The sequence below is a fragment of the Lontra canadensis genome, unplaced genomic scaffold (genome assembly GCF_010015895.1).
Source record: "Lontra canadensis isolate GAN:19392208 unplaced genomic scaffold, GSC_riverotter_1.0 scaffold7, whole genome shotgun sequence".
Lineage (NCBI taxonomy): Eukaryota > Metazoa > Chordata > Mammalia > Carnivora > Mustelidae > Lontra > Lontra canadensis.
This window is the reverse complement of record NW_022631001.1, coordinates 32,035-176,213: the sequence shown is the minus strand read 5'-3', so window position 1 is coordinate 176,213 and position 144,179 is coordinate 32,035. Positions and strand designations below refer to the sequence as shown.

At 37.9% G+C, this 144,179-nt stretch overlaps 2 pseudogenes; both read left to right on the top strand.

Annotated features, from left to right (window-relative positions):
- Positions 1–47,590: 47,590 nt before the first annotated feature.
- LOC116865241 lies at positions 47,591–51,612 on the top strand (annotated as a pseudogene).
- A 25,815-nt stretch (positions 51,613–77,427) lies between these two features.
- On the top strand, positions 77,428–78,284 carry LOC116865240 (annotated as a pseudogene).
- Positions 78,285–144,179: the final 65,895 nt, after the last annotated feature.

Here is a 144,179-nt window from a genome sequence, read left to right as displayed (position 1 = left end):
CATATTTCACTTAGCATAATCCCCTTCAGTTCCATCCATGTTGATGTAAATGGTAGGCATTCATCATTTCTCATGGCTGAGGAATACTCCATTGTATATATGAACCACATCTTCTTTATCCATTCATCTGTTGAAGGGCATCTTGGATCCTTCCACAGTTTGGTTATTGTGGACATTGCTGCTATGAACGTTGGGGTACCTATGCCCCTTATTTTCACTACATCTGTATCTTTGGGGTAATACCTAGTAGTGCAATTGCTGGGTCATAGTGTAGCTCTATTTTCAACGTTCTGAGGAAGCCCTATGCTGTTTTCCAGAGTGGCTGTCCCAGCTTGCATTCCCACCAACAGTGAAGAGAGTTCCCCTTTATCCACATCCCCACAAACACTTGTTGTTTCCTGTCTTATTCACTTTTGCCATTCTAACTGCTTTAAGGTGGTATCTTATTGTGGTTTTGATTTGTATTTCCCTGATGGTTAGTGATGTTGAACATTTTTTTTCCCTGTGTCTTTTAGCCATTTGTATGTCTTCTTTGGAGAAGTGTCTGTTTATGTCTTCTGACCATTTCTTAAATAGATTCTTTATTTTTTTGGTGTTGAATTTGAGAAGTTCTTTATATATATTTTTAATTAATTTATTTATTTTTTTAATTTATTTTCAGTGTAAGAGTATATCTTTCATACAAGCCCTTTATCTGTAATGTCATTTGCAAATAACTTCTCCCATTCCATGGGCTACCACTTAGTTTTGTTAACTGTTTCCTTTGCTGTACAGAAACTTTTTATTTTGATGAAGTCCCAAAAGTTCATTTTTGATTTTGTTTCTCTTGACTTTAGAGACGTGTCTTGAAAGAGGTCGCTGTGACCAGTGTCATAGATCACATTACAAAGATGTGATCAATGTCAAAAATGTCAATGGCCTATGTTCTCCTCTAGGACTTTGACAAATTCCTTCTCACATTCAGGTCTTTCATCTATTTTGAGTTTATCCTTGGGTATGGTGCAATATAATAGTCCAGTTTCATTCTTCTGCGTGTGACTGTCCAATTTTCCCAGCAACATTTATTGAAGAGACTGTATTTTTTCTATTGGATATTCTTTCCTGATTTGTCAAAAATTAGTTGTGAGTCTGTTCCTGGGTTCTCTATGCTGTTCCGTTGAGCTATGCATCTGTTTTTGTGCAGATAGCATGCTATCTTAATGATCACATCTTTATAATATAATTTGAAGTTAGACATTGTGATATCCCCAGCTTTGGTTTCCTTTTTCAATATTTCCCTGGGAATTTGGGGTCTTTTCTGATTCCATACAAATTTTAGGATTTGTTATTCCAGCTCTGTGAAAAATGTCCATGGTATTTTTATAGGGATTTCTTTGGAAGTATAGATTGTTCTGGGCAGCATAGACATCTTCACAATGTTTATTCTTCCAATCCATGAGCATGTAATGTTTTCCCATTTCTTTGTATCTCCCTCAATTACTTTCATAAGTGTTCTATAGATTCTAGAGTATAGATCTCTTACCTCTTTGGTTAGGATTATTCCTAGGTCCTGGTTTTGGTGCTATCCTAAATGGAATCAATTCCTTAATTTCTTTCTTCAGTCACACTGCATAGAAATGCAACTGGTCTGTGCACTGATTTTATATCCTGCCACATTGCTGAATTGCTATATTAGTTCTAATAATTTGTGTGGTCTTGGGTTTTCTATATAAAGTATGTTATCTGCAAAAAGAAAGAGTTTGACTTCTTTGTTAATTTGAATGCCTTTTATTTCTTTTTGTTGTCTGATTGCCTCAACAATCACTTATACTTTTGACTTCATCAGGTAAATTCTTGGGCCTCTATTTCCTCTATTTCCTCAGGGATTTGGATGAGAGGATCTGAAAATCTCCTTTAAATCTAACATCTTTGATTATTTTTTGAGTAAAATTATTAGTTTATGATAAAAATAAAATGAAACCATCTTTTATAAGGGTATAACTTCTTTGCAGATTTTCCCAGAAAAGGCTGCTAATATGAGGGCATGAGATAAAGAATATCTTAGGGCAAAACTACTACTTATTATTATTATTTTTTTTTTTTTGCAACAAAACACATGGAAGATCCCCCCCCCCAAAAAAATACACATGGAAGTCAAAAGGAGTAGTTAGCATTTTTGAAATCTCCTGTTGCTTTCTCACATTAAAAGATAATAATTCAGACTGGGAGATGGATAAGTGTTTCCTCACCCAGGGATTTTAAGCAACTCAGTATAAATTGCATAATGGTACCAATAATGATTTAATACTTCAGGTCCCAGGACCCATTAAAAAATGTCAAAGAATCAGTTTAGCCTGGGAAAGACTGCTTGAATAGTAGACATCCAATGTCATATTACATAGCTTCAAATTACAATTTAGATATTTTTATTGATTTGCTTTTGCTATTTCTAGTCATTGGTCTTACAAACATTAGTTACATCTCCAGAATTTAGAGTTTTCAAAGGGCTGTAATAAAGGGAAAAAAAAGATAAATTAAAGGGAAAAATATCTGTTGTGGGCTAAATATTAGTGAGACGATGAACATAATCTATTCTAAAGAAAACTATGGTCTCTCAGTGAGAGACTATGGACTCTGAAAAACAATCTGAAGGGTTTGAAGAGGTGAGGGAGTGGGAGGTTGGGGGAACCAGGTCGTGCGCATTAGAAAGGGCACAGATTGCATGGAGTAGTGGGCATGGTACAAAAACAATGAATACTGTTATGCTGAAAATAAATTAAAAAAAGATTAAAAAAATAATAAAGAAAGCTATGAACTATGATCCCAAAACATGTGAACACATAAGAGCTAGTAAAATAAAATGGCCTAAAGGAAAGACGTGACCCAGGGGCAGGACAAACTCTAAGAAAATTAGAAATATCCTCAACATGACATAATTTCACCCCAAGGCAAACTTGAACAACACAGGTTTGACTGTGTGCAGAAATATGTACACCCAAGAGAGGCAATTCTATCAGCATTGCTTCTTGACATATAATTTAAGGCAAAGGAGAGAATATTAGTCCAGAACAAGCTCTAGACATTTTAAAGGGCCTCTTGCAAAAAAAAAAAAAAAAAAAAAAAGAGCATAAAGTACATAAAATTAAGAAGAAAGCATAACATCTGTTATGTTACATCCAGAGAATTAACTCCTATAAATATTGTGGTGTATTATTTTTAGTGGTAGAGAGATGAACCTTAGAAGACAGGAGGGCTAAATATTCTTCAACAGGAGAAGGAGATAAAGCATGAGAGACTGTGGGCTCTGAGACACAAACTGAGGGTTTTGGAGGGGAGGGGGTTGGGGGTTGGGTGAGCCTGGTGGTGGGTATTATGGAGGGCATGATTGCATGGAGCACTGGATGTGGTGCATAAACAATGAATTCTGGAAAACTGAAAAGAAATTTTTAAAATTAATAAAAAAAGAAAAAAAAAGAAATTTGGGATGACTTTGGAAGTGAGAGTTCTAAGTAGAAAATGAAAGACCTCTCTGCAGTCTGTAAAATAGAAAGCAAGCTATCTGCAAGTTATCACATTATTTTCTAAGTGAATTTTTTATTACTAAACTGTATTTATAATACTAAATACTAAATTTAGTATACTAAATACTAAACTGTAAACTTTCTTCTATTACTAAACTGTAACTCCTCAAGGATAAGAGCTAAACCATTTTTTAAAATTCATTTATTTATTTTCAGCATAACAGTATTCATTGTTTTTGCATCACACCCAGTGCTCCATGCAATCTGTGCCCTCTCTAATACCCGCCACCTGGTTGCCACAACCTCCCACCTCCCGCCACTTCAAACCCCTCAGATTGTTTTTCAGAGTCCATAGTTTTTCATGGTTCACCTCCCCTTCCAATTTCCACCAAATCCCTTCTCCTCTCTAACACCCCTTGTCCTCCATACTATTTGTTATGCTCCACAGATAAGTGAAACCATATTATAATTGACTCTCTCTGCTTGACTTATTTCACTCAGCATAATCTCTTTCAGTCCCGTCCATGTTGCTGCAAAAGTTGAGTATTCATCCTTTCTGATGGAGGCATAATACTCCATAGTGTATATGGGCCACATCTTCCTTATCCATTCTTCTGTTGAGAGCATCTTGGTTCTTTCCACAGTTTGGCGACCATGGCCATTGCTGCTATAAACATTGGGGTACAGATGGCCCTTCTTTTCACTACATCTGTATCTTTGGGGTCAATACCCAGTAGTGCAATGGCAGGGTCATAGGGAAGCTCTATTTTTAATTTCCTGAGGAATCTCCACACTGTTCTCCAAAGAGGCTGCACCATCTTACATTCCCACCAACAGTGTAAGAGGTTTCCCCTTTCTCCACATCCTCTCCAACACATGTTGTTTCCTGTCTTGCTAATTTTGGCCATTCTAAGTGGTGTAAGGTGGTATCTCAATGTGGTTTTAATTTGAATCTCCCTGATGGCTAGGGGTGATGAACATTTTTTCATATGTCTGTTAGTCATTTGTATGTCTTCTTTGGGGAAGAGTCTGTTCATGTCTTCTGCCCATTTTTTGACATGATTATCTGTTTTGTGTGTGTTTAGTTTGAAGAGTTCTTTCTAGATATTGGACGTCAACCCCTTTTCTGTATTGTGATTTGTGAATATCTCCTCCCATTCCATGGGTCGCCTCTTAGTTTTGTTGACTTTTTCCTTTGCTGTGCAGAAGCTTTTGACCTTGATGAATTCCCAAAAGTTCATTTTTGCTTTTGTTTCCCTCGCCTTTGGAGACATACCTTGAAAAAAGTTGCTGTGGCCGATGTCGAAGAGGTTACTGCCTATGTTCTCCTCTAGGATTCTGATGGATTCCTGCCTCACATTGAGATCTTTTATCCATTTTGAGTTTATCTTTGTGTACAGTGAAAAAGAATGGCTGAGTTTCACTCTTCTACACATAGCTGTCCAATATCCCAGCACCATAGATTGAAGAGACTGTCTTTTTTCCACTGGATACTTTATCTTGCTTTGTCAAAGATTATTTGACGATAGAGTTGAGGGTCCATATCTGAGCTCTCTACTCTGTTCCACTGGTCTATGTGTCTGTTTTTATGACAGTACCATGCTGTCTTGGATATCACAGCTTTGTAGTAAAGCTTGAAATCAGGCAATGTGGTGCCGCCAGTTTTGTTTTTCTTTTTCAATATTTCCTTAGCAATTTGGAATCCCTTCTGTTTCCATACAAATTTTGGGCTTGTTTTCTCCAGCTCCTTGAAAAATGCCAATGGAGTTTAGATTGGAATAGCATTGAAATAAAGTTTGCTATAGGCATTTTAACAATGTTTATTCTTCCGATCCATGAGCATGGAATGGTCTTCCATCTTTTTGTGTCTTCTTCAATTTCTTTCATGAGTCTGTAGTTCCTTGAGTATAGATCCTTTACATCTTTGTTTAAGTTTATTCCCAGGTATCTTATGGTTCTCAGTGCTATAGTAAATGTAATCGATTCTCTAATTTCCCTTTCTATATTTTTATTGTTAGTGTATAAGAAAGTAACTGATTTTGTACATTGATTTTGTATTTTGCCACATTATTAAATTGCTGTATGTGTTCTAGTAGTTTGGGGGTTCAGTCTTTTGAGTTTTCTGCATGTCTTTTAATAATATATATAACCTCTCTGTACCTGTTTCCTCAGATATAAAATTTATTAAAACTCTTAGTGCCTATCTTTATGGATGATGTTAAGGTTTAGTTCACTGAGCAAGAGAAGAAAGAAACAGAGAAAGCCTACAAAAACAACCATAAAACTTATAACAGCATGGCAATAAGTAAATACCTGTCAAAAACTGCTTTGAATGTAAATGGAAATAATTGATCTAGTTAAAAGATATAAGGTGATTGAATGGATAAAAAACCAAGACGCACCTAATTGTTGCCTATAAGAGGCTTACTTCAGACCTAAAAACACAGATAGAAAGAGAAGAGATAGAGAAACATTAACCATGCAATGGGAAATGAATAGAAAGCCTGAATAACAATATGTATATTGGACAAAATAGACTTTGAAGTGAGCACTGAGTGTTATACACAAACAATGAGTCTTGGAACACTACATAAAAATTAATGATGTATTATGTGATAACTAGCATAACATAATAAAAAAATTTTAAAAAGACTGTAGCAAGAGACCAGGAAAGACACTATGTGGTGATAAAGGGAACAGACTAACAAGAGATCTAATCATTTTAAATATTTGTGAACTCAACACAGGACCACCTAAATACATTAATCAACTATTAAGAAAGAAACTGACAGTAATCCAATAATATAGGGGACTTTCACACCCCATTTGTATCAATGGATAGATCATTCAGGAAGAAAATAAGGAAATAGTGGTTTTGAATGACACATGAGACCAGATGGACCCAACCAATATATTTAGAACATTCCATCCAAAACACTGGAATATTCTTTTCAAGTACACATGGAACATTCTCCAGAATAGCTCACATGGTAGGCCACAAAACAAACCTCAATAAATTTAAAAAGTTTGAAATCATAACATGCAATTTTTTTTATTTCTTTTCAGTGTAACAGTATTCATTGTTTTTGCTCCATGCAATCTGTGCCCTCTCCAATACCCACCACCTGGTTTCCCCAACCTCCCACCCCCCACCACTACAAAACCCTCAGACTGTTTTTCAGAGTCCATAGCTCTCTTGGTTCACCTCCCCTTCCAATTTCCCTCAACTCCCTTCTCCTCTCTAACTCCCCTTGTCCACCATGCTATTTGTTATGCTCCACAAATAAGTGAAACCATATGATAATTGACTCTCTCCGCTTGACTTATTTCACTCAGCATAATCTCTTCCAGTCCCGTCCATGTTGCTACAAAAGTTGGGTATTCATCCTTTCTGATGGAGGCATAATACTCCATAGTGTATATGGACCACATCTTCCTTATCCATTCATCCGTTGAAGGGCATGTTGGTTCTTTCCACAGTTTGGCGACGGTGGCCATTGCTGTTATAAACATTGGGGTACATATGGCCCTTCTTTTCACTACATCTGTATCTTTGGGGTCAATACCCAGTAGTGCAATTGCAGGATCATAGGGAAGCTCTATTTTTAATTTCTTGAGGAATCTCCACACTGTTCTCCAAAGTGGCTGCACCAACTTGCATACCCACGAACAATGTAAGAGGGTTCCCCTTTCTCCACATCCTTTCCAACAAACGTTGTTTCCTGTCTTGCTAATTTTGGCCATTCTAAGTGGTGTAAGGTGGTATCTCAATGTGGTTTTAATTTGAATCTCCCTGCTGGCTAGTGATGATGAACATTTTTTCATGTGTCTGATAGCCATTTGTATGTCTTCATTGGAGAAGTGTCTGTTCATACCTTCTGCCCATTTTTTGATATGATTATCTGTTTTGTGTGTGCTGAGTTTGCGGAGTCTTTATAGATCCTGGATATCAACCTTTTGTCATGCATTTTTCTAAGTACAATAATATAAAAAAATAGAAATCAATCACAATGAAATATCTGGAAATAACACAAGTACATAGAAGCAAAATAACACACTACTATACAGCGAGTGGGTCAGCCAAGATATCAAACAAAAATTTCACTCATATGTGGAACATAAACAATAGCACAGAGGACCATGGGGAAGGGAGGAAAATCTGAAGTGTGGGAAATCAAAGGAGACTAACCATGGGACACTATTGACCCTGGGAAACAAACTGGGTTTCACAGGGAGGGAGGGTGGGGGAAGGGGATAACATGGTGATGGCTATTAAGGACATGTGTTGTGATGTGCATTGGATGTTATATGTAACTAATAAACACTACTTCAAAAACTAATGATGCACTATACAGTGGCTAACTGAACATAATAAAAAATAAAAATAAAATAAAAACACAGATAGCAAATTAACACCTCATGGGTACATATATTTTATTCCCAAGAAATATGTAAAAATAAATAAATATAATTATTGTTAAAAGAAAATAAATGGAGACAAGGTGAAATTACAATGGTACAAAATCTTTGGGACCCAGAAAGAGGTGTTCTAAGAAGGAAGATTGTAGCAATACACGCCTACCTTGAGAGGCAAGAAAACTCTCAAATAAACAATCTAAGCTTACACTGAAAGGAACTTGAAAGAGAATAACAAAGCCCAAAGCCAGTAGAAGGAAACAGATAATAAAGATTAGAATTAATTAGAAACCAAACAACAACAACAACACAATAGAACAGATCAACAAAATTAGGAGCTTGTTTATTGAAAAGATCAACAAAATTTAGTCAGATCTTCAGCTGAACTCATCAAAAAAGGAAAAGAGATAACTCAAATAAATAAAGAAATGAAAGTAGAGGAATAACAACCAACACCACAGAAATACAATGAATTTTAAGAAAATATTATGAAAAATTACAAACCAACATATTGGACAACCTAGGAGAAATGGGTACATTCCTAGAAATAATAGTTTTCCAAAATTGAATCAGAAAGAAATAGAAAATTTGAACAGACTGATTACTAGCAATGAGATTGAATTAGTACTAAGAAAACTCCCAACAGTCTAAGACCAAAAGTGAATTCTACTGAACATTTAAAAAAGACCTAATACCCATTCTTTTCAAACTATTTTAAAAAATAGAAGAGAAAAGACAGCTTCCAAATTCATCCTACAAGGCCATAACTACCCCAAAACCAAAACCAGATAAATCAGCAAGGAAGAAAAAATATTCATTCATGATCTGCAGATGACCTATTACCCTATATTGAAAACCCAAAAGACACCAACAAAAAACGTGCTAGAACTAAAACACAAATGTAAAGTTAGAGGATACAAAATCAATGTGCAGAAATCTGCTGCATTTCCGTATATCAATAAAGAAGCAGCAGAAAGTGAAATTAATAACTCAATGCCATTTTGATTGCACCAAAAACTACAGGATACATAAGAATAAACCTAACCAAGGAGTTGAAAGACCTGACCTGAAAACCTATAAAGTACTGATGAAAGAAATTCAAGATGACACACACACAAAATGGAATAGCATTCCATGCTCATGGATTGGAGAAAGAAATATTTTTAAAATGTCTATACTACCTAAAGTGATCTACACAGTGAATGTAATCTCCGTCAAAATACATTCAGCATTTTTCACAAAGCTAGAACAATCCTAAAATTTGTATTAAACCACAAAAGAATATCCAAAGGAACCTTGAAAAATAAAGCAAAGTTGGAGACCTCACAATTCAAGACTTCAAGTTATATTACAAAGCCATATTACAAAGCCATCTAGAGTGATCAAAACAGTATGGTAATTTAGTTCCAGGTACTCTTCTAAGTTTTTTACAAGTACTACCTCATTCAATCCTCATGATTTTGATGTGAGGTGGCTGTTTTATAATCCCCATTATACAGATGAGAAAACTGAAGCATAGAGAGTTTTATCAACTTGTACAAAGTTGTAACTAGCAAGGGCAGAGCCTAGCTTTGAACCCAGGCCGTCTGGCTCCAGAGTCCCTGCTCCTCACTGCTATATGGTGCTCTCTCCCTATGGAAAAATAGAAAGGATATATTTTTCTCCACCACCAGTTATGCTGAAAATTGTGCCATGGTATTTATGCGCTCAGTATGAAGATGAATATGATTAACTCCTACCCTCTTGGAGCCCAAAATTCAGGGAAGAGAGAGATAGAAAACCAGCAAACTATAGTAGGATTGCTTTCAGAGACCTAAGTGAAGGAGGCAGAGGCAGGTGTGATTATGTTTGATTAGGGGAAGGTGGGGGAAAAGTGAAGGATGCAAGGAAAGCCTTGAAGGAATTTTGGACTAAAAATTTTAGGATGCTTGTAAATTTATCACAGAGAGAAGAGAGTGTGGATGAGTCTGGGTGGGAATTCCAGCTGGAGGGAATAGAGGGTGCAGAAGTAGTGAGACCTCCAGTGTGTCTGAAGTTGGGGATTTCCAGATTCTCACCTGAACTGAGCATTTCCATAAAGTAGAAGCAAACATTTCTGTATTATTTAAACTTTTTTACACTGAACATGTGTTTCTCTTACAAAACCAAAAACAAATATGTTTTATTTTTTAAAAACACAGTATGGAATGGCACAAAAATAGATCTATAGATCAATAGAACACAATAAAAGAATCGAGAAGTGAGCCCACAACTACCTGGTCAATCAATCTTTGACAAATCAGGAAAGAATATCTAGTGGGAAAAAGACTCTTAAACAAATGGTGTTGGGAAAACTGGGAAACATCATGAAAAAGAACAAAACTGTACCACCTACTTGCACCATACACAAAAATATATTCAAAATGGATGAAAGGCCTAAATGTGAGACAGAAAACCATCATAATCCCAAGGAGAACACAAGATGTAACCTCTTTGACATAGGACATAGCAATATCTTTTTAGATATATCTTCTGAGGCAAGGGGAACACAAGCAAAAAAAAAAAAACTATTGGAACTTTTTTAAGTTCCAATAAACAATTCCAGAACAGTGAAATAAACAATTTCAGAACAGTGAAAGAACAATAAAAAAAAAAAAAAAAACTAAAAGGCAAACTATGGAATGGGAGAAGGTATTTACAAATGTCATACCCAATAAAAGGTTAGTATCCCAAAGACATGTTTTAAAAAATCTGTAAAACAGTCCCAAATAAATAAGCCAATTAAAATGGTAAAAAGACATGAATAAACACTTTTCCAAAGAAGACTTAGAGATGGCAAAGAAAATATGAAAATACGAATGAATATGAAAAATGAAAATATGCTCAATATCACTCATTAAGGAAATACAAATCAAAACTACAATCAGATATCACCTCACACCTGTCAAAATGTCTAAAATCAGTAAGACAAGAAGCAACATATGTTGGTGAGGATGTGGAGAAAAGGGAACCTCCTGCACTGTTGGTAAGAATGTAAACCACTGCAGCCACTCTGGAAAACAGTATGGAGGTTCCTCAAAAAGTTCAAAATAGAACTACCCTAGGATCCAGCAATTGCACCAAGAGATATTTATTCAAAAAAAAATACAATAATAGTAATCCAAAGGGATATATTCACCCCTATGTTTACAGAAGCATTATCCACAATAGCTAAATTATGAAGACAGCTCAAGTGTCCATTGACTAATGAATGGATAAAGATGTGAGATATATATGATGGAATATTACTCAGCCATTAAAAGAATGAAACCTTGCCATTTGCGATGACATGAATGGAGCTGCAGAGTATCATGTTAAGCAAAATAAATCAGCCAGAGAAAGACAAATACCATATAATTTCATTCATATGCAGAATTTAAGAAACAAAACAAACAAGCATAGAGGGCAAAAAAGAAATAGAGGCAAATCAAGACATAACTATAGGGAACAAACTGACAGTTACCAGAGGGGAGAATGGATTGGGAAATGGGTTAAATCAGTGATGGAGATTAAGAAGTGTACATGCGATGAGAATGGGGCATTGTATGGAATTGTTGAATCATTAAATTACACACCTGATATTACACTGCATGTTAACTAATTAGAATTTAAATAAAATCTTGAAAGTGAAAACAGTACCAATTAAAAACGGGGGCACTACCAAAAAAAGAGAGAAAACTGTAGGCTAATATTTCTGATGAACACAGATGTAAAATCATCAACAAAATATTAGCAGACTTAATCTAACAATATATTTAAAATATCATTCAAGTGAGATTTATTCTAGGAATGCAAGTGTAGTTCAATATTCATAAATCAATCAATAGGATACAGTGCATCAATAAGCGAAAGGATAAAATCCATATGATCATCTCAGTAAGTACAGAAAAATCGTTTGACAAAGTACAAAATCTATTCATGATAAAAACTTAACAACAAAGTAAACTTAAAGGAAACATACTTCAACATAATAAAGGCCATATATGAAAAACCCACAGCAAACCTCATACTCAGTGGTGAAAAACTGACTGCTTTTATTCTATAACCAGGAACAAGACAAGGATGTCCGCTTTTACCACATTTACTCAACTAATACTGGAAGTTCTAGTCATAGCAGTCACTTGAGAAAAGAAATAGAACACACCGACTTTGTTAAGGAAGAAGTAAAATTTTACTATTTGCAAATTATATGGCACTATATAGAGAAAACTGTAAAACTTCCACACACACGAAACATGTCTAGAACTGATCAATAAATTCAGAAAAGTTGCAAGATACAAAATTAAATAGAGAAATTTATTGCATTTCTATACATTAATAATGAAGTTGCAGAAAGAGAAATTAAGAATCTCATTTACAGTTGCACCAAAAATCATATGATACATGAGAATAAACTAAACTAAAATGTAAAACATCTATACTCTGAATGATATAAAATGTTGATTAAAGAAATTGAAGATGGCACAAAAAAATGGAAAGATATTCCATGTTCATGAAATAGAACCATTGTTAAAATGTCCATATTACTGAATGCAATCTAAATTTTAGTGCAGTACTTATCAAAATATCAACACTTTCACAGAACTAGAACAAATTATCCTAAAATTTGTATGGAATGACAAAAGATCCAAGTAACAAAAGCAATCTTTAGATAAAAGAACAAAGCTGGAGGAATCACAATCCCAGATTTCAAGCTATACTACAAAACTGTACTAATCAAAACAGTATGACACTAGCACAAAAATAGGAACATAGATAAGTGGAACAGAATAGAGAGCTCAGAAATAAATGCATCCTTCTTTAGTCAACTAATTTATGACAAAGGATGCTAGAATGTACAATGGGGAAAAGACTGTCTCTTCAACAGATGGTGTTGTGAAAACTGGGCAGCTACATGCAAAAGAAGGAAACGGGATCCCTTTCTTACACCATACATAAAAATAAACTCAAAATTTATTAAAGACCTAAATGTGAATACTGAAACCATGAAATTCCTAGGAGAAAACATGGACAGTCATTTAACATCAACAGTATAATCAGCTGTAAAAATATTTTTCTGGATATATCCCCTTTAACAAGGGAAATAAAAACAAAATTAAACAATCAGGACTCTAGCAAATAAAAAGCTTTTGCATAGTAAGGAAACCCTCATCAAAACAAAAGGGCAGCCTACTGAATGGAAGAAGATATTTGCAAATGATATATCCAATAATGGGTTAATACCCAAAACATATGAGGAATGTATTCAACTCAACACCCCAAAACCAAATAATCTGATTAAAAATGGGCAGAGGGGGGCACCTGGGTGGCTCAGTGGTTTAAGCCTCTGCCTTCAGCTCAGGTCATGACCTCAGGGTCCTGGGATCTAGCCCCACATCTGGCTCTCTGCTCAGAAGGGAGCCTGCCTCCCACCCCCCGCCTGCCTCTCTGCCTACTTCTGATTTCTGTCTGTCAAATAAATAAATAAATAATCTTTAAAAAAAATAAATAAAAATAAATAAAAATGGGCAGAGGGCCTAAATAGACATTTTTCTAGTAAGTCATACAGATGACCAATGGACACATGAAATGATGCTTAAAATTACTAATCTCCAGGGAAATGCAAATCAAAACAATGAGATATAACTTCACACCTGTCAGAATTGCTAAAATAATAAAACACAAGAAATAACAAGTGTTGGTGAGGATATAGAGAAGGGAAACCTCACCCCCAGTCTGCCATTGAATGCTCCTCATCCCAATCTGCTTTTCTTTTTCTGTTTTTAAATTTTATTTTTTCAGTGTTCCAAGATTCATTGTTTAATATTAAATTTAGCTCTGGACTACAGAAAGTGATGAAAGAATTTTTAGTTCCTCCCCAACTCTGCTATACTGACTTGTTAAAAAATCCATAAAACATTTATTGCATGCCAATTTTGTTCTGGACATGGTGTTATTTATCTCTGCATTCCCAGTGTCCAAGAGAGAGCTTTTACCCTACAGGGAATGACATTTTTGTGGCTTTTAGTTTTATGAAATCCAAAGAAGAAGGTCAGCAAGAGCTGGAAGAGTCTGGGAAAGAAAGCCTCATGAATCAACTGAGAACTTCAATGGACTGTGTGGGTTTTAGATGCACAGAGGAAATAGGGAAGGCATTCTATATAATGAGTATAACAAATAGGGAAGCATGAGGATGCAACTGGTAATAGAAGAAAGTAAGTTGATTTTAGAGGAAGGTGAACACAATATTAAGAAGTAGCAATGAAAATGGTACATATGCAAATCATTTTCAGAAGGTTTTTTTTTTTTAAAGTTTTATTTATTTGACATGGAGATAGAGAGTATAAGTACACAGAGCAGCAGGCAGAGGGAGAGGGAGAATCAGAACTCTCCTTAACCAGGGAGCCTGATGTGGGGGTTGATCCAAGGACCCTGGGATCATGACCTGAGCCAAAGGCAGCCACTTAACCAACTGAGCCACCCAGGTGCCCCCAGAAGTTTATTTTTAATGAGTTCATATAGCACTAGACTATGTTCCAGGGAACTAGGATCATTTGCTTATTTAATACTTCCTAAACATTTTCTGTTTGCCTTGCATTGTGACAGAGTTTTGGAATAAATAGATAAATAAGACACAGTCCTTTCCATTAAACAGCTTAGAGTTTAGTGGTCATAATTCAAATTCCTTCTAAATGCAATATGGAACACCTTTCCTCATCTTAAACACTATTTTGGAAAGGTGGCAGAAAAGGAATTGGTGGGAGCTACATATAGGATAGAGTACAATTGTTCACCTGGTGAGAAAAATTGCCCTAGGCCTGTACTATGTCCAAGACTATTCTAAGTATCACATAATAAACATAACACCTAACATATCTTGCATTTTGTTAGCATTCACACATTCACTCATTTTTAATTTAAAGTTACAATGAATACTGTTATGCTGAAAATAAATTAAAAAAATTATTAATAAAAAATAAATAAAGTTACAATCCTATTATATGTCAGGTACTATGCCAGATTCTTAGGGTTTTGAAATGATCAAGATAAATTTAGTTCATATCATTCTTGAGTTGATAATCATGACCAGAAGATGTATGAAGTGTTACAGGAATACACATAATATAAGTTTAGGATGGCATAGGATGGATGATCTGGGAGGGTTTCTTGGAAGAATATAAACAGAGGATAAATTAGAGTTTCCTATATAAAAAAATTGTTTGAAAATTGTCCTAGAGCTAAGGAATGTCATGTAAGAAGATCTAAAGAGGAGGTAAGTTACTTTTGATCAAACTCAGAGAATTTCATTGTAATATGAATAATCTAGGTCTTTTGTCCTTAAGTGTAGTGATATATTCAAAACAAACAAAATGCTAATACCCAAAAGCTTGGAATTATAGTAAGCCGCACAACACATAGTAAAATTTCTAATAATCCATTTTTAGACATTAATTCTGGTCAGGCAGAACAGAGCCTGAGAAACAGAGTCTGAGGCAGGGATTGGGGTACATGTGATACACTTAGGGATTCTTCAGGAAGAACCAGTAAAGGAAAGCAGGATGACAAAGGATACAGAGCTGAGCAAGGATGTGTTTTCAGGTAATATCTAGCTTTGGCCTGATCCACTGGGAGAGGATTCTGTAACATAAGTCACACCAAAGAGTTGCCTCCCTAATCCCTCAAGAAAAAGTTTCTCTTTTGTACCGATAACAGCCATTAGCAGAAGGCATAACGTTGGGAAGATAATTTTCTTGTTCTGTATTATATGTATTCTTTCACTCCTTCCTAGGTTCTCCATTATCTTGACCACACAATGGTTTCAGAGTTAAGTAACACAGAACTAAATAATTAAAATACAGACTCCTCTTAGAACATTGAGAGGGAAATAAAACAAGGATACTACTTATGCTGTGATGTTTTTGTCAGTCTTGCTGGAGTGCATGGAGAAAGGAATAGGACCCAGGGAAAAACTTAGGGAACAGTGATAAATAAGAAACTGATGACAGGAAACATCCAAAAACATCCAACTGGACCCAGGATGAATTTAGTAAAACAAAGTTTCTCAGATAGAGCTCTGAAATGTGAACTACTCTGTCCCAGTGTGGTTCAGAAGATTTGAGTTTGTGTTTGCCACGGATTCATTCAAGTGAATCATGGGTTTCTGAGGAATCATAAACTTGGTTTTGTAGTTCTCTAGAGGTTAGGGCAAAGGAGAGTATTTTTATGTTCTTGTTATTTAGGCTAGAATGACATACTGCTACAAGGATTTTGTGGGGTCATAACAAGAGTGAAGGCTGCTTGGAAGAGTGTTCTCTATATGTCTCCCACATTTTCACCATGCCCTCAAATTTGACCTTTCAGAAAGTAATCACTTTATGTGTGCTAATATTTAAATATCAATTTGGGTTTTATTTTCTAACCACACAAGTTAAATATGTTCTTTATGGTTTGGAACTTTACTAAAGATAATGAAGTCCTTTTATTTTTCCTTAGAGCTGATGTACTTTTTGTGATGATTGTTAATTAATAAGACATCACACTTTATGGTAGTACATGGAGAACCTAATTATGCAGTTTAGTCACCCAACTCTTAAAAAGTAGTAGTGATTCATTTAGTTTCCTGATTTCAGAAGGATGTGGTCAGATAGTATGTTTATAAAACATCCTGCTTTTCATATTGTTCTTGATAAGAAGAACAACAATATCTTCCTATTTCTGAGGAAATAAGAAATCAGTGAGAATAAATAGAACAAAAACAATTTAAAAGACTCCATATTCAAGAAAAAAAACACAAAAACTTATAAACTTGTGTTTATTTTTATTTTGTGCTGCCACAAAAGCCCCTTAATTCTTTGAGAGGCAAAACTCAGTATTTAATTTAATGAAACTGAATGATTAAAAGTCTGTATGCTTAGTTTTATAAAACATTTGCCACTCAATATTCTTACAAAAGATTATTAAGTACTCCATAATATTCAAGCATACTGAAGTTGTTTGGAGATAGAACAGATGCAATGGCTATATACAGACAGTTGGCAAAATAGTGTGATGTGTGCTTGACCTTTGCATTCAGGCTTCCCAAGCATGTATGGGCAAAAGAATTGGTCATTTGGCTTTAAAACTGCACATGGAACCCAAACAACATGATACTAAACAACTAATGAGTCAAGAAGTAAATCAAAGAAGAAATAAAAAAATTGTCTTCAAATGGATATGGAAATATAATAGTCCAAAATTTATTGACGGCAACAAAAGCAGTTTTAAGAGGAGAGTTTATAGAATATACACTTACCTCAAGATAAGAAAAATATCAAACAATCTAACCTTATATCTAAAGGAACTAGAAAATTAACAAAGCCCAAAGTTACTAGAAGTGAGTAAATACTAATAGCAAAAATAAATAAAATAGAAACAAAAATGAGAAAAAAAATCATTGAGACTAAAAGTCAGTTCTTTGTAAAGATAAACAAAATTGATAAATCTTCAGCCAAACTCATCAAGAAAAAAAGGAAAGAAGTCCCAAATCAATAAAATTATAAATAAAACAGGAGAAATTACAACTGATGTCACAGAAATAGAAAGGATCATAAGATTGTTATGAACAATTGTATGTTAACAAAGGGGGCAACCTAAAAGAAATGGATAAGAAACGTACAATCTTCCAATACTGAATAAAGAAGAAATAGAAAATCTGAACAGTCAAATTCCTAATAATGAAAAAAAAAAAAAAAAGAAATTGAATCAGTAATCAAAAGACTGTCAACAAACAAAAGGCCAGGACAAGATGACTTCATAGGTAAATTCTACCAACCATTTAAACAAGTGGTAATACCTATTCTTCTCAAACTATTTCAAATGTTGAAGAGAAAGGAATGCTTCTGAGTGCATGCTATAAGGGCAGCATTACTCTGATACCAAAACCAGGAAAAGACACCACAAAAAAAAAGAAAAGAAAAGAAAAGAAAAGAAAAGAAAAGAAAAGAAAAGAAAAGAAAAGAAAAGAAAAAGAAAATTACAGGTCAATATCTCTGATGAACATAGATTCAAAAATCCTTAACAAAACTTGGAAAGCCATTGTGAACATTGCTGCTATGAACATTGGGGTGCCTGTGTCCCCTATTTTCACTCTGTTTGCATCTTTTGAGTAAATACCCAGTAGTGCAATTGCTGAGTCATAGGATAGCTCTATTTTTAATGTCTTGGGAACCTCCATACTGAATTTCCAGAGTGGATATATCAGCTTGCATTCCTACCAACAGTGTAAAAGGGTTTCCCTTTCTCCACATCCTGGGCAACAGTTGTTGTGCCCTGTCTTATTAATTTTAGCCATTCTGATTGGTGTAAGGTAATATCTCATTGTGGTTTTGATTTATATTTCCCTGATGGCAAGTAATGTGGAACATTCTTTCATGTGTCTGTTGTAAGGAGATGAGATGTCTTTCAACACACGAATGGATAAAGAACATGTGATTCATATATAAAATGGAATATTCCTCAGCCCACCAGAAAGGATGAATTTACACTGATTTCTAAATATTGACTTTGTATACTGCCACATTACTGAATTTCTGTATGTGTTCTAGTAGTTTGGGTGTGGAGTCTTTTGGGTTTTCCATATAAAGAATCATGTCATCTGCGAAGAGAGTTTGACTTCTTCATTGCCAATTTGGATACCTTTTATTTCTCTTTGTTGTCTGATTGCTGTTGGTAGGACTTCTAATACTATGTTGAACAAGAGTGGTGAGAGTGGGCATCCTTGTCGTGTTCCTGATCTCAACAGGAAGGCTGCAAGCTTTTTCCAATTGAGGAAGATATTTGCTGTGGGTCTTTCATAGATTTTATGAAGTTCAGGATTTTGCCTCTACAGCTATACTTTGAAGCGTTTTAATCAGGAATGGATGCTGGATTTTGTCAAATGCTTTTTCTGCATCAATTGAGAGGACCATGTGTTTCTTCTCTCTTCTTATATTAATTTGTTCTATCACATTGATTGATTTGCGAATGTTGAACCATCCTTGTAACCCAGGGATGAATCCCACCTGGTCCTAGTGGATAAACTTTTTAATGTTCTGTTGGATCTTGTTTGCTAGGATCTTGTTGAGAATTTTAGCATCCATATCCATCAGTGATATTGGTCTGAAATTCTGCTTTTTAGTGTGGTCTTTGCCTGGTTTGGGGATCAGGATAATGCTGGCTTCATAAAAAGAGTCTGGAAGTTTTCCTTCTACTTCAATTTTTTGAAACAGCTTCAGGAGAATAGATGTTATTTCTTCTTTGAAAGTTTGGTAGAATTCCCCAGGGAATCCGTCAGTTCTGGGAGTCTTGTTCTTTGGGAGGTTTTTGATCACTGCTTCAATCTCATTAATAGATATCTGTCTATTCATGTTGTCAATTTCTCCAGGATCTATAAAGAACTTCTCAAACTCAACACACACAAAACAGATAATCATATCAAAAAATGGGCAGAAGGTATGAACAGACACTTCTCCAATGAAGACATACAAATGGCTACCAGATACATGAAAAAAATGTTCATCATCACTGGCCATTAGGGAGATTCAAATTAAAACCACATTGAGATACCACCTTACACCACTTAGAATGGCCAAAATTAGCAAGACAGGAAACAACATGTGTTGGAGAGGATGTGGAGAAAAGGGAACCCTCTTCCACTGTTGGTGGGAATGCAAGTTGGTGCAGCCACTTTGGAGACCAGTGTGGAGATCCCTCAAGAAATTAAAAATAGAGCTTCCCTATGACCCTGCCATTGCACTACTGGGTATTGACCCCAAAGATACAGACATAGTGAAAAGAAGGGCCATCTGTACCCCCATCGTTTATAGCAGCAATGGCCATGGTCGCCAAACTGTGGAAAGAACCAAGATGCCCTTCAATGGACGAATGGATAAGGAAGATGTGGTCCATATACACTATGGAGTATTATGCCTCCATCAGAAAGGATGAATACCCAACTTTTGCAGCAACATGGACGGGACTGGAAGAGATTATGCTGAGTGAAGTAAGTCAAGTAAAGAGAGTCAATTATATGGTTTCACTTATTTGTGGAGCATAACAAATAACATGGAGGACAAAGGGGAGATGGAGAGGAGAAGGGAGTTTAGGGAAATTGGAATGGGAGGTGAACCATGAGAGACTATGGACTCTGAAAAACAACCTGAGGGTTTTGAAGGGGCAGGGGGTGGGAGGTTGAGGGAGCCTAGTGGTGGGCATTAAGGAGGGCACGTATTGCATAGAGCACTGGGTGTGGTGCAAAAACAATGAATACTGTTATGCTGAAAAGAAATAAAATAAAAAAAAGAGTCATCCAGTTAAGCATTTGCCTTCAGCTTGAGTCATGATTCCAGGATCCTGGGATCGAGCCCTGCTTTGGGCTTCTAGCTCAGTAAGGAGATTGCTTCTCAAACTGCCCCTCCACCTGCTCAGACTCTGTCTGTCTCTCTCTCAAATAAATAAATAAAATATTTTAGAAAATAAATTAAAAAAAAATAAAATAAAAAGCACACAATGGGGCACCTGGGTGTCTCAGTCGGTTAAAGCCTCACTTTTGGCTCAGGTCATGATCCCAGTGTCCTGGGATGGAGCCCTGCATCAGGCTCTCTGCTCAGCGGGGAGCCTGCTTCCTCCTCTCTCTCTGCCTACCTCTCTGCCTACTTGTGATCTCTGTCAAATAAATAAATAAAATCTTTAAACACACACAAACACACACACAAATAAACAAATGAGATCACATCAAACAAAAGGCCATTTTACAATGAAACCTTTCATTTGCAAAGGAAAAAAGAACCTACTGAACAGGAAAATATATTTGCAAATGATATCTAATAAGGGGTTAATACCCATAATATTTAAAAACTCACAAAACTCAATATGAAAAAAATTTCAATTAAAAAATGGGCAGAATACCTGGACAGACATTTATACAAAGAAGACACAGATAGACAATAGATGAAAAGATGCTCAGCTCACTAACAGATAAATGCAAAATCAAAACCACAATGAGACATTACTCTATGCCAGTGAGAATGGCTTCTATCAAAAAGACAAGAAACAACAAGTATTGGTGAATTTGGGAAGAAAAAGGAACCCTCTATCCTGTTGGTGTAAATACAAAATTTTCCTGCTACTATGGAAAACAGCATGAAGTTTTCTCAAAATTCAAAACAACCACCATACAATTCAGCAATCCCACTTCTGAGTATTTATCCAAAGAAAATGAAAAACTAATTCAAAAAGATATATTCACCCCTATGTTTATCACAGTATTACTATAGTAGCCATGATATTGAAGCAAACTAAGTAGTCATTGATGGGTGAATGGATAAAAAAAGATGATATATACTTTTACACATACACACATGCATACACACACATAGAATGGAATATTAGTCAGTCACAATGAAGAATAAAGTTTATCATTTGCAACAATATGGATGGACCTAACAGGCATTATGCTGTTAGATAAGGCAGACAAAGACAAACACTGTGTGATTTCACTTATGTGTGGAAACTGAAAAACAAGCAAAAACCAAAACACAGCAGAAACACAGATATAGAGAAAAATCTGGCTTTTGACAGAAGGGAAGGAGGGATTGGCAAAATTGGTGAAGGGGCTTAAATGTACAAACTTTTAGTTTTAAATAAGTAAGACATGGGGATTTAATGGACACCATAGGGCATATGGTTAATGATATTATAACAACTTTGTACAGTGACAGATGGTAGCTATGTTTATTGTAGTGATCACTTCATCGTGTAAATAAATGTTGAATCACTATGTTGTACACCTGAAATTAATATAATATTGTATGCCAACTACAATAGGAAAAATAAGAAAGCAGTTGAAGGCAATTGATCTATAATGATTATGAACTCTATTTTCATAGGAAAAATGAAAATGACCTATTCAGGAAAATCTCCTTCCACTAGACTCAGAACTTTAAAACTCCTGTTCATAGGAAGAAAAGCAGAAACACCATGCATGGAGTACTTGTAAAAAATGAACTAGAAAAATATACGTAAAAGACAATGGATGACTATCCTTAATATACTGAATTCCTCTTTATTAACTAGAAGAAGTAATAACCCTGTCGGTACATCAAGAAAATGTAAGAATAAATAACTCACAGAAGAAATAACAAATGACCAAGAAATTGACTGTGCCAAGGTGTTTCTGCCAAATTGATATTCACTTGCTGTTTCCTCTGCTTGAAACACTATTGCCTAGAGATACCCATATGACTCACCTCACTTCCTTCAGGTCTTTATTTTTCTTAAGATTTTATTTATTTATTTGAAAGAGAGAAAAAGAGCATGAAAGGGGGACAGTCAGAGGGAGAAGCAGACTCCCACAAGCAGAGAACCCTATGTGTAAGTCGATCCCTGGTCTCCAGGATCATGACCTGAGCCAAAGGCAGCTGCTCAACCAACTGAGGCCCCAGGCACCTCTTGGGTCTCTATTTTAATGTCATCTAGTCAGAAAAACCTTCTATACCTACCCTATATAAAACATTATGCTCCCCAAGGCACTCTCCACTCTCTATCTTCCATTCCCTATTTAACTGTGACTCAGGGAGTTTAAAAATATCTGACACATGTGTTTGTGATTTTTTAAATTATCTGTTTACTTTTTTTTTTAATTGTCTATTCCCTGTTTCCCCAGAATATAAATCCCACGAGAATAGGGAACCTGTCTGTTTTTCTTACTACACTATCCCCTTCTGATAAGTTAGCCTAATAAAAGCACCTAAAAGAGGTCTTGCATATTGTAAATATTCCAAAAAGAGTTTTGATTTAATGAATAAAGCTTATCTAACAATTAAGGTAATATTAAAATGGCAGTGTGGTATATTTTCCTTGCCATATTGGAAGTTTTTTCTTTAAGATTAATACTATCTAGGTTTGGTAGGGAAAAGGTGCACCAGTTAATGCCAAATTACCCTCTAAAAAATAAATCAATTATAAACCCATTAACAATATATTAAATTAAAATTCCTTATATCTTTCAATACAGCAAAAGAACAAGCAGAGATTCTTTTTGAATGTAGTAGTAACAGCAAAAACTTAGAAATAAACTATGTACCAGTGAGAAAATAGGTAAATTATTACATTCATATGATGGTACATCTTTAAGTTATTTCAATACTGAGGTAAATGTATTTTAATAATAATAGAACATTCTCTGAGAAATATATGTGAAATCAGAAAATCAGAAGACTAATTCTATTTATGAAAAATGTGTTTATATATAATATCTCCATGAATTCTCAAGAACAATTAAAGAATGATATACACTAAAACATTTATTGTACTCAATTTGGGGGAAGGAAAGACTTTAGCAGGGCTGGGTGTGGGGTGCAGACTGTACTTGGAATTGTTTGCTTTATATACTTTTCTATTTTCAATACAATTAGAATATATGCATTGCATTATTTATCTGAGACATAAGAGGGAAATGGGATCAAATAAGTTAGTATAAAATCTTCAGTTAATGAAGAACACCTTCTATAGTGTTTTTAAAATTTATTTTTTTAATTCAAGTATAATTAACATACAGTGTTATATTACTTTCAGGTGTACAATATAATGATTTACAATTACACAAAAAATAATAAAATACATAGGAATAAACTTACACAAGGAAGTGAAAAAATGTACGCAAGAAACTATTTAAAAATACTAAAGAAAGGAAATTAAAGGCATCCAAATTGGCAAAGAAGAAGTCAAACTATCACTATTCCCAGATGATATGATACTATATGTGGAAAACCCAAAAGACTCCACTCCAAAACTGCTAGAACTTGTACAGGAATTCAGTAAAGTGTCTGGATATAAAATCAATGCACAGAAATCAGTTGCATTTCTCTACACCAACAACAAGACAGAAGAAAGATAAATTAAGGAGTCAATCCCATTTACAGTTGCACCCAAAACTGATACCTAGATACCTAGGAATAAACCTAACCAAAGAGGCGAAGAATATGTACTCAGAAAACTATAAAGTACTCATGAAAGAAATTGAGGAAGACATAAAGAAATGGAAAAATGTTCCATGCTCCTGGATTGGAAGAACAAATATTGTGAAAATGTCTATGCTACCTAAAGCAATCTACACATTTAATGCAATTCCTATCAAAATACCATCTATTTTTTTTTCAAAGAAATGGAACAAATAATCCTAAAATTTATATGGAACAAGAAAAGACCTCAAATAGCCAAAGGAATATTGAAAAAGAAAGCCAAGGTTGGTGGCATCATAATTCCAGACTTCAAGCTCTATTACAAAGCTGTCATCATCAAGACAGCATGGTACTGGCACAAAAACAGACACATAGATCAATGGAACAGAATAGAGAGCCCAGAAATAGACCCTCAACTCTATGGTCAACTAATCTTCAACAAAGCAGGAAAGAATGTCCAATGGAAAAAAGACAGCCTCTTCAATAAATGGTGTTGGGAAAATTGGACAGCCATATGCAGAAAAATGAAATTGGACCATTTCCTTACACCACACACGAAAATAGACTCAAAATGGATGAAGGACCCAATGTGAGAAAGGAATCCATCAAAATCCTTGAGGAGAACACAGGCAGCAACCTCTTCAAACTCAGCCGCAGCAACATCTTCCTAGGAACATCACCAAAGGCAAGGGAAGTAAGAGCAAAAATGAACTATTGGATTTCATCAAGATCAAAAGCTTTTGCACAGCAAAGGAAACAGTTCACAAAACCAAAAGACAACTGACAGAATGGGAGAAGATATTTGCAAACGATGTATCAGATAAAGGGCTAGTGTCCAAAATCTATAAAGAGCTTAGCAAACTCAACACCCAAAGAACAAATAATCCAATCAAGAAATGGGCAGAAGACATGAACAGACATTTCTGCAAAGAAGACATCCAGATGGCCAACAGACAGATGAAAAAGTGCTCCACATCACTCGGCATCAGGGAAATACAAATCAAAACCACAATGAGATACCACGTCACACCAGTCAGAATGGCTAAAATTAACAAGTCAGAAAATGACAGATGCTGGCGAGGGTGTAGAGAAAGGGGAACCCTCCTACACTGTTGGTGGGAATGCAAGCTGGTGCAACTGGAAAACAGTGATAAGGTTCCTCAAAATGTTGAAAATAGAACTACCCTATGACCCAGCAATTGCACTACTGGGTATTTACCCTAAAGATACAAACGTAGTATAGACATTTTAACAATGTTTATTCTTCCGATCCAAGAGCGTGGAATGGTCCTCCATCTTTTTGTGTTTTCTTCAATTTCCTTTATGAGTGTCCTGCAGTTCCTCGAGTACAGATCCCCCATCTCCCTGGCCAGGTTTATTCCCAGGTATCTCATGGTTCCTGGTGCTACAGTAAATGGAATCAACTCTCTAATTTCCACCCCTGCATTTTCATTGCCAGTGTACAAGAAAGCCACTGACCTCTGCAGATTGACCCTGTATCCTGCCACGCCACTGAACTGTTGTATGAGTTCTGGTAGTTTGGGGGTGGAGTCCCCTAGGTTCTCCATATAAAGAATCACGTCATCTGTGAAGAGAGAGAGCCTGATTTCCCTTTTTTTAAAATTTTTTAATTTCTTTTCAGCGTAACACTATTCATTGTTTTTGCACCACACCCAGTGCTCCATGGAATCCGTGCCCTCTCCAATACCCACCACCTGGTTCCCCCAACCTCCCACCACCGGCCCCTTCAAAACCCTCAGATTGTTTTTCAGAGTCCATAGTCTCTCATGGTTCACCTCCCATTCCAATTTCCCTCAACTCCCTTCTCCTCTCCATCTCCTCTTGTCCTCCATGCTATTTGTTATGCTCCACAAATAAGCAAAACCATGTGATAATTGACTCTATCTGCTTGACTTATTTCACTCAGCATAATCTCTTCCAGTCCCGTCCATGGTGCTACAAAAGTTGAGTATTCATCCTTTCTGATTGAGGCATAATACTCCATGGTGTATATGGACCACATATTCCTTATCCATTCATCCGTTGAAGGGCATCTTGGTTTTTTCCACAATTTGGCGACTGTGGCCATTGCTGCTATAAACATTGGGGTACAGATGGCCCTTCTTTTCACTATATCTGTATCTTTGGGGTAAATACCCAGTAGTGCAATTGCAGGGTCATAGGGAAGCTCTATTTTTAATTTCTTGAGGAATCTCCACACTGGTCTCCAAAGTGGCTGCACCAATTTGCATTCCCACCAACAGTGGAAGAGGGTTCCCCTTTCTCCACATCCCCTCCAACACATGTTGTTCCCTGACTTGCTAATTTTGGCCATTCTAACTGGTGTAAGGTGGTATCTCAATGTGGTTTTAATTTGAATCTCCCAGATGGCTAGTGATGATGAACATTTTTTCATGTGTCTGATAGCCATCTGCATGTCTTCATTGGAGAAGTGTCTGCCCATATCCTCCGCTCATTCCTTCATATGATTGTCTGTTTTGTGTGTGCTGAGTTTGAGGAGTTCTTTATAGATCCTGGACATCAACCTTTTGCCTGCAGTATCATTTGCAAATATCTTCTCCCATTCCGTGGGTTGCCTCCCTGTTTCATTGACTCTCTCCTCTGCTGTGCAGAAGCTTTTGATTTTGATGAAGTCCCAAAAGTTCATCTTTGCTTTTGTTTCCTTTGCCTTTGGAGACATATCTTGAAAGAAGTTGCTGTGGCTGATATCGTAGAGATCACTGCCTGTATTCTTCTCCAGGATTTTGATAGATTCCTGTCTCACACTGAGGTCCTTTATCCATTTTGAGTTTATTTTTGTGTACGGTGTAAGAGAATGGTCGAGTTTCATTCTTCTACATATAGCTGTCCAGTTTTCCCAGCACCATTTATTGAAGAGACTATCTTCCTTCCGCTGTATATTTTTTCCTGTTTTTTGAAGATTATTTGACCATAGAGTTGAGGGTCCATATCTGGGCTCTCCACTCTGCTCTACGGGTCTATGTGTCTGCCTTTATGCCAATACCATGCTGTCTTGTCGATCACAGCTTTGCAGCAAAGCTTGAAATCAGGTAACGTGATGTCCCCAGTTTTATTTTTGTTTTTCAACATTTCCTTAGTGATTCGGGGTCTCTTCTGGTTCCACACAAATTTTAGGATTATTTGCTCCAGCTCCTTGAAAAACACCGGTGGAATTTTGATTAGAATGGCATTAAAAGTATAGATTGCTCTAGGCAGTATAGACATCACAATAATGTTTATTCTTCTGATCCAAGAGCATGGAATGGTCCCCCATTTCCCTGTGTCTTCCTCAATTTCTTTCATGAGTGTTCTGTAGTTCCTCGAGTACAGATAGTCATCCGAAGAGGCACGTGCTCCTGAATGTTTATAGCAGCAATGTCTGCAATAGCCAAACTACGGAAAGAACCTAGATATCCATGCACAGATGAATGGATAAAGAAGATGTGGTATGTATACACAAAGGAATACTATGCAGCCATCAAAAGAAATGAAATCTTGCCATTTGCAACAACGTGGATGGAACTAGAGGGTATCATGCTTAGCGAAATAGTCAATCAGAGAAAGACAACTATCATATGATCTCCCTGATATGAGGAAGTGGTGATGCAACATGGGGGGGCTAAGGGGGTAGGAGAAGAATAAAGGAAACAAGATGGGATTGGGAGGGAGACAAACCATAAGAGACTCTTAATCTCACAAAACAAACTGAGGGTTGCTGGGGGGAGGGGTGTTAGGAGAGGGGGGTGGGGTTATGGACATTGGGGAGAGTATGTGCTATGGTGAGTGCTGTGAAGTGTGTAAACCTGGCGATTCACAGACCTGTACCCCTGGGGATAAAAATATATTATATGTTTATAAAAAATTACAAATTAAAAAAAAGCAAAAAAAATACTAAAGAAAGAAATTGAAGATGACCCAAACAGAAAGATATACCATGTTCATGGATTGGAATAACCAATATTGTTAAAACGTCCATACTGCCCATTGCAATGCCTATCAAAATACCAAAAATATTTTTCACAGAACTAAAACAAATAATCCTAAAAATTGTGTGGAACAACAAAATATCCCAAAGAGCCAAATCAATTTTGAAAAAGAATATCACAATCCCAGACTTCAAAATATACTACAAAACTGTAGTGATCAAAACAGGATAGTACTGGTACAAGAATAGAAACATAGGTTTATGGAATAGAACAGAGAACCCAAAAATAAACCCACATTTTTCATGTCAATTTATGATAAAGGAGGGAAGAATATACAATGGGCAAAGGATAGTCTTTTGAACAAATTATGCTGGAAAACTGGACAACTACATTGAAAAGAAGGAAACTGGGTCATTTTCTTACACCATATTCAAAAATAAACTCAAAATGGATTGACGACCTAAATGTGAATCCTGAAACCCTAAAACTCCTAGAACAAAAAATAGGCAGTTATCTCTATATCAGCCATAGAAATATTTTTCTAAATATGTCTCTGGAGACAAGGGAAACAAAAAACTAAACTATTGGGATGACATAAAAAAATTACAAAAGGAAAGAAACCATCTATAAGAAGGGAAAAGACAACCTGCTGAATAGGAGAAGGTATTTGTAAATAATGTATCCAATAAATGGTTAATATCTGAAAAATATATGAAGAATGCATATAACTCAACACCAGTTGAGTTATGTGGTCAGAGGATCTGAATAGACATTTTTCCAACGAACTCATACAGATGGACAACAAACACAAAAAATTTCTCAACACCAGTAATCATCATGGAAATGCAAATCAAAACCAAAATGAGATATAAACTCACACCTGTCAGAATGGCTAAAGTTAAAAAAAAATCAAGAAATAATTTGTTTTAAAGGATGCAGAGTAAAGGGAATGCTCACACAATTTGGTGCAAGTTGGGAAGCCACTGAGAAAACAAATGAATGTGTCTTCTACAGCTTTTACCACCACACCTTCAGGGCATGGGACCAAAAAAAATGAGACTTCCATTTTGCTGCATCAAAGAAGGATTACAATATATAGTCACTAATAAATAAGGGAAATTGCCTCTCTTCACTTTGATGTTTTGTGAGATATTTATGGACATTCACAGGAACTGCTGGGTCACTGTGTTCTGTTTCCTATGAACTGCCCTGATCCTTGGTCACTTGAGCATCTCTGAGAGTCAGATTTTAATTATAGAGGAATTTATTTCTTGCCAGAGAAAAGATTCTCTAAGATAATTCTAGTCATGTGAGGTTAATATTAGCAGATTTTAGGGAATAGTCTGGGAAAAGAATCTCCTTTGAAAGAATTCTCTTTAGATAGTATCTAGGAAGAAAAATCAGGATGAACATATATTAATTATTTATTACATAATCAACTGAGTTTCAGGGTATGTACTTTTAGAAGTCATGATATTTACAAGTTGACCAGATTGTAAATTCCTCTAATAGGATGAATAACCAACTTTCTCATTTGCCTGGGATTTAGGCTTATCCTGGGATATAAGACTTTTAGTGAGAAACCAAGAAATTCTCCAGCAAATTGACAAAAGTATATTACTTGTGATTAGGAACAAGGAACAAGATTAATTGGCTCAAAACTTAATTCAACAAGTATTTATAATTACCTAGTACCTATTGTGCAGTGTGTTATAAAACAGGGATTATAGCAAAGCATGCACCTATACAGCTTCTGCCCTTGTAGAGTTTAAAGTCTTTACTTGAAAAAATAAAAGAGTAATACTAATTATACCACACTGATTTTCCAACTTGTATATGTAGTTTTGTTAAGTACTACTGTCACTCAGGGAGATAGATATACAGTATCTGGTGAAGAATTTTATGGTCAGGAAAGGGCTTGAGCAGGTTCTCACATATTGCTGTTTCCATGAGCACAGCACTTTCCATATATTCAATTCTCAACAGATGTTTGTTGAATTAAACTGACATGAACTTTTTTTTAATCATAAAGAGAGAGAGAGAACAAATAGTGGGAAGTGACAGGCAAAGGGAGAAACTGACTCCCCACTGAGCAAAGAGCCTGATGCTGGACTCAATCCCAGGACCTTAGGATCATAACCTGAGCCAAAGGCAACTACTTAACTGACTGAACCACAGGGCATCCCTGACACAACTTTTTGAGCAGACTTTTTTAAAAAAACATTTTTTATTTAATTATTTGACACTCAGAGATTACAAGCAGGCAGAAAGGCAGGCAGAGAGAGGTGGGAAGAAGGCTCCCTGATGAGCAGAGAGTCCAATGTGGGGCTCAATCCCAGGACCCTGAGATCATGACCTACCCTGAAAGTAGGGTCTTAACCCACTGAGCCACCCAGGCGCCCCAAACAGAATTTTTATTAATGGTTTGGAACCAAAGAGGAGTTTGGCTTCTCTTTGGGGCAGATGCTAAAATGTTGCTGTAGTTAAATGCTCTGAAATCTTGTCCTCTGACACTCCAATTCAAGAAATGGAATTTTACTTGTTCGTTTACTTAGAGATATTCCACTCTGGAAAACTGATTCAAGATAATTTACATTTGAGACTGAAGCATTTAGGTAGATTACTTATGTACAGTAATCATGGGTGACTTTGGATGAAAGCAGCTGTGTAAACTGATAAACAACCAAAAAGATAGAGAACAAAGCATGCCAGGTTGGAGACTTTAGTGGATATTTTTCACCATGCTGTGAGGGGCTGATGATTTACTATTTGTTCTGTGCACCAGTATTACCAAGTGGACAGAATGTTGATGTCACTGGTCAGGATCAGTACTATAATGTAATATAAAAAACACAATATTGAAATGTGGGGGCAAAAAATAATGGTAAAGAGACATTTTTTTTAAATTTTCATTTATTTTTTAAATTTATTTTTAGTGTTCCAGAAATCATTGCTCATGTACCACACCCAGGGCTCCATACAATATGTGCCCTCTATAATACCCACCACCAGGTTCACCCAATCTTCCACCTCCTTCCCCTCCAAAACTCAGAGTCTGAAGTGATCTCCTCAGAGTCCACAATCTCTCATGGTTCAACTCCCCCTACAATTTCCCCCAACTCCTTTCTCCTCTCCAGCTCCCTACGTCCTCTGTGTTTTTCCTTATGCTCCACAAATAAAGGAAACCATATGCAAATTGACTCTCTCTCTTTGACTTATTTCATTCAGCATAATCACTTCCAGTCCCATCCATGTTGACACAGAAGTTGGGAATTCATCCTTTCTTTTCATACTATGGCATAATATTCCATAGTATAATATGGACCACATCTTCTTTATCCATTCATCTGTTGAAGGGCAGTTGGTTCTTCTCATGGTTTGGCGACTGTGGCCAGTGCTGTGGTGAACATTGGGATACAGATGGCCCTTCTTTTCACTACATCTGTCTCTTTGCAGTAAATACCCAGTAGTGCAATTGCAGGGTCATAGGGAAGCTCTATTTTTAATTTCTTGAGGAATCTCCACACTGTTCTCCAAAGTGGCTGCACCAACTTGCATTCCCACCAACAGTGTAAGAGGGATCCCCTTTCTCCACATCCTCTCCAATACATGCTTTTACTGTCTTGCTAATTTTGGCCATTCTAACTGGTGTAAGGTGGTATCTCAATGTGGTTTTGATTGACTCTCCCTGATGACTAGCGATGATAAACATTTATTTTCCTGTGTATGTTAGCAATTTGAATGTCTTCAGGGTGAAGTGTCTGTTCATGTCTTCTGCCCATTTTTTTTATCTGCTTTTTTTTAATCATTTTTTTTAATTTATTTTCAGCATAACAGTATTCATTGTTTTTGTACCACACCCAGTGCTCCATGCAATCCGTGCCCTCTCTAATACCCACCACCTGGTTCCCCAACCTCCTACCCCCCCACCTCTTCAAACCCTTCAGATTGTTTTTCAGAGTCCATAGTCTCTCATGGTTCACCTCCCCTTCCAATTTCCCCCAACTCCCTTCTCCTAACTCCCCATGTCCTCTATGCTATTTGTTATGCTCCACAAATAAGTGAAACCATATGATAATTGACTCTCTCTGCTTGACTTATTTCACTCAGCATAATCTCTTCCAGTCCCGTCCATGTTGCTACAAAAGTTGGATATTCATCCTTTCTGATGGAGGCATAATACTCCATAGTGTATATGGATCACATCTTCCTTATCCATTCGTCCGTTGAAGAGCATCTTGGTTCTTTCCACAGTTTGGCGACGGTGGCCATTGCTGCTATAAACATTGGGGTACAGATGGCCCTTCTTTTCACTACATCTCTATCTTTGGGGTCAATACCCAGTAGTGCAATTGCAGGGTCATAGGGAAGTTCTATTTTTAATTTCTTGAGGAATCTCCACACTGTTCTCCAAAGAGGCTGCACCAACTTGCATTCCCACCAACAGTGTAAGAGGGTTACCCTTTCTCCACATCCTCTCCAACACATGTTGTTTCCTGTCTTGCTAACTTTGGCCATTCTAACTGGTGTAAGGTGATATCTCAATGTGGTTTTAATTTGAATCTCCCTGATGGCTAGTGATGATGAACATTTTTTTCATGTGTCTGATAGCCATTTGTATGTCTTCTTTGGAGAAATGTCTGTTCATATCTTCTGTCCATTTTTTGATATGATTATCTGTTTTGTGTGTGTTGAGTTTGAGGTGTTCTTTATAGATCCTGGATATCAATCTTTTGTCTGTACTGTCATTTGCAAATATCTTCTCCCATTCCGTGGGTTGCCTCTTTGTTTTCTTGACTGTTTCCTTTGCTGTGCAGAAGCTTTTGATTTTGATGAAGTCCCAAAAGTTTATTTTGGCTTTTGTTTCCTTTGCCTTTGGAGACAAATCTTGAAAGAAGTTGCTGTGGCTGATATCGAAGAGATGACTGCCTATGTTCTCCTCTAGGATTCTGATGGATTCCTGTCTCATGTTGAGGTCTTTTATCCATTTTGAGTTTATCTTTGTGTACGGTGTAAGAGAATGGTCGAGTTTCATTCTTCTACATATAGCTGTCCAGTTTTCCCAGCACCATTTATTGAAGAGACTGTATTTTTTCCACTGCATATTTTTTCCTGTTTTGTCGAAGATTAACTGACCATAGAGTTGAGGGTCCATATCTGGGCTCTCTATTCTATTTCACTGGTCTATATGTCTGTTTTTATGCCAGTACCATGCTGTCTTGGTGATCACAGCTTTGTAGTAAAGCTTGAAATCAGGTAACGTGATGCCCCCAGTTTTATTTTTGTTTTTCAAATTTTCCTCAGCAATTCGAAGTCTCTTCTGATTCCATACAAATTTTTGGATTATTTGTTCCAGCTCTTTGAAGAATACCGGTGGAATTTTGATTGGAATGGATTAAAAGTATAGATTGCTCTAGGCAGTATGGACATTTTAACAATGTTTATTCTTCTGATCCAAGAGCATGGAATGGTCTTCCATCTTTTTGTGTGTTCTTCAATTTCTTTCATGAGTGTTCTGTGGTTCCTCGAGTACAGATCCTTTACCTCTTTGGTTAGGTTTATTCCCAGGTATCTTATGGTTCTTGGTGCTGTAGTAAATGGAATTGATTCTCTAATTTCCCTTTCTGTATTTTCATTGTTAGTGTATAAGAAAGCCACTGATTTCTGTACATTGACTTTGTATCCTGCCACGTTACTGAATTGCTGTATGAGTTCCAGGAAGAAATTGACAACCTAAATAGACTGATATCTAGTAATGAGATTGAAGCAGTGATCAAAAACCTCTCAAAAAACAAGAGCCCAGGACCTGACAGATTCCCTGGGGAATTCTAGCAAACTTTCAAAGAAGAAATAACACCTATTCTCCTGAAGCTGTTTCAAAAACTTGAAGCAGAATGAAAACTTCCAGACTCTTTCTATGAAGCCAGCATTACCCTGATCCCCAAACCAGGCAAAGACCCTACCAAAAAGGAGAATTTCAGACCAATATCACTGATGAATATGGATGCTAAGATTCTCAACAAGATCCTAGCAAACAGGATCCAACAACACATTAAAAAGATTATCCACCTTGACCACGTGAGATTCATTCCTGGGCTACAAGGATGGTTCTACATTCGCAAATCAATCAACGTGATACAACTAATCAATAAAAGAAGAGAGCAGAACCACATGGTCCTCTCAATTGATGCAGAAAAAGCATTTGACAAAATCCAGCATCCATTCCTGATTAAAACGCTTCAAAGTATAAGGATAGAGGGAACATTCCTGAACTTCATAAAATCTACCTATGAAAAACCCACAGCAAATATCATCCTCAATGGGAAAAAGCTTTCAGCCTTCCCGTTGAGATCAGGAACACGACAAGGAACACGACAAGGATGCCCACTCTCACCACTCTTGTTCAACATAGTATTAGAAGTCCTAGCAACAGCAATCAGACAACAAAGAGAAATAAAAGGTATCCAAATTGGCAATGAAGAAGTCAAACTCTCTCTCTTCGCAGATGTCTTCTGCCCATTTTTTGACATGGTTATTTGTTTTGTGTGTATTGAGTTTAAGGAGCTCTTTAGACATTTGCCCTTTGTCTGTACTGTCATTTGCAAATACCTTCACCCATTCCGTGGGTTGCTTCTTTTTGATTTGTTGACTCTTTCCTTTGCTGTGTAGAAGCTTTTGACCTTGACGAAGTCCCAAAAGTTCATTTTCACTTTTGTTTCCTTTGCCTTTGGAGACATATCTTGAAAGAAGTTTCTGTGGTTGATGTCAAAGAGGTTACTGCCTGTGTTCTCCTCTAGAATTCTTATGGATTCCTGCCTCACATTGAGGTCTTTTGAGTTTATCTTTGTGTATGGTGTAAGAGAGTGGTCGAGTTTCATTCTTCTACACGTAGCTGTCCAATTTTCCCAGCACCATTGATTGAAGAGACTGTGTTTTGCCCACTGTATATTTTTTCCTGCTTTGTTGAGGATTATTTGACCTTTGAGTTGAGTGTCCATATCTGGGCTCTCTGCTCTGTTCCACAAGTCTATGTGTATGTTTTTATGCAAGTACCATGATGTCTTGGTGATCACAGCTTTGTAGGAATGCTTGAAATCAGACAACATGATGCCCCCAGTTTTGTTTTCCATTTTTAACATTTCCTTAGCAATTCGGGGTCTCTTCTAGTTCCATATAAATTTTAGGATTATTTGTTCCAACTCTTTGAAAAATGTTGGTGGAATTTTTATTGGAATGGCATTGAAAGTATAGATTGCTCTAGGTAGTATAGACATTTTAACAATGTTTATTCTTCTGATCCATGAGCATAGAATGGTCTATCATCTTTTTGTGTCTTCTTCAATTTCTTTCATGAGTGTTCCGTAGTTATTGAGTATAGATCCTTTACCTCTTTGGTTAGGTTTATTTCAGATATCTTATGGTTCTTGGTGCTATAGTAAATGGAATTGTTTCTCTAATTTCCCTTTCTGTATTTTCATTGTTAGTGTATAAGAAAGCAACTGATTTCTGTACATTGACTTTGTATCCTGCCACATTACTGAATTTCTTTATGAGTTCTAGTAGTTTAGGGGTGGAGTCTTTTCATTTTCTATATAAAGTATCATGTCATCTGTAAAGACAGAAAGTTTGACCTCTTCATTGCCAATTTGAATAACTTTTATTTCTCTTTGTTGTCTTATTGCTGTTGCTAGGACCTCTAACCCTATGTTAAACAAGAGCGGTGAGAGTGGGCAACCTTGTCATGTTCCTAATCTCAAAGGGACGGGTGTCAGCTTTTTCCCATTGAGGATGATATTCGCTATGGGTTTTTCATAGATAGACTTTATGAAGTAGAGGTATGTTCCCTCTATCCCTATACTTAGAAGCATTTAATCAGGAACAGATGCTGTATCTTGTCAAATGCTTTTTTCTGCATCAATTGAGAGGACCATGAGGTTCTTCTCTCTTCTACATTTGATTTATTCTACCACATTGATTGATTTGTGAATATTGAACCACTCTTGCAGCAGAGAGATAAATCTGACCTGGTCATGGAAGATTATCTTTTTAATATACTGTTGGATCCTATTAGCTACGATCTTGTTGAGAGTCTTAACATCTACATTCATCAGGGAAATTGGTCTGAAATTCTCCTTTTTGGTGGGGTCTTTGCCTGGTTTGGGGATCAGGGTAATGCTGGCTTCATAGATAGAGTCTGGAAGTTTTCCTTCTGCTTCAAGTTTTTGTAACAGCTTCAGGAGAATAGGTGTTATTTCTTCTTTAAAAGTTTGGTAGACTTCTCCAGGGAATCCGTCAGGTCCTGGGCTCTTGTTTTGGGGGAGGTTTTTGATCACTGCTTCAATCTCATTACTAGATATTGGTCTATTCAGGTTGTCAATTTCTTCCTGATTCAGTTTTAGAAGTTTATAGGTTTCCAGGAATGCATACATTTCATCTAGTTTGCTTAACTTATTCACATATAACTGTTGATAATAATTTCTGATGATTGCTCTAGATTGCTTGCTTTTGGTCGTGATCTCTCCCTTTTCATTAATAATTTTATTAATTTGAGTCCTCTCTCTTTTCTTTTGGATTAGTTTGGCCAATGGTTCACCGATCTTATTGATTCTTTCAAAAAACCAGCTTCTAGTTTCATTGATGTGCTCTACTCTATCTCTAGTTTCTGTCTCCTTCATGTCTGCTCTAATCTTGATTATTTCCCTTCTTGTATGTGGAGTTGGCTTAATTTGTTGTTGATTCTCCAGTTCTTTAAGGTGTAAAGAGATCTGGTGTATTCTGGATTTTTCAATTTTTTTGAGGGAGACTTGGATGGCTATGTATTTCCCCCTAGGACCACCTTTGCTGTATTCCATATGTTTTGGACCGAAGTGTCTGCATTCTTATTGGTTCCCATGAATTCTGTAAGTTCTTCTTTGATTTTCTGGTTGATCTTAGCATTCTTAAGCAAGGTGCTCTTTGGCTTGCAAGTGTTTGAATTCCTTCCAAACTTTTCCTTGTGATTGAGCTCCAGTTTCAAAACACTGTGATCTGAGAATATGCAGGAAACAATCTCAATCTTTTGGTATTAGTTGAGCCCTGATTTGTGACCCAGTATGTGGTCTATTCTGGAGAAAGTTCCATGAGCACTCGAGAAGAATGAGTATTCTGATGTTTTAGGGTGGAATGTTCTGTATATATCTATGAGGTCCATCTGGATCAATGTGTCATTCAATGCTCTTGTTTCTTTATTGATTTTCTGCTTGAATGATCTGTCATGATAACACTCCCTGCTATTAATGCATTCATATCAACATGACTCTTTAACTTGATTAACAGTTGTCTTATGTAGTTGGCTGCTCCCATATTGGGAGCATAAATATTTGTAATTGTTAGTTCTTCTTGGTAGATAGACCCTTTAAGAATTATGTAGTGTATCTCTATATCTGTATCCCTGACTACAGTCTTCAGTTTAAAATCTAATTTATCTGATATTATAATCGCTACCCCAGCCTTCTTTTGAGGCCCATTGACATGAAAGATTCTTCTCCAACACTTCACTTTCAGTGTGGATGTATCTTTAAGTTCAAAATGGGTCTCTGGTAGACAACATATGGATGGGTCCTGTCATTTTATTCAATCTGCAACCCTGTGCCATTTATGGGCACATTTAGGCCATTCATGTTGAGAGTGATTATTGAGAGATACATTTTCATTGACATCATGTTACCTATGAAGTCCTTGTTTATATACATTGTCTCCATAAATTTTTCTTCAATGACACTCTTGGGTTCTTTCTTCTTTTATAAAACCCCCTTAATATTTTTTGTAGCACTAGCTTGGTGGTCACATACTCTTTTAAACCTTGCCAGTCTTGGAAGCTTTTTATCTCGCCATCCTCTTTGAATGTCATTCTTGCTGGATAAAATATTCTTGGCTGCACGTTCTTCTCATTTACAGCCCTGAATACATCTTGCCAGCCCTTTCTGGCTTCCAAGGTTTTTGTGGACAGGTCTGACATTATTCTGATTGTCCTTTCTTTCTATGTAAGGAATAGCTTCCCCTAGCTGCTTTCCAGAGCTCCTGTCTAAAATTAAGATTCATCATTTTCACAATCTGGTGTCTCAAAGTCTTTCTAGATTCTATGATCTTAGGCAGGGTGGGGAGACCTTTTTGCCTCTAGGACATGAATGCTGGTTTCATTAGCCAGATTGGGAAAATTTTCATGGAGAATTTGTTCTACTATATCCTCTAGTCTTCTTTCTTTCTCCTCCCCCTCAAGGATTCCAATAATTCTGACTTTGGAACATTTCATTACATCAGTTATTTCCCTAATTCTGTTTTCATGACTTCTAAGCTGTTTGTTCCAGGCCTCCTCCTGATCTTTTTTCTCTATTAGTTTGTCCTCTAGATCACAAATTCTATCTTCTGCCTCAGTTACCCTAACTTTTAGAGAATTTAAATTAGATTGGAACTCATTGAGAGCATTGTTAACATCTTCCCTGGTGGCTTTCATTTCTGCCCTAATAAATTCCATTTTGTCATTAATGGTTTTCCCCAACCTAGCCATTGCCTGGATAAATGTTAGCCTGAATTTCCTTTCTGACATACTGCTTATGTCCATATCCAATAGCTCTGATGAAAAGGGCACAGTCTCTGAATTTTTCCTCTGTTGGGAATTTTTCCTCCTCTTCATTTTGGTAAGAGATGGTTGAAGGGATGTGTAGCTGAATTTATCAACTGTGGTGCAGGCAAGGTGCACTCTGGAACGCTTATGAGCAATCGAGATTCCCCACCAAAAAGAAAGAAAAAAGAAAGAGAGAGAGATACTGGGAAAAAAAAAAAAAAAGAAAACATGAAAGAGAAGACCCAGCCCGAAAGGGCCCCAAAGGTAAGATTTATAAAGTATATAAGCAAAAAGAGATAAACAAAAGGACCGACAAAAGTAAATGAAAAGAAGAAAAAAAAGAGAGAGAACCCAGCCAAAATGAACCTCAAGTATAAGATTTAGATGCTAGCAGAACAAAAACAAATACATAGAAACACTGAGAGAAGAAATAGATGGGAGGGTGGTTATAATTTCTCAGTGTGGGCGAGGAAGTTTATTTTGATTCTTCCTGGGTGTATCTTGAAATCTTTGTAAAAGGACTCAACTTTCCCGAGATAAAGGGGGATTAAAACTTGTTTATATATAGGGGTAGTATTGATTGGGAAAAGAGGATTACCTTGAAGCTTATCTCTGTATGAATATTTAAAAAAATAGAAAAGCAAAAAAAGCAAAAACAAAAACAGAGATATATGTATCAAAAAAGTTCAAGTTAAAAGTTTATTATGGAATTTGTTGTACTGAACCTCTCATTGTGATGGTAAATAGGTTAAAATTGTTTAAAAAAATTAAAAGAATGAGAATAGTGGGGAAGAATTAAAAATAAAAGTTGTATCTATGAAGTATACATGTTTTATGGCAATACCGGGAGCTTTATATCTTCTTTTCCCCTGATAAAGGGGTTTTACAGCTTTATGGGGACCCTGTCTTGGTTGTCCTTTTTTTTTTTTTTTTTTTTTTTTTTTTTAAATGTCGGAGGGAGCTGGCTTTCTCTGGGAGGAGCCTGCCACATGGTTTTTCAGTCAGTGTTGCTAGAGTTGAATTCTCCTGTCCCCTATCAAGGGCCTGGGCTCTTAGGACACCGGTTTTTCAGGCTTTTGTTCTCTGGAGGTTTTTCATTTGTTTGTTTGTTTTTTTCCTCCTCTTTGCAGCTTTTGGCAGTTCTTCATAGGTTTAGAGGAAAGCAAACTGCACCCAGACCTCTGTCTCAGAGAGAAACCTCAGTCTGTTCCCCTCTGGGTGGTCCAGAGCCCACAGACTCGCCTCTGCCACCTCTACTGGCAGAGCATATCCCCAAGCACAGTCTCAGAGGTTGCAGGAGATCCTGTTTGTTCTCTGGTGCTACCGTGAGCAGTATTAGTCCAGAGAGCTGGCTTCCAGTGGCTACCCTTGCTGCAGCTGTCTGGGAAGGTCTAGACTGCTCAAGAGGTCCCAACCAGAGATAGCCAGCTGAGATTTTCCCATTGGCTGGCTGGGGCTGGAAGTGTTTAGACTTTCACCAGTCCTAGAGAGAACCAGCTAGAGCCTGCACAGACCTCTCTCAGGGGAGGGTGTGGAGCATGGATCACACCCCAGTCTCGCAGCCCACATGCAGAATGCAAAAGGTTGTGGTTCTAGAGAGTGCTGGCTGGCATCCACACCAGACTCTCTCACACGTGCCACCACCCAGACACTCTCACACGCTTGGCGGCTTAGGGACCAAGGCCTGGATGCTTTACTGCACTCTCTCTGGCACTGCAACAGTGGTGCCCACCCTGGGTCTGTGGGTTTAAGCCCATGCCCCTAACCACCCAATTCCACCAATTTCCCCTTAAGATCTTTTGATCTTTTTGAGTGCTTTTAACCAGATTCCAAGTTAATGCTGTCTCCAATCACAGGGCACTCTTGTATTGGCGTATTACTTTCCAATGAGTCACTTCTGGTGGCTCCTTCCCCCTTTTGTTTATCTTCAGATATCAGTCCAACATTCCCATTCTGCTTTACCTGTCCACTGGTGTCTTCTGCCCCCATAGATCCAGAAGTGTATAATCCTACATCTCGGGCTGATTTCATGGGTGTACAGAGTGTTCTGGTAGATAATCAGCTCACTTTAGGGGACCAGTTGAAACAGCATCTCTCACTTCTCTGCCATCTTGCCCCCCTCCTCACGATCTGGTTTCAGTAAAGAGACAATTTTAAAAGCAACAAGAAAAAAAGAAAACAGTTTTATACAAGGAGAACCCCATAAGACTTTCAGCTGACTTTTCATCAGAAACATTACAGCCCAGAGGAGAGTGGTGTAATATATTTAACATAATGAAGAGAAGAAAAAAAAAAAAAAAAACCCTACAGCCATGACTACTCTATCCAGAAAAACTGTCATTTTATAATAAGAGAAATAGTTTCCCACAACAAAAGTTAAAAGAGCTCAATATCAGTAAAACAGCCTTACAAGAAACATTAAAGGCAATTATTTGTGTATGTCGGTGGGAAGCCATAATCAAAAGTAAGAAAATTGTGAAAGAAAAAAAAAATCACAGGTAAATACAAACATAATTGAAGTAGTAGGTTAATCAGTACAGAGATTAGAGCATGTAGGGGGTAAAAATCTACTGTATCTGTAAAAATTAATCAAGGGATTCATGAAATAAAAGGGTGTATGACATGTACTTAAAATATGGGGGAGGAGAACAAAAATTAGTGCTTCTAGAATGGGTTCAAACTTAAACATTCATCAACTTAATATAGATTGCTATAGGCAGAAGATGTTATATATGAACCTAGTAGTACCCACAAATCAAAAACATATAGTAGATAGACAAAAAATAAGATAAAGGAATTCAATAACACTAAGAAGAGCCATCATACCACAAAGGAAAAGAGCAAAAGCAGAGGAAAGGAACAGACCTACGAAAACAACCATAAGCAAGCAACAAAATTGCAATATGTACTTAACAATAATTATTTTAAATGCTTTAATCAAAATACATGGGTTGACTGAATGATAAAAAAAAAAGCAAGACCCATCTACATAATGTCTATAAGAAACTCACTTGAGACCTTAAGACATGCAAACTGAAAGTGAAGGAATGGAAAAACATTAACCATGCAAATGAAAGTGTAAAGAAAGCCTGGATAGCAATAGTTATACTGGACAAAACAGACCTTAAAAAAAAAAAAAAAAGACTGTAGCAAGAAACCAGGAAAGACACTACATAATGATAAAGGGAATAATCATTTTAAATATTTATTAACTCAAAATATGTCCACATAAATACATAATTCAACTATAAGAAGCATAAAGAAAAAAATTGACAATAATCCAATAAGAATAGGGGACTTTCACACCTCTCCTGCATCAATGGACAGATCATTCAGTCAGAAAATCAACAAGGAAACAGTGACTTTGAATGACACTTTGAACCAGATGAACCTAACAGATACATGTAGAACATTCCATCCAAAACACTGGAATATTATTCTTTTCTAGTGCCCCTGGAACATTCTCCCGAAAACTCACATGTTAGACCACAAAACTAGTATCAATAAATTTAAAAAGTTTTAAATCATACCATGCATTTTTTTCCAACTACAATAGTATGAAACTAGAAATCAATCACAATGAAAAATCTGGAAATAACACAAATACATAGAAACAAAATAGCCTGCTACTATACGGTGAGAGGGTGCACCAAGATATTAAAAAAGAAGTAAAAAAATACATGTACAAAAAGTGAAAGTACAATGGTATAAAATCTTTGGGATACAGAAAAAGCTGTTCTAAGAGGGAAGATTGTAGCAATACAAGCCTACCTTAAGAAGAAAAGTCTCAAATAAACAATCTAAACTTACACTGAAAGGAACTAGAAAGAGAAGAATAAAACCCAAAGCCAGTAGAAGGAAGTAAATAATAAATATTAGAGCAAAAACAAGTTAAATAGAAACTAAATCAACAACAACAAAACAATAGAACAGATCAACAAAATGAGGAGCTGATTCATTGAAAAGATCAACAAAATTTACTCAACCTTTAGATGGACTCATCAAAAAATAAAAGGACAACTCAAATAAATTAAATGAGAAATGAAAGTAGAGAAATAACAACCAACACCACAGAAATACAATGAATTTTAAGAAAATACTATGAAAAATTACAAGCCAACATATTGGACAACCTAGGAGAAATGGATAAATTCCTAGAAACAATAGTTTTCCAAAATTGAATAAGAAAGAAATAGAAAATTTGAACAAACTGATTACTAGCAATAATATCAAATCAGTACTAAGAGAACTTCCAACAAACAAAAGTCTAGGACCAGATGGTTTCAAAACTGAATTCTGCTATACATTTAAAGAGGGGATGGGGTAACAAGGTGATGGGCACTAAGGAGAGCACATGTTGTGATGAGAACTGGTTATTATACACAACTAACGAATCATTGAACACTACATCAAAAATTAATGATGTGCTATACAGTGGCTAACTGAACATAATAAAAAAAGAACAATTTTAAAAAAATAAAGAGTTAATACCTATTCTTCCCAATCACCCTACAAGGAGAGACTTACCCTGATATTGAAACCAGATAAAGAAATTTAAAAAAATGAAACTACAGGACAGTATCTCTGATGTACACAGGTGCAAATATCCTCAAAAAATATTAGCAAACCAAATCCAATAATACATTAAAAAACAACTCACCTCAATCAAATGAGTTTATTCCAGTAATGAAGAATGGGTATATATTTATAAATCAATCAATATGTTACATTACATTATCATGAAAAAGATAAAAATCATATCTTAAAAGGTGCATAAAAAGCAAAGTACAACATCTATTCACGATAAAATCTCAAAATCAAAGTAGGTTTAGAGGAAACATGCCTCAACATAATATGATACATAGGAAAAACCCACAGCTAACATCATACATGGTGAAAATCTAAGGGCTCTTACTCTACAATGAAGAATAAAATAAGGATGTCCACTCTCACCTACAATCAGACAAGAAAAGGAAATAAAAGGCATCTATTTTGGTAAAGCAGAAGAAAAACTTTCACTATTTTCAAATTATATATCCCTATACATAGAAAAGCCTAAATACTCCACCAAAAATCTGCTAGAACTGATAAATGAATTCAGCAAACTCACAGAAAACAAAATTAATATACAGAAATCATTTGCATTTTACACATTAATAATGAAGTAGAAGAAAGAAAAAATTAGAAAACAATCCCCTTCACAATTGCACCAAAAATAATAAAATACCTAAGAGTGAACTAAACCAAGGAGGTAAAGTACACATTTTCTGAATACTGTATAGTATGGACTAAAGAATTTGAAAATGACACCAACAAATGGAAAGATATTCCAAGCTCATGTACTGGAAGAACCAATATTGTTAAAATGTAGTATTCAAATAAATCTACAAATTTAATGCAATCCTTACAAAAATACCAACAGAATTTTAAACAGAACTAGAAAAAAAAATCCTAAAATTTGTATGGAACTGCAAAAGACCCCAATTGCAAAGCAATCTTGAGAACAAGAACAAAGATGGAGGTATACAATCGCAGATATCATATATAGTACAAAGCTTTAGTAATCAAAACAACATGATACTGGCAGAAACATAGATACGTAGGTTAATGGAACAGAATAAAAATGCTTATTCTTCCAATCGATTAGTATGACATGTGTTTCCATCTCTGTGTCTTCCTTAATTTCTTTCATAAGTGTTCTGTAGATTCTAGAGTATAGGTCCTTTACCTCTTTGGTTAGATTTATTCCTAGGTGTCTTATGGGTTTTGGTACTATTGTAAATGAAATAAATTCCTTAATTTCTCTTTCTTCTGTTACATTGTTAGTGTATAGAAATGTGACTAATTTCTGCCCATTGATTTTGTATCCTGTCACATTGCTAAATTACCATATGAGATCTAGTAATTTGGGTGTGGAGTCTTTTGGGTTTTCCATGTAAAGTATCATGTCATTTGTGAAGAGAGAGAATTTGACTTCTTCTTGCCAATTTGAGGGCATTTTATTTCTTTTCATTGTCTGATTGCTGAGGCTAAGACTTCTAGTACTATGTGGAACAAAAGAGGTGAGAGTGGGCATCCCTCTCGTGTTCCTAACCTTAAGGGAAAGCTCTCAGTTTTCCCCCATTGAGAATGATCTTTGCTGTGAGCTTTTCACAGATGGCTTTTATGATATTGAGGTATATTCCCTCTATCCCTATACTTTGAAGAGTTTTAATCAGGTAAGGATGCTGTATTTTGTCAAATACATTCTCTGTCAATTGAGAGGATCATATGGTTCTTACCTCTTCTTTTATTTATGCAATTTATCACTTTGATTATTTGCAATTGTTGAACCACACTTACATCCCAAGAAAAAATTCCAACTGGTCATGGTGAATAATCCTTTTAATGGACTGTTGGATCTTACTGCCTAGGATCTTGTTGAGTATTTTAGCATCAGGGATATTGGTTTGTAATTCTTTTTGATGGGGGTCTTTGTCTGGTTTTGGGATCAGGGTAATGCTGGCCTCATAGGATGAGACTGGAAGTTCTCCTTCAATTTAATTTTTTTTTTTGAAACAGCTTCTGTAGAGTAGGTATTATTTCTTCTTCAAATATTTGGTAGAATTCCATTTGGAAGCCATCTGGTCTTGGACACTTGGTTTTGGGGAGGTTTTTGATGACTCCTTCAATTTCCTTTCTGGTTATTAGTCTGTTGAGATTGTCTATTCTTGTTTCAGTTTAGTAGTTTATAAGTTTCCAGGAATGCATCCATTTCTTCCAGGTTGCTTAATTTGTTGACATACAGTTCCTGGTAAAAATCTCTTAAATGTTGTTTCTATTTACTCAGTATTAGTCATGATCTCTCCCCTTTCATTCATGATTTTTTTGATTTGGGTCCTTTCTCTTTTGGATAAGTCTGGACAATGCTTTTCTGATCTTATTCTTTCAAAAAACTAGCTTCCACTTTCATTGATCTGTTCTATTGTTTTTCTGGTTTCCATCTCATTGATTTCTGTCCTAATCTTTATACTTTCCCTTCTCCTGTTGAGTTTAAGCTTTATTTGTTATTCTTCCTCCAGGTCCTTTAAGTGTAAGTTTAGCTTGTGTATTTGGGATTTTTCTAATTTTTTGAGAGAGGCTTGGGTGGCTATGTATTTCCCTCTGAGGACCACCTTTGTAGTATCCCATAGGTTTTGAACTGATGTGCTTTCATTCCCACAGGTTTAATGAATTGTTTGTTTTTCTTTAATTTCTTGGTTGGCCCATTCATTCTTTAGCAAGATGTTCTTTAACTTCAAAGTGTTTGAGTTCCTCCCAAATTCCTTCATGTGGTTGAGTTCCAATTTCACAGCATTCTGGTCTGAAAATACACAGGGAATAATCTCAATCTTTTGGTGTCAGTTGAGACCTAATTTGTGACCCAGTATGTGTTCTATTCTGGAGAAAGTTCCATGTGTGTCCTAGAAGAATATGTATCCTCTTATTTTAGGAGGCAATGTTCTGTATAGACGTCTACGAAGTCCATCTGGTCCAAAGTGTCGTTCAAAGCTCTAGTTTCTTTGTTGATCTACTTAGAGGATCTGTCCATTGCTGTGAGTGGAGTGTTGAGGTCTCCTACTATTAAGGAGTTCTTATCAATGTGTTTCTTTATTTTAGTTTTTAATTGGTTTATATAATTGACTCCTTCCATGTTGGGGGCAGGTATTTACAGTTGTTGAATCTTCTTGTTGAATAGACCCTTTAAATATGATATGATGTCCCTCTGTATCTGTTACTACAGTCTTTGGGTTAAAATCTAATTTGTCTGATCTGAGGATTGCTACCCCAGCTTTCTTTTGATGTCCATTAGTGTGGCAAATATTTCTCCATCCCCTTACTTTCAATCTGGAGGTGTTTTTAGGTTCAAAATGATTCTCTTGAAGACAGTCTATGGATAGATCCTGTTTTTTTATCCAATCTGACACCCTGTCTTTCGGTTGGAGCATTCAGCCCATTTACATTTAGAATAATTATTGAAAGACTTGAATTTAGTGTTGTATTGCCTGTAAAGTCCCTGTTTCTGTTGTAAAGTCTCTGTTTCTTTCTGGCCTAGGTGACTCTTGGGGTCTCTCTTTGTTTACAGGGTCTCCCTTAATATTTCTTGCAGGGCTGGCTTGGTGGTCACATAGTCTTTCTATTTCTGCCTGTCCTGAAAGCTCTTTATCTATCCATCCATTCTGAAAGACAGCCTGGTTGGATAAAGTATTCTTGCTTGCATGCTCTTCTCATTCAGTACCCTGAATATGTCTGCCAGCCCTTTCTGGCCTGCCAGGTCTCTGTGGACAGGTCTGATGTTATTCTGATGTTCCACCCTCCCTATGTAAGGAAAATCCTCTCCCTGGCTACTCTTAGGATAGTTTCTTTGGCTTTAAAATTTGAAGTTCCATTATTATATTTCAGGGTGTTGGTCTACTTTTATTGATTTTTGGAGGGATCCTCTCTGTCTCTTGGAGTTGAATGCTTGTTTCCTTCCCCAGATTAGAGAAGCTCTCAGCTATGATGCTCAAATATACCTTCTAGCTCTCTCTCTCTCTCTTTCCATCCCCTTGGGGATCCCAATAATTCTGACATTGGAATGTTTAATGGCATCATTAATCCCTCTAAGCCTTTTTTCATGTACTACCAGTAGCCTATCACTGTTTTCCTCAATTTAAATCCTTTCCATCAGCTTATCTTCTAGATCACTAATCTCTCTTCTGCCTCATTTACCCTGACTGTTAGAGGACCCCGTTTAGACTGCATCTCCTTCATAGCATTTTTAAGTTTGGCCTGATTAGGTGTCATTTCTGCTCTTAGAGATTTTATATTATCACTAATGCTCTTTTCATTTTTTAATATTTAATCATTACTTTTTAACATCTCAGTTTAATTTTATTTTTTTCAGTTTTCCAAGATTCATTGTTTATGCACCACACCCAGTGCTCCATGCAATATGTTCCTTTCAAATCTACCTATTGACTTTATGATTGCTATCCTGAATTCTAACTCTGATATCTTGCTTATATCCATATCCATTAGTTCTGTGGCAGAGGACATTGTCTCTGTTTCTTTTCTTTGTTGAGAGTTCCTCCTCCTAGTCATTCTGTTGAGGGATGGTTGATTGAATGAGCAGAGTCCAAAATATCAACCATGACTGAACCATACCCTAGCAAAATCCGGTGTGGTCAGAAACCACCATGAAAAACAAAGCCAAAATGAAACACAAAAATAAAATCTAATAATTTTTTTTTTTAATTTTAAAAACAGGGTAGGGGAATGGGGACTATAATCTCCCAGTGTGGACAGAACAGGGTGTTTCAGCTGTTCCTGGGTGTATATTGGTCTGTTGTTAGAGAACACTACATCTCAAAATTACAAGGAAGGTAAGAATTGTATATATATAAAGGTAAAATTGAATTCAGTGAAAAAGTGACTAAAATAAATCTTATCTATAAAAATACAGGTTTAAAAATACGTGTTAAAAAGTGACTATGAAATATAAGTTGATATAATAAACATCTAGCTGAAATGAGGAGAAGTTTAAACAAAAAGAGAAAAAGCATAAGAAATTAAAAAAGAAAAAGGAAAATTTTATCTGAAAAAAAGGTCGTGAGGCCATACCTAGAGCTCAATATTCTGTTTTACCCTGGCATTGGGATTTTACAGGCTTCTGTGATCCCTAGGATTGTCATCCACTTGTTCTTCCAGCCTGTTTTCTGGGGGAAGTGCCTGCTGTGCTATTTCTCATGTAATCCTGCCTGGACAGAGTTGCCCCACCCTTGTCAGGGGATGGGCTCAGTACGTACTCATCCTTTCTGTGGCTTTTGTTCTCCGCAGACTTTCTTTGCCTTTTCAGAGGATCAGAGCAAAAATTGCCCAGCAGCAGAAAATTCAGTCTTCCCTCTTTAATAACCTTCCAGGACTAACAGTCTCCTCTTCTGTATGCACTGCCAAGGGCTGCAGTCTCCTGAGTTGTGCACCCATAGCAACTCTTTCAGAGGCAGTCCTAGGAGCCTGGGAGTTCCACTGGCAGTTGTGTCTAAAACTGTGAGCAACAGTGGACTCGAGCAAGCACCGAAAGCTCTTGAATCATGTCTGGGTGCCACCCTAATGTCCTTTCCAGGCCACTACCTCCCTGAAACTTTTTGTCCAGTTTTGGGCACAGGTTCAAGATTTTTTCTGGCTCCTCAAGAAAAGATCAATTATTGACTAGCCTGGCTCATGGTTTATGTTGATCAGAGCTGAGAGCTCCTTCCTGGGCTCTCTGACCATAACATTCTTCCTGACTCCATTGCTCAGTCTGGACCCATTCAGGCACCCTCTTTTCCTCTGTGGTTCCTCATATCCCAAGACCACAATGCCCTACCTAGAATTCTGCCTTTTCATTTCCAGAGCCCCTTTCAGAGAGGGGTGTCTATCACTAGAGCAGATTTCTAAGGGTTCCAATTTTCTGCTCCGGTGTTATACCACTTTCCAGGAGCAAACTTATGGAGGTATCCTCTCACTTCTGTTTATCTTCTGATATCTCCCAGCAGATTAACGACTCCACCTATCTTACCTTGCAAAAAAACAGTCTCTTTTCTTTCCCATTTTTCCCCATAGTATATGATGACAAAGTCAGGAATGAAATGATAAATGCTAAAACAGTAGCTACAGTTCTACTTTAGAGCCTCATCACATTTCACCATCACACTGGTTCATATCATTATGATGATAACCAAGACTGTTCTCTTTTTAATCCTGAAGTCAACAGAATCCAGTAATCTGGATCTGGGTCAATAAAAACAATCAATAAGAGAGGCTCATTTCAAATGCTCTGTAGAACAAGCTTATGAAAAATGTTGATGGCATTTTGAGAGTGCCTTAAAAGTGTAGATTACTTTGGGTAATATAGACATTATAATGATATTCGTTCTTCCTATATTTTACATTTCTTTTTCTTTTTCTACATTTCTTTGTGCCATATTCAGTTTTGTTCATCAGTGTTTTATAGCTTTCAGAGTACAGATTCTTCACCTCTTTGGTTAAGTTTATTCCTAGGTATCTTATGGTTTGGAGTACAATTGTAAATGAGATCAATGCCTTTATTTCTCTTTCTGATGTTTCATTATTGCTGTATAGAAATGCAATAGATAATTGTACATTGATTTTCTATTCTTTACTATACTTTACTGAACTTGTATATCAGTTCTAGCAACTTTTTAGTGGAGTCTTTAGAGCTTTTTACACAGTACCACGTCATCTGCAAATAGTGAAAACTCTACTTCTTCTTTGCTGGTTCAGATGGCTTTTATTTTTTGTGTTGTCTATTGGCTGAATTTAGGACTTCCAGTACTATGTTAAATAACACTAGTGAGTATGGCCATCCCTGCCTTGTTCCTGACCATAGAGGAAAATCTCTCAGTCTTTCCACATTGATATTAGCTGTGGGTTTTTCATTTATGGCCTTTGTTATGTTGAGACTTGTTCCCTCTATTTCTAATTTGCTGTAGGTTTTTATCATGAATGGGTGTTGTACTTGTCAAATGCTTTTCTCTGCATCTATTAAAAGGATCATACAGTTCTTATATTTTCTTTTATTAATGTGGTGTATCGTGTTGATTGATTTGTGAATACTGAACCACCCTCTCAGCCCAGGAATAAGTCACATTTGATTTTGGTGACCTCATGGAGACTGACATCTTGGAGTCATTGGAAGATCTAGGTTATAAAGTGTCCATTTTTGGAAGATGGTGCTGTGTCTCTGGCAGTATCTTTTGGAATCAGTTCCCCTGAGTTTACCAAACTCTGTGCTTAGCTGGATTCTGAATTAAGAGTGTTCTGTAAACTAGAGGAAAATGTGCAAACAACTAACGGCCTGAGTGAAGCTGAAGAATTCCAGCTAGGGGTGAGTGGGCTACTAGGCAAGATGAACTGTCCATATCTATCATTAACATCTGCAGATGTGACCAAGTGTCTTTCCCTCAGAAGAATTGCCTCCTTTTGTTTATGTACCTCATCTCAGAACTAAAAGCTGCCAGAATACTCTGTGTGAATATTCCTCCAAAAAAGCTCAAGAAGGAGGCAGTAGTGAGGTCTTTCAAGTGTTGAAAGGCATATGTATTGCTCTAGGAATGTCCAAGCCTCCAGCCAATACACCTATATTCCAATTCTTCGGTGGGACTGAAAAAAAAAAAATAAAGGAGACATAAGCAAAAGTTCCTTCCAACCATATGGGAAAAACTTTATTGAAGAGGCCAATGGGACCACCCACTGGGAAAAGATAGAAACAATTAACAAAGCCATAGCCAATGAATATGAAGTTCAGAGAAAGCTTCTAATAAAACATTTGCATGTCAGTGTCCAGTCTTTTGAATGGTCTGACAGAGCTAATAGAAAAATCAGCAAAGGTCTACCAGACAAAAAGCTCATTTTTTTCTCCTAAAAGTACTACTTCTGTTGCTAATCTTTTGGCTGCAAGACAAGACTTGTTGAAGATTTTAAGGACAAGCAGTGGCTCTCTAAGAGAAGAGACTGCCTGTGCGATCAATAAGGTATTGATGGGCAGGGAACCTGACAGAGGAGGTAGACCTCCACCTCCAGAGATGCCATCATGTTGGAAAAGGCAAGATGGCCTCCAGCAGCAAGTAGGAGGCTAAGGAGGAGGGATAGATGGTTATAAAAATTCCTCATATGGAGATCAAGTATATCATGAAAAAGGAGGAGAGGAATGTGGTGGCTATGACCATGGTAGCCATGGGGGAAGAAAATGAAATAAGCATCAAAGAGGCTGGACAGGTAGAAGGAGTGGAGAAAGAGGTGGCTACCAAGATGGTAGTTATTGAGATTCTGGTTTCCAGCCAGGTGCCTATAATGGTGGCCACAGTGGTCAAGGCGGTGGTTATGGTGGCTTCCAAACATCTATATATGCGGAAAGTGGATACCAGTGTGGTGGATGCCAGCAGGACAATAGATACCAAGATGGTGGGCGCCATAATGATCAAGGCAGTAGTCGTGGAGGGAGAGGTGGTCACAGAGGCCAAGGTGGATGTGGAGGCCAGGGAGGAGGTTGGGGAGGATAGTAGAGCCAGAATTATCACCAAGGGGAACAATTTGAACAGTGTGTTCAGCATGGAGGTTCAGCCACAGAACCTTACACTTTGCTAGAGCCACAGAACCTTACACTTTGCTAGAGCTCAAGTAATAGAAACTTAGTTTCAGAATCCTGAGCCCAGCATCAATTTAGAATTAATGTGAGACCACAGGTGGAAGGCAGATTCTTGCTTGGCATAAATATTTGTAGGTCTTCACTCAATTCTGTTGCTGGGTTTACTTTTTTTTTTTTTAAGGACTTACGTAACACAGTTTGATAAACTTACTTAACATCTCTCTTTTATATAAAGAACTTTTAAAAAGGCAATCAAAACTTCCTTTAATTGATCAGTAGGTTAATTCCACAGTCAGAATATGCATTTTTTTAGGAAGAAATTACTTGAATAAGTAGTTTTCAAAAAGAAGTTTGGGAAATGAGGATTCACCTAGTTTTTTTTTAGATTTACACCTAGGAAACTTCCTCAAACAATCAATTTATATATGTTTTCCTTAACATATTCTAATGCCTATTTTCCAAGCACAGTTCTGCCCTGACTGGCTTTTTATTCAGAGAGATTATGCCACATTTGTTTCATGATAGAGTTCAGGTCAGTTCCTATTAAATGAGCTTTTCTACAGATAGCACGTTCAGTAGCTTTGTCCATATAATGGGATACTGTATCATATGCTCGACTCTGAAAACCTTGAACATGGCCAAAATCTATAAGGATTCTAAAAGCAAACTATTTCATGAATGTACAGTACCTGTAGGCATTTATATAGTATAACAACTCAAACTGACATGTATCCACTCAAAGCAAATTCCTCCTTAAACCTTATCTTTACTTGAAATCTGTTAGAAGGAACAGCAAACTGAAATTTGTTTTATTCATGAGTTGATGCCACTGGCTCAGCAAATACAAGTTAGTTTGCTTTGGCCAGAACACATTTTTGTAATGGAAGAAATGTACTACCAAGTAAGAGGATGGATTTTTGCTTAGTTCAGGAGGCCCTTTATTATTGCTGGGGAAAAAAAAAAAGCCTGGCTGGGTTGATGTTTTACATTTACTTACTGAACTCTACATGAAGCTTCTTGGTGAGATTTGCAAACATAAACACTGTCAAACTGTAAAAGAAAACTGGAAGTGTGTTTTGTGTGAAAGGTGAGCAGTAAAGTATTTGTGTGTCCTCTGTAAGTGAATGAATGAATGAATGAATGAACGAATGAATATTTAGTAGAGTTCTCCTGTGAAGCCATCTTGTTTTTTGTTGGGAGATTTTTTTATTCAAATTTATTGCTGGTAATTGTTCTGTTCAAATTTTTCTATTTCTTTTTTATAAAAAGTGATCCAGTTTCATTCTTCCACATGTACCTGACCAGTTTCCCCAACACTATTTGTTGAAGAGACTGTCTTTTTTTTTTAAGATGTTGTTTATTTATTTGATGGACAGAGATCACAAGTAGGCAGAGAGGCAGGCAGAGAGAGAGAGAGGAGGAAGCAGGCTCCCTGCTAAGCAGAGAGCCCAATGCGGGGCTCGATCCCAGGACCCTGGGATCACGACCTGAGCTGAAGGCAGAGGCTTTAACCCTCTGAGCCACCCAGGTGCCACAAGACTGTCTTTTCCCCATTGAATATTGTTTCTTGTTTTGTCAAAGATTAATTGATGATATAACTGTGGGTTTCTTTTTGGGATTTTTTAAATTGTGTTCCATTGATCTATGTAGGTTTTTTGTTTTTGTTTTTTTTGCCGGTACCATACTATTTTGATTACTACAGATTTATAGTATAACTTGAAGTCTGGAATTGGGATGCCTCCAACTTTGCTTTGCTGTTTCAAGATTGCTTTGGCTATTTGAGGTCTAGTGGGAATGTAAACTCGTGCAACCACTGTGGAAAACAGTATCTAGGTTCCTCAAAAAGTTAAAAATAGGGGTACACAACTACCCAGAAATTGCACTACTGGGTATTTACCCAGAAATACAAAAACACTAATTCAAAAGGATACAGTTACCTCTATGTCTATCGTTGCATTATTTATAATACACAAATTATGAAAGCAGCTCAAATGTCCATTGATAGATGAATGAATAAAGAGGAAGATATATATTATGTGTCTATATAATATATTATGTAGACACTATATATATATATATATAAACATATATATATATATACACACACACACTTTATTCAACTATTAAAAAGGATGAGATCTTACCATTTACAACAACATGGATGGAGCTAAAGAGTGTAATGTTAAAAGAAATGTCAGTCAGATAAAGGAAAATACCATATGATTTCATTCATGTGTGGAATTTAGGAAACAAAACAAATGAGCAAAGAAAAAAAGGGAGAGAGAGAGAGAGAGAAAGCCAAATCAAGGAACAGACTCCTAACTAAGGAGAACAAGCTGGACATTATGAAAGGGGAGGTGGGGTGAGTGAAATAGGTGTTGGAGATTAAAGAGTACATTTATCATGGTAAACACTTGGTAATGCACAGAATTGTTGAATGGGAAACTAACATATTACAGTGTGTTAACAATACTGGAGTTATAATAAAAGCTTAAAAAGAAGAAAAGGCATTTAGAAGCAAATACTGTTACTTAGGATTTAGGTTAGATAAATCTTTCAAGAATGGATTCAATTGAATTCCATATCAAAGTAAAGCAGTTTCATGAATAAAAGGTCTGGAATGAGGGGTACTGATGAACTGTTAAAAGGAAAAATTGCCAAACTGAGGGTTGCAGAAAGGCAAGTGAGTGGAGGTAGTGGGACAACTCAGTGATGGGTATTAAGGAGGCCATGTGATGTGATGAGCACTGGATGTTACACTCAATTAATGAACAATTGAACATATAAAAAACTAATGATGGTACTATATGTTGACTAATTGAATTTAAATAAAAATAAATTAATTAATATTTAAAAAAGGAAAAGTTGCCAGCACCAGATTTAAGAAAGAAACTTCTTCCTTTCAGGATTGTTCCTCACCTTTTTTTTTTTTTTTAATTGCCATCTGAAATCTAATCTCGTCAAAATCATGACTCAGTTTAACTCCTGGGACATGCTACTTAGCCAACTCCATAAAAATCTTCACGTTGTTTTAAACTGAGGGTTGCTGGGGGGAGGGGGGTTGGGAGAGGGGGGGTGGGGTTATGGACATTGGGGAGGGTATGTGCTATGGTGGGTTCTGTGAAGTGTGTAAACCTGGAGATTCACAGACCTGTACCCCTGGGGAAAAAATAAATATATGTTTATAAAAAATAAAAAATAAAAAAAAAATTCTGAAAAAAAAAAAAATCTTCACGTTGTTTTAGAGTCATCCTGAGAGCCCTGCCGCTGCCTAGCTGCATGCATCACACTACACAAACTCTATCTAGCTTTTGTTGAATGTGTTTTAATTTTGTAGCATGAAACAGAAGAAACTGTTTTGGTGTTCACCTTTCAAATAGAAAGCAAAAATACAAACACAAGAATTAGAAAATATGTATTTGGTAAACAATTTTATGATTGTATTACATTGTTTTTACTACTTTAAAATATTTTCTTTGTTGTCTTAAGTTCAGGTGTTCTTTAGTCATTTTAAATCAATGGTATTTTCTGTTGACTAAAGAAGGATGCTGTGATTATCTATTGAATGCTGTGTCAAAAGAAGCTAGTATGACTTAGCTAGTGCATTTTTTTAAGAAAAACTTTGTATTTCACGAGATCACAAGTAATACAGATCAGACATTCCTGTAATCCCCAACATCGTATGTCTAGTTCAACATCATCATTTTACTAATGAGGAAAAAGATCTAGAGAATACAAAATTACTCAAACAGGATTATATAGCTCCTCAAGTGAATCAACAGCTTACATTTTCTAATGATTAAAATCCCTTCCAAAAGGAGTCTACACTGGTTATATAAATATGGTTCATTATTTCCTAGAAAAAAGCTAGCATTTAGCTAAAGAGTTAATTTTGTTTCATTAAGTTCATCTTTACTGGAAAGGAATGTTTATCTAAATTTGGATCAGGTGACTATGAGGTAAGAAAATAGGGTCAACACTTAGGTGAATTCTTGAAATCTCATTTGTAGTTCTTAATCTTTTATTTAACCAGATAAGTTTAATGCACATAAAGTGAAACTTACCTTTTCTAGAGTTCAACCACCAGAGAATTATTATTTTGTGAGGTATTGGACTATTTATCAAAAATGGAAGAGTTTCGGGGAGGTATGAAGTGGAATCTTAGTTATTTATGCCTTAGTGCAATTCATTTTATTTTCATTTTTGTATGATTTTATTTATTTGGAAAAGAGAGTGAGAGAGAGGGATCCTCAGTGAGGGATGGGGATATTGGGAGAAGGATCCCCATTGAGCAGAGAGCCCAAGGTGGGCTTGATTCCAGCACCCTGGGATTATGACCTGAGACAAAGGCAGACACTTAACCAACTGAGCCACCCAGGTGCCTAGTGTGATTCATTTTAATGATTCATCTCCCCACTCCCACCCCAACATCAACCATGGCTAAAATTTTCTATTTCTTTGGGGAAAGAGCCTTGGCAATGATATGGCCGGCATGGATTGGTGGTTGTAGATTATTGAAAATTGTCCAATGATGGCAGATTTCAGCTAGTAGCAGGAAGCAATCAATCACAGAGTAGATGGGGGGAATTCAGGGCACATAGATACAAAAAAAAAATTTCTGGAAGAGAAGAGAGGCAGCTTGTTCTCCCTGAAAACTACAGAAATGGTTAAGGAATCACTTCGTTCTGATAAGCTCTCTGTTCCAATATTTCTTCTATGTCATATTGGACATTAGTTGCACAACCCTAAAACATTCCAGTATTTTTTTAATTATTTTTTATTAACATATAATGTATAATTAGCCCCAGGGGTACAGGTCTGTGAATCGTCAGGTTTACACACTTCACAGCATTCACCATAGCACATACTCTCCCCAATGTCCATAACTCAGCCACCCTCTCCCTACCCCGCTTCCCCCAGCAACTTTCAGTTCCTCAGTTTGTTTTGTGAGATTAAGAGTGTCTCATGGTTTGTCTCCCTCCCAATCATATCTTGTTTCATTTTTTCCTTCCCTACCCCCAAACACCCCACGTTGCCTCTCAAGTTCTTCATATCAGGGAGATCATGTGATAATTGTCTTTCTCTGATTGACTTATTTCACTCAGCATAATACCCTCTAGTTCCATCCACATCATTTCAAAAGACAAGATTTCATTTCTTTTGATGGTTGTGTAGTATTCCATTGTGTAGTATTCCATGGTGTATATACCACAGGTGGTATATATACCACCTCTTCTTTATCTACTCATCTGTTGATGAACATCTAGGTTCTTTCCATAGTTTGGCTATTGTGCACGTTATTGCTATAAACATTAAGGTGCACGTGTTCCTTTGGATCATTACATTTCTATCTTTAGGGAAAATACCCTGTAGTGCAATTGCTCAGTCATAGGTTAGCTCTATCTTCAATTTTTTGAGGAACCTACATGCTGCTTTCCAGAGTGGTTGCACTAGCTTTCATTCCCACTAACAGTGTAGGAGGGTTCCCCTTTCTCTGCATCCTCACCAGCATCTGTCATTTCTTGACTTCTTAGCCATTCTGACTAGTGTGAGGTGGCATCTCATTGTGGTTTTGATTTGTATTTCCCTGATCCTGAATGACGTGGAACACTTTTACATGCATCTGTCAGCCATCTGGATGTCCTCTTTGCAGAAATGTCTCTTCATGTCCTCTTCCCATTTCTTGATTGGATTATTTGTTCTTTGGGTGGTGAGTTTGATAAGTTCTTTATAGATTTTGGATATTATCCCTTTATCTGATATGTTGTTTGCAAATATCTTCTCCCATTCTGTCAGTTGTCTTTTGGTTTTGTTGACTGTTTCCTTTGCTGTGCAAAAGCTTTTGATCTTGATGAAGTCCCAATAGTTAATTTTTGCCCTTGCTTCCCTTGCCTTCTAGGAAAAAGTTGCTGCAGCCGAGGTCAAATAGGTTGTTGCCTGAGTTCTCCTCAAGGATTTTGATGTATTCCCTTCTCACATTGAGGGCTTTCATCCATTTGGAGTCTATTTTTGTGTGTAGTGTAAGGAATTGGTCCAGTTTTGTTTTTCTGCATGTGGCTCTCCAATTTTCCCAACACCATTTGTTGAAGAGACAGTCTCTTTTTTCCATTGGCCATTCTTTCCTGCTTTGTCAAAGATTAGTTGACCATAGAGCTGAGGGTCTATTTCTGGGCTCTCTATTCTGTTCCACTGATCCATGTGTCTGTTTTTGTGCCAGTACCATATTGTCTTGATGATGACAGCTTAGTAATAGAGCTTGAAGTCTGGAATTCTGATGCCACCAACTTTGGCTTTCTTTTTCAACATTCCTCAGGCTATTCGAGGTCTTTCCTTGTTCCATATAAATTTTAGGATTTTTTGTTCCATTTCTTTGAAAAAATTGATGGCATTTTGATAAGGATTGCATTAAACGTGTAGATTGCTTTAGGTAGCATAGACATTTTCACAATATTTGTGGAACATTTTTCCATTTCTTTGTGTCTTCCTCAATTTCTTTCATAAGTACTCTATAGTTTTCTGAGTACAGATTCTTTGCCTCTTTAGTTAGGTTTATTCCTAGCTATCTTATGATTTTGGATACAAATGTAAATGGAATAGACTCCTTAATTTCTCTTTCTTCTGTCTTGTTGCTGGTGTATAGAAATGCAACTGATTTATGTGCATTGATTTTATATCCTGACACTTTACTGAATTCCTGTACAAGTTCTAGCAGATTTGGAGTGGATTCTTTTGGGTTTTCCACATAAAGTATCATATATCTGCAAAGAGTGAGAGTTTGATTTCTTTGCTGATTTGGATGGCTTTAATTTCTTTTTGTTGTCTGATTGCTGATGCTGACTTCTAGAACTGTGTTGAATAGCAGTGGTGATAATGGACATCCCTGCCATGTTTCTGACCTAAGTGGAAAAGCTCTCAGTTTTTCTCCATTGAGAATGATATTCACTGTGGGTTTTTCATAGATGGCTTTGATGATGAGGTATGTACCCTATATCCCTACACTTTGAAGAGCTTTGATTAAGAAAGAATGCCCTATTTTGTCAAATGCTTTTTCAGCATTTATTGAGAGTATCATATGGTTCTTATTCTTTCTTTTATTAATGTATTGTATCACATTGATTTCTGGATGTTGAACCAGTCTCACAGCCCAGGAATAAATCCCACTTGGTCATGGTGAATAATCCTTTTAATGTATTGTTGGATCCTACTGGCTAGTATTTTGGTGAGAATTTTCGCATCTGTATTCATCAAGGATATTGGTCTACAATTGGATATTGGTCTATAATTCTCTTTTTTGATGGGGTCTTTGTATAGTTTTGAGATCGTGGTAATGCTGGCCTCATAAAATGAGTTTGGAAGTTTTTCTTATATTTCTACTTTTTTTGGAACAGTTTCAGGACCATAGGAATTAATTCTTTTAAATGTTTGGAGAATTCCCCTGGGAAGCCATCTGGCCCTGAGCTCTTGTTTTGGGGAGATTTTTTGATGACTGTTTCAATCTCCTTACTGGTTATGGGCCTGTTTAGGTTTTCTATTTCTTCCTGGTTCAGGAAGGTTTTAGGAATTCATCAATTTCTTCCAAATTTTCCAACTTGCTTGTGTATAGTTGATCATAATATGTTCTTTTAATTATTTGTATTTATTTCTTGGGGACACCTGGGTGGCTCAGTGGGTTAAGCCTCTGCCTTCGGCTCAGGTCATGATCTCAGGGTCCTGGGATCGAGCCCCGCATTGGGTTCTCTGCTTAGCAGGGAACCTGCATCCCTCTCTCTCTCTGTCTGCCTCTCTACCTACTTGTGATCTCTCTGTCTGTCAAATAAATAAATAAAAATCTTTAAAAAAAATTATTTGTATTTCTTTGGTGTTGGTTGCGATCTCTCGTCTTCCATTCATGATTTTATTTATTTGGGTCCTTTCTCTTTTCTTATTGATAAGTCTGGCCAAGGTTTTATCATTCTTATTAATTCTTTCAAAGAACCAGCTCCTAGTTTCGTTGATTTTTTTTTTATTGGTTTTATTTATTTATTTATTTATTTACGGTTTCTATTTCATTGTTTTCAGCTCCAATCTTTATTATTTCTCTTCTCCTGCTGGGTTTAGGCTTTCTTTGTTCTTCTTTCTTCAGCTCCTTTAGGTGTAGGGTTAGGTTGTATATTTGAGACCTTTCTTGTTTCTTGAGAAAGTTTTGTACTGCTATATATTTTCCTCTCAGGACTGCCTTTGCTGTGTCCCACAGATTTTGAACTGTTGTGTTTTCATTATGATTTGGTTCCATGAAATTTTTCAATTCTCCTTTAATTTCCTGGTTGACCCATTCATTATTCAGTAGGATGCTCTTTAGCCTCCATGTATTTGGATTCTTTCCAAGTTTCCTCTTGTGATTGAGTTCTAGCTTCAGAGCATTGTGGTCTGAAAATATGCAGGGAATGATCCCAGTGTTTTGGTACAGGTTGAGATCTGATTTGTGACCCAGGATGTAATCTATTCTTCAGAAATTTCCATGTGTACTAGAGAACAATATGTATTCTGTTGCTTTGGGATTGAATGTCCTGAATATATTTGTGATGTCCATCTGGTCCAGTGTGTCATTTAAGGCCTATATTTCCTTGTTGATCTTTTGCTTGGATGATCTGTCCATTTCAGTTAGGGGGGGTGTTAAAGTACTCTACTATTATTGTATTATTTTCATTGTGTTTCTTTGATTTTGTTACTAATTGGTTTATATAGTTGGCTGATCCCATATTAGGGTCATAGATATTTAAAATTGTTAGATCTTCTTGTTGGAGACCCTTTGAGTTTGATACAGTGTCTTTTCTGATCTCTTATTATAGTCTTTGGCTTAAAATCTAATTTATCTGATATAAGGAATGCCACCCCAGCTTTCCTTCATGTCTATTAGCATGGGAAATTGTTTTCCACCCTCTCACATTAAATCTGGAGGTGTATTTGGGTCTAAAATGAGTTTCTTGTAGACAGCATATTGATTTTTTTTTAAATCCATTCTGATACAGTGTGTCTTTTGCTTGGGGTATTTAGCCCATTCACATTCAGGGTAACCATTGAGAAATATGAATTTAGTGCATTTTATTGCCTTTAAGGTGCCTGTTACTGTATATTGTCTCTGTTCCAATCTGGTCTACTACTATTAGGATCTCTCTTTGCTTAGAGGACCCCTTTCTATATTTGCTGTAGAGCTGGTTGGTATTTACAAATTCTTTATTTTTTGTTTGTCCTGGAAGCTCTTTAATCTCTCCTTCTATTTTCCATTTTTTAAAATTTTTATTTATTTTTTAAATTTCTTTACAGTGTTCCAGAATTCATTGTTTCTGTACCACACTCAGTGCTCCATGCAATACGTGCACTCCATAACACCCACCAGCAGGCTCACCCAAACCTCACCCATGCCCCTCCAAACCCTCAGATTGTTTTTCATAGTTAATAGTCTCTCATGGTTCGTCACCCCCACCAATTTCCCCCAACTCACTTGTCATCTCAATCTCCCCATGATCTCCATGTTATTTCTAATGCTCCACAAATAAGTGAAACCATATGATAATTGACTCTCTCTGCTTGACTTATTTCACTCAGCATACTCTCTTTCAGGCCCATCCATGTTGATACAAAGTTGGGATTTCATCCTTTCTGATAGAGGCATAATACTCCTTAGTGTATATGGAGCACATCTTCCTTATCCATTCATCCGTTGAAGGGCATCTTGGTTCTTTCCACAGTTTGGCGACCCTGGCCATTGCTGCTATGAATGTTGGGGTACAGATGGCCCTTCTTTTCACTACATCTGTATCTTTGCAGGAAATACAAAGTGGTGCAATTTCAGGGTCATGGAGAGGCTCTATTTTTAATTTCTTAAGGAATCTCCATATTGTTTTACAAAGTACTATACCAACTTCCATTCCCACCAACAGTGTAAGAGGGTTGCCTTTTCTCCACAACTTCTCCGACCCATGTTGTTTACTGTCTTGTTAATTATGCCCATTCTAACTGGTGTAAGGTGGTATCTCAATGTGGTTTTGATTTGAATCTCCCTGATGTCTAGTGATGAACATTTTTTTCATGTATGTGTTAGCCATTTTTATGTCTTCATTGAAGAAGTGTCTCTTCATGACTCTGCTCATTTTTTGACATGATTATCTATTTAGTGGTTGTTGAGTTTGAGGAGTTCTTTATAGATCCTGGATATCAGGCCTTTGTCTGTATTGTCATTTGAGAATATCTTCTCCCATTCTGTGGGTTGCATCTTTGGTTTCTTGACTGTTTCCTTTGCTGTACAGAAGCTTTTTATCTTGAAAGTCTCAAAAATTCATTTTCAATACAATAACAGTATTCATTTTTTTTTGCACCACACCCAGTGCATCTTTGGTTTCTTGACTGTTTCCTTTGCTGTACAGAAGCTTTTTATCTTGAAAGTCTCAAAAATTCATTTTCAATACAATAACAGTATTCATTGTTTTTGCACCATACCCAGTGCTCCATGCAATCTGTGCCCTCTCCAATACCCACCACCTGGTTCCCCCAACCTCCCATCCCCCGCCCCTTCAAAACCCTCAAATTGTTTTTCAGTACAGACAAAAGGTTGATATCCAGGATCTATAAAGAACTCCTCAAACTCAACACACACAAAACAGACAATCATATCAAAAAATGGGCAGAAGATATGAACAGACACTCTCCAATGAAGACATACAAATGGCTATCAGACACATGAAAAAATGTTCATCATCACTAGCCATCTGGGAGATTCAAATTAAAACCACATTGAGATACCACCTCACACCAGTTAAAATGGCCAAAATTAGCAAGACAGGAAACAACATGTGCTGGAGAGGATGTGGAGAAAGTGGAACCCTCTTCCACTATTGGTGGGAATGCAAATTGGTGCAGCCACTTTGGAGAACAGTGTGGAGATTCCTCAGGAAATTAAAAATAGAGCTTCTCTATGACCCTGCAATTGCACTACTGGGTATTGATCCCAAAGATACAGATGTAGTGAAAAGAAGGGCCATCTGTACCCCAATGTTTATAGCAGCAATGGCCACAGTCGCCAAACTGTGGAAAGAACCAAGATGCCCTTCAACGGAAGAATGGATAAGGAAGATGTGGTCCATATATACTATGGAAACATATTTTGAAAGAAGTTTCTGTGGCTGATATTGAAGAGGTTACTGCCTATGTTCTCCTCTAGAATTCTGATGGATTCCTGCCTCATGTTGAGGTCTTTTATCCATTTCAAGTTTATCATTGTGTATGGTGTAAGAGAATGGTCGAGTTTCATTCCTCTACACATAGCTGTCCAATCTTCCCAGCACCATTGACTGAAGAGACTGTCTTTTTCCCACTGTATATTTTTTCTGGCTTTGTCAAAGATTATTTGACCACAGAGTTGAGGGTCCTTATCTGGGCTCTCTACTCTGTTCCACTGGTCTACGTGTCTGTTTTTATGCCAGTACCATGCTGTCTTGGTGTTCACAGCTTTTTAATAAAGCTTGAAATCAGGCATCATGATGCTCTCAGTTTTGTTTTTCTTTTTCACATTTCCTTAGCAATTCAGTATCTCTTCTGATTCCATACAAACTTTAGGATTATTTGCTCCAGCTCTTTGATTAATGCCAGTAGAATTTTTATCAAGATGTCATTGAAATTACAGATGGCTTTAGGCAGTACAGTCATTTTAACAATGTTTATTTTTTCCTATCCATGAGCATGGAATGGTCTTCCATCTTTTTGTATCTTCTTCAATTTCTTTCATGAGTGTTTCTTAGTTTCTCGAGTTCAGATCCTTTATGTCTTTGGTTAGGTTTATTCCCAGGTATCTTATTGTTCTTGGTTTTAGTAATTGGAATCAATTCTCTAATTTCCCTTTCTGTATTTTCATTGTTAGTGTATAAGAAAGCCACTGATTTCTGTACACCGACTTTGTATCCTGCCACATTACTGAATTTCTGTATGAGTTCTCGTTGTTTGCGGGTGGAGTCTTTTGGGTTTTCTATATAAAATATCATGTCATCTGTGAAAACAGAGAGTTTGACTTTCTCATTGCCAATTTGAATGCCTTTTATTTCTCTTTGTTGTCTGATTGCTGTTGCTAGGACTTCTAATACTATGTTGAACAAGAGTGGTGAGAGCGGGCAACCTCATCGTGTTCCTGATCTCAATGGGAAGGCTGTCAGGTTTTTCCCATCGAGGATGATATTTGCTGTGGGTTTTTCATAGACTTTATGAAGTAGAGGAATGTTTCCTCTATCCTTATACTTTGAAGCATTTTAATCAGGAACAGATCCTGGATTTTGTCAAATGCTTTTTCTACATCAATTGAGAAGACCATGTGGTTCTTCTCTCTTCTTTTATTGATTTGTTCTATCACATTGATTGATTTGCGAATGTTGAACCACCCTTGCAACCCAGGGATGAATCCTACCTGGCCATGGTGGATAATCTTTTTAATGGGCTGTTGGATCCTATTTGCTAGGATCTTATTGAGAATCTTAGCGTCCATATTCATCAGGGATATTGGTCTGAAATTCTCCTTTTTGGTGGGGTCTTTTCATGTTTGGGGGTCAGGGTAATGCTGGATGCATAAAAAGAGACTGGAAGTTTTCCTTCTGCTTCAATTTTTTAAAGCAGCTTCAGGAGAATAGGTATTATTTCTTCTTTGAAAGTTTGGTAGAATTCCCCAGGGAATCTGTCAGTTCTTGGGGTCTTGTTTTTTGGGAGGTTTTTGATCACTGCTTCAATCTCATTACTAGATATTGGTCTATTCAGGTTGTCAATTTCTTCCTGGTTTAGTTTTGCAAGTTTATAATTTTCCAGGAATACATCCATTTCATCTAGGTTGCTTAACATATTGAAATATAACTGTTGATAATAATTTCTCATGATTGTTTCTATTTCCTTGGTGTTAGTTGTTATCTCTTCCTTTTCATTCATAATTTTATTAAATTGGGCCTTCTCTCATTTCTTTTGAATTAGTTTGGCCCATGCTTTATTGATCTTATTGATTCATTCAAATAAACAGTTTCTAGTTTCATTGATGCATTCTACTGTATCTCTAGTTTCTATCTCATTGATCTCTGCTTTAATCTTGATTATTTCCCTTCTTGTGTGTGGAGTTGGCTTAATTTGTTGTTGATTCTCCAGTTCTTTAAGGTGTAAAGAGATCTGGTGTATTCTGGATTTTTTCAATTTTTTTGAGGGAGGCTTGGATGGCTATGTTTTTCCCCCTTAGGACTGCCTTTGCTGTATCCCATAGGTTTTGGACCACAGTGTCTTCATTCTCACTGGTTCCCATGAATTCTGTAAGTTCTTCTTTGATCTCCTGGTTGATCTTAGCATTCTTAATCAAGGTGTTCTTTGGCTTCCGAGTGTTTGAATTCCTTCCAAACTTTCCCTTGTGATTGAGCTCTAGTTTCAAAGCATCGTGATCTGAGAATATGCAGGGAATAATCTCAGTCCTTTGGTATAGGTTGAGTCCTGATTTGTGACCCAGTATGTGATCTATTCTGGAGAAGGTTCCATGTGCACTCGAGAAGAATGAATATTCTGTTGTTTTAGGGTGGATTGTTCTGTATATATCTATGAGGTCCATCTGGTCCAATGTGCTGTTCAATTCTCTTGTTTCTTTATTGATTTTCTGCTTGGATGATCCATCTATTATTGAGAGTGATGTGTTAAGGTCTGCTACTATTAATGTATTCATATCAATATGACTCTTTATCTTGATTAACAGTTGTCTTATGGAATTGACTGTTCCCATATTGGGGCATGAATATTTAAATTTTTTAGTTCTTCTTGGTGGATATACCCTTTAAGAATGATGTAGTGTCCTTCTGTATCTCTGACTACAGTCTTTATTTTAAAATCTAATTTATTGATATGAGAATCACTACTGCAGTCTTCTTCTGTGGCTCATTGTCATGAAAGATCCTTCTCCATCCCTTCACTTTCAGTCTGGATGTATCCTTAGGTTCAAAATGGGTCTCTGGTAGACAACATATGGGTGGGTCCTGTCATTTTATCCAATATGCAACCCTGGCCATTCATGAGAGATACGTTTTTATTGACATCGTGTTACCTGTGAAGTCTTTGTTTCCATAGATTGTCTCCATATATTTCTGTTCAATGATATTCTTGGGTTTTTTTTTCCTCTTTTATAGAAACCCCCCTTAATATTTTTTGTAGCACCAGCTTGGTGGTCACATACTCTTTTAAATCTTGCCAATCTTGGAAGTTCTATATCTCTCCATCCATTTCAAATGTTAGTCTTGCTGGATAAAGTTCTTGGCTGCATGTTCTTCTCATTTAGTACCCTGAATACATCTTGCCAGCCCTTTCTGTCTTCCAAGGTTTCTGGGGACAGGTCTGACATTATTCTGATGGGCCTTTCTCTGTACCTAAGGAATCTCTTCCCTCTAGCTGCTTTCCAGAGCTCCTGTCTAAAATTATGACTCATCATTTTCACATTCAGGTGTCTTGTGGTCTTTCTAGATTCTATGATCTTGGGCTGAGACCTTTCTGCCTCTAGGACATGAACGCTGGTTCCATTCACCAGATTGGGAAAATTTTCATGGAGATTTTGTTCAACTATATCCTCTAGGCTTCTTTCTTTCTTGTCCCCCTCAGGGATTCCAGTAATTCTGACGTTGGAATGTTTCATGGCATCATTTATTTCCCTAATTCTGTTTTCATGGCCACTATGCTATTTGTTCCAGGCCTCTTCCTGATCCTTTTTCTGTATTGGTTTGTCCTCTTGATCACCAATTCTATCTTCTGCTTCAGTTACCCTAGGTGTCAGAGAATTTAGATTAGATTGGAACTCATAGAGAGCATTGTTAACATCATCCCTGGTGGCTTTCACTTCTGCACCAATCACTTCCATTTTGTCATTAAAGGTTTTCTCCAACCTAGCTATTACCAGGATAATTGTTAGCTTGAATTCCCTTTCTGACATTTGTTTATGTCCATATACAATAGTCTGATGGAGAGGGCCCAGTCTCTGAATTTTTCTTCTGTTGGGCATTCCTCCTCCTCTTCATTTTGGTGAGTGATGGTTGAAGGGATGTGTAACTGAATGTATCAACCATGGTGCAGCCAAAGTGCACTCTGGAAAGCTTATGAGCAATCGAGAGTCCCCACAAAACAGAAAGAAAAAAGAAAAAGCGAGAGAGAGAGACAGGAAAAAAAAAAAAACATGAAAGAGAAGACCCAGCCCTAATTGGCGCCAAAGATAATATTTATAAAGTATACAAACAAAAAGACTGACAAAAGTAACTGAGAAGAAGAAAAAAGAGAGAGAGAGAGAGAACACAGCCAAAATGAACCCCATGTATAAGATTTAGATACTAGCAGAACAAAAAGAAATACATAGAAAAACTGAGAGAAGAAAAAGATGCGAGGGTGGTTATAAATCCTCAGTGTGGGCGAGGAAGTTTATTTTGATTCTTCCTGGATGTATCATGATATCTTTGTTAAAGGACTCAATTTTCCTGAGATAAAGGGGGATTAAAACTGGTTTACATACATATGGGGTAGCATTCATTGGGGAAAAGGGATTACCTAGACACTTATCTCTATATGAATATTAAAATAAAATAAAATAAATAAAAAATAGAAAAGAAAAAGATAAACACAGGTTTATCTATCAAAAACGTTCTGATTAAAAGATTATTATGGAATTTGATGAACTGAACATCTCATTGTGATGGTAAAAAGGTAAAAGAATTGTATTAAAAATGAAAAGAATGCGAATAGTAATGAATTAAAAATAAAAATTTTACCTACGAAGTGGTGGTGGTTGTTCTCTTCTTTATTTTATTTTTTTCTTTTTAGCTGGCATTCTGGTGGAGGGTCCTGCCCAGTGGTTTTTCAGGCAATCTTGCTAGAGTTAAGTCCTCCTACCCCCATTCAAGTGGCTGGGCTCTGAGGAACCTGTTTTTTGAGGCTTTTGTTCTCTGGAGGTTTCTTTTCTTTTTCTTTCTTTCTTTCTTTCTTTCTTTCTTTCTTTCTTTCTTTCTTTCTTTCTTCTTTTTATTTTTTTCTCCCCTTAGTGGCTTTTGGCAGTTCTTTGGATATTCAGAGGAAAGCAAACAGCAGCCAGACCTCCATCTCAGAGAGAAGCCTTAGTCTGTTCCCCTCTGGGTGCTCCAGACCACATAAATTCCCTTCTGTCACTGGCAGAGCACGTCCCCAGTCATGGTCTCTGGGGTCACAGGAACTCCCACTTGTACACAAAACCATGAGAAATACTAGTCCAGAGCTGGCTTCCAGTGGCTGCCTCCACCAAAGCTGTCTCAGCAGGTCCAGACTACCAAAGAGGTCACACCCAGAGATAGCACACTGAGATTTTCACACTGGTCCAGGCTGGGAGTGTCCAGAATTTCCCGGTCCTAGAGAGCACTGGCTGGTGCCTGCACGGACCTCTCTCAACGGAGTGTGTGGAGTGCAACCCAGACCCCGGACATGCAGCGCACAAGCAGAGTGCAAAAGGCTGTGCTTCTAGAGAGTGCTGACTATCATCCACACAAGACTCCCTCATGTGCCACTACCCAGACGCTCTCAGATGCACTGGCAGCTCAGGGACCAAAACCTGGCTTCTTCGCTGCACTCTCTGGTTCAGTGCCAGTGGAGACTGCCCTGGGTATGTGGGCTTAAGTCCCTGCCCCTAAGCACCAATTACACTAAATTCCCCTAAGATCTTTTGCTCTTTTTGAGTGCTTTCAACAAGACTCCTAGTTAATGTTGGTCCTGAATCACAGAGCACTCTTGTATTGGGGTATCACTTTCCATTGGGTCACTTCTGAGGGCTCCCTCCCTCTTTTCCTTATCTTCTTCTTCTTTTTCTTTATTTCTTTTCAGCAAACCAGTATTCATTGTTTTTGCACTACACCCAGTGCTCCATGCAATCCGTGCCCTCTCTAATACCCACCACCTTGTTCCCCCAACCTCCCACCCCGGCCCGTTCAAAATCGTCAGATTGTTTTTCAGAGTCCATAGTCTCTCATGGTTCACATTCCCTTCCAATTTCTCTCAACTCTTTTCTCTTCTCCATCACCCCTTGTCCTCCATGCTTTTTGTTATGCTCCACAAATAAGTGAAACCATATGATAATCGACTCTCTCTGCTTGACTTATTTCACTCAGCATAATCTCTTCCAGTCCTGTCCATGTTGCTACAAAAGTTGGGTATTCATCCTTTCTGATGGAGGCATAATACTCCATAGTGTATATGGACCACATCTTCCTTATCCATTCGTCCATTGAAGGGCATCTTGGTTCTTTCCACAGTTTGGCGACTGTGGCCATTGCTGCTATAAACATTGGGGTACAGATGGCCCTTCTTTTCACTACATCTGTATCTTTGGGGTCAATACCCAGTAGTGCAATTGCAGGGTCATAGAGAAGCTCTATTTTTAATTTCTTGAGGAATCTCCACACTGTTCTCCAAAGTGACTGCACCAACTTGCATTCCCACCAACAGTGGAAGAGGGTTCCACTTTCTCCACATCCTCTCCAACACATGTTGTTTCCTGTCTTGCTAATTTTGGCCATTTTAAGTGGTGTAAGGTGATATCTCAATGTGGTTTTAATTTGAATCTCCCAGATGGCTAGTGATGATGAACATTTTTTCATGTGTCTGATAGCCATTTGTATGTCTTCATTGGAGAGTGTCTGTTCATATCTTCTGCCCATTTTTTGATATGATTATCTGTTTTGTGTGTGTTGACTTTGAGGAGTTCTTTATAGATCCTGGATATCAACATTTGTCTGTACTGTCATTTGCAAATATCTTCTCCCATTCCGTGGGTTGCCTCTTTGTTTTGTTGACTCTTTCCTTTGCTGTGCAGAGGCTTTTGATCTTGATGAAGTCCCCAAAGTTCATTTTCGCTTTTGTTTCCTTTGCCTTTGGAGACATATTTTGAAAGAAGTTTCTGTGGCTGATATTGAAGAGGTTACTGCCTATGTTCTCCTCTAGGATTCTGATGGATTAGCAAATCAATCAATGTGATAGAAAAAATTAATAAGAGAAGAAAGAAGAACTGCATGGTTCTCTCAATTGATGCAGAAAAAGCATTTGACAAAATCCAGCATCTGTTCCTGATTAAAATGCTTCATAGTATAGGGACAGAGGGAACATTCCTGAACTTCATAAAATCTATGTATGAAAGACCCACAGCAAATATCATCCTCAATGGGAAAAAGCTTGCAGCCTTCCCGTTGAGATCAGGAACACGACAAGGATGCCAACTCTCACCACTCTTGTTCAACATAGTATTAGAAGTCCTAACAACAGCAATCAGAAAACAAAGAGAAATAAAAGGTATCCAAATTGGCAATGAAGAAGTCAAACTCTCTCTCTTCGCAGATGACATGATTCCTTATATGGAAAACCCAAAAGACTCCACCCCCAAACTACTAGAACTCATACAGCAAGTCAGCAACATGGCAGGATACAAAGTCAATGTACAGAAATCAGTGGCTTTTTTATACACTAACAATGAAAATACAGAAAGGGAAATTAGAGAATCGATTCCATTTACTATAGTACCAAGAACCATAAGATACCTGGGAATAAACCTAACCAAAGAGGTAAAGGAACTGTACTCGAGGAACTACAGAACACTTATGAAAGAAATTGAAGAAGCACAAAAAGATGGAAGACCATTCCATGCTCTTGGATCAGAAGAATAAACATTGTTAAAATGTCTATACTGCCTAGAGCAATCTATACTTTTAATGCCATTCCGATCAAAATTCCACTGGTATTTTTCAAAGAGCTGGAGCAAATAATCCTAAAATATGTATGGAATCACAAGAGACCCCGAATCGCTAAGGAAATGTTGAAAAACAAAAATAAAACTGGGGATATCACGTTACCTGATTTCAAGCTTTACTACAAAGCTGTGATCACCAAGAAAGCATGGTATTGGCATAAAAACAGACACGTAGACCAGTGGAACAGAGTAGAGAGCCCAGATATGGACCCTCAACTCTATGGTCAAATAATCTTCGACGAAACAAGAAAAAATATGCAGTGGAAAAAAGACAGTCTCTTCAATAAATGGTGCTGGGAAAACTGGACAGCTATATGTAGAAGTATGAAACTCAACCATTCTTTTACACCGTACACAAAGATAAACTCAAAATGGATAAAAGACCTCAATGTGAGACAGGAATCCATCAGAATCCTAGAGGAGAACATAGGTAGTAACCTCTTCAGTATCAGCCACAGCAACTTCTTTCAAAATATGTCTTCAAAGGCAAAGGAAACAAAAGCGAAAATGAACTTTGGGGACTTCATCAAGATCAAAAACTTCTGCACAGCAAAGAAAATAGTCAGGAAAACAAAGAGGCAACCCATGGAATGGGAGAAGATATTTGCAAATGACAGTACAGACAAAAAGTTGATATCCAGGATCTATAAAGAACTCCTCAAAGTCAACACACACAAAACAGATAATCATATCAAAAAATGGGCAGAAGATATGAACAGACACTTCTCCAATGAAGACATACAAATGGCTCTCAGACACATGAAAAAAAAATGTTCATCATCACTAGCCATCTGGGAGATTCAAATTAAAACCACATTGAGATACCACCTTACACCACTTAGAATGGCCAAAATTAGCAAGACAGGAAACAACATGTGTTGGAGAGGATGTGGAGAAAGTGGAACCCTCTTCCACTGTTGGTGGGAATGCAAGTTGGTGCAGTCACTTTGGAAAACAATGTGGAGATTCCTCAAGAATTTAAAAATAGAGCTTCTCTATGACCCTGCAATTGCACTACTGGGTATTGACCCCAAAGATACAGATGTAGTGAAAAGAAGGCCATCTGTACCCCAATGTTTATAGCAGCAATGGCCACAGTTGCCAAACTGTGGAAAGAACCAAGATGCCCTTCAACAGACGAATGGATAAGGAAGATGTTGTCTTTATACTCTATGGAGTATTATGCCTCTATCAGAAAGGATAAATACCCAATTTTTGTAACAACATGGTCGGGACTGGAAGAGATGATGCTGAGTGAAATAAGTCAAGCAGAGAGAGTCAATTATCATATGTTTTCACTTACATGTGGAGCATAACAAATAACATGGAGGACATAGGGAGATGGAAAAGAAAGGGAGCTGAGGGAAATTGGAAGAGGAGGTGAACCATGAGAGACTATGCACTCTGAAAAACAGCCTAAGGGTTTTGAGGGGGCATGGGGTGAGAGGTTGGGGAACAAGGTGGTGGGTATTGGGGAGGGCACGTATTGCATGGAGCACTGGGTGTGGTGCAAAAATAGTGAATACTGTTACGCTGAAAAGAAATTAAAAAAAAAAATGATGGGGCTCCTTCAGGGAATTTGGCGAGGGTTTTAAGATAGCTTATCTCATCCTACCTGCCCTTTAACATCTGCTGTGAAACCTGATGCAGGTGGCCCCTGGAAGCCAGCCTCCAGGCAAGAACTATGTGTCCTGACCTGAGGTTTGTTTGAAGATGTCTCCATCTTGTCTGTTTCATGAAGGAGAAGGAGGCTATGAGGTACATTTCTCCCCAGCTTTCATTTTCAAACCACCTCTCAGCCTTCTTCACTAAATGCTGTTCTCTCAGACTATCTACAATCCTTTCTTGAGTGTCCTCTAAATACACCAATTCTTTTTTTTTTTTTTTTTTTTTCTTTAGAGACTTTAACCCGGTGTCTCCTCCACCGGTATGTCTCTTGCTCTAGACTTTTGCATGACTTGCTTTACTAGGCTCATATATCATTTTCCAAGTTTGTTCTACTTAGAAAACCTTTCTTTACTGTATTTTATTTAAATTAATTAATTAACATACAGTGTATTAGTTTCAGAGGTAGAGTTCAGTGATTCTTCAGTCTTATATAATACCTAGTGCTCTGTATTTAATTGTGTAACTACTTTAAAGGAAATAGTTCTGGGGTCTAGTGTTTTCTTGTTCTCTGGCCTCCTCTCACTCTACTGTGAGCTACCTATACAAAAGACTATGTCTTGTTTACTACTGTTTTTGAAATACCGACCACATTATTAAATTTCTTTTATCATGATGGTGATGATGATGATGATGATGTTCATTTAGCCAACATTATTGAATTTCTTAAAGCACAGACACTGTGCTGGTTTTAGCGAGAATTAAGGGGTGTAGTAATCAGCTCTAGAAAGGGCCAGGCTTCCACTGTTCTGTGGAGGATTAAGAGCAGGATTTGTAGACTTGTCCTAACATGGGGCAGGTGGTATATCCTATCATATGAGGTGGAGGGATGTTGGAAGGAGTACTGCCAGCAGAAGAAATCAGAATTTTCCTCAGGAAAGAACTTATTTCTTCTCCAACATTTGCACAAATCCTTCACTGAGGCTTCAGAATTTTACATTATGTGACATCAGGGAGTTAGCCTGAAAAAATGCAAGGAAATATAGTTTAATCACATGTTGTCTACTGATGATTATGTGCAGAAAACAAACAAATAAGAAACCTCTTATAATCTTATGAAACATGAAATTTTAATAATTATTATGTCATAACTATAATTTCCTTGAAGGAAGGGACTCTGCCTCATTTATCTCCATAGCATAAAGCCCTAGATACCACCACCCCTCAAAAAAGTGAGCCATATTTTAAAGATACTAACTGTTCTTAAATACTACTGTTAATACCAAATTAAATACTGTTCCCTCTAGCATGAAAGAGCTGCTAACCCAAGGAAGAAGATGTTGGCTGAAGCCATTTTTAGCTTCCTACTTTCCTTTTTCTTTCCTCCCCTGAGATTAAAATTGAATAATCATGGGAAACAAATATGGGGAGGTGGGAGGGAACAATTTATCAAGTGCTTCCTATATGGCAAATTCAGATCTACTCACCAGTATGCACAACATGAAATACATGAATGAGTCTACAATGTAGTTATTATTTTTACTGTTAAGTAGAGGGAAAAATTGAGATGCAGAATACTTATGTAACTTGTTCATAATCATAAAGTTAAAACGTTGGAAAGCTGATGGATTGTCTGGGTGGCTCAGATGGTTAAGCTTCCAAACTAGATTTTAACTCAGGTCATGATCTCAGGTCTTGAGATCATGTGCATTGGGCTCCATGCTCAGCACAGATTCTCTCTCTCTTTCCCTCTAAAATAAGTAAATAAATATATATATATTTTTTTAATGCAACAAGCTGGTGCACGTGGGTGGCTCAGTGGGTTAAAGCCTCTGGCTTTGGTTCAGGTCATGATCCCGGGATCCTGGGATCAAGCCCCACATCAGGCTCTCTGCTCAGTGGAGACCCTGCTTCCCCACCCCCTGCCTCCCTCTCTGCCTACTTGTGTTCTCTCTCTGTCAAATAAATAAATAAAATCTTTTTTAAAATGTGACAAGCTGAAATTTGAAATAAATTCAGGTATGTTTGACTTAGAAACAAGTTCTATTTCTATTACAGATGCTTCCAGAAAATATCTGAGAAACTAATCATCCACATGTTGGAAAAACCCTAGGATTCCCCTCAATAAGGGCTTAGAAGTGAAAGGCAGGAAGATGGTAGGACTTAGAAGGTTCTCCAATAGTAGAATCACAAGCATGGTGTAAAGACACAACCTGTCATATAGGTAACTCGCATTCTAGTAAGAAGTGCCAGAGAATAAACAAGAAAACATTAGATCATGGAATTATTTCCTTTATGGCATTTAAGTTATTACTTAAATTTAATTTATTTTAACAGGGGGGCTGAGAAAGAAAATAAAGAGAAAATATTTGCTAAATAGGGCAAGCAGGGAAAATAATATCTTAACTGGGCAAATTTTGAGGAGAATCCTTCTGTGCTTATAAAATGATTCTCACATGATCTTCACATGGGTCAGCCCTTGAACTTTCCCATGGGACTGGGAAGAGTTTTATCTTGAGCTTTATCATTTCTTTTCAAGCACTCTATTTTACATCTTATTTCTTTAGGTCTTCCAATAGTTCTAATACCTAGTAGTTCTTACACTATTAAAAAAGTATTAGTATCCAATTTCTTGAAATGTTATTAAATAGCATTAGTTTGGATTCTTTCCATAAATACAAACCTTGACTAAAGTTTCATATTTGTTTTGACCATATGACTGTCCATAATAGACATACCAGACGTTCTCACAACCTTTGTTGTTTTATCCTTGAGGATCAGAAGGACAAGCTATTAAACCAGGTTGGCAAAGCAAATCCAGGTGTTTTATTTGAAACTCGATATGTCACAAAGTAATATGTAACCCAAACCAACTTTCTAAAAAGATTAGAACACAAAGATGCAGACATGCGTGGGAAGATGGAGCGAAAAGGGAGTTGGGGGAAATTGGAGGGGGAGACAAACCATAAGAGACTTTGGACTCTGAGGAACTAACTGAGGGTTTTGGAGGGGAGGGAGATGGTAGGTTGGGTGAGCCTGGTGGTGGGTATTAGGAAGGGCATGTACTGCATGGAGCACTGGGTGTGGTACATAAACAATGAATTCTGGAACACTGAGAAGGAATTAAAAAAATGAAAATTTTTAGGAAAAAGATACAGACACACTTTTAAAAATTCAGTTATGAAAAGCTTCTCTTGGAAACAACTCCATAAGCATTACTTTAAGCACAACAATGTATCACATCCTGTTATAACTGTGACATACTCTAAATACCTAAATATTTTCCATCCCACATCCATTATTTCTCTCATTTCTACAAATGTCCTCTAAGGTAGGTGTTACCATACCCTTTAAATGAGTGAAGTACCTGAGGCAAACAAGATGGTGTAACATCTAAGTTCCAGAACTAAGACTTATATCAATCTAGAAGGTCTGGAGCAGGGGATCCCAGTGGTAGAAAACACAGATATTGGAATCAGGCAGAGCTATATTTGAATCATGACTCCATTATTTATTAGTTGTTAGACAGTGAGCAAGTTTCTTAACCATTTTATGCTTTGGTTAAGATGGGGATAATAGTTATACTTACTTTAAATTATTATATGAGAATTAAAAAAATATCTATGGAGTTATTAATTATAATTACTAGTCTTTCTCTGGGTTCATCATTCTTTTAGCTCATTTTAGCTGCAAGTGAACAGTCTGAAGCAGTAGGTAGCTTTAATCCAGCTGCTGGCAAGAAAACATCTCACAAAATGAGAATAGTCGTCTTTAAGCTTAGATCAATGTGAGTACACTTCCAGTACTGATAAAAAGATATTAGCTGTCTGATAGTTGGAAAATTATATTCTTTAAGCACTCAAGGCTGCCTGTATGATTTCTTTAAAGTTCTTACAAAGAAGTAAATTCTCCTTCCAAAGGAGTAAATCCTTAACTCTGGTCTCTGTGAAAACACAGGAAAAGGGAATTAGGCTTCTTTATAAGGGTTTCCAAGAGAAGCAAGAAGTCATGGTCATGGGGCTGGCAGTGATGAAGTAGTATGTGGAGTTGTCATGGGACTGGGAAGAGCAGAAGCTCATGGAAGGTCTTTGAGGCAGTCCTGAGGAAGGTAGTGGGAGAAATTTTTAAGGCACCTACACCAGGGAAAATATTGGGGAGCTATGGATATGGGTCTCCAGGGTTGTGGTGGAGAGTCAAGACCTGAACATTCAGATGTTGCTTGAGTAGGAGTGGTTACCTGCCTTTTGGTCTATGTATAACCCCTGCCTTAAATTTGATCTCAAACTCTTCTCAGACTCCCAAGGAAGTCCCAGGGTGGTAAGATGTCCAGGACTCTGTGTAAGCTGTTTTCAAAACCAAAGGAATGCAGTAAAATTGCCAAGAGCTGAGCTGCCCCTGCCTAAAAGCAGGGAAAACAGTTCTTTGTTCTTTCCTCTACCACAGCATATGGAACTACACCCAAATCCATGGAGACCTGTTCTGTAGGACAACATGAACTTTCATATTCAAGCCTCAGCCAGGAAATGAGACAGAATTTACTACTTAAACTACATATCCAGTTTTGTAAATTATTTGGCATTCATATTTCTAGAAAATGCATATTGTGCACTTATGTATTTTTTAAAGCTTCTCCTTGTTAAGATTTGATTAATATAAAACTTTGGATATGAGATAAAACATATATTTTGCAAGATGAAATTTAAAAAAATAAAAAAAGTACAGTTCTTTAAAAATAAGTTCCTTAGAACTGGCAATGTCCTTTTTTTGTATGTTTCTTTTTAGTAGGTGATGGGGATAAAGGAGTACACTTGTTGTGATGATATTTGATATATGGAAGTGTTGAATCACTATATTGCACAACTGAAACTAATATTGCACTCTTAGCTAATTGGCATTTAAATAACAACTTAAAATATTAAAAATTATAGTGTTCCTTTGTGTAATAATTTAGTATCTTCTTTTAGTGACTTGTCATCAACAAATGTAGACTTAGGTTTACTTACCCTCCCTAATTATTTTTTTATGTCAAAATTTTAAAAAATGGTTAAAATAGTCTAGAAAATGTAATGACTTTTGTTGAATGTTGACTTTGGTGGTAGTGAGGCTCCATTTATGTCAAAATGCATTTTAATAGAAGTATTTTAAATAGAACAAATTAAACTTTAACAAGTTAGAATAATTCCATTAAAGTCATTAAGGCACTATAAGATAAGGCACTATCGTTCTATATTTTTGTAAATGGTAACAAAAGGTAAAGAAATAAGTGGGTTTCAAGCATGGAAAATAGGCCATTTTGTTATTTCATTCTGCATGTCAATAATGTTCTGTGTTGGTATAATAATCCTTCTTTTGTACATATTTCTAAAGATGAAGGCTATCTTGCTTGTGTTATTTTTTTCTAGGTGAAAACTTTAAAAAAAAAAAAGAAAAGAAGACAGCTCTTTTCCATCTTGCAAGATGGCGGGTGAAAAAACTGAGAAACTGGATGCTAAGGAGAAGAAACCTGAAGCCAAGAAGGCTAAGGTCTGTAGCAACGCTAAGAAGGGTAACCAGAAGGCTCAAATGCCAAAGAGGGGAAGCCCCACTGCAGCTGAAACCCTGTCCTAGTCAAAAGAATTGGCAGATACTCCCCATCGGCTATGTATTCCAGAAAGTCCATGTACGAGAGGAAGTATTTGGCAGCTAAATCCAGGGTTGAAAAGGAAAAGAAGAAGATTCTTGCTACTGTCAAAAAACCAGTTGGTGGTTACAAGAATGGTGGTACCCGAGTGGTTAAACATTGCAAAATGCCTAGGTATTATCCCACTGAAGGTGTGCCTGGAGCAGTCAGCACGTGAGAAAACTGCGAGCTAGCATCACCTCTGGAACCATTTTGATCATCCTCTCTGGGCACCACAGAATCAATAGGGTAGTTTTCCTGAAAAAACTGAGTTTGCTACTTGTGACTGGACCTCTGTCCCTCAATTGAGTTCCTCTGTGTAGAACACACCAGAAATTCGTCATTGCCACTTCTACCAAAATTGATATCAGCAATGTGAAAATCTGCAAACATCTCACTGATGCTTATTTCAAGAAGAAGAAGTTGCATAAGTCCAGACACCAGGAGGGTGAGATCTTCCACACCAAGAAAGAGAAATATGAGATTACAGAACAATGCAAGGTTGATCAGAAAGCTCTGGACTCGCAAATTCTGCCAAAAATCAAGTCTGTTCCTCAGCTTCAAGGCTAACTCCACTCTGTGTTTTCTCTCACAAATGGAATTTACTCTCACAAATTGGTGCTCTAAATTTCTTACAAAGAACCTAATTAAATAACTGATCCATTAAAAAAAAAACTTAAAAAACACATGTTGCAAAAAAAAAATGTTGCTGAAGCCATGTTATTGCAGTAGTTGTGAACTATAATGAAATGCTTAAATTACTAATGTGGATTTTTCCCTTACCATATTCAGGGGTTTTACCTCAACACACTGTAGACATGCTGTGGTTTTGGTATGGTTACTGATGCAACAACTAGAGTGGGAAATCTGAGAAAAGATTCAAAGGATGGAAACTAGGTATACTGGAACATGAAAACTACCACTAAAGAAGTTGACCATGTTGATAGCAAACACAAAATGTCTTTGATGCCAGTTTTTGCTAAGTTACATTTCTTTCCAAAGCCATGCTATATCACCATTCATATTCACAAATGCTTCCACAGACCAACAAGCCAAGAACTCTATCAGTTATACTTACACATTTTATCACATGTAATTCCCACCATAAAACTTGAGTAGGCTTTATTCCCATTGTAATCCACCTGGAGATTGGATTCTGGCGCTCACTTTTGAGTCAGGTAATGTTATACCTGCTAAATGAACTGTCTTAAGGTTTTGTTTTGTTTTGCCTTACTTTGTTTTCCTTATCCCTCTGTACCATACAGTTCCAGACAGACATACCAGTGGTTTTTAGCCTGGAGTGATTTTACCCCACAGGGGACACTTGGACTTGTCTGGAGACATTTTTGATTGTCACAACAGTGTGAGTGCTAAGTGGGTAGAGCCCAAGAAACCTGCCAAACAATCCATAATGCACGAGGAAGCACACACGCACACACCCACCAATACACATACACAAAAAAGAATTATCTGTCAAAAATGTTTGCAATACTGAGGTTGAGAACCAGGTACAAAAAAAAAAAAAAGAAATTAGGTAGCTAAATCATGAAAGAATAAGTTTTAAATTTATAGTAAACATGAACTTAACTAAACTACAAACCAAAAGCATTTTTAGACTGAATATCGCTCAACTTATCCATTCTTTTGATAATCTAAATACATTTGGGGAGCAGGAGTGAAGAATGAACACAGAGTTACACTTATTCAATATTTATTAAACATTGGTTTTGTTCCAAATACTACTTATAAGGACATAAAAATAAATAAAACATCATTGACATCCTTAGGAAGTTTGAACTCAAACAAGGGGAGTCTGACTAGAAATCCAATCATTTTTATGTAATCAGTAAGTGCTTTCTTAGAGTTCTAACCTGAAAGGTCAATAAAACCCGTATGGGGCAGAGAAGTCTTTCAGTGATGAAAACATAAGAGCAAAACAAAACAAAAATCCCAACACTTTCAATATTTAGGCTTTTGACTACTAATTGAGATATACTGCATGCTGGTAGAATCTCAATCTACTGGATTTTTAATGCGCTTAGTCATTATGTACTTTCTTTTTTTTTAAGATTTTATTTATTTATTTGACAGACAGAAATCACAAGTAGGCAGAGAGGCAGGCAGAGAGAGAGGAGGAAGCAGGCTCACCGCTGAGCAGAGAGCCCGATGTGGGGCTTGATCCCAGGACCCTGAGATCATGACCTGAGCTGAAGGCAGAGGCTTTAACCCACTGAGCCATCCAGGTGCCCCCATTATGTACTTTCTAATATGCTTTTAAAAATCCAAGAATTCATTTTAAATTAATTCATATGGGTATATGCTTTTATCAAGGATGAGCAAACCAAAAAATGTTCTCTACTGTCTTTGTGAATAGGATCATAAGTCTGAATTAACAGTCTCTTTTCTGTAGAAATGGCCACTCCAAATCATCCACACTATGTAAGTTCTTAGAATTCTGGTAATACATTCACCAGAGTCCTTTTTAATGAAAGTTAAGAGTTATAGTCTATTTATTCAAATTTCTTTATTGGCAATTTTTACATCTAGATAATATTTGATAGTCCTTACTGTCTAAATAGCAACATCCAGAAAATAAATCAGTATCTTGTCATTGTTATTTTAGAATAAATATGTGTTGAGTGAACCAATGAATTATTCCCAGAATACCTGTTATGTGACTGATGCTATGCTAGGTACTCGGGCTATGAAGACAATTAAGACTAAGAGACAAGTGGAGGAATGAATATGATCAGTTAACTATGTGCAGCCCTATCCCTCCTCTTAATCCACCTAATGAACAATCATGTTAATTATGCTCAATAACTTTGGAATCTATGCACATCTGTTTAACTCCACTGCCACCACCCTAGTCAAAGTCACTTTTTGGTGTCTTGCAACAGTTTCTTTCTTTAAAAAAAGTTTTTATTTTAATTCCAATAATTTACAGTGGTACTTATAATATATATAATGTTATAATAATAATGTTATAACAATAATATGCAGTGGTACATTAGTTTCATGTATAGAATATAATGATTCAACACTTGCATACATCACCTGGTTTTCATCAAGACAAACTCATGTCATAATCCCCATCACATTTTAACCCATCTCCACCCCTTCCTTCTGGTAACCATTGATTTCTTATCTATAATTAAAAGTATGTTTCTTGATTTGTCTCTCTTCTTCTCTGTTTTTCCCCTGTGCTCATTTGTTTTGTTTCTTAAATTCCACATATGAGTGAAATCATATGGTATATGTCTTTCTCTGACTGATGTATTTCTCTTAGTATTATACTCTATAGCTCCATCATGTCATTGCAAATGGCAAGATTTCATTTTTTTTTATGGCTGACTAATAATCTATTATATATGTGTCACATTCTTCTTTATGATGAACATTTGGACTGCTCCCATAACATGACTATTGTAAATAATACTGCTATAAATGTAGGAGCATATGTATCCCTTTGAATTAGTGTTTTTGTATTTTTTAATTTATTTTTATTTTTTCAGTGTTCCAAGATTCATTGTTTATGTACCACACCCAGTGTTCCATGCAATCCATGCCCGTCTGGTGGTAGGTGTTTTTGTATTTTTAAGGTAAATACCCAGCAATATGATTGCTGGGTCATAAGATGGTTCTTTTTTAAATTCAATTAGCCAACATATAGTACATCGTTAGTTTCAGATGTAGAGTTCAGTAATTCGTCAGTTGCATATAACACCCAATGCTCATCACATCATGTGCCCTCCTTAATGCCTGTCACCCAGTTCTCTTTTTAACTTTTTGAGGAATCTCCATACTGTTTTCCAGAGTGGCTGCCTCAGTTTTCATTCCCACAAACACTGCACAAGTGGTCCATTTCCTCCACATCCTTGACATCCGTTGTTTCTTGTATTGTTGATGTTAGCCAGTCTGATAGTTGTGAGGCGTTATCTCATTGTACTTCGATTTGCATTTTCCTGATGGTAAATAATGATGAACATCTTTTCATATGTCTGTTAACACTTGTATGTCTTCTTTGGAGAAATGTCTGTCCTCTGTCCACTTTTTAATTGGATTATTTGGGTTTGGGCATTTATTTTTTTATAGGGAATATACTTTTTATTATGTTCAGTTAGCCACTGTATAGTACATCAGTAGCTTTTGATAACACCCAATGCTCATCACAACATGTGCCCTACTTAATACCCATCACTGGACTAACCCATCTCCCCATCCGCTTCCCATCTGAAACCTCAGTTTCTTTCCTGGGGTCCATAGTCTCTCATGGTTCACCTCCCTCTCTGATTTCTCTGCCTTCAGATTTCCCTCCCTTCCCCTAATTCTTCCATGTTAATGCTTATGTTCCACATATGTGTGAAACCATGTGCTAATTGTCCTTCCTGTTTGACTGACTTCACTTAACATAATCTCCTCCAGTTCCATCCATGTTGATGCAAATCATGGGTATCCATCCTTTCTGATTGCTGAATAATATTCCATTGTGTCTATGTACCACATCTTTATCCATTCCTCTGTTGAAGGACATCTCAGGTCCTTCCACAGTTTGACTATGGGGTGTTTAATTGTATAACCTATTCTTACTTTTTGGATACTAATTCTGTATCAGATATGTCATTTACAAGTAAGCGCTCTCATTCCATAGGCTGCTTTTTAATTTTGTTGATTATTTCCTTCACTGTTGCAGAAGCTTTTTATTTTGATGTAGTCCCAACAGTTTATTTTTGCTTTATTTTCCTTACCACAGGAGACATATCTAGAAAGAAGTTCCTACTGCCAAAGTCAAAGAAGTTACTGCCTGTGCTCTCTTCTAGGATTTTTAGGGTTTCAGATCTTGTTTTAGGTCACTAATACATTTTGAATTTATTTTTGTGTATAGTGTAAGAAAGTGGTCCAGTTTCATTCTTTTACATTGTGCTGTCCAATTTTCCCAACACTTGTTGAAGAGATTTTTCCCAATTCTTTCCTGCTTTGTCAAAAGCTGACCAGATAATTGTGGGTTTATTTGTGGATTTTCTTTTCTGTTCCATTGATCTATTTGTCTATCTTTGTGGCAGTACGGTATTGTTTTCATTACTAAATATTTGTACTATAACTCAAAGTCTGGAATTGTGATGCCTCCAGCTTTGCTTTCTTTCTTCAGAGTGCTTTGACTATTTGTGGTCATTTGTGGTTCCATACAAGTTTTAAGATTGTTCTACTTCTGTGAAAATGAAAATGATGTTATTTTGGTAGGGATTTCATTAAATGTGTAGATTGCTTTGAATAGTATAGATATTTTAACAGTATTTGTTCCTCCAAACCATGAGCATGGAGTGTCTTTCCATTTCTTCAGGTCATCTTTGATTTCTTATAGTTTTCAGAGTACAGGGCTTTCACTTTAGTTTATTCCTAGGTATCTTATTATTTTGGATGCAGTTGTAAATGGGATTATTTTCTTTATTTATCTCTTTGCTGCTTCATTATTCATTACTGGTGCATAGAAATTAAACAGATTTCTGTAAATAGATTTTGTATACTGATACTTTACTGATTTCATTTATGATTTCTAGCAGGTTTCTGCTAGAGCCATTCAGGTTTTCTATATTTAAGTACCATGTCTTTTGAAAATATTAAAAGCTTTACTTCTTCATTACTGATTTAGATGACTATTATTTCTTTTTGTTTTCTGAAGGCTGTGGTTAGGACTTCTAATATCATGTTGAATAAAGTGGTGAGAATGGACATCCTTGTCTTGTTCCTGACCTTAGGGGAAAGGCTCTCAGTTTTTTCCCATTGAGGATGATATTAGTTGTGGGTTTTTCATAGATTGCCTATAAACTTACTTTGTTATGCACTTTTATCATGAATGGATTTGTACTTTATCAAATGCTTTTTCTGCATTTATTGAAATGATCATATGGTTTTTATTCTTTCTCTTATTAATGTGATGTATCATGTTGATTAATTTGCAATATTGAACTACTCTAGCACCCTAGAAATAAATTTCACTGGATATTGGTGAATGAATCTTCTAATTTATTATTGGATCTGTTTGCTAGTATTTTGTTGAGGATTTTTGTATCTATGTTCATCAGAGATAGTGGCTGATAGTTCTCTTTTTTATGATATTTTTATCTGGTTTGGTGTCAGGGTAATGCTGGCCTCATAGAATGAATTTAGAAGTTTACCTTCTTTTTTTATTTTTTTGGAACCGTTTCAGAATAAGTATCAGTTCTACTTTAAATATTTGGTAGAGTTCATCTGTGAATCTATCTGGTCCTGGACTTTTTGGAAATTATTTTTTAAGATTTTATTTATTTATTTGGCAGACAGAGATCACAAGTAGGCAGAGAGGCAGGCAGAGAGAGAGGAGGAAGCAGGCTCCCTGCAGAGCAGAGAACTCGATGCGGGGCTCGATCCCAGGACCCTGGGATCATGACCTGAGCCGAAGGCAGAGGCTTTAACCCACTGAGCCACCCAGGCACCCCTGGTCCTGGACTTCTTTTGGGGAATGTTTTGATTACTGTTTCAACTTCTTTGCTGGTTATAGATATGCTCAAACTTTTTATTTATTCCTGTTTCAGTGTTGGTAAGTTATATGTTTCTAAGAATTTATCCATTTCTTCCAGGTCATCCAATTTCTTAGCATATAGTTTTGTTTTGTTTTTTAATTTTTTAGAGATTTTGTTTATTTGAGAAAGAGAGAGCACATATGAGCAGGGAGGGCGGGCAGAAGAAGAGGGAGAGGTAGACACCCCACTGAGCAGTGAGTCTGATGTGGGCCTCAATCCCAGGAAGTTGGGATCATGACCTGAGCTGAAGGCAGACACTTAACCAACTGCGCCACCAGGCGCTCCAACATATAGCTTTGTGTTCTTTTTGTTAAATAATATTCTCTTAGAATTGTTTGTATTTCTGTGATGTTTGTTGTTATCTCTCTTCTCTCATTTGTGATTTTATTAATTTTTTTCTTTTTATTTTTGCTGTCTCACAAAACATTTATCAATTTTATTGATTTTTTTAATGAACTAGCTTACAACTTCATTGATGTGTTCTCTTGATTTTTAAGTTTTTATGTCATATATTTGTACTCTAATCTCTATTATTCCTTCCTTCTACTGGTTTGGGGTTTCATTTACTTTTCTTTTTCTGACTCTTTTAGGTGCAGAGTTAGGTTGTTTATATGAGATTTTTCCTTCTTCCTGAGGTAGGCCTGTGTTGCTATAAGCTTCCTTCTTAGAACTTCTTTTGCTGCATCCTGGAGGTATTGGACAATTGTGTTTTTATTTTCATCTTTTCCATGTACTTTTTTATTTCTTCTTTTATTTTATGATTGACCCATTCATTGCTTAGTAGCATGTTATTTAGCCTCCATATATTTGTGCTCATTCCAGATTTTTTCTTGTGGTTGATTAGTTTCATAGCACTGTTGTCAGAAAAGATTCAAGGTGTGATTTTGATACCCTTAAATTTGTTTAGGATTGTTTTGTGGGCTAATATGTGATCTAATCTACAGATCTATGCGAACTTGAAAGGAATGTATATTCTGCTGTTTTAGGATGGAATGTTCTGGGCATATCTGTTAAGTCCATCTGTTCCAGTATGTCATTTAAAGCCAATGTTTCCTTCTTGATATTCTGGTTAGATGATCTGTCTGTTGATGTTAGTGGAGTGTTAAAGTACCCTACTATTATTATACTACTATTAATTAGTTTCTTTATATTTGTTATTAACTATTTTATGTATTTTGATGCTCCCATGTTGTGTGCATAAATATTTACAATTGTTGTATTTTCCTGCTGGATTCTCCCCTTTACTATTATATAGTAATTATATATTATCTAATATATATTATATTTAATATAGTCCTTTTATATATTATATAGTCTTTTTTGTCCCTTGTTACAGTGTTTGTTTTAAAGTCTACTTTGACTGATACAAATATTACTTCTGAAGCTTTCTTTCAACATCCATTTACATAATAAATATAATAGATAATAGATATTTCTCCGTTCTCTCACTTTCAATCTGTAGGTGTCTTCTGACCTACATATGCTGTCTCTTATAGGCAGCATATAGATGGGTCCTGTTTTTGTTTTTGTTTTCTTTAATCCATTCGGTCACCCTATGTCTTTTCATTGTAGTATATTCTTCATTTTCATTCTAAGAAATTATTGAGAGATGCACATTTATGCTCATGTTATTACTTGTTTTGTGATTGATTCAGAGGATTTTCTCTGATCATTTCTTTTTCTTTTTTCCTCTTTTTCATGGTTTGCTGATTTTCTTTGATGATATATTTGTATTTTTTTTTTAGATTTTATTTATTTATTTGAGACAGAGAGAGTGTGAGAGAGAAAGTATGAACAGGGGATGGGGCAGAGGGAGAGGGATAAGCCTCTCACTGAACAGGGAGACTGACATGGGGCTTGATCCCAATACTGGGATTATGACTTGAGCTGAAGACAGACACTTAACTGACGGGGCCACTCATCCACCTCTGGATTTCCATAAGATTTGTATATAAAGTCTTCTGCATATAGTAGTCTGCATTCAGTTGATGTTCACCTAATTTTTAACCCAATGTTTTCTCCTTTCCTCCCCACATTTTAGGTATATGTTGTCATATTTTACATGCTTTTTTCTTGTGATTTCCTTGACTGATTTTTAACAGAAATATTTATTTTTACTCCTTTTGAGTTTCCTACTTTTATGCCATCTCTTTTGTTCTCTTCTTTCCACTTAAATTGTCCATTTCAATATTTCTTGCAGGGCTGGCTTAGTAGTCATGAACTCCCTTAGCTCTCGTTTGTCTGGGAAACTCTTCACCTCTCTTTCTATTCTGTATTTTTATACTTCTATGCAGTTTGCTTTATATTCTTAGCTGCAGATTTTTTTTCCATTCAGCACTTTGAATAAATCATGTCTTCCCCTTCTGGCTTGCAAAGTGTCTGCTGAGAAATACTATACTTGTGGGTTTTCCCTTATAAGTTACCATCTTCTTTTGTCCATTGTTCTTACAATTATTTCTTTCTCACCATATTTTACCAACATGATTACAATATGTCTTGGTGTGGATATGTTTCTGTTGATTCTGTTGGGCCATGGCCTTGTTCTGTGCCTAGTGGATCTGAATATCTGCTTTGTTCCCTAGGTTAGGAAGGTATTCATCTATTGTTTCTTCAAATAAAATTTCTGCCTCCCTTTCTCTCTTTTCTTCTTCTGGGACTTTTTAAAAATGTTCATTTAGCCACTGTATACTACATAATTAGTACTTGATGCAGTGTTCACTGATTCATTACTTAAGTATAATACCCAGTGCTCATCACAGCATGTGCCCTCCTCAATGCCCATCACCCTGTTACCTCCTCCCCCACCCTCCTCCCTTCTGAAACCCCCAGATTGTTTCTCAGGGCCTATAGTTTATCATGGTTCATCTCCTTCTCTGATTTCTCCCCCTTGCATTTCCCTTCTTCCCCTGTGTTCCTCTGTGCTATTGCTTATGTTCCACATATGAGAAAGCCATAGGATAATTGTCTTTTTCTGTTTGACTTACTTCACTTAGCATAATCCCCTCCAGTTCCAACCATGCCGATGCAAATCATGGATATCCATCCTTTCTGATTGCTGAATAATATTCCATTGTGTATATGTACCACTTCTTCTTTATCCATTCATTTGTTGAAGGGCATCTCAGCTCCTTCCACAGTTTGGCTGTTGTGGACATTGCTGCTATGAACATTGGGGAGCATATGCCCCTTCTTTTCAGTATATCTGTATCTTTGCAGTAAATACCCAGTAGTGCAATTGCTGGGCCATAGGGTAGCTCTATTCTTAACATATTGAGGAACCTTCATATTGTTTTCCAGAGTGGCTGTACCAACTTGCATCCCCACCAACAATGTAAGAGAGTTCCTCTTTCTCCACATCCTTGCCAACATTTTTTGTTTCCTGTTTTGTTCATTTTTGCCATTCTAACTGGTATAAGATGGTATTTCATTGTGGTTTTGATTTGTACTTCCCTGATGGCTAGTGATGTTGAATATTTTTCATGTGTCTGTTAGCCATTTGTATGTCTTTGTAAAGAAGTGTCTGTCCATGACTTCTGCCCATTTTTTGACTGAGTTATTAGCTTTTTGAGTGTTGAGTTTGAGAAGTTATTTATAGATCTTGGATATCAGCTTTTTATCTGTATTGTCATTTGCAAATATCTTCTCCCAATCTGTGGGCTACTCCTTAGTTTTCTTGAATGTGTCCTTTGCTGTGTAGAAATTTTTATCTTAATGAAGTCCCCAAAGTTCATTTTTGCTTTTGTTTCACTTGCCTTTAGAGACGCATCTTGAAAGAAGTTACTGTGGCCATTGTCAAAGAGGTTACTGCCTATTTTCTCCTCTAGGATTTTGATGGATTCCTGTCTCACACTGAGGTCTTTCATCATCTTGGGTTTATCTTTGTATATGGCATAAGGGAATGGTCCAGTTTCATTCTTCTATATGTAGCAGTCCAATATGCCCAGCACCACTTATTGAAGAGACTGTCATTTTTCCGTTGGATATTTTTTCCTAATTTGTCAAAGATTAGTTGGCCATAGAGTTGAGGTCCATTTCCAGAGTCTCTATTCTGTTCCGTTGGTCTATATGTCAGTTTTTGTGCCAATACCATGCTGTCTTGGTGATCACAGCTTTGCAATATAGCTTGAAGTCAGGTAATTTGATGCCCCCTAGTTTTGTTTTCTGTAGTTGTTGTTTTTGGGTTGTTTGTTTATTTGTTTGTTTATCCTTCCCTTGACGATTCAGAGTCTTTTCTGGTTCCTTATAAATTTTAGGATTTTTTGTTCCAGCTCTTTGAAAAATGCCAATGGTATTTTAATAGGGATGGCATTGAAAATGTAAATAGCTATGGGGAGGATCAAGATTTTAACAATGTTTATTCTTCCAGTCCATGAGCATGGAATATTTTTCTGTCTCTTTATATCTTCTTCAATTTATTTCTTAACTGTTCTATACTTCCTAGAGTATAGATCCTTTATCTCTTTAGTTAAGTTTAGTCCTATGTATCTTATGGTGTTTGTTGCTCTTGTGAATGGAATTGATTCCTTAATTTCTCTCTCTATAGTTACACTGTTAGTGTATAGAAAAGCAACTGATTTCTGGGCTTTGATTTTGTATCCTGCCACATTGCTGAATTGCTGTATGGGTTCTAGTAATTTGGGGGTGGAGATTTTTGGATTTTCCACATAAAGTATCATGTCATCCATGAAGAGGCAGAGTTTGACTTCTTTGCCAAATTGAGTGTCTTTTATTTTATTATTATTTTTGTTATAAACACATAATGTATTATTTGTTTCAGGGATACAGGTCTGTGAATCATCAGTCTTACACATTGAATGCCTTTTATTTCTTTTTCTTGTCTGATTGCTGAGGGTAGGACTTCTAGTACTATGTTGAACAATAGTGTGAAAGTAGACATCCTGTCATTTTCCTGATTTCCCCATTGACAATGATGTTCACTGTGGGCTTTTCATAGATGGTTTTTATTATATTGAAAATTTTTTCCCTATATCCCTATACTTTGAAGACTTTTAAGCAGGAACAGATGGTTGTATTTTGCCAAATGCTTTTTCTGCATCAATGGAGAGAATCATATGCTTCTTTTCTTTTATTGATGTACTCTACCCAGTTGATTAATTTGTGAATGTTGAACCACTCTTGCATCCCAGGCATAAAATCCACTTTGCCCATGGTAAATAATCCTTTTAATGTACTGATGGATCCTATTAGCTAAAATCTTGTTTAGTATTTTGACATCCATATTCATCAGGGATATTCTCCTTTTTGGAAGGGTTTTTGCCTGATTTGGGGATCAGGGTAATGCTGGCCACATGGAAAAATTTTGTAAGTTTTCCTTCTGTTCCTATTTTTTTAATAGCTTCATTAGAAGATTATTTCTCTTTAAATGTTTGGTAAAATTCCCCCTGGGAAGCCATCTGGCCCTGAAATTTTGCTTTTTGGGAGGCTTTTGATTATTATTTCAATGTTGTTACTGGTTATTGGCTTATTCAGATTGTCTATTTCTTCCTGTTTCAGCCTTGGTGGTTTATAAGTTTCCAGGAAGGCATCCATTTCTTCCAGGTTGCTTAATTTGTTGGCATACAGTTGCTGGTAATAATTTCAAATTGTTTCTATTTCCTTGGTGTTCGTTGTGATGTCTCTCTTTTCATTCATGATTTTATTAACTTTATTAATTTATTAATTAATTTATTAACTTTTATTTTGGATAAGTTTGGCCAGTGGTTTATTGAACGTATTAATTCTTTCAAAGAGCCAGCTTCTGGTTTCGTTCATCTGTTCTACCATTTTCTGGTTTCTACTTCATTGATCTCTGCTCTAATCTTTATTGTTTCTCTTCTCCTGCTTGATTAAGGTTTTATTTGCTCTTCTGTCTCTAGCTCCATTAGGTGTAGGGTTACCTTGTGCATTTGGGATTTTTCTACTTTTTTGAGAAAGGCATGGATAGCTATGTATTACCCCCTTAGGACCATCTTTGTAGCATCCCACAGGTTTTGGACCTATGTGTTCTCATTCTCATTGGTTTCCATGAATTGTTTAAGTTCTTCTTTAATTCCCTGGTTGACCCATTAATTCCTTAGCAGGATGATTTTTAACTTCCAAGTGTTTGAATTCTTTCCAATTTTTTTTTCTGGTGATTGAGTTCCAGTTTCAAGGCATTGCAGTCTGAGAATATGCAGGGAATAATCTCAATCTTTTGGTATTGGCTGAGACCTGATTTGTGACCCAGTACACAGTCTATTTTGGAGAAAGTTCTGTATGGATTCAAGAAGAATGAGTATTCTGTTGTTTTAGGGTGAAATGTTCTGTATATATCTGTGAAGTCCATCTGGTCCAATGTATTGCTCAAGCCTCTTGTTTCTTTTTTGATCTTGTGTTTAGTTGATCTATGCAGTGTCAGGAGTGGAGTATTAAATTCTTCTACTTAATGTATTATTGCCTATCTGATTCTTTATTTTGGTTAACAGCTGGCTTATGTAGTTGGCTGCTTCCATGTTCAGGGCATAGATATTTACAATTGTTAGATTATCTTGTTGGATAGACTCTTTGGGGTCTTTTATAATGCTACTCTTATCATGTTTGATGGAGTCACTGGGTTCCATAATTCATAATTCTATTCTTCTTCTGCATAATTCTTTTCTCTCTCTTTTGTTCAGCTATCCATTACTTGTCTACTAGGTCATTAAATCATTCCTCTCCTTCTTCCATTTACCTGTTCATTCCATCAGACATATTTCTCATTTTGTTTATTGGGCCCTTTACCTCTGGTATGTTGTTGCTTATCTCTGTTAAGGGTCTCTCACTCATATCTTCCATCTTTTATTCTAAAATCCAGTGAGTATCCTTATGATCATTGCTTTAAATTCTCTATCTAGCATGTTACTTATTTCTGTTTTGATTATTTCCTTTTTTCTTCCTCTTGTTTTCTTCTCTGTATCTCATTCTCTGTGTTAATAAAGTCAGCTATGTATTCTACTCTTGAAAAATAGTGATCTAATGAAGAAGAGGTCCTAAAGTGTCCTGAAGAACATTGTTTCCTCTCCACTGTAACCTAGCACTTCAGGAGAGTATCCTATGTGTGTTTCATATGCCTTATTATTGTGTCTGAGTCACTTTACCTTTCAGTGCAGGTGTTTGCACTGACTTTCTTCCTATTGTAGGCTGTGCTTGCTTTCTGTGGTGTTGGTGAGACCCTGTTATGCCAGTTCTGAGGAAGCATTCCTGTTGTGGAAATTGGGTGCAAGGTGGTGGTGCTAGCAAAATTTGGAATGGAGCACCAGTCCTATGCCAGATCACCTGATGTGCCACAGTGGCTGATGACTGCACACAAGAGTGGTTAGAAGTGTGAGGCTAGGTATGGTATACAGAAATTGTGAAGTGCACCTTAGCATGGCATGTGAGGGTGACTATGGGTTTGTGGTTGTATGTGGTGCAATATTTGGGCACTGTGTCATGACTGGACATGTATGGAGGCAGCTGTGCTCCTGGTACCCTGGCATGCCAGAGATGGACCTGTAACAAAATTTGTTTTCAACCCAGGACCAAGGCTATCAGGCTTGGAGTAGGCAAGTCCTCAGAAGTTATTGGTGTGACACACTGGTAGAAAATTAGGTAGCTAGTGTCTGCAGCTTCCCTTCCTATAGATAGATCAGTATTTTTGCTGGGAGTTGGAGAAGAAAAATGGTGCCTGCCACTTACCTTATTTCAGAGAGGTTCCAACATGCTCCAAAATCAGTATGAACAGATTTGTCTCGTTTGTCTCCAGCACTGTGTAAACTGTCAGTTTTGTGTTGCCACTCCATGCAGGATGCTGTCTCTTTAAGGGCAGTGACCTCACCCTTCAGGCCCACCCACTGCTGAGTCAGCGGATTTTCAAAGCTCCAGACAACAAGTCCCTCTGGTTTACAAACTTACAGAATTCAGATCCTCTGATTTTTAAAGCTAAACCTTAGGGGGAATTAGTCTTCCTTTGTAAACTCCCTGGTTTGAGGGCCTATTTCTCTGCCCTATCTGTGCACAGCTCCCTCCCTCCTGCAGGCAGCCTCCCTAGCAATTCTGACCTTCCTAACCTTTCAGATGAAGCTTCTTCTTTATATGTAATTGTGAAGTTTGTTCTGCCAGTATCCAAATCATTCTCTGGCTTACCTATTTGGATGTGGATAATATCTAGCTGAAAATGTGGGATGGGGTGAGCTCAGGGTCTTCCTAGTCTTCAATTTGTGGTTGATCAGTGCTTAAATATGCTTAAATGTTTCTTATCTTAAGAATAATGGGGGTGCCTGGGTGGCTCAGTTGTTAAGCATCTGCTTTCAGCTCAGGTCATGATCCCAGGGTCCTGGGATTGAGCCCCGCATCAGGGTCCCTGTTCAGTGGGAAGCCTGCTTCTCCCTCTTCCACTCCCCAGGCTTGTGTTTTGTCTCTCTCTGTCAAATAAATAAAATATTTAGGAAAAAAAAATGATTGAACACTCTTACACTGTTGGTGGGAATTCAGGATGGTACAGGCACTCTGGAAAACAATATGGATGTTCCTCAAGAAATTAAAAATAGCATGGAGCACTGTGTGTGGTACCTAAACAATGGATCCTGGAACACTGGAAAAATAAAATAAAATTTAAAAAATAGAGCTACTCTATGATGCAGCAAGTGCACTACTGGATATTTTACCCAGATGTAGTGAAATTTTGGATATTTACCCAATACAGATGTAGTGAAATAAAAGAGCACCTGTACCCCAATGTTCATAGAAACAATGTTCACAATATCCAAACTATGGAAGTAGACAAGATGTCCTTTGACAGATGAATGGATAAAGATGTTGTTTATATATACAATGGAATATTACTCAGCCATCAGAAAAGATGAATACCTACCATTTACATCAATGTGGATGGCACTGAGGAGTGTTACGCTAAGTGAAATAAGTTAATCAGAACAGACAATTATCATATGGCTTCACTTGTATGTGGAATATAAGAAATAGAGCAGAGAACCATAAAGGAAAGGAGGAAAACTGAATGGGAAAAAATTAGAGAGGGAGAGAAACCATGAGAGACTCTAAACTCTGGGAAACAAACAGGGTTGCTGAAAGGGAGGTGAGTGGGGGATGGGGTAACTGGATGATGGGCATCATGATGGGCACATGATGTGAAGAGCACTGAGTGTTATATGCAACTGATGAATCACTGAACACTATATCTGAAATTAATGGTGTACTATATATTGGCTAATTGAATTTTTAAAAAAAGAATAATGACCGCTTTCCAAAGTACTAACCTTCCAGCTACTATTTTGTGGTTTTCTACACCTATCACTTATCTTCATTTTATACTCACTCTTCGAACTTCTGTAACCTGGCCCCGGCTTCTACAATGTCATTGAGATTATAATTTTCAAGGTCATCATAATTTCTTTTTTATAAATCCACAGTCATTTTTAGATACAGATCATATATAATATATATGATCTACGATATATATACCATTCCATCTCTCCTCTTGAAACCATCTCCTTTCTTGTGAACAGCACTTTTCCTAATGCTCTTTCTAACTCTCTCACACCCCTTGATAGAGTTTTCTTTTCAGCTTCCTTATGATTGTCTACCCCTACAATATTGGTGTTAAGGTTCTGTTCAGTTCCACTTACCTCCTCATTCTTCATGGTTATTCTTATGTAGGTCCATTGTTCTAACTATTATATATATGCTAATGACCCTAAGGTCTCTACCTTTCACCCCCAAATCTCATTATCTCTTGAAGTCCAGATCAGTATATACAGCTACTTACTTCACATTATCCTTCATTTGATTTTCCCACAAATACCTCAACTTCATAGGATTATATCTAAAATTATTATTTTGTCCTCAATCATGCTATTCCCCCATGCTCTTCATTTAGGTGAGAGGTACTGACATTCACTCAGTTGTTTAAGCTGGAAATATGGAATTTATTCTGACCTCTTCTCCCCCACCCCCACACCAGCTCCTAATATCCAGTTAACTTCAAAATACTAATTCATTTCACATTTCAAAATCCATTTGTCTCTATTTCCACTGACACTACTCCATCTTCCAACTGGTCTGCCTCCTTCTATCTTGATTCCCAAACCCCTCTTTCCACTGCATACACACACACACACACACACACCAACACACACACACACACACACACACACACACACAGAAAAGCTTACCTATAGTCCATTCCGCCTGTTGTGCCAAGTGATCTGTCTAAATATGAATATGATCAAACCACCTTCTATCTTAAAATAATTCAATGTGTCCTCATTGCCCTGAGGAATACTTCAAATTTTTATAACAAGCTTCACAGACTGTCTCAATTTGAAGTGATTTTATATTTCTTCATTCGCTGCTGGTGGTCAACAATGACTCTCCCTTTTCTGTTCAGAGCAGGATCTTGCATGACAATTTGGGCAGATTCCTTAACATTCAGGTCTTTTTTTTTTTTTTTTTCTATTAAAAGTCTAAAACATTATCATGTTGCCAGTGAAGAACACAGGACTTGTTCCCAGTCTTTATGGCTCTGACTGCCGGAAGTGGCATATAGAGGGAGAAAATGGATCAGCCTTATTTCAGTTGAGACTCCTTATTCAACAGGGGATAGCAGCACCCTATAGACTTTTCATTTATTTTTGAATTTTACATATGCCAGTCCCTGAGGCATTTCTTGTGGAAAGTTACCCCCCGCCCCCCCCCCCAAAAAAAAAACCTGGATGGACTCCATAGGTTTTGTGATAAATAATTTTGGGAAATGTTATGTACCCTATCTCCCTTTTAAAGATTCATAATGCTCTTAAGTCATCTTATAGACTTCTAGAAGTCCTAAAGTCAAAACATTGTTTTGTATTCCTTTACACATACTTTTTTAGCTCAGCATTTAAAAAATTTAATTAACCATTGTTAAAAGATAAACAATCCTAAAAACACCAAAAAGCTACTACTAGTAATAAATGAATTCAGTGAAGTTGCAGAAATTAGGACCCAGAAATCAGCTGTGTTTCTATACACTAATAACGAAGTAGCAGAAAGAGAAATTAAGAAAACATTCTTAGTTACAATTGCACCTCACAATAATAAAATACCTACACATTGATGAAAGAAATTGAAAATGATATAAATGGAAAGGTACTCCATGTTTATGGATTGGAAGAACTGATATTGTTGCAATGTCTGTACTACCCAAAGCAATCTACAAATTCAGTGCAATCCCTATCTAAATACAAATAACATTTTTCACAGGCCCTGCCTTCAACTTTAAAAGTGGCTAGATTGAGACTTTGAAGTGCACGGTTAATTATTTTAGTGTCTCTCCCCCTACCCCCAGATTCAAGTAGGTCCCTAGAAAAAACAAAGTTCATGGTGGCTGAGAAAAACAAGTCACAGTCTGAATTCATTTAGCATTGAAGGGTAATGGACTATGTTCCTGACTATCTCCCTTGGCAACATAAAACTTCCAAGCTTTTGCTAAATAAACTGACCTTGTTTATATGACGCATCATAACAGCCATGAGTTCAGACTTCCCTCTTGTTTGAAAGCTTCTTATGTGTGGTCTGTTTTCAAACCTATTGCTCACTGAAATCTAACATTTAGTAAACCCTTCCAGGATGCATATACATTCAGAGGCTTCCTAGTATGTGGTGTAGTCTTAACATAACCTAGTTTACTTTAGAGAGAACATCTTTTCCAATTCCTCTCTGGAGCTGGGGCTTATCTCCACACAGATGAGCATATGACAGACCCAAGTAAGGAAACAGCCTACATCAAATGAAAAAGATTTAAGTGCTTGGCTGATACTCACCACAAATCCTTGGGTTGTAGGATTTGGGAGGAGCACCCTTATAGGAGCACTTGTTGGTTTTCTTATCATCTTGAGGCCCAGGCTGACAATTGGACATAATTCAATTTTAAATATCCCATAGTTAATTCAGGAAGATTGGCCTCAGTGGGCTTTCTGGAAATGTAAAAGAAATTGCTGCAACATAGTGGAATACTTAGTTATTACATGCAATTTCATTAAAAGACTTCATGAATTTTCTTCATATAATATTGAGAATTTATTTCAATATTTTTAAATTTAATTTTATTTTTTCAGTGTTCCAAGTTTCATTCTTTATGCACCACACCCAGTGCTCCATGCAAAATATGCCCTCCTTAATATCCCCCAATGGGCTCACCTAAACTCCCGCCCCTCCAAAAACCTTCAGTTTTTTTCTCAGAGTCCACAGTCTCTCATGGTTAGTCTCCTCAATATTTTTTTATATTTGTGTATTTATTTCAATATACTTCAATATTTTTATATTTATATATTTATTACTCACTTCTTTTCACTGAGATCTGAGGATTTATTCCACGAATATGAGATTTTCCAGCCATACAGGCTTGTTTTCCATCCTCACATCACTCATCCTGCATCTGTGCCCAAAAGAAAATTACAGTGCTACTCCTATAGTGATAGAGCATTATGAATTTCCTCTTTTCCCTTTGTTATTTTGTTTTTATTTTTTGGTCTAAAGAAGAGTTATGGTGTTGGTAAAGTGTTCACATATCACATATGGTAAAGCCACATATCAGTGGCTCATCACTTATATACAACACCCAGTGCTCAGTTCACATATCAGGACCCACAGAATGAAGGCTGCTGCCCCAGTGGTCTGGCCCATATCATAAATCTAAACCTAAGTCAACCTGAACTCAGAGGAACGGTCAAGGAAAACTAAAACACACTAATCTCAATCCTCCAACTCTGCTTTATCAAACTTGCCTTACCCTAGAAAATAGAACCTGCTCACCCTAACAGAAAATCCCTGATCTCCTAGGCAGTCATGTCTTATTTCCAAGTGGTTTCTTCTAATATTCTATAGAACTTGATCTTGCCTAAATTCCTTGGGAAGTGTGCTCCACTACTTCTGAGGCACTGTACTGCCCCAATCCATTGATTGTGTTCCCTTGAATAGAGAACATAAATTACAAAATTGTTGTACTATTATCATATGACAGTTTATAAGAATATGCTTATTTGTTGAGGTGTAACAGGCAAGCAAGGAAAGGGTCTGTGAAATGAGAGTTGGTGGAAGGTGTCATTAAGAAGGGACTAGGTGGAGGGCACGTGGGTGGCTTAGTCAGTTAAGCATCTGTCTTTGGCTCAGGTCATGATCTCAGGGTCCTGGGATTGAACCCCACATCAGTTTCCCTGGTCAGTGGAAAGCCTACTTCTCCCTCCCCCTCTGCCTGCTTATCCTCTCTTTCTCATGCTCTCTCTCAAATAAGTAAATAAAATCTGAGGGTTTTGAAGGGGCGGAGGGTGGGAGGTTGGGGGATCCTGGTGGTGGGTATTATGGAGGGCACGTATTGCATGGAGCACTGGGTGTGGTGCATAAACAATGAAATCTGTTACACTGAAAAGAAATTAAATTTTTTAAAAAGCCTAAAAAATAAAAAAAAAGAAAGAAAGGACTATTGAAAAATGAGGACCAAATTAATGAGCATGTAAAGAAATCTAAAAGTAGGCAGGAAATCCTGTGTTTTGGACTACCTAAATTTCTGATTTAATTACATGCATTAACCTGTGGCATAACTACATGGGTCTTTGACAATGCCTAAGGGAAACATTGGTACTTTTGGCCTACAGAAGGCAAAACACTCTAGCTAAGTACATTTTCTGTGATCTTTTTTGTGTGTGTCCAAAAGGAAATAAAGTGAAGATCACAGACAGTTTCATAGGGGAAAAAAAGTGAAATAAAATGGAGTTGGGCAAAAATGCGCTAATGGTACCCTTCTAGCAACATTAGTAGAATGGCTGCAAATCAGACAGGCAGAGCTAAGGAGGCTTATCCTTTGACATGGGGTGGAAGAGGATTGGGGACATGCTGGAAAGAATCCATACCTATGCAGATGAGACAGTCCTTCTACCTATTCGCTTTTTTTGAGTTGACTTACAGGCAGGGAAAATTGGGATTATGTGCTGGAGACCCATTGTACTCTTTAGTATAGTTCTAAATTCCACTAAGAAGTTTTCTATAATTCTCCCTATTCTACAGCAATGGAGTAAACACCCCTTATCTGTACTGCATCTTGTAGTTTTTGTGCATAGATCTATTGTCACCATTACCATAATATTTGATTACTTGTCTGCCTTCAGAATTTCTGTTTGTTTTTAAAGATTGCCTTTATTTATTTATTTATTTATTTATTATTTAAAGTCAAGTTAATTAACATATAGTGTAGTATTGGTTTCAGGTGTAGAATTTAGTGGCTCATCACTTATATACAACACCCAGTGCTCATTCCAACAAGTACCCTCCTTAATGCCCATCACACATTTAGCCCATCACCCCACTCATCTCCCCTCAAGCAACCCTCACTTTGTTCTCTACATTTAAAAGTCTCTTATGGTTTGCCTCCCTCTCTGTTTTCATCTCATTTTATTTTTCCTTCCCTTCTCCTATGTTCATCTGTTTTGTTTCTTATATTCCACATATGCATGAAATCATATGATGTTTGTCTTTCTCTGACTAATTTATTTCACTTAGCATAATACAGCCTAGTTCCATCCACATCATTGCAAATGTCTGCCTTCAATATTAAACTAATCCTGAAGACACAGACAGCATGCCATGTCCACCTCACTTCCTCAGTGCCTAGCACAATGTCAGGGATTTAATAAGGGCTCCAGTGATATTTGTTAGATTTAATTGAATTGAAGGTGGCCACAGCAGGAGTGGAGAGGGAAAGGAAAAAGGTGTAAAATCTACTTTCTTTTTGTACTCAGGAAATTAAGAACAAAGTTCTTAGAATCATTAAGCTTTATTTTCCCACCTGTAACCAGAAATTTGTTAGCTCCAGTTAAATTTGTGCAGACATGCAAGCATTAACCATATACCCCACCTCTTTTATTGCTTAGGCTGAAAGCTGAGGCTCTATTTCCATAGTTCACAGCCTGAACAAGCCAGTCTGGGTTTGTACCAGTCACCAGCTGCTTTGTCCTTGTCAGACAGAAAAATAGATACATGACCTATAGCTGTCACAAATTACAGTGCTTGTACTACCCAGAATAGTACAAGCTGTTCTTTCTTTTCTCAACAGTCAATCAACCTAGATGTGGAAAACCCATTTGGGTATCTTTGCTGTGCTTCCCCTGGCTCTGGAAGGCCTCAAGACCCAACTTTCTTTTTCTAAGTTAATAAAGGTTGGGGACAGTAACTGCCCTGATGGGAGAATGATTACACACATGAGCAGATTTTATCATTAATCTCTCCCTCTAATTGTTCCATACTCTATTTTCCATGGCTCAGTTTCTTCTATTTCTCCTAATTAGAGCCAACTTCTACATACTCAACACATCAGGTATTAAATAAGTATCTTATGAGTGTAAGACTAGGTCTATAACCACTGGATAGAAAAGGACAAACCTTAACATCACCTATTTTTGATATTCAACACAATCACTATTGATCCAATTTGTGGGACAGCTCAAGATCATGGCAGGAGGGAAGTTGAGAAAGGTAATGATCACCTTGTTATTGTTGAAGGTATTTAGAAAGAGATTTCAGTCATTCATTCATTTCTTCATTTGTTCAACTAGTAATTATTAAGTTTTTATTGTGAACAGAAGTCTCTGTATTGTCCACTGTTTTATTCCCATGTCTGGCAAGGTGGCCAGATGAGAACATAGAAATGGTGGTGGTTGTGGTTAGGGAATGAGATTAGAGATATAATATCCTGTATCAAAGTTCAAGTTCTTTGACTCTCCTGATAGAACTGGCAAAGCTGATTATTCACAGACTGATCTTTTCTGCCTCAAAAATGAAATTAAAGGACGCCTGGGTGGTTCAGTGGGTTAAGCCGCTCCCTTCGGCTCAGGTCATGATCTCAGGGTCCTGGGATTGAGTCCCGCATTGGGCTCTCTGCTCAGAGGGGAGACTGCTTCCATCTCTCTCTCTCTGCCTGCCTCTCTGCCTACTTGTGATCTCTGTCTGTCAAATAAATAAATAAAATATTTTAAAAAAATGAAATTAAAGCTATACAAAGAAAGACAACATGAGCTATTGTTTTCTGTCCTGGGTTTCATTTACTCACTTTTATGTATTTGCTAGTGAGTTAAAAAAAAAAAAATTAAAAACCTTCAAAGACAAAGATGACAAATCAAGTTATCTATATCCATAAAGCTCAGATTCCTATTTCTTTTTTCTTTTTTTTAATATTTTATTTATTTATTTGACAGAGAGAGAGAGATCACAAGTAGGCAGAGAGGCAGGCAGAGAGAGAGAGTGGGAAGCAAGCTCCCTGCTGAGCAAAGAGCCCAATTCGGGGCTGGATCCCAGGACCCTGAGATCATGACCTGAGCCAAAGACAGAGGCTTAATCCACTGAGCCACTCAGGTGCTCCAGATTCCTATTTTCTTAAAGGAAAATTGTCTTCATGATTTCCTGAATTTCATGGGAAACAGATGCAGAGGATTTATGTCCTCAAAAGTTTGGAAACTTCTCTGTTGGACCTCTTTATGCAACCTGGGGCAACATCCTGAGTGCATTACCACACAAACAGAGAGGGGCAATGGCACCATCTAGTGGCTGACATTTTTGTCAAGATTTTGTTTGTTTTGGTTTGGTTTCTCGCTTCTATTGTTGCCTGGTAAATTGAAAGATAATTTGTTCTAACCTAACTTCACTGTTGATAGAGGAGCAACTTCACGTGAGTTTGATGATTAATACTTTTCCTCTTGGAGATAGTCTCTGTTCTTTGCCCAATATGTGCTTGCATGCATAAAGTACTAGTCTTCAAACTTAAAAACAACAACAAAAAAAAACTGGGATTAGAATTCTAGTCTCACAAGAATAATGATCACTATTTCTTTTTTAAAATTATGTTAAATTAGACAATATATATGGCATTTTTTTTTTTATGTAGTGTTCAAAGATTCATTAGTTGATTGTAACAGCCCATGCTCTCCACCACACATGCCCTCCTTAATACCCATCACCCAGTTACTCCATCTCCCAGCCCTTCACTTCTGTAACCCTCAGTTTGCTTCCTGGAGTCCAGAGTCTCTCATGGTTTGTTTCCTTCTATGATTTCTTCCCATTCAGTTTTCCCTCCCTCCCCCTATGGTCCTCCAGGCTATACCTTGTGTTCCACATATGAGTGAAACCATGTGATAATTCTTTCTCTGACATATTTCATTTAACACAATCCCTTCAAGTTCCACCCATGTCAATGCAAATGGTAGGCATTCATCCTTTCTGATGGCTGAGGAATACTCCATTGACTATATGAGCCACACCTTCTTTGTCCATTCTGCTATTGAGGGACAACTCAGCTCCTTCCACAGTTTGGCTATAGTGGACACTGCTGCTATGAACACTGGGGTGCATATGCCCCTTCTTTTCACTATATCTGTATCTTGGGGGTAATACCTAGTAGTGTAATTGCTGAGTCATAGTGTAGCTCTATTTTTGACATCTTGCGGAAACTCTATATTGTTTTCCAGAGTGGCTGTGCCAGCTTGCATTCCCACCAACAGTGTAAGAAGGTTACCCTTTCTCCACATCCTCACCAACATTTTTGATTCCTGTTTTTGTTCATTTTTGCCATTCTAACTGTTGTAAGGTGATATCTCATTGTGGTTTTGATTTTTATTTCCCCGGTGGCTAGTGATACTGAACATTTTTTCACATGTCTGTTAGCCATTTGTATGTCTTCTTTGGAGAAGTGTCTGTTCATATCTTCTGACCATTTCTTGACTGGATTATTTATTTTTGGGGTGTTGAGTTTGAGAACTCCTTTGTAGATCATGTTTACCAATGCTTTATCTGTAATGTCATTTGAAAATATCTTCTCCCATTCAGTGGGTTGTCTCTTTGTTTTGTTGACTGTTTCCTTTGCTGTGAAGAAGTGATTTATCTTGATAAAGTGCCAGTAGTTCACTTTTTGCTTTTGTTTATTTTGCCTTTAGAGACATGTCTTGAAAAAACTTGCTGCAGCCAAAGTCAAAAGGTTACTGCTTATGCTCTCCTCTAGGATTTTGATGGATTCCTGTCTCACTTTGAAGTCTTTAATCCATTTTGAATTTATCTTTGTGTATGGTGTAAGAGAATGGTCCAGTTTCATTCTTCTGCATGTAGCTGTCCAATTTTCTCAGCACAGTTTATTGAAGGGACTGTATTTTTTCCATTGGATATTCTCTCTTTGTCAAATATTAGTTGACCATTGAGTTGTGAATTCATTTCTGAGGTCTCTATTCTTTTCCATTGATCTATGTGTCTGTTTTTGTGTCAATAACATGCTGTCTTGATGATCACAGCTTTGTAATATAGCTTGAAGTCAGGCATCATGATGCCCCCAAGTTTGGTTTTCTTTTTCTACCTTCCCCTGGCAATCTGGAGTCTTTTCTGGTTCCATACAAATTTTAGGATTGTTAGCTCCAGGTCTGTGAAAAATGCCAATGGTATTTTGATAGGGATTGCATTGGAAATGTAGATTTCTCTGGGCAGCATAGAAATTTTCACAATGTTTCTTCTTCCAATCCAGAGCATGGAATGTTTGACCTCTCTTTGTGTCTTCCTCAATTTCTTTCATAAGTGTTCTGTAGTTTCAAGAGCATAGATCCTTTACCTCTTTGCTTAAGTTTATTCCTAGGTATCTTACAGTTTTCGTGCTATTATAAATGAAATTGGTTACTTAATTTCTCTTTCTTCACTTACACTGTTAGTGTATAGAAATGCAACAGATTTCTATGTACCAGTTTCATATCCTGACACTTTGCTGAATTGCTGTTTGAGTTTTAATCATTTGGGGTGAAGTCTTTCATGTTTTCCACATAAACTATTATATAATCTGCAAAGAGAGAATTTGACTTCTTTACCAATTTGAATACATTTATTTGTTTATTCATTCATTCATTTTGTTTTCTGATTGCTGAAGTTAAGACCTCTAGTACTATGTTGAATAATAGTGATGAGAATGGGCACGCCTATCCTGTTTCTGAACTTAAGGGAAAATCTCTCAGTTTTTCTCCATTGAGAATGATATTAGCTGTGGGCTTTTCATAGATGGTTTTATGATATTAAGCTATGTCCCCCTTATCATTATACTTCAAAGAGTTTTAATCAAGAAAGAATCCTGAAGGGATGCCTGGGTGGCTCAGGTGGTTAACCATCTGCCTTCAGGTCATGTCATGATCCCAGAGCCCTGTTCCACATCTGGCTCCTTGCTCAGCGGGGAGCTTGTCTCTCCCTCTGCCTGATGCTTCCCTTACTTGTGCTCTCTTTCTCTGAGAAATAAATACATAAAATCTTAAAAAGAGAGAGAGAACAGATAGTGTATTTTGTCAAATGTTTTTTTTCTGTATCAGTTGAGAGGATCGTATGGTTCTTGTCTCTTCTTTTGTTAATGTATCCGGGGCAGTGGTGGGGGGCACTACCTGGTTGTGACAAATAATCTTTTTAATGTGCTTTTGGATCCTATTGGCTAGGATCTTGTTGAGTATTTTGGCATCCATGTTTATTAGGGATATTTGTCTGTAATTCTTTTTGATGGGGTCTTCGTCTGGTTTTGGAATAAGTGTAATGCTGGCCTCATACAACAAGTCTGGTAGTTCTCCTTCCATGTGAATTTTTTGGAAAAAGCTTCAGTAGAATAGGTATATCTTCTTTAAGTGTTTGATAGAATTCCCCAGGGAGCCATGTGGCCTTGAATTTTTGTTGTTGTTTTGTTTTTTTTTTTTTTTTGGGGGGGGTGATTACTGCTTCAATTTCCTTGCTGGTTATTGATCTGTTGAGATTGTCTATTTCTTTCTGTTTTAGTTTAGTAGTTTATAAGTTTCTAGGAATGCACCCATTTCTTCCAGATTGCCTAATTTGTTAATATATAGCTGCTGATAATATTATAAAAATTGTCTCTATTTCCTTAGTATTAGTCATGATCTCTCCCCTTTTCATTCATGATTTTATTGATTTGGGTCATTTCCCTTTTCTTTTGGATACCAGTGGTTTATTGGTCTTATTAATGTTTTCAAAGAACACGCTTCTAGTTTCGCTGATCTGTTCTACTATTCTTCTAGATTCTATTTCTTTTATCTCTGTTATAATCTTTTTATTTCTCTTCTCCTGCTTTGTTTACACTTTATTTTCTGTTCTTTCTCCAGCTCCTTTGGGTATAAAGTCAGTTTGCACTTTTTGGAATTTTCTAATTTTTTGAAAAAGGCTTGGGAATCCATGTACTTCCTTCCTAGGACCACCTTTGCAGTATCCCATAGGTTTTGAACTGATGTGTTTCATACTTGTTGGCTTAATGAATTGTTTAAGTTCTTTAATTTCCTGGTTGACCCATTCATACTTTAGCAGAAGCTTTTTAATTTCTAAGTGTTTGAGTTCCTTCCAAATTTCTTCTTATAGTTGAGTTCCAGTTTCAAAGCATTTCGGTCTGAAAATTTGCAGGGGATAATCTCAATCTTTTGGTATTAGTTGAGACCTGATTTGTGATCTATTCTGGAGAAGGTTCCATGTGTACTCAGGAAGAATGAGTATTCTGTTGTTTTAGGAAAGAGTGTTCTATATATATCTACTAACTCCATCTGATCCAATGTGCCATTCAAAGCTCTTTGTTGTTGTTGTTGTTGATCTTCTGCTTAGATGATCTGTCCATCACTGTGAGTCTCAAAGTATTGAGGTCTTCTACTATTAGTGTATTCTTATAAACGTGTTTCTTTATTTTGGTTATTAATTGGTTTATATAATTGAGTCCTTCCATGTTGAGGGCAGATAAATCTTTTTTGTTGGATAGACCATTGAAGTATGATATAGTGTCCCTCTATATCTCTTACTACAGTCTGGTTTAAAATCTAATTTGTCTGATATGAAGATTGATACCCCAGCTGTCTTTTGATGTACATTAGTGTGGTAAATATTTTTTCATCCCCATACTTTCAATCTGGTGATGTCTTTAGGTTCTAAATGAGCCTCTTGAAGACAACTAATGGATAGGTCCTCCTTTTTTTTTATCAAATCTGATATCCTGTATTTTTTTGATTGGAGCATTCAGCCTATTTACCTTCAGAATAATTATTGAAAGATAAGACTTAGTATCATTGTATTGCCTGCAAAGTCACTGTTTCTGTAGATAGTCTCTGTTTCCTTCTGGTCTATGTGATTCTTGGGGTTTCTGTTCACTTACAGAGACCCCCTTAATATTTCTTGCAGGGCTGGCCTGGTGGTCACATATTCTTTCCATTTCCACCTGTCCTGGAAGCTTTTTATCTCTCCATCTGTTCTGAATGACAGCCTTCCTGGATAAAATATTCTTGGCTGCACGTTCCTTTCATTTAGTACCCTGAATATGTCTTTCCAACTCTTTCTGGCTTCCTGGGTCTCTGTGGATAGGTCTGATGTTTTCTGATAATTCTCCCCCCATATGTAAGGAAACTCATCTCTAACTGATCTCAGGATAGCTTTTTTTTTCTTAAAGATTTTCAAATTTCATTATTTCAAGGTGTTGATCTATTTTTATTGATTTTGGGATGGGTTCTCTCTACCTCTTGGACACAAATACTTGTTTTCTTCCCCAGATTAAGGAAGTTCTCAGCTATGATTTCATCAAATATACCTTCTAGCTGTCTCTCTCTCTTTCTCTCTCCACCCCCTTGGGGATCCCAATAATTCTGACATGAGAATGTTTCATGGTATAACTAATTTTTCCAAGCTTTTTTTCATGAGCTATTAGTTGTTTATCTTTTTTCTCAACATCATTCCTTCCCATCAGTTTGTCCTATAGATCACTTATTCTCTTTTCGGTCTCATTTATTCCAGCTGTTAGAGTATTGAGTTAAGACTTCATCTCATTCATAGCATTTTTACATTCAGCCTGATTATATCTCATTTCTGCCCTTACAGATTCTATATTGTCACTTATGCCTTTTTCAAGCCTAGCTATTAACATTATGATTGCTGGCCTTCATTTTCTCTCTGACATCTTAATTATATCCATAATGATTAGCTCTGGGACATAAAACTCTGCCTCTGGTTCCTTTTTTTTTTTTTCCTCCTCTTAGTCATTCTGCCCAGTGAAAAATGAAGGGTGAATGGACCCTCAACTCTATGGTCAATTAATCTTCGACAAAACAGGAAAAAATATACAGTGGAAAAAAGACAGTCTCTTCAATAAATGCTGCTGGGAAAACTGGACAGCTATATGCAGAAGAATGAAACTCAACCATTCTCTTACACCGTACACAAAGATAAACTCAAAATGGATAAAAGATCTCAACGTGAGACAGCATTCCATCAGAATCCTAGAGGAGAACATAGGCAGTAACCTCTTCGATATCAGCCACAGTAACTTCTTTCAAGATATGTCTCCAAAGGCAAAGGAAACAAAAGCAAAGATGAACTTTTGGGACTTCATCAAGATCAAAAGCTTCTGCACAGCAAAGGAAACAGTCAAGAAAACAAAGAGGCAACCCACGGAATGGGAGAAGATATTTGCAAATGACAGTATGGACAAAAGGTTGATATCCAGGATCTATAAAGAACTCCTCAAACTCAACACACACAAAACAGACAATCATATCAAAAAATGGGCAGAAGTGGGGCGCCTGGGTGGCTCAGTGGGTTAAAGCCTCTGCCTTCAGCTCAGGTCATGATCTCAGGGTCCTGGGATCGAGCCCCGCATCGGGCTCTCTGCTCAGCAGGAAGCCTGCTTCCTCCTCTCTCTCTCTCTGTCTGCCTCTCTGTCTACTTGTGATTTCTGTCTGTCAAATAAATAAATAAAATCTTTAAAAAAAAAATGGGCAGAAGATATGAACAGACACTTCTCCAATGAAGACATAGAAATGGCTATCAGACACATGAAAAAATGTTCATCATCACTAGCCAGCAGTGAGATTCAAATTAAAACCACCTTGAGATACCACCTCATACCACTTAGAATGGCCAAAATTAGCAAGACAGGAAACAACATGTGCTGGAGAGGATGTGGAGAAAGGGGAACCCTCTTCCACTGTTGGTGGAAATGCAAGTTGGTGCAGCCACTTTGGAGACCAGTGTGGAGATTCCTCAAGAAATTAAAAACAGAGATTCCCTATGACCCTGCCATTGCACTACTGGGTATTTACCCCAAAGATACAGATGTAGTGAAAAGAAGGGCCATCTGTACCCCAATGTCTATAGCAGCAATGGCCATGGTCACCAAACTGTGGGAAGAACCAACATGCCCTTCAACGGATGAATGGATAAGGAAGATGTGGTCCCTATACACTATGGAGTATTATGCCTCCATCAGAAAGGGTGAATACCCAACTTTTTTTTTTTTTAAGATTTTATTTATTCATTTGACAGACAGAGATCACAAGTAGGCAGAGAGGCGGAAGCAAGCTCCCTGCCAAGCAGAGAGCCCGACGCGGGGCTCGATCCCATGACTCTGGGATCATGACCCGAGCCGAAGGCAGGGGCCTTAACCCACTGAGCCACCCAGGCACCCCGAATACCCAACTTTTGTATCAACATGGACAGGACTGGAAGAGATGATGCTGAGTGAAATAAGTCAAGGAGAGAGAGTCAATTATCATATGGTTTCACTTATTTGTGGAGCATAACAAATAGCACGGAGGACAAGGGGAGATGGAGAGAAGAAGGGAGTTGAGGGAAATTGGAAGGGGAGGTGAACCATGAGAGACTATGAAAAACTCTGAGGGTTTTGAAGGGGCGGGGAGTGGGAGGTTGGGGGATCCAGGTGGTGGGTATTGGAGAGGGCACGGATTGCATGGAGCACTGGGTGTGGTGCAAAAATAATGAATACTGTTATGCTGAAAAAATAAAAAAAAATAATAAAATAAAGACAAGAATAAAAAATATCATCTATGATCCAAGCAAAATACACCTTAGAAAAATCTAGAGTAGTTGGAAGCCACCACAGAAAAACAAAGCCAAAATGAAACACAAGAATAGAATATTTTTTTTAATTGGGGAAGAGAGACTATAATCTTGCAGAATGCACAAAGCAGAAACAAGTGATAACACTTGTTCCTGAAGAATTTTGATCAGTGTGTTAAAATACACTACATCCCAAAATTGTAAGAAAAAATTGATATAAAATTGAATAAAGTGAAAAAAAGACCAAAATGAAGCTTGTATCTATAAAATGGGGATGTGAAAAAATATATAAGTCAAAAAGCAACTATAAGTATGTATAATAAGCATCTAGCTGAAATGGGAAAAAAGTAAAAAGAAATGAAAAAGAAAAAACATAAGGAAAAAAAAAGAATTGGAGAATTTTTTAATGTTTTTTTTTTAATTTCTTTTCAGTGTTCCAGAATTCATTTTTTATGCACCTCACCAAAAGCTACATACAATACCTACCCTCCATAATACCCACCACCAGGCTCACCCAACCTCCCACATCTCTCCCCTCCAAAACCCTTTGTTAGTTCCTCAGAGTCCAGTCTCTCATGATTTGACTCGCCCTCCAATTTCCTCCAACTCCCTTCTCCTCTCCATCTCCCCATGTCCTCCGTGTTATTCCTTATGCTCCACAAATAAGTGAAACCATATGATAATTTACTTTCTCTGCTTGACTTATTTCACTCAGCATCATCTCTTCCAGTCCTGTCCATGTTGCTACAAAAGTTGGGTATTCCTCCTTTCTGATGGAGGCATAATACTCCATAGTGTATATAGACCACATCTTCCTTATCCATTCGTCTGTTGAAGGGCATGTTGGTTCTTTCCACAGTTTGGCGACCCTGGCTGCTATAAACATTGGGGTACAGATGGCCCTTCTTTTCACTACATCTCTATCTTTGGGGTCAATACCCAGTAGTGCAAGGGCAGGGTCATAGGGAAGCTCTATTTTTAATTTCTTGAGGAATCTCCACACTGGTCTCCAAAGTGGCTGCACCAACTTGCATTCCCACCAACAGTGGAAGAGGGTTTCCCTTTCTCCACATCCTCTCCAACACACATTGTTTACTGTCTTGTTAATTTTGGCCATTCTAAGTTGTATAAGGTGGTATCTCAATGTGGTTTTAATTTGAATCTCACTGCTGGCTAGTGATGATGAACATTTTTTCATGTGTCTGTTAGCCATTTGTATGTCTTCTTTGGAGAAGTGTCTGTTCAAGTCTTCTGCCCACTTTTTGACGTGATTATCTGTTTTGTGTGTGTTGAGTTTGAGGAGTTCTTTATAGATCCTGGACATCAACCCTTTGTCTGTACTGTCATTTGCGAATATCTTCTCCTATTCCATGGGTTGCCTCCTTGATTTGTTTATTGTTTCCTTTGCTGTGTAGAAACTTTTGATCTTGATGAAGTCCTCAAAAGTTCATTTTCGCTTTTGTTTCCCTTGCCTTTGGAGACATATCTTGAAAGAAGGTGTTGTGGCTGATGTCAAAGACGTTACTGCCCATATTCTCCTCTAGGATTCTGATGGATTCCTGCCTCATGTTGAGATCTTTTATCTATTTCGAGTTTATCTTTGTGTATGGTGTAAGAGAATGGTCGAGTTTCATTCTTGTACAAACACCTGTCCGATTTTTCCAGCACCATTGATTAAATGGACTGTCTTCTTCCCACTGGATTTTTTTCCTGCTTTGTCAAAATTATTTGACCATAAAGTTGAGGGTTTCTATCTGGGCTTTCTACTCTGTTCCACTGGTCTACGTGTCTGTTTTTATGCCAGTACCATGTTGTCTTGGTGATCAAGCAGTAAAGCTTGAAATCAGGTAATGTGATGCCCCCAGTTTTGTTTTTGTTTTTCAATGTTTCCTTAGCTATTTGGGGTCTCTTCTGATTCCATACAAATTTTAGGATTATTTGCTCGAGCTCCTTGAAAAATACAGGTGGAATTTTGATCGGAAAGGCATTAAAAATATAGATTGCTCTAGGCAGTATAGACATTTTAACAATGTTTACTCTTCTGATCCAAGAGCATGGAATGCTATTCCATCTTTTTCTGTATTCTTCAATTTTGTTCATGAGCATTCTGTAGTTCCTCGAGTATAGATCATTTACATCATTGATTAGGTTTATTCCCAGGTATCTTATGGTTCTTGGTGCTATAGTAAATGGAATCGATTCTCTAATTTCCCTTCCTATATTTTCATTGTTAATGTATAAGAAAGCAACTGATTTCTGTACATTGACTTTGTATCCTGCCACATTACTGAATTTTTGTATGAGTTCTAGTAGTTTGGGGGTGGAGTCTTTTGGGTTTTCCATATAAAGTATCATGTCATCTGCGAAAAGAGAGAGTTTGACTTCTTCCTTGCCAATTTGGATACCTTTTATTTCTCTTTGTTGTCTGATTGCTGTTGCTAGGACTTCTAATACTATGTTGAACAAGAGTGATAAGAGTGGGCATCCTTGTCGTGTTCCTGATCTCAGTGGGAAGGCTGTCAGGTTTTTCCCATTAAGGATGATATTTGCTGTGGGTTTTCATAGATAGACTTTATGAAGTAGAGGAATGTTCCCTCTATCCCTATACTTTGAAACATTTTAATCAGGAACAGATCCTGGATTTTGTCAAATGCTTTTACTACATCAATTGAGAGGACCATGTGTTTCTTCTCTCTTCTCTTATTGATTTGTTCTATCACATTGATTGATTTGCGAATGTTGAACCACCCTTGCAACCCAGCGATGAATCCCACCTGGTTGTGGTGGATTATCTTTTTAATGGGCTATTGGATCCTGTTTGCTAGGATCTTACTGAGAATCTTAGTGTCCATATTCATCAGTGATATTGGTCTGAAATTCTCCTTTTTGGCGGGGTCTTTGCCTGGTTTGGGGATCAGGGTAATGCTGGCTTCGTAAAAAGAGTCTGAAAGTTTTCCTTCTGCTTCAATTTCTGGGAACAGCTTCAGGAGAATAGGTATTATTTCTTCTTTGAAAGTTTGGTAGACTTCTCCAGGGAATCAGTCAGGTCCCGGGCTCTTGTCTTTTGGGAGGTTTTTGATCACTACTTTAATCTCGTTACTGGATATCAGTCTATTCAGGTTGTCAATTTTTTCCTGGTTCAGTTTTGCATGTTTATGATTTTCCAGGAATGCATCCATTTCATCTAGGTTACTTTCCTTATTGAAATATAACTTGATAATAATTTCTGATGATTGTTTCTATTTCCTTGGTGTTAGTTGTGATCTCTCCCTTTTCATTCATAATTTTATTAATTTGGGCCTACTCTCTTTTCTTTTGGATTAGTTTGGCCCATGCTTTATTGATCTTATTGATTCATTCAAATATGCAGATTCTAGTTTCATTGATGCGTTCTACTGTATCTCTAGTTTCTATCTCATTGAAGTCTGCTCTAATCTTGATTATTTCCCTTCTTGTGTATGGAGTTGGCTTAATTTGTTGCTGATTCTCCAGTTCTTTAACGTGTAAAGACAGCTGGTGTATTCTGGATTTTTCTTTTCTTTTTCTTTTTCTTTTTCTTTCTTTCTTTCTTTTTTCTTTTTTTTTTTTTTTTTTTGAGGGAGGTTCCAATGGCTGTGTACTTCCCCCTTAAGATCGCCTTTGCTGTATCCCATAGGTTTGGGACCGAAGTGTCTTCATTCTCATTGGTTTCCATGAATTGTTTCAGTTCTTCTTTGATTTCCTTGTTGATCCAAGCATTCTTAAGCAAGGTGGTCTTTAGCTTCCAGGTGTTTGAGTTCCTTCCAAACTTTCCCTTATGATTGTGCTCATATTTCAAAGCACTGTGATCTGGGAATATGCAGGTAATAATCTCAATCTTTTGGTATCGATTGAGTCCTGATTTGTGACCCAGTACGTGGTCCATTCTGGAGAAGGTACCATGTGCACTCGGTAAGAATGAGTATTCTGTTGTTTTACGGTGGAATGTTCTGTATATATCTATGAGGTCCATCTGGTCCAATGTGTCATTCAATGCTCTTGTTTCTTTATTGATTTTCTGCTTAGATAATATATTACTGAGAGTGATGTGCTAAGATTTCCTACCATTAATGTATTCATATCAATATAACTCTTTATCTTGATTAACAGTTTTTATATGTAATTGGCTACTACCATATTGGGGGCATAAATATTTACAATTGTTACATCTTTTTGTTGGATAGTCCCTTTAAGAATGGTGTAGTGTCCTTCTGTATTTCTGACTACAGTCTTTAGTTTAAAATCTAATTTGATATGAGAATCTAATCTGATATGAGAATTGTTACCCTAACTTTCCTTTGAGGCTTATTGACATGAAAGATCCTTCTCAATCTCTTTGCTTTCAGTCTGGATGTATCCTTAGGTCAAAATTGGTCTCTTGTAGAGAACATATGGATGAGTTCTTTCGTTCTACCCAATCTGCTACCTTGTGTCATTTTACGGGCACATTTAGGCCATTCACATTGAGTGTGATTATTAAGAGAATCATTTTTATTCACATCATGTTACATGTGAAGTCTTTTTTTCTATAGACTGTCTCCATATATTTCTGTTCAATCATATTCTTAGGATTTTTCCTCTTTTATGTAACCTCCCTTAATATTTCTTGCAGTGTTGTCTTGGTGGTCACATACTCTTTTAAACCTTGCTGGTCTTGGAAGCTCTTTATCTCTCCATCCATTTTGAATGTCAGTCTGGCTGCATGTTCTTCTAATTTAGAACATGCCTGCATGTTCTTCTCATTTAGTGTCCTGAACACATCGTTCCATCCCTTTCTGGCTTCCAAGGTTTCTGTGAACAGGTCTGACGTTATTCTGATGGGCTTTCGTAAGGAATTTCTTTGCCCTAGTTGCTGTCAAAGCTCCTGTCTACAATTATGATTCATCATTTTCACTATCATTTTCACATCATTCACCTTTCACTCAAGGTGTCTTGAGGTTTTTCTAGATTCTATGATCATGGGGGCAGACCTTTCTTCCTCTAGTACATGAACCCTGGTTCCATTCGCCAGATTGGGAAAATTTTCATGAAGAGTTTATTCAACTATATCTTCCAGTCTTCTTTCTTTCTCCTCCCCCTCAGGGATTCCAATAATTCTGACGGTGGAACATTTCATGGTGTCATTTATTTTCCTAATTCTGTTTTCGTGGTTTCTAAGCTGTTTGTTCCAGGCTTCCTCCTGATCCTCTTTCTCTATCTGTTTGTCCTCCAGATCACTAATTCTAACTTCTGCCTCAGTTACACTAGCTTTTAGAGAATTTAGATTAGATTGGAACTGATTGAGAGCATTGTTAACATCATCCCTAGTGGCTTCCACTTCTGCCTTAATCAATTCCATTTTGTCATCAAAGGCTTTCTGCAACCCAGCTATTTCCTGGATAATTGTTAGCCTGAATTCCCTTTCCGATATACTGTCTATGTCCATATCCAAAAGCACTGATGGAGAGCGCACAGTATGTGAATTATTTTTTCTGTTGGGCATTCCTCCTCCTAGTCATTTTGGTGAGAGAAGGCTGAAGAGATGTGTAGCTGAATGTATGAACCATGGTGCAGTCAAGATGCACCCTGGAAAGCTTCTAACCAATCGTGAGTCCCCACCCAAAAGAAAGAAAAAGGAAAAAAAAGGGAAAGAGACAGGGGGAAAAAAAGGTAAAATTAAAGAGAAGGCCCAGCCCAAATGGGCCCCATAGGTATGATTTATGAAGTATACAAACAAAAAACAGACAATCAAAAAGACGATAAAAGTAGATGAGAAGAGAAAAATAAATAAATAAAAGAACCCTGTCGAAATGAACCCCAAGTATAAGATTTATATACTACCAGAACAAAAGCAAATATACAGAAATACTGACAGAAGAAAAAGATGGGAGAGTGGTTATAAATTCTAAGTGTGGGCAAGGAAATTTATTTTGATTCAGAGGTTGGACTCTGAGGAAACCGGTTTTTCAGGCTTTTGTTCTCTGGAGGGTTTGTTTGTTTTTTCTCCCCTTGGCTGCTTTTGGTGGTTCTTTGGAGGTCTAGAGGAAAGCAAACTGCACCCAGACCTCCCTCTCAGAGAGAAGCCTCATCTGTTCCCCTCTGGGTGTCCAGACCACATAAATTTCCCCTCTGCCACTGGCAGAGCACACCCCCAGTCACGGTCTCAGGTCACAGGAACTCTTGATTGTATGCAAAACCACGAGAAATACTAGCCGAGGCTTTCTGGGCAGCTCCAGACCACCAGAGAGGTCCCAAACAGAGATAGAGCACTGAGATTTTCATGCTGGCCCTGGCTGAGAGTGTTCAGACTTTCTATGTCCTAGAAAGTGCCACCTCAGTCCTGCTCAGACATCTCTCAGGGGAGGGTGTGGGGCACAACTCAGACCCCGGTCGCGCAGCATGCGTGCGGAGTGCAAAAGGCTGTGATTTTGTGGGCTTGCATCCACAGCAGGCTCCCTCACCCTCACAGGTGCCGCCACGCAGATGCTCTCAGGCACATCAGTGTCTCAGGGACCAAGACCTGGCTTCTTTGCTGCTCTCTCTGGTTCTTTGCTGGCGGTGGCCAGCCTGAGTCTGTGGGCTTAAGTTCCTGTTCCCAACCGCCCAATTCCACCAATTTCCCCCTTAAGATTTTTTGCTCTTGAGTGCTTTCAACCAGACTCCAAGTTAATGCTGGTCCCCAATCGCAGGCCACTCTCGTATTGGGGTATTACTTTCCAATGTGTCACTTCTGGTGGCTCCCTCCCCCTTTTCTTTATCTTCCTATATCAGTTCGATATTCCCATTCCATTTTACCTGTCCAATGGCATCTTCTACGCCAGTAAAGATCCAGAGTGTATAATTCTAACCTCAGGCTGATTTCATTGGTGATCAGAGTTCTTTGGTAGGTAATCAGCTCACTTTAGGAGACAGGTTGAAACAGCACCTCCACCTACTTCTCCACCATCTTGTCTCTTCCTTTTGCATTTTTCTCATTTAGCACCCTGAATATATGATGGCAGTCCTTTCTGACTTCTCAGGTGTCTGTGGATAGGTCCATTTCCAGCCTAATATTTCCACCTTTGTAGGTTATGGTCTTATTGTTCCAAGGTGCTTTCAGGATTTTCTTTTTGTCTTTGATATTTGCAAATTTCACTGTTACATGTCAGGGTGTTGACCCATTTTTATTTATTTTAAGGGGTTTCTCTGTGCCTCCTAGACTTGAATGCCTGTTCCCTTCCCCATATTAGGAAAGTTTTTCACTATAATTGGCTCCAATATACCTTCTGCCCCTCTCTTTCTTTCTCTTCCTTTGGGATCCCAATGATTTTAATATTGTTTCCATTTATGTTATTGCTTATCTTTTGAATCCTCCCCTCATGATCCAGTAGTTGCTTATCTCTTTCTCTCACCTTCATTTTTTTTTAAGATTTTTAAAATTTTTATTTGAAAGAAAGTGTGTGAGCAAGAGAGAGAGGAGCAATGGGGGTAGAGTGAGAGGGAGAAGAAGGCTCCCAGCTGAACAGGCAGCCCAATGTGGGATTCAAAACCAGGAGCCTCAGATCATGACCTGACTTAAAAGCAGATGCTTAACAGACTGAGCCACCCAGGAAACCCCTTTTTCATCTTCTTTATTCTCTACCATTTTGTCTTCCATATCACTAATTCTCTTCTGCCTCATTTATCCTAGCCATTAGAGCCTCCATTTTTTTGCATCTCATTAATAGTCTTCTTAACTTTGAATTGATTAGATTTGAGTTTTTTTTTTTTATCTCCAGAAAGGGATTCTCTACTGTCTTCTATGTTTTTTCAGGCCCAGATAGTATCTTTATATATTAGTTATTCTGAACTCCAGTTCTGACATCTTACTTATGTCCATACTGATTAGGTCCCTGTCAGTCAGTCCTCGCTCTTGTTCTCTTTTTTGAGGTGAGATTTTCCATACTGTCATTCTTTCTAGAGAAGAATAGATGACTAACAGAACAAATAATAAAATGACAGCAACAACCACAGAGAAATATACACTTAACAAGTCAGAGGAGACAGAGAACCAAATTTAAAAGACCCTGGTGGTGGGTATTATGGAGGGCACATATTGCATGGAGCACTGGGTGTGGTGTGTAAACAATGAACTCTGGGACACTGAAAAAATTTAAAAAAAAAATAAGAATTTAAAAATTAAAAAGAATATAATCAGAGATGTGGATAGAATAGAGACATAACAGAATAGAGCAATACATTGGATCTTGTGTGTATTTTGGTCTGTTTGTTAGAAGACAAGATCCCAAAATTGTAAGGAAAAAAAAAACATATATATACAAAAATAAAATTAAATACAATGAAAGAATATAATGTAATTGTAAAAATGAAAATTAAAACAGATTTTAAAAAAGAATTCATAAAACATGAAATTCATTGAAAAAAGAAAGAGAAAAAAATTAAAATTAAAATTGAAAGACTAAACAATCAAGAGGAATAAAAAAACATGAATTGTATATACTATTTTCCCCTAGCACTGAAGTTTTGCAGTTTCCTGTGATTAGTAAACTTAGTTTTAGCAGAAGTTCATGCTGATCTTCTGGGAATGGGGCCCTTCGCTGATTCTCTGGTGTCTTTGCCAGAGGAGAATTGCACTGCCTTTGCCTAAGGATCAGGCTAAGTAATCTGTTTTAGATTGCTTTGTGTGGCTTTTGTTCCTTGAAGGGCTTTAGTGTGAAAATGGCAGCTTCCCAATCTCCAGCCCTGGAGCTGAAAGCTCGGTGGCCCCCCTCCTCAGTATGCCTTCAAGGAAAAGCAGTCATTCACTCCTGTTTCCCTGCTCTCTGACCACATACCCTGCTCATGCAGCCATTGACTGAGCATTGCTATCTCAGGCATGCAACCCCATTTCAAGTCTCCAAATCATGCACACTCTTATGGCTCACACCAACACCACTGTTCCCAGGGGAGAAAGAGTTTTCTTGCAGATTCTACTGCTTGCTGGCCCTCTTCTTGGGGAGCAGTCTCCCAACCATGTTTTGCAGTGGTTTGCAGTTTATGGCAACCCCAAACTGAAATAGAGGAGGAATGGGGTTAGACGAGAGAGAGAAGATGGATCACGGTCTCACAGCCAGATTCCCTGCTCCAATGAGTAGGAATTCTGTTGCACTTAGGCACCCCTGGTCTTCCTTTAACCCTAAGTATCCTGAGACCGCATTGTCCCACCTAGGATTCTACCCCACTTAGTCACCTGAATGCCATTCAGACAGGGACATCCCTCACAGGACCAGATTTCTAAAAGTTATGATTTTTCCCTCCACTAATATATCAATTTCTGTTAGCTGGCTTATGGAAGATTCCTCCCCCTTCAGTTTATCTCCCCATAGATTACCTCAGATTCACTTCTAATCTTCTAAAACTTCTAAAAGTTCTAAAACTTCTAAAACTAAAACTTCTAAAACTAAGGTCTCCTACTCTGCTATCTTGGACATAATCCCCAGCATAATCTAATCCCCATATTTCATAATATTTTCTTACTTGTTTGCATTTCTGTTGTGTTGGTTGTTATTTCTCTTCTGGGATAGTGAGTCTCATATCAGATAAATTAGATTTTAAGCTAAAGACTATAGTCAGAGCTACACAAGGACACTACATCATTCTTAGAGGGTCTATCCACCAAGATCTAACAATTATAAATATTTATGCCCCCACTATGGGAGCAACCAACTACATAAGCCAACTGTTAATCAAAATAAAGAGTCATATTCATAAGGAAACATTAATTGTCTGGGATATTAACATGCCATTCTCAGCAATAGATATATTGTCTAAGGAGAAAATCAACAAACAAGAGCTTTGAATGACACATTGGACCAGATGGACCTCATAGATACCTACAGAATATTCCACCCTAACACAACAGAATATTCATTCTTCTCAAGTGCACATGGAACTTTCTCCAGAATAGACCACACACAGGACCACAAATCAGGTTTCAACCAATACCAAAAGATTGAGATTATTCCCTTCATATCCTCAGACAACAATGCTTTGAAACCAGAACTCAGCCAAAAGAAAAAAAAATGGTAAGGATTCAAACACTTGGAAGCTAAAGGCCATCCTGGTCAAGAATGTTTGAATCAACCAGGAAGTAAAAGAAAAACTTATTTTTTTTAATTAATATAAGAATGTGTTTATATGTGTATCTTACTTTTTAGAGGAGGTGAGTTCTGAAAAAAAATAAATGAAGGATGAACATGGGGCTGTAATAGGGTGGGGAGAGTGACTTGGATCCAGTGGTTGGAGAATACACTCAGAGGAGATGACACTTACACAAAAACCTGAATTAACTGGGGATGAGGTCCATGGAGTTCATCAGAGACCATCCACAGAAAGGAGAAATAAAAGAGTAGTCCTTGAGACAAACACATTGAGCAGGTTTTTTATTTTTTATTTATTTTTTTTTTAGCAGGTTTTTTAAATGTAAGAGTTGGTTTGGTGAGCTTGAACATAATTGTAGGATTTGCGATATTTCATAGGTGACCAAGACTAGCTGTAGACTATGACAGGTCATCCGCTGGGAACCAGGTGAGGGAAGTGGCATGGCCTACATTACTTTTTTTTTTCTATTTTATTTTATTTTATTTTATTTTATTTTATTTTTTCAGTGTTCCAAGATTCATTGTTTATGCACCACACCCAGTGCTCCATGCAATGTGCCCTCCTTAATACCTACCACCAGGCTCACCTAGTTCCTGATCCTCTTCCCCTCCAGAATCCTCAGCTTGTTTCTCAGAGTCCACAGTCTCTCTTGGTTCATCTCCCCCTCCAATTCCCCCCCAATTGACTTTTCCTTTCTGTCTCCTAATGTCCCCCATGTTATTCCCTATGCTCCACAAGTAAGTGAAACCATATTATACTTGACTCTAGCAAACTTTTGTATCAACATGTACAGGACTGGAGGAAATTATGCTAAGTGAAGCAGAGAAAGTCAAAGAACTTAAACAATTCATGGAAACCAATGAGAATGAAGACATATCGGTTCAAAACCTACGGGATTCAGCAAAGGCAGTCCTAAGGGGCAAATGCACAGCCATCCAAGCCTCACTCAAAAAAATTGAAAAATCCTGAATACACCAATTCCTTTTACACCTTAAGGAACTGGAGAATCAAGAACAAATTAAGCCAACCCACACACAAGAAGGAAAATAAGATTAGAGCAGAAATCAATGAGCTAGAAACTAGAGATACAATAGAATACATCAATGAAACTAGAAGCTGGTTCTTTAAAATAACTAACAAGATTGATAAACTACTAATCAAACTAATCCAAAAGAAGAGAGAGAGGAACCAAACTAATAAAATTATGAGTGAAAGGGGAGAGATCATGGCTAACACCCAGGAAATAGAAACAATCATCAAAAGTTATTTTCAACAGTTTTATGCCAATAATTTAGGAACCTAGAAGAAATGGATGCATTCCTGGAAACCTATAAACTTCTAAGATTGAAACGGAAGAAGTTAACAACCTGATTAAACCAATATCTAGCAATAAGATTGTGATTAAAACAGTCATCAAAATGAAATCAAGCAGTGATCAAAAACACCTCCCAAAAAATAAGAGCCAAGGGCCTGAAAGATTCCCTGGGGAATTCTACCAAACATTCACAGAAGAAATAATACCTATCTACTGAAGCTGTCTCAAAAAGTAGAAACAGAAGGAAAATTTCCAGACTATTTCTATGAAGCCAGAATTACCTTGACACGGAAACCAGGTGAAGACCTCATTTAAAAGGAGAATTTCAGACCAATATCCCTGATGAATATGGATGCCAAGATTCTCAACAAGATCCTAGCTAATAGGATCCAACAGTACCTAAAAAGATTATCCACCATGAGCACTTGGGATTTATCCCTGGGATGCAAGAGTGGTTCACTCAGCATAATCTCTTCCAGTCCCGTCCATGTTGATACAAAAGTTGGGTATTCCAACTTTTGTATCAACATGGACGGGACTGGAAGAGATTATTCTAGGTGGCTAGAGTCAAGTATAATATGGTTTTGCTAACTTGTGGAACATAAGGAATAACATGGATGACATGGGGAGATGGAGAGGAGAAGTGAGTTGGAGGAAATTGGAGGGAGAAAAAAACCATGAAAGACTGTGGACTCTGAGAAACAAACTAAGGGTTTTGGAGGGGAGGGGGTGGGGGGGGTGACCATGGTGGTGGGTATTATGGAGGGCATACATTGCATGGAATACTGGGTGTGGTGCATAAACAATGAATTCTGGAACACTGAAAAGAAATTAAAAAGAGAAAAAAAAGTTGGATATTCATCCTTTCTTGTTATAGTGTTTGTTTTAAAACCTAGTTTGTCCACTCTAAGTATTGCTTCTCAAGCTTTCTTTTGATGTCAATTTGCATGATATGTGCTTCTCCATCATTTCACCTTCAATATGCAGGTGTCTTTAAGTTTAAAATGAGTCTCCTGTATGTAGCATATAGCTAGGTCTTATTTTTCTATACATTCTGAGTGGAGCATTTAGTTTATTTACACTCAGAGAGTAGTTATTGACAGATAAGCATTTATTGCTATTTTATTATTTGTTTTATCATTGGTTCTGGAAATTTTCTCTGATTCTTTCTTGTATTTGTCGCTTTTAGTCTTTCATTTCCACTCATAGAGTCCTCATTAATATTTCTTGCAAGGATGATTTAATGGTAATGAACTTCTTTAGTTTTTGTTTGTCTGGGAACTTTTTATCTCTCCTTTTCTGAATCATACCTTAGCTGGATAGAATATTTTTGGCTGCAGATATCTCCGTTTCAGCTCACTGACTATATCATGCCACTGCCTTCCAACTTTTCAAGCTTCTGTTGTGAAATCTGCAGCTAGACTTATGGGTCTTCCCTTATAAGTTGAGGACTAGTTTCGTCTTGCTGCTTTTAATTTTTTTTTCCTTTATCACTACATTTTCCAAATTTAACTACAATATGTCTGGGTATTGGCCTGCTTTTTATTATTTTTTTAAATTTTTAAAAAATTTTTAAAGATTTTATTTTTTTTCCACAGGTGAATTGTACCAAACATTTTTTTTTATTTTTTATTACACTCAATTAGACAACATATATTTATTTGACAAAAAGAGATCACAAGTAGGTAGAGAGGCAGGCATGGGGTGTGTAGGGAAGCAGGCTCCATGCTGAGCAGAGAGCCTGATATGGGACTGGATCCCAGGACTTTGAGATCATGACCTGAGCTGAAGGCAGAGGCTTAACCCACTGAGCCACCCAAGCACCCCTGCTTCTTTTTATTTTGATGAGACCTTTCTGTGCTTCCAGGACCTGGGTGTCTATTTCATTCCCCAGATTAGGGAATTTTTCAACAGTGTGTGTGAATTGCAAGAGTTAGTGGAGTTTGGCACACACAAGAGTGAAAACAGAGGGTTTATTAAAGGCGGGGGGAGGGGACTGTGATCTCCCACCTCTAGACCAAAGATCCAGGTTAGGTTATTTTTGCTTTGATCCTCTGAAGATATACAGAAATCCTCCAGGGGAAAAAAAGCCACACAGAGGACCAACTTCCACTGAGCCCATGCCCCAGGAAAGGAGTAGGTCAACTCCACCTGGGCAGACACCAGAGAAGCAGAACATCAGGCCCCTCCCCCAGAAGATGGACTAGAAGAACATGTGGACAAAAACTTTATGAATTCCTCAGACTGTAAAACTCCAGTGGTAGGGAAAAATAGTATATTGAGCTTGTGTGTTCTCACAACTCATTTATCTTTCACTCTAAAATTTTCCTTTTTTTTTTTAACCTATTTCCCATTTCAAGTAGATTCTTATTTTGCCAACTTATGTTTTTAAGTCGCTTTTTAACTTTTATTTTTTACATCTCCACTTTAAAGATATAGGCTTCATTTTAGTCCTTTTTTTCACATATGTATATGTATATATGTTGATGAATCCCCAAAGTTCATTTTCGCTTTTGTTTCCCAAGAATCTGTACTCAAGGAACTACAGAACACTCATGAAAGAAATTGAAGAAGACACAAAAAGATGGAAAATCATTCCATGCTCTTGGATCAGAAGAATAAACATTGTTAAAATGTATATACTGCCTAGAGCAATCTATACTTCTAATGCCATTCTGATCAAAATTCCACCGGTATTTTTCAAAGAGCTGGAGAAAATAATCCAGAAATTTGTATGGAATCAGAAAAGACTCCGAATCGCTAAGGAAATGTTGAAAAACAAAAATAAATCTGGCAGCATTACATTACCTGATTTCAAGCTTTACTACAAAGCTGTGATCACCAAGACAGCATGGTACTGGCATAAAAACAGACACATAGACCAGTGGAACAGAGTAGAGAGCCCAGATATGGACCCTCAACTCTATGGTCAAATAATCTTCGACAAAACAGGAAAAAATATGCAGTGGATAAAAGACAGTCTCTTCAATAAATGGTGCTGGGTAAACTGGACAGCTATATGTAGAAGAATGAAACTCGTCCATTCTCTTACACCGTACACAAAAACAAACTCAAAATGGATAAAAGACCTCAACGTGAGTCAAGAATCCATCAGAATCCTAGAGGAGAACATAGGCAGTAATCTCTTTGATATCAGCCACAGCAACTTCTCTCAAGATATGTCTCCAAAGGCAAAGGAAAAAAAGCGAAAATACAATTTATTTTTTTTTATTTTAAGTTTTTTCATGGTCTATCTTTACCTTTATTTAGTTGTTGTTCAATTTTCCCTAGAACATGTAGGATTGCTATTTTTTTTAATAGCAGTATAGCTAACATATAGTATTTTATTAGTTTCAGGTGTACAACATACTGAATTAACATTTTCTCTGTGTGTGTGTGTGAGAGAGAGAGAGAGAGTGTGTGTGTGTGTGTTATCTCGGTGGTTCTTTTTCTTTTTTTAGTTTAGTTTTGTTTTTTTAAACTTCTTTTCAGCGTACCAGAATGCATTGTTTATGTACCACACCCAGTGTTCCATGCAATATGCGCCTTCCATCATACCCACCACTGGGATCACCCAACCTCCCACCCCCTGCCCTTTCAAAACCCTCATATTATTTTTCAGAGTCCATAGTCTCTCATGATTTGTCTCCCCCTCCAATTTCCCCCAACTCCCCTCTCCTCTCCATCTCCCCATTTCCTCCGTGTTATTGCTTACGCTCCACAAATAAGTGAAACCATATGATAATTGACTCTTACTGGTTGACTTATTTCACTCATCATAATCTTTTCCATTCCAGTCTATGTTGATACAGAAGTTGGGTATTCATCCTTTCTGATGGAGGCATAATACTCCTTTGTATATATGGACCATATCTTCCTTATCCATTCATCCGTTGAAGGGCATCTTGGTTCTTTCCACAGTTTGGTGACTATGGCCATTGCTGCTATGAATATTGGGGTACAGATGGACCTTCTTCTCACCACATCTGTATATTTGAGGGTAAATACCCAGAAGTACAGTTGCAGGGTCATAGGGAAGCTCTATTTTTAATTTATTAAGGAATCTCTGCACTGTTTTCCAAAGTGGCTGCACCAACTTGCATTCCCACCAACAGTGTAAGAGGGTTCCCCTTTCTCCACATCCTCTCCAACATATGTTGTTTGTTTGCTGTCTTGTTAATTTTGGCCATTCTAACCTGGTATAAGATAGCATCTCAATGTGGTTTTGATTTTAATCTCCCTGATGGCTAATGAGGATAAACATTTTTTCATGTGTCTGTTAGCCATTTGTGTCTTCTTTAGAGAAGTGTCTGTTTATGTCTTCTGCCCATTTTTTGACATGATTATCTGTTTTGTGTGTGTTCAGTTTGAGGAGTTCTCTATAGATCTTGGATATCAGCCCTTTGTCTGTACTGTCATGTGCAAACATGTTCTCCCAATCCGTGCATTGTCTGTTTGTTTTGTTGACTGTTTACTTTGCTGTGCAGAAGCTTTTTTTATTTTTTAGATTTTTTGCTTTTTAAAAAGCAACTTCAACATTTATTTAAAACAGTAAAAGTCACTATGGAGTATTATGCCTCCATCAGAAAGGATGAATACCCAACTTTTGTAGCAACATGGATGGGACTGGAAGAGATTATGCTGAGTGAAATAAGTCAAGCAGAGAGAGTCAATTATCACGTGGTTTCTCTTATTTGTGGAGCATAACAAATAGCATGGAGGACAAGGGGAGTTAGGAGAAGGGAGTTGAGGGAAACTGGAAGGGGAGGTGAACCATGAGACTATGAACTCTGAAAAACAATCTGAGGGTTTTGAAGGGGCGGGGTGTGGGAGGTTGGGGGAACCAGGTGGCGGGTATTAGAGAGGGCATGGATTTCATGGAGCACTGGGTGAGGTGCAAAAATAATGAATACTGTTATGCTGAAAATAAATTAAACAATGCTAAAAAAAAACCAGTAAAATTCCTTCAGACAAGAGTTTGTCAAAGAGGTCCAACTTCTGATAATAAAAGAAATGCAAATATCTTCTCCCATTCCGTGGGTTGCCTCTTTGTTTTCTTGACTGTTTCCTTTGCTGTGCAGAAGCTTTTGATTTTGATGAAGTCCCAAAAGTTTATTTTCGCTTCTGTTTCCTTTGCCTTTGGAGACATATCTTGAAAGAAGTTGCTGTGGCTGATATCGAAGAGATTACTGCCTATGTTCTCCTCTAGGATTCTGATGGATTCTTGTCTCACATTGAGGTCTTTTATCCATTTTGAGTTTATCTTTGTGTACAGACAAAATGTTGATATCTAGGATCTATAAAGAACTCCTCAAAGTCAACACACAAAAAACAGACAATCATATCAAAAAATGGGCAGAAGATATGAACAGACACTTCTCCAATGAAGACATACAAATGGCTATCAGACACATGAAAAAATGTTCATCATCACTAGCCATCAGGGAGATTCAAATTAAAGCCACATTGAGATATCACCTTACACCCGTTAGAATGGCCAAAATTAGCAAGACAATAAACAACATGTGTTGGAGGGGATGTGGAGAAAGGGGAACGCTCTTACACTGTTGGTAGGAATGCAAGTTGGTGCAGCCACTTTGGAGAACAGTGTGGAGATTCCTCAAGAAATTAAAAATAGAGCTTCCCTATGACCCTGAAATTGCACTACTGGATATTGACCCCAAAGATACAGATGTAGTAAAAATAAGGGCCATCTGTACCCCAATGTTTATAGCAGCAATGGCCACCATTGCCAAACTGTGGAAAGAACCAACATGCCCTTCAACGGATGAATGGATAAGGAAGATGTGGTCCATATACACTATGGAGTATTATGCCTCTATCAGAAAGGATGAATGCCCAACTTTTGTATCAACATGGACAGGACAAAAAGAGATTATGCTGAGTGAAATAAGTCAAGCAGAGAGAGTCAATTATTACGTGGTTTATCTTATTTGTGGAGCATAACAAATAGCATGGAGGACAAGGGGAGTTAGAGAGGAGAAGGGAGTTGAGGGAAATTGGAAGGGGAGGTAAACCATGAGAGACTATGGACTCTGAAAAACAATCTGAGGGTTTTGAAGGGGTGGGGGGTGGGAGGTTGGGGGAACCAGGTGGCGGGTATTAGGGCACGGATTGCATGCAGCACTGGGTGTTATGCTGAAAATAAAAAATAAATGAATAAATAAAGGAATGCAAAGGATAGAATTTTTAAAAACCTAAAAGCTTTTATATCACTCAATCTTAATGAAGCCTTAGGAAAGCAGAGTGTGTGGACTGTTGTGGGAAAGCAATGTGCGCCCAACATTTTTAAAGGAAAATTTAACACCGCCTATTGAAACTAAAAATAAACTAAAAAATGTACAAACACTTTCAGTAATTGTACTTGTAAGATTTTTTTTTTTCACATGAGAATTCTCATGTAAATGTGCAAGGATATAAGTGACAATGTACACTATGGCTTTGTTTATCACAGAAAACAACTAGAAACCATCTAAATTCCCATCAGCTGGGAACTGGTTAGACAAATCAGGGTACACTCATATCAGCATGTTATGGAGTCTTTAAAAATGATAAAGATCTAGATATACTATATGTTGGGAAATAGGTTTGAAAAGGGTTTAAAAATAGGTTATTAAAGTATAGTACAGTCTCACTTGTGCAGAAGCTTTTGATCTTGATGAAGTCTCCAAACTTCATTTTCTCTTTTATTTCCTTTGCCTTTGGAGACATATCTTGGGAGAAGTTGCTGTGACCGATGTCAAAGGGGATACTGCCTATATTCTCCTCTAGGATGCTGATGGATTCCTGCCTCACGCTGAGGCCTTTTATCTAATTTGAGTTTATCTTTGTGTATGGTGGAAGAGAATGGTCAAGTATCATTCGTCTACATATAGCTATCCAATTTTCCCAGCATCATTTATTGAAGAGACTGTCTTTTTCCCACTGTATATTTTTTCCTGCTTTGTTGAAGATTATTTGACCATAGAGTTGAGAGTCCATACCTGGGCTCTCTACTCTGTTCCACTGGTCTATGTGTCTGTTTTTGTGCCAATACCATGCTGTCTTGGTTATCACAGCTTTGTAGTAAAGCTTGAAATCAGGCAACGTGATGCCCCCAGTTTTGTTTTTGTTTTTCAATGTTTCCTTAGCAATTTAGGGTCTCTTCTGATTCCATACAAATTTTTGGATGATTTGCTCCATCTCTTTGAAAAATACCGGTGGAATTTTGATCAGAATGGCATTAAAAGTATAGATTGCTCTAGGCAGTATATACATTTTAACAATGTTTCTTCTTCTGATCCAAGAGCATGGAATGGTCTTCCATCTTTTTGTGTCTTCCTCAATTTCTTTCATGAGTGTTCTGTAGTTCCTCGAGTACAGATCCTTTACCTCTGCAATTGCACTATTGGGTATTTACACCAAGATACAGATGTAGTGAAAAGAAGGGCCATCTGTACCCCAATGTTTATAGCAGCAATGGCCACCGTCGCCAAACTGTGGAAAGAACCAAGATGCCCTTCAACGGATGAATTGTTAAGAAAGATGTGGTCCATATACACCATGGAGTATTATGCCTCCTTCAGAAAGGATGAATACCCAACTTTTCTATCAACATGGATGGGACTGGAAGAGATTATGCTGAGTGAAATAAGTCAAGAAGAGAGACTCAATTATCATATGTTTTCACTTATTTGTGGAGCATAACAAATAACATGGAGGACACGGGGAGATGGAGAGGATAGGGGAGTTGAGGGAAATTGGAAGGGGAGATGAATCATGAGAGACTATTGACTCTGAAAAACAATCTGAGGGTTTTGAAGGGGTTGGTGGTAGGAGGTTGGGGGAGCCAGGTGGTGGGCATTATGGAGGGCATGTATTGCATGGAGCACTGGGTATGGTGCATAAACAATGAATTCTGTTACGCTGAAAAGAAATTAAAAAAAAATTCCTTAGCAATTCTGATTCCATACAAATTTTAGGATTATTTGCTCCCGCTCTTTGAAAAATACTGGTGGAATTTTAATTGGAATGGCATTAAACGTACAGATTCCTCTGAGCAACAAAACATGTTAACAATGTTTATTTTTCTGATCCATGAGCATGGAATGGTTTTCCATCTTTTTGTGTTTTTTTTTTTTTTCTTTCATGAGTGTTCTATAGTTCCTCAAATACAGAAACTTTACCTCTTTGGTTAGGTTTATTCTGAGGTATCTAATGGTTCTTGGTGCTATAGTAAATAGAATCTATTCTCTAATTTCCCTTTCAGCATTTTCATTCTTAGTGTATAAGAAAACAACTGATTTCTGTACATTGATTTTGTATAGTGCCACATTACTGAATTGCTGTATGAGTTCTAGTAGTTTGGGGATGGAATCTTCTGGGTTTTCCATATAAAGTATCACATCATTTGCAAAGAGAGAGTGTTTGACTTCTTCATTGCCAACTTGAACACCTTTTATTTCTCTTTGTTTTTTGATTGCTGTTGCTAGGACTTCTAAGACTATGTTGAACAAGAGTGGTGAAAGTGGGCATCCTTGCTGTGTTCCTGATCTCAACGGGAAGGCTGTGAGCTTTTTCCCATTGAGCATGATATTTGCTGTGGGTTTTTCATAGATAGATTTTATGAAGTAGAGGAATATTCCCTCTATCCCTATACTTTGAAGCATTTTAATCAGGAACGGGTGCTGGAGTTTGACAAATGCTTTTTCTGAAGCAATTGAGAGGACCATGTGGTTTTTCACTCTTCTCTTACTAATTTGTTCTATCCCATGGATTGAATTGTGAATATTGAACCACCCTTCAAACCCAGGGATGAATCCCACCTGGTCATGGTGGATAATCTTTTTAATGTGCTGTTGGATCCTATTAGCTAGGATCATGTTGAGAATCTTAGCATCCATATTCATCAGGGATATTGGTCTGAAATTCTCCTTTTTGGTGGGTCTTTGCATGGTTTGGGGATCAGGGTAAGGCTGGCTTCATAAAAAGAGTCTGGAAGTTTTCCTTCTGCTTCAATTTTTTGAAACAGCTTCAGGAAAATAGGTGTTACTTCTTTTAAAGTTTAGTAGGGAATCCGTCAGGTCCTGGGTTTTCGTTTTTTGGGGAGGTTTTTGATAACCGCTTCAATCTGATTACTAGATATTGGTCTATTCAGGTTGTCAATTTCTTCCTGGTTTAATTTTGGAAGTCTGTAGTTTTCCAGGAATGCATCCATTTCATCTAGGTTGCTTAACTTATTGGCATATAACTTGATAATAATTTCTGATGATTGTTTCTATTTCCTTGGTGTTAGTTGTGATCTCTCCCTTTTCATTCATAATTTTATTAATTTGGGCCTTCTCTTTTCTTTTGGATTATTTTGGCCAATGGTTTGTGGATCTTATTGATTCTTTCAAAAAACCAGCTTCTAGTTTCATTGATGCATTCTACTATATCTCTAGTTTCTATTTCATTGATTTCTGCTCTAATCTTGATTCTTTCCTTTCTTGTGTGTGGAGTTAGCTTAATTTGTTGTTGATTCTCTAGTTCTTTAAGGTGTAGAGACGGCTGGTGTATTCTGTATTTTTCCACGTTTTTTGAGGGAGGCTTGGATCACCATGTTTTTCCCTCTTAGGACCACCTTTGCTCTGCCCCATAGGTTTTGGACCGAAGTGTCTTCATTCTCATAGGTTTCCATGAATTGTTTAAGTTCTTCTTTGATTTCCTGGTTGACCCAAGCATTTTTAAGCAAGGTGGTCTTTATCTTACAGATATTTGAATTCCTTCCAAACTTCCTTGTGGTTGAGCTCCAGTTTCAAAGCATCATGATGATAATATGCAGGGGATAATCTCAATCTTTTGGTATCAGTTGAACCCTGATTTGTGACCCAGTACATGGCCTGTTCTGGAGAAGATTCCATGTGCGCTCGAGAAGAATGAGTAGTCTGTTGTTTTAGGGTGGAATGTTCTGTATATACCTATGAGGTCCATCTGGTCCAATGTGTCATTCAATACTCTTGCTTCTTTATTGATTTTCTGCTTGGATGATCTGTATATTACTGAGAGTGGTGTGTTAAAATATCTAACTATTAATATATTCATGTCAATATGACTCTTTATCTTGATTAACAGTTTTCTTATGTAATTGGCTTCTCCTGTATTGGGGGCGTAAATATTTACAATTGTTAGATCTTCTGGGTGGATAGTCCCTTTACGAATGATGCAGTGTCCTTCTGTATCTCTGATTACAGTCTTTAATTTAAAATCTAATATATCTGATATGAGAATCGCTACCCCAGCTTTCTTTTGAGGCCCATTGTCATGTAAGATGCTTCTCCATCCCTTCACTTTCATTCTGGATGTATCCTTAGGTTCAAAATGGGTCTCTTGTAGACAACATATGGATGGGTCCTGTCGTTTTATCCAATTTGCAACCCTGTGTCAATTTATGGGCGCATTTAGTCCATTCACGTTGAGAGTGATTGTTGAGAGATCCATTTTTATTGACAACATGTTACCCATGAAGTCTTTGTTTTTATAGATTGTCTCCATAAATTTCTGTTCAATGATATTCTTGAGTTTTTTTCCTCTTTTAGAGAAACACCCCCCCCCTTAATATTTCTTGCAGTGCTGGCTTAGTGGTCACATACTCTTTTAAACCTTGCTGGTCTTGGAAGCTCTTTATTTCTCCACCCTTTTTGAATGTCAGTCTTTCTGGATAGAGTATTCTTGGCTGTATGTTCTTCTCATTTAGTGCCCTGAATACATCTTGCCAGCCCTTTCTGGCTTGCCATATTTCTGTAGATGGGTCTGACATTATTCTGATGGTCTTTCCTCTGTATGCAAGGAATTTATTCCCTCTAGATGCTTTCAATAGCTCCTGTCTAAAATTATGATTCATCATTTTCACAATTAGGTGTCTCAGGGTCTTTCTAGATTCTTTGATCTTGGGGGCAGACCTTTCTGCCTCTAGGACACGAAAGCTGGTTCCATTCACCAGATTGGGAAAATTTTCATGGAGAATTTGTTCAACTATATCTTCTTGTCTTTCTTTCTCCTACCCCTCAGCGATTCCAAAAATTCTGACGTTGGAACGTTTCATGGCATCATTTATTTCCCTAATTTTGTTTTCATGGCTTCTAAGCTGTTCCAGGCTTTCTCCTGATTCTTTTTCCTCTATCTGCTTGCACTCCAGATCACTAATTCTAAATTCTATCTTCTGCCAAAGTTACACTAGCTTAAAGAATTTAGATTAGATTGGAACTCATTGAGAGCATTGTTAACATCTTCCCTGGTAGCCTTTTCTTCTGCCCTAATCAATTCCATTTTGTCATCAAAGGCTTTCTCCAACCTAGCCTTAGCCTGGATAATTGTTAGCCTGAATTCCCTTTCCAACATACTGTTTATGACATATCCAAAAGCCTCTTATGGAGAGGACCCAGTCTCTGAATTTTTCTTCTGTTGGATATTCCTCCTCCTAGTCATTTTGGTGAGAGATGACTGAATGGAATTGTAGCTGAATGTATCAACTGTGGTGCTGGCAAGGTGCACCCTGGAAATGGTTCTGAGCAATCGAGAGTCCCCACTAAAAAGAAAGAAAAATGAAAAAGAGAGAGAGAGACAGGGAAAAAAAAGAAAGATAAAATAAAAGAGAAGGCCCAGCCCAAATGGGCCCCAAAGGTAAGATTTATGAAGTATACAAACAAAAGTAGACAAAAAAAAAAACAGACAAAAGTAGATGACAAGAGAAAAGAAATAAGTAAATCAATAAAAAAAGAACCCCGTCAAAATGAACCCCAAGTATAAGATTTATATACTACCAGAACAAAAACAAATACACAGAAACACTGATAGAAGAAAAATATGGGAGGGTGGTTGTAAATTCTCAGTGGGGGTAAGGAAGATTATTTTGATTCTTCCTGGATGTATCTTGATATCTTTGTTAAAGGAATCAACTTTCCTGAGATAAAGGTATATTAAAACTGGTTTATATATAGGGGTAGCATTGATTGCAGAAAGGGGATTGCCTTGAAGCTTATCTCTATATGAATAATAAAATAAATACAATTTAAAAAATTAAGAAATAGAAAAACAAAAGAAAAACACAAGTATAGGTATCAAAAAGTTCAGATTAAACGGTTATTATGGAGTTTGATGTAATGAACACCTCAGTGTGATGGTATATAGGTTAAAAAGTTATATAAAGTGCTTTCTACCAGACTCCAAGTTAATGCTGGTCCCCAGATGCAGGGGACTCTTGTATTGGGATATTACTTTCCAATGGGTCGCCTCTGATGGCTCCCTCGCCCTTTTGTTTCTCTTCCGATATCAGTCCAACGTTCCCACTCTGCTTTACCTGCTCACTGGTATCTTCTGCTCCTGTTGAGATCCAGACGTGTATAATTCTCATCTCAGGTTGATTTTGTGGGTGATTGGAGTTCGTTGGAAGGTAATCTGTTCACTTTAGGGTACAGGTTGAAAGGGTGCCTCCTCCTACTTCCCCACCACCTTGTCTCCCCCCATGGTGATAGATATTAACTAGACTTATTGTGGTGATAATTTGGATGCATTCAATTTCTTTTGCTGTCTGATTGTTGAGGCTAGGACTTCTAGTACTATGTTGAATAGCAGTGGTGATAATAGACATCCCTGCTGTGTTCCTGACTTTATCGGAAAAGCTTTCAGTTTTTCTCCATTGAGAATGATATTTGCGGTGGGTTTTTCATAGATGGCTTTGATAATATTGAGGTATGTGCCCTCTATCCCTACACTTTGAAGAGTTTTGATCAGGAAGGGATGCTGTACTTTGTCCAGTGCTTTTTCAGCATCTATTGAGAGTATCATACGGTTCTTGTTCTTTCTTTTATTAATTTATTGTATCACATTGATTGATTTGAGGATATTGAATCAACATTGCAGCCCTGGAATAAATCCCACTTGGTCGTGGTGAATAATCCTTTTAATGTACTGTTGGATCCTATTGGCTAGTATTTTGGTGAGAATTTTCGCATCTGTATTCATCAAGGATATTGGTCTGTAATTATCTTTTTTGATGGGATCCTTGTCTGGTTTTGGGATCAAGGTGATGCTGGCCTCATAAAATGAATTTGGAAGTTTTCCTTCCATTTCTATTTTTTGGAACAGTTTCAGGAGAATAGGAATTAATTCTCTTTAAATGTTCGGTACCATTCCCCTGGGAAGCCATCTGGCCCTGGGCTTTTGTTTGTTTGCAGATTTTTGATGACTGTTTCAATATCCTTACTGATTATGGGTCTGTTCATGTTTTCTATTTCTTCCTCGTTCAGTTGTGGCAGTTTATATGTCTCTAGGAATGGATCCATTTCTCCCTGATCGTCAAATTTGTTGGTGTAGATTTGCTCATAGTATGTTCTTATAATTGTATTTCTTTGGTGTTGGTTGTGATCTCTCCTCATTCATTCATGATTTTATTTATTTGGGTCCTTTCTCTTTTCTTTTGGATATGTCTGGCCAGGGGTTTATCAATCTTATTAATTCTTTCAAAGAACCAGCTCCTAGTTTTGTTGATTCATTCTATTGTTTTTTTTGGTTTCTATTTCATTGATTTCTGCTCTGATTTTTATTATTTCTCTTCTCCTGCTCGGTTTAGGCTTTCTTTGTTGTTCTTTCTCCAGCTCCTTTAGGAGTAGGGTTAGGTTGTGTATTTGAGACCTTTCTTGTTTCTTGAGAAAGGCTTGCATCGCTATATATTTTCCTTTCAGGACTGCCTTTGTTGTGTCCCACAGATTTTGAACCGTTGTGTTTTCATTATCATTTGTTTCCATGAATTTTTTCAATTCTTCTTTAATTTCCTGGTTGACCCATTCATTCTTTAGAAGGATGCTGTTTAGTCTCCATGTATTTGGGTTCTTTCCAAATTTCCTCTTGTGATTGAGTTCTAGCTTCAGAGCATTGTAGTCTGAAAATATGCAGGGAATGATCCCAATCTTTTGTTACTGGTTGAGACCTGATTTCTGACCTAGGCTGTGATCTATTCTGGAGAATGTTCCCTGTGCACTAGAGTAGAATGTGTGTTCTGTTGCTTTGGGATGGAACGTTCTGAATATATCTGTGATGTCCATCTGGTCCAGTGTGTCATTAAAGCCTTTATTTCCTTGTTGATCTTTTACTTGGATGATCTGTCCATTTCAGTAAGGGGGGGTGTTAAAATCCCTACTATTACTGTATTATTGTCAATGTGTTTCTTTGATTTTGTTATTAATTGGTTTACATAGTTGTCTACTCTCACATTAGGAGCATAGATATTTAAAATCGTTAGATCTTGTTGGACAGAGCCTTTGAATATGATATAGTGTCCTTCCTCATCTCTTATTATAGTCTTTGGCTTAAAATCCGATTGATCTGATATGAGGATTGCCACCCCAGCTTTATTCTGATGTCCATTAACATGGTAAATTGTTTTCCAACCCTTACTTTAAATCTGGAGGTGTCTTCAGGTCTTAAGTGAGTTTCTTGTAGGCCGCATATTTTTTTTAGATTTTATTTATTTATTTGACAGAGATCACAAGTAGGTAGAGAGGCAGGCAGAGAGAGAGAGAGGAGGAAGCAGGTTTCCTGCTGAGCAGAGAGCCCGATGTGGGGCTCGATCCCAGGACCCTGGGATCATGACCTGAGCCAAAGGCAGAGGCTTTAACCACTGAGCCACCCAAGCGCCCCTTGTAGGTCGCATATTGATGGGTTTGGGTTTTTATCCATTCTGATACCCTGTGTCTTTTGATTGGGGCATTTAGCCAGATCTCTGTGGATAAGTCTGCTGTCAATCTAATATTTTTACCATTATATGTTACAATGGTAACATACCATTTTTACCAGTTTTTACCATCTTATCATTTTACCATTTTTACCATTGTATGTTACAGACTTTCATTGTATGTTACAGACTTCTTTTCCCAGGCTGCTTTCAGGATTTTCTCTTTGTCACTAAGACATAAATTTTACGCTTAGGTGTCGGGGTGTGGACTTATTCTTACTGATTTTGAGGGAGGTTCTCTGCACCTCTTGGATTTTGATGCTTGTTCCCTTTGTCATATTAGGGAAATTCTCTACTATAATTCTCTCCAATATACCTTCTCCTTCCCTCTCTCTTTCTTCTTCTTCTGGGATCCCAATTATTCTAATGTTTCATCTTATGGTATCACTTATCTCTCTAATTCTCCACTCATGGTCCTGTATTTGTCTCTCTTTTGCTCAGCTTCTTTATTCTCTGTCATTTGGTCTTCTATATCACTAATTCTTTCTTCTGCCTCATTTATCCTAGCAGTAAGAGCCTCCATTTTTAATTGCACCTCATTAATAGCTTTTTTAAATTTCAACTTAGTTAGATTTTAGTTCTTTTATTTCTCCTGGAAGGGCTTTTATTTCTCCAGACAGTTTTTCTCTAATATCTTCCATGCCTTTTTCGAGCCCAGCTAGCACCTTGAGAATATCATTCTGAACTCTAGATCTGACATACTACCAACTCCCAAAATTAAGTGGGGATATAGAAGACCAAATGACAGAGAACAAAGAAGCTGAGCAAAAGAGAGACAAATACAGGACCCTTTCTCCCCCCACCCCACGATTTACCCCAAATTATGGAGGGGTGGAGGGGAGACAAAGGGTAAAAAGAAGTTCAGAAAAAAAAAATTAAAAAAAGAAAACAAATAAAGAATATATATATATATATATTAGTCTGGTGACTAGAACAGGTTCATCCACTTAATTTGGGGAGTATTTTGTTCTCTTAGAAGAAACTACCTCCCAAAATTTTAAAGAATGAAAAACATATACAAGGGTAAACACAATGAAGGGATGAAATACGCCCATAAAGATGAAAAAAATTCTTTTTTTTATTTTTAAATTTCTAAAAAGGGAGATGATAAAGTAAGTTGGTTGGGAGAATAAAGAAAAAGAAAGTGGAGAGAATTTGCTCAGGCTGGAGACTAGAACAAGCCCGGAGCTAGATTTAGGGTATATTTTGATCTATTAGAAGAAGTTGTACCCCAAATTTTTTAGAAGAAAAAACCCTATGTTTATACAAAAAATAAAGTTAGATACAATGAAGGATACAATATGACTATAATAATGAAGGTTCAAAAAAGATTATTATTATTTTTAATGAAAGTTATTGTTAAGTTAAATTAGTTAAAAAACGTTAAAGAGGAAAGGGTGAAAGTTTAAAAAAATAGCAGAAAAAATAAAATTAAAAAAAATTAATTAACTGCAAGACTAAAGAATCATGGGGAAAAAGCCATGGATTCCATGCTTTGCTTTCTCCTCCTCTGGAATTTGGCTGTTCTCCTTGGTAAGTGAACATGGTCTTGGCTGGATTTTTTGTTTATCTTCTGGGGGAAGGGCCTGTTGTAGTGATTATCAAGTGTCTTTGCCCCAGGCGGAATTGCACCGCCCTTACCAGAGGCCGGGCTAAGTAATCCACTCGAGTTCACTTTTGGGAGCTTTTGTTCCCTGAATGCTTTCCATAGAGTTCTGGAGGACCGGAATGAAAATGGCGGCCTCCCAATATCTAGCCCGGAGGAGCTGAGAGCTTGGGGTCCCACTCCTCAGTGCAACCTCAGAGAAAAACACTTAATCACTCCTGTCTCCCTGGCCTCTGGCCATGCTTGGAGAAAAGCGCTCAATCATTCCCATCTCCCTGGCCTCCGGCTGCACTCCAAGCCCACCCAGCCTGTGACCAAGCATCTCTCTCTGCCACACAGCTCCACCTGGAGTCTCTGAATGCCGCAGATCCCTGAGCTCCCCCAGGGGGTGTCTCCCTGGATCTTGTGGGGACCTCGTTCACAGAGCAGTGGCCTGTGCCATGGATTATGATTCAAGGTAACCCTGAGTTGAGAGCTCACTCTGTCTCTTTAGCCTTCTTCCCTGCTCTAATACCTGCGAGCTCTGCGACACTCAGACACCCCCGATCCTTCCGTGACTCCGCGGGACCTGGGGCCACGCTGATCCTGTGTGGGCTTCATGCCAGTTTAGCTTCTGGAGCGATGTCCCTCAGTGGAGCAGACTTTTAAAAGTCCTGATTTTGTGCTCCATTGTTCCACCGCTTGCCAGGAGCCAGCCCCTCCCCCCGCAGTCTATCTTCCTATCGTTTTGGATTCACATCTCTGCCAGTCCTACCTTTCAGAAAGTGGTCAATTTTCTGTTTCTAGAATTGTTGCTCTTCTCTTAGATCTCCTGTTGGATTTGTAGGTGTTTGCAATGGTTTGATTAGCTATCTAGCTGATCTCCTGCTACCTGATGTCATCTCAGCCTGCTACTTCTCCACCATCTTGACTCCAATGCTCTTGTTTCTTTATTGATTTTCTGCTCAGATGATCTATTACTGAGAGTGGTATGTTAAGATCCCCTACTATTAAAGTACTCATATCACTATGACTCTTTATCTTGATTAACAGTTGTCTTATGTAGTTGGTTGCTCCCATATTGGGGACATAAATAATTACAATTGTTAGATCTTTTTGGTGGATAGTCCCTTTAGGAATGAAGTGGTGTCTTTAGCTCTTACTACAGACTTTTTAGTTTAAAATATAATTTATCCAATATGAGAATCACTACCACAGCCTTCTTTTGAGGCCCATTGGCATGAAAGATGCTTCTCCATCCCCTCATTTTCAGTCTGGATGTATCCTTAGGTTCACAATGTGTCTCTTGTAGACAACATATGGATGAGTCCTGTTATTTTATCCAATCTGCAACACTCTGTTGTTTTATGGGTGCATTTAGGCCATTCACGTTGAGAGTGATTATTGAGAGATACGTTTTCTATTGACAACGTGTTACCTCTAGAGTCCATGTTTCTATAGATTATCTCCATAAATTTCTGTTCAATGATATTATTGGGGTTTTTCCTCTTTTATAGAACCCCCCTTATATTTCTTGTAGTGCCGGTTTGGTGGTCACATACTCTTTTAAACCTGCAAGTCTTGGAAGCTCTTTATCTCTCCATCCATTTTGAATGTCAGTTTTGCTGGATAAAGTATTTTTGGCTGTATGTTCTTTTCATTTAGTGCCCTGAATACATCTTGCTAGCCCTTTCTGGTTTGCCAGGTTTCAGAATGAAACTTGACCATTCTCTTACACCATACACAAAGATAAACATAAGTACCTGAATGTGAGGCAAGAATCCATCAGAATCCTAGAGGAGAACATAGGCAGTAACCTCTGCCTATGTGGACATCGGCCACAGGGACTTCTTTCAAGATATGTGTCCAAAGGCAAAAGAAACAACCATGAAAATAAACTTTAGGGACTTCATCATTTCAAAGATTTCTGCACAGCCAAGGAAACAGTCACAAGGAAACAAAACAAAGAGGCAACCCACGGAATGAGAGAAGATATTCACAAATGACACTACAGACAAAGGGCTGATATCCAAGATCTATAAAGAACTCCTCAAACTCAACACACACAAAAATTCAAACCACGCCAGAAAATGGGCAGAAGACATGAACAGGCACTTCTCCAAATAAGACATACAAATGGCTAACAGGTCCATGAAAAAATGTTTTTTTATCACTAGCCATCAGGGAGATTCAAATGAAAACCACATTGAGAGACCACCTTATACTAGTAAGAACGGACCAAATGAACAAGACCTTAAACAACATGTGTGGGAGGGGATGTGGAGAAAGGGGAACCCTCTTACACTGTTGGGAATGCAAGTTGGTGCAGCCACTTTGGAAAACAGTGCGGAGATGTGATCTCTGTCGGTCAAATAAATAAATAAAATATTTTTTAAAAAAAGATATTAAAAATAGAGCTTCCCTATAACCCTGCAACTGCACTACTGGGTATTTACCCCTAAAGATACAGATGTGGTGAAAAGGGGCATCTGTACCCCAATGTTCATAGCAGCAATGTCTACAGATGCCAAACTGTGGGAAGAATCAAGATGCCCTTCAACAGATGAATGGATAAAGAAGGTCCGGTCCATATATGCAATGGAGTATTATGCCTACACCAGAAAGGATAAATACCCAACATTTGTAGCAACATGGACAGGACTGGAAGAGATGATGCTGAGTGAAATAAGTGAAGAAGAGAGAGCCAAATATCATATGGTTTCACTTATTTGTGGAGCATAAGGAATAACATGCAGGATATGGGGAGATGGAGAGGAGAAGTGAGTTGGGGGAAGTGAGAGGGGGAGACAAACCATGAGAGACTGTGGCCTCTGAGGAACTAACTGAGGGTTTTGGAGGGGAGGATGGTGGGAGGTTGGGCGAGCCTGGCGGTGGATATTATGAAGGGCACATATTGCATTTTTTTATTTTCCAATTCCCCATGGGCTTCTGGTTGGTTTCTTTTCATCTACGAAGATTTGTATTTGTTTTCTAGGGGTGCTATTACAAGATACCACAAGCGTAGTGGCTGAAACAACAAAAGGGGACAGTGTCACAGTTATAGAGGCTACAATGTTGGTAGGCAATGCTCCTTTTGTAGGTATTAAGGAAGGATCTGTTCCAGGCCCCACTCCCAGCTTGAAGAATTGCCCGGGCTTTGGATTTCTTCACATGGCCGTCTCCCTCAGTGCCTATCTGTGTATCCCCATTTTCCCCTCTTAGAAGGATACACGTCCTCCTTACTTAGGAGCCCAGTCTATTCCAATATAACCTTATCCTTGCTAGTTACATCTCCAGGGACCCTATTTCCAAATAAGGTCACGCTCCCAAGTGCTGGGGTTTAGGACTGGGATAGTTTATACACACACACACACACACACACACACACACACTCATATATATATAGTCTTTTTTATTTTTATTTTATTGCCTAATAAAATATTTTTGTTCAGAATCTCAGTCTTCTTTCCTTTCAGTACAAGGTTATTCGCATGCTTTTGGGGCCTCCTGAACAATTCGACCACCTCTACCTCCTCAATCTCCATGTAAGTTATTGTTACCTAAAGTCATCTGACACTTTTATTTTAAAAACAGTTGCCATATTTTTGGAGTTTACAGTTGTTTTGGTATTGAGTATCTGTTCATAGGCTGATGAAGGTGACTTTCATCCTATTCTTTCCTTCTGAATTTGCTTCTTTTTGGGAAATTAAATTCTCTAGTCCTTTAAAAGAAGGACCTATAAAAGCTAAATGGTTCTTCTTTGTAAGTCTACATTCCGTTTTCTCATTCTGATATACTTAAAGTGATTTGGGGGCTGACAGCATTTATCCGCATGTAAAAGGGAAAAAAATTAAATTTAATTTAAATTATTTTACATTAAATACATTTAAATTCAATTTAAAATTTAAATTAAATACTTTTAAAGAAAAAAAAGTATTTTTAAGAAAGGGATCTAAAAAGGGATGAAGCAAACAAATTGCAAGACAACAGACAAAAATTGAGGAGCTCAGTCATTTCATGAAATGTCAATGAAAAGATTAAATTGGTTAGATAGCATCAGTACCCACATACACACATAATGATGTGCTGCTTCTACAAGATACAGAATCAGCTCACCAAGGCAGAAACAAAATTCAGCAGTATTGAACACCTGCAATTGAACAACTCGTCTACCAACCTAGGAGGGGACGTCTGAGTGAGTATAAGAAGGGATGGAGGAAACCTGGAAGGTATAACAACTGGAAAAAAGGAGTGAAATTTGCATAGAAAGATATTCTAAGAGAATGTACACAGTATTAGAATCAGGAAGTCAATTCCTCAAAGTCATGGGATATAAGTTAAAAATTCAGAAAAATTCTTTGGAATTCTGTGACCTACGAACCAAGGTTGAAAATCCTATTGATGAGAGCACCAAAACGAGGACTTCATCTAGGCAAAGACTTTATACAGTCTCTAGCCAGCAAGTCTCCACCCAGAAAACCATCAAAGATGACTCAGGGGAATTTATGATCTAAATCAATGGGATGTCCAGTAGGTTAATATGTTACCTCCGTTCATAGAACAGGTTCATAGATTGGATGATCGGTATGGAAAGGTTCAATGGGCGCCACTTGGATGGAGAGATTCAATGCAATCCCAGTTTCCTAGCTGGCAAGTGCCTGTGTACGTGGATCAGCCAATTCTTCTCTTTCCATGGACAGGAAAAGGACTAGTCATTCCCCAGCCAATCTGAAGAAAGAAGCGAGAGCAAGAGTGAGGGAGAAAGAGAGTGAGAGGAGATTCTGATGGGATAGGATTTATTACCAAAGGACTCTTGAAATGACCGGAGAAAACAGACAAACAGAAAAGGGCGGACTCTGACAAGGCGGTGCTAAACAACATGGCTATCCACATGGAACCCGAGAGCCGAAAACGCTATTCCTGACGGATGTAGCCTAAATGCGAAAGAGGACATCAGAAGTTTTCTGGAAGACACAACAGGAAAACATTTTTAGGATCTGGGGGAGGTGGCAGAGATGAGTGGAACAGGACCCCAAAGACGGGAAGCACAAGAAAGTTTGGAAAGTTGGACTCCACCCATTCAAAGATTAAAAACAAAACCTCTCGCCCACCAAATGACAAGACTAACACTAGGAAAGCCTCAATCGGGATCCCAGCTAAGGAACTCTATACAAATCTAGATGGGATAACTAGGAATCAAGAAAGAAAGGTAGGTAACTGCAAAACACTGAAAATCCTTGAACAGAAATATCCCAAGGAGAAAACCATCAGCCTAGAAACACATGAAGAGATTCCGAACATCCTCAGTGATCACAAAAGAGCAGAGGAAAACACAAGGTGTTAGTGTTAACACAGAGAAGGCAGACCCAAAACAGTGTTGCTTCATCCAACGGATCGAAGAGTGAAAAACGGATTGAATCATGCAGTGGGGCACCTGGGCGGCTTCCTTGGGAAGCATCTGTTTTCTGTTGGCGTCCTGATGCCAGGGTCTTGGGATCAAGCCCTGCCTGGGGCTCTCTGCTCAGCAGGAAGCCTGCTTCTCCCTCTCCCACTTCCGCAGCTTGGACTCCTTCCTCTCTACTTGGGCTCCCTCTCTCACTGTCTCTCTCTTTCTGTCAAATCTGTCAATCAATCAAGCAATTCCTTCAATTCAATAAGTCAAAAGAAAGTGTGGACGAATGGGGTCCTAATGAACGACAAGAATATTGAGCGTTGTTTTATTATGATTTTTTTTTTCAGATTTTATTTCTTCCTTTGACAGACAGAGATGAGAAGGAAGTAGAGAGAGGCAGGCAGGGAGAGGGGGGAAAACAGGCTCCCTTGCTAAGCCAAGAGCCAGATGCAGGGCTGGGTCTGCAGGCTGGTGCCTCGCCACGTCCACCGTGAAGCCCTGCCGCAGCTCGGACAGTCCATGGGGATCTCCCTGCTCATCCTGCCTGCCCCTCCCCACCAAGCGGGGGCCTGGGCACCGCCCTGGCCTCCTTCCTGGACCGTTCTGTGGCCCCGCCCCCCAAGCGAGATCCCTCAGGTGGCGGGGAGGCAGTACTTGCTGCTAGCACATTTGCACCCAGGCTCAGCTACTCGCTGGTGCGTTGGCGGAGGCCATGGTGGCGGCATCTGTGGCTGAGGGACCCGGGCTCTGTTTGGCGGGCAGCATCTCGGGCTCCTCCCGCTCGCCCCGGGGCCTGGTCGCTTCTCTCCCCACCCCTTCCTATCTCAACCATTGTTCATTTCTGGGAAGGGTTTTCGTTTTTGGTGTTAAGGAAAGAGCACACGTGAGTGGGGGAGGTGGGAAGGGCAGGGCCAAGAGAGAGTCCTAGTGGACTCTTCCCTGAGCCCAGATCTTGCCTCAGGGCTCCCTCTCAAGAGCCTGAGATCACCACCTGAGCCAGATTCAAGAATTGGGCTCTTCACTGAGCATGCTGCCCAGGGTTCCGTTCTGGCAGAACACTCGTGAGAATTGGTTGGCGTTGGGCGGCCCTGAGGACCGCCCTGCTCCCCGTGGCCGAGGGCCCTGTCTTGCTCTTGGTCTGTCGCAGCCACCTGGAAATCGCGACGAGACAACACGGCCCACCTGGGGGCCCTGGTGCAGAGGAGCGTTCCCGGAGCAGAGTTGAGGGACAGGATGTGGCCATGCGTCTGCCTCCGCCTATGGAGTGGATGGGGCGCCCATGGGTGGGGATGACCTCAGTTGGGGAACGAAAGTTTCTTTCCCTCTGAGGCTTCTCCGGAGCGCCGAAAGGCAGGGTTTGTGGTGGGGTGGGATGGGGAGTCGTGGCGCGGGACTCTGGGTTCCCCAGTTGGAGGCCCTGAGGGACAGGACCTTGGAAACGGAAGGCTCCGGGTGCTAGCGAGGGTTCCTGTCCGGGGCTCGTGGCAGGCCCAGCCTCAGCGGACAGGGTCAGGGAGTGGCCCACCACAGGCTGAGGAGCAGGAGGCGTCGCCCTCGCTGGAGCCTGACTCCCGGAGGGCTTCCTGGCGGGGTTCAGACACGAGGGCTCTCTAGGCCGGGCCAGGACATGGGGGCAGCCCAGCAGACGTGCGTCGCCCGAAGCGAGTTCGCCAAGCGTTTTCCGGCCCATTCTCATGAGCGTTTTGCCCAAACCGGGATTGGTTTGGGCAAAACGCTTGTGAGAATTGGCCCACGTTGGGCAGCACTGCCGACCACCCTGCTCCCCGTGGCCGAGAGCCCTTTCTCGCTAGGGGCTTGTCGCGGCCACCCGGAAAATGCACCGAGACGCCGCGGCCCACCCGAGTGTCCCGGCAAAGGAAAGCATTCCCAGAGCAGAGTTGAGGGACGGGTTCGTGCGGTGCTTCAACCTCTGCCTATTCGGGCTGCTTGGGCACCCCAGGGTGGGACTGACCTCTGTTGGGAAACGAAGATTTCTCTCCCTCTTAGGCTTGTCCATAGCGCCGAAAGGCACATTTTGTGCCGGGTTGGAGAGGGAGTCATGGTGCAGGACTCAGGGTTCCCCAGGTGGAGGCCTCGAGGGACAGTGGAAACGGAAGCCTGAGGGAGCAGGCGAGAGTTCGTGTCCGGGGCTCGGGGCAGGCCCAGCCCCAGGGGACAGGGCCAGGTAGGGGACCACCACAGTCTGAGGAGCAGGAGGCGTCGCCCTCGCTGGAGCCTGACTCCCAGAGTGCTTCCTGGTGGTGTTCAGAAGCGATGGCTCGTGAGGTTGGGCCTGGCCCAGCGGGCTGTCCTGCAGATGTGCAGCACCCGAAGCAACTTCACCGGGCGTTTTCTGGCCAGTTCTCTCGAGCGCTCTGCTGAAACCAGGGTGGGTTTGGGCAGAACGCTCGTGAGAATTGGCCGGCATTGGGCAGCCCTGCAGACCGCCCTGCTACCCGTGGCCGAGGGCCCTTTCTTGCTGGGGTCCTGTCTCGGCCACCAGAAAACACGTCGAGATGACGTGGCCCACCCAGGAGCACCGGCGCAGGGGAGCGTTCCTGGAGCAGAGTTGAAGGACAGGTTGCAGCCGGGCTTCCGCCTCCGCCTCTTTGGGCAGCTGGGGTGCCCAAGGGTAGGGCTGACCTCAGTTGGGGAATGAAGATTTCTCTCCCTCTGAGTCTTGTCCAGAGCTCCAAAAGGCACAGTTTGCACTTGGGTGGGATGGGGACTCGCAGCGTGGGACTCAGTCTTCCCCAGTTGGAGGATCCGAGGGACAGGACCCTGGAAACGGAAGGCTGAGGGAGCAGGCGAGGGTTTGTGTCCGGGGCTCGGGGCAGGCCCATCCCCAGCGGACAGGTCCAGGCAGGGGACCACCACAGGCTGAGGAACAGGAGGTCTTGCCCTCGCTGGAGTCTAACTCCCTGAGTGCTTTCTG